The sequence below is a fragment of the Ranitomeya variabilis genome, chromosome 1 (genome assembly GCF_051348905.1).
Source record: "Ranitomeya variabilis isolate aRanVar5 chromosome 1, aRanVar5.hap1, whole genome shotgun sequence".
In the NCBI taxonomy this organism is placed as follows: domain Eukaryota; kingdom Metazoa; phylum Chordata; class Amphibia; order Anura; family Dendrobatidae; genus Ranitomeya; species Ranitomeya variabilis.
This window is the reverse complement of record NC_135232.1, coordinates 7,869,523-8,005,315: the sequence shown is the minus strand read 5'-3', so window position 1 is coordinate 8,005,315 and position 135,793 is coordinate 7,869,523. Positions and strand designations below refer to the sequence as shown.

Here is a 135,793-nt window from a genome sequence, read left to right as displayed (position 1 = left end):
GTATAGTGTTTGTTTATTATTTTAATATTTTTTACAGATGACAATGGCTTCGGGGATCAAACTGACAAGTGATGGTGAGTATGAACTCTATGTTTAATGTACTGTATGTCTGTATGTATGTACTGTATGTATGTACTGTATGCGCATGTCGTCGCATGCCGCATGTCGTCGCATGGTGCATGTAGTTGCATGGCGCATGTCGTCGCATGGTGCATGTCGTCGCATGCTGCATGTCGCATGTTGTTGCATGGCGCATGTCATCACATGCTGCATGTCGCATGTTGTCGCATGGCGCATGTCATCGCATGGCGCATGTCGTCGCATGTCATTGCATGGTACATGTCGCATGCCGTCGCATGGCGCATGTTGCCGCATGGTGAGTGTCGTTGCATGGTGCATGTCGCCGCATGGTGCATGTAGTTGCATGGCGCATGTCGTCGCATGGTGCATGTAGTTGCATGGCGCATGTCGTCGCATGTTGTCGCATGTTGTCGCATGGCGCATGTCATCGCATGGCGCATGTCGTCGCATGGTGAGTGTTGTCGCATGTCGTGTGTTGTATGTATGTATGTATATGTGTATTTTTTTATTTTTTTTTACATTCAACACATTAGCCGGATGATGGGACTACTACTGTCCCATCATTGGCTAATGTGTCACTCACTGCCACTGTAGCAGGCAGAGCCCGATGGGACTTGTTGTCATATCGGACGATGCCTGCACACAGAGACAGACACACACCACCCCCCAGCACATACCGGTCCGCACAGCGCCGGGGACCGGGACCGCACAGCACCGGCGCCCGGGACCGCACAGCGCCGGGGACCGGGACCGCACAGCGCCGGCGCCCGGGACCGCATAGCGCCGGCGCCCGTGACCGCACAGCGCCGGGGACCGGGACCGCACAGCACCGGTGCCCGAGACCGCACATCGCCGGCGCCCGGGACCGCACAGCGCCGGGGACCGGGACCGCACAGCACCGGCGCTCGGGACCGCAAAGCGCCGGCGATGTACCCGGGACCGCACAGCGCCGGGGACCGCACAGCACCGGCGCCCGCCCGCACATCACTGCCTAGCCCCGCCCGCCCCCAGCACAGCCCCGCAGGCAGCCTCAGCCCCGCCCACAGCCCAGTCACTCTTTATGAGTGACCGCTGTCTGTGGAGGCTGGGTCACGCCTGCTACTGACGTCACGTCAATTTCCAGAGGCTGGAAATTGACGTGACGTCGGTGGAAATGAGCGGCGGCTGAAGCCTGGGGGTCACGTGACCCGGACTCAGGCACCAGCATAGCGCCGCTCACAGGTGAAAACGGCTAAAGAAGGTATTTACACAAATCATCAGGGGCCCCGGGGGGATAAATAGGGGGGTTAATTGAAAGTAGTGGACAACCCCTTTAAGGATAGACTGTTGTTCGCATCCAGAGATGTACTGGAGGAGGAGAAGTTTGATGCTGGGCTAGTCCAGAAGAAGCTCTTGAGATCATTGGAAAGGGGCATAATCAGCAAATATATTGAGTTACAGCTGAAACAGTACCAAGAAGATCCTGGCATTTTGTACGAAGTCCTTACTGAAAAAATGAATGAGTCAGCTCGTTTGGAATCAGAGAGCGAATAGAAGTTAAAGAAGGGATCGGCTTCTAAAACCACCGAAATTAGTCAGCTGAAGTTGGAGACCCCCGGTTGCCAGTTCAAAAATCATGATAAAGACCCTCCGGTACCACCGCTGAGAGTGAACCTTAAACCGCCAACAAAAGGGAGGACAGCCAGAGCTGACTGGAAAGAAGTAATAGGAGAACTGCGAGCTGAGCTGATGGAGTTGAAAGAGTTGATTCGTTCCAGGCCAGAATCTGTATCTCTCAGACCCAGGAGTGGGTTTCAAAACAGAAGGTACCCGGCATGTGAGGCGTGCCGTTCATCAAATCAGAGTGCGGTATGTGTCCACTGTAAAAGATGTGGTGAGGAAGGACATTATGCCAATGTTACGGCTGTTTGGGTTAAAAGACAGAAGGTTGCCAGTGCGGGGCGACTGGTAACCGCGACACAGAGGAGGCCCCAGAAGCAAATGCAAATCCCTCCAATCTACAGAATGGCGCATGAGGTAAAACAACTGCATCAGCGCTATCCCCAAGTGTGTTCCCATCTAGAACAGCTGCAAGAGACACAGGGGCATCAGTTACTTAATGCCCAGTGCGGAGGTCTAACGTCATACTCCTGGAAGGAGAATTCCTCGGACAGTACAGATAGCCTAATCTGTGAAAGTTACCATAAACAGTGCCAGCTAGATGGACTCCTGGTAAAAGCACTGTGGGACACAGGAGCCCAAGCGAGCCTTTTAAATGGAGATGGCGCGACCTTCCACATACCTGCCTTCGGTTACTAAAGGAACTCTTAGAACCAGTGGAACTCCATGGCAAAGCCGTCAACCAGACCGAAATTCCTTTCATAGGCTGGGTGAAAGTGACTTTCCAACTCAGGGCCACGAAGAACAGCAACACAATGGAGCTTTTGTTACCTTTTCTCATGACCAGTGATCAGAACGTGGCAGAGGATCCTATCCTCTGTTATAATGTAATCAATGAGTTCATCACAAAAGACAAGTCAGGGACACTGATGGTGGATGCAATTGCCACATCGTTCACCATACCTAATGCTGTGGCAGAAAACGTGATTCATAGAGTAAAGAAAGCACAGAATACAATGGACCTGAAAGAAGTCAAGGTAGGCCTGCGCCCAACCATCATCTGTCATGCGGGTACTAGGTAGACTACAGCTGATTACCTGGGCCCCTGCGATATCCCTCAGACTAGGGAAAACCCTGTCTGTCCCTCTCCCAGAATTTACACTGATGGTGTGCTTGTCTGGCCTGACCCTGACTCCTGTTTCAGTACTATGCTGAAACCTCCACCCGCCACCCAGTGAATAGACCACACACCAACCTCCACAGAAAGCACAGACAGGGAAAACTAAAAACACACCACGCCGCAGACACACAGGAAAACACTATAATGTGCACAGGGCAAAACAAATACAAATATAGGAAGAAGAAATATGACAAAGGATAATACACCACCAGACACGATATTTCTTCTCCTAGACCACCACTCCAGACCGAGATCACCAGGCACAAAGCACAAGCTATAATCGGCGACGCCCAAAGTCCAGAATGACTATTTAAAGGCCACGGGTGTGACCCAGCCTCCAACCCGATTACCAGCTAGATTAACCCCGGACAACCTGGATAAAGTCTAGCCGGCACCACTGAGTGTATAGTGGACGAAAGTGGAATTATCGCTGTCTGTCGGACGCCCTAGTGTGAATAGCGTCCGACATGACATCATCCCTGCAAACCAAATGGTGGGAGTGAAGTGTGGAGTCTGGGTGGACCTGGGAAGAAAAGTCCAGAAGAGACTGTTCATGCCAAAGGACTCCTCTGAACTTCCAGAAGGCCTAGTTCAAGGTGAGACTGTGTTTACAATTCCTACTGGTGGTTTGCACGAGTGACAGTGCCGGTGATGAATACCACGAAATACGAAATTTTGACTGGATCCAAAGATTGTGTTAGGTCACATTGAAACCATCAAAGCGCTATATCCAGCCAGTGCGAGACCCACCAAGTGGTCTACAGTGAATTCAGGCCCCCAGCAAGGAACAGGAGTTGCCCAGGGGAGGAAATTGTACGACCCACTTTGGGATCCTGGGATCCCCCAGCACCCCCACCGACACAAAAAGAGGACTTAGAAATCCTCCAAAAAAATTGAAAAAAGTCAGAGAAAAAAGCAGAGATGTTTACCTGCTGAAGCCTCCAACCAAATGCACTGGCAGGGCGCAGCAGACCCGATTAATGACGGCAAACACACAGGTGCAAAAAATACCGATGAAACAACCACTTTCAATCCAGTGTTGGCTGTTTGGTATTAGTGCACAAAAAGATAAGAGATACTAGTCTGTATGTGGCATTGTTCACACAGGCAATGCAGAGCATCTGGTTTACAGCCTATTACTAACGCACCAAGATGGCTCTGTAAACTGTAGGCCTCTATTCACACAACATGCATTTTGTTGCACTGGGTGGCCCACCTTTATGTGCGTTAGTAATAGGCTGTAGACCAGATGCTCTGCATTGCCTGTGTGAACAATGCCACATACAGACTAGTATCTCTAATCGTTTTGTGCACTAATGCCAAACAGCCAACACTGGATTGAAAGTGGTTGTTTCATCGGTATTGCTGCACCTGTGTGTTTGCCATCATTAATCGGGTCCGCTGCACCGTGCTAGTGCATTTGGTTGGAGGCTTCAGCAGGTAATCATCTCTGCTTTTTCCTCTGTGACTTTGATCCCCCAGCACCCCTGGAACACTTGTGTGCTGAAGATCTAGCGGTAGCAAAACAGATGCTGAGAGAAGAGTGTCATGCATTCTCCAAAGATGGCTCTGATATAGGCTGTATTTCATCGTTGCAGTTGAAAATTAATTTGAAAGACACGACCCCAGTAATCAAAAGTTAAATGTTGGTGCCTGTCACGATTCACAGGGAGGATATCTTTATCATCCTCACTAGGGTTGAGCGAAACGGATCGTTCATTTTCATAAGTCGCCGACTTTTGGCAAAGTCGGAGTCTCATGAAACCGAGCCGATCCCTGTGTGGGGTCGGCCATGCGGTACACGATCTTTGCGCCAAAGTCAAGTTTCAATGACGCGAAAAGCACCATTTCTCAGCCAATGAAGGTGAACGCAGAGTGTGGGCAGCGTGATGACATAGGTCCTGGTCCCCACCATCTTAGAGAAGGGCATTGCAGTGATTGGCTTGCTTTCTGCGGCATCACAGGGGCTATAAAGGGGCGTTCCCGCTGACCGCCATCTTACTGCTGCTGATCTGAGCGTAGGGAGAGGTGCCGCTTAGTCAGAAGCAGGGATAGACAGTGTTAGGCAGGGTACATTCACCCCCAAACCGCTTGTGCTGTAGCGATTTCCACTGTCCAACACCACCTTTTGTTTGCAGGGACAGTGGAAGCTAAATTTTTTTTTCCTCAGCGCTGTAGCTCATTGGGCTGCACTAGAAGGTTCCCTGACCCTGATAGCTGCATTGCTGTGTGTGTACGCCGCTGTGCAAACCAACTGCTTTTTTCAAAGCACAAATCCTGTTGTTCCTTCCTTTCTGCACAGCTATCTTGTGTGTTTGTCCACACTTTTGTGTGCAGCAGTCCTTTTTTATAGCTGCCTGCCATTCTTTTCTGAGATTACTGCAGGGAGATAAAGATTGGCAAGTCTGCCTCTGTGCCATTGCTGTGTGTGGCATCTGTCTCTCATTGTGTGCCACAGAAAACCTAGTGTGTAATACTGGGCCTTTTTTTTTTTTTTCTTTTAATTCTCCCTGAAAAAAAAAAAAATAAATAGTGGGAGATAAAGATTGGCAACTCTGCCTCTGTGCCAGTCCTGTGTGTGGCATCTGTCTCTCATTGTGTGCCACCGAAAACCAGTGTGTAATATTGGGCCATTTTTTTTTGGGGGGGGGTAAATTCTCCCTGTAAAAAAAATAATTAATAGTGGGAGATAAAGATTGGCAAGTCTGCCTCTGTGCCAGTCCTGTGTGTGGCATCTGTCTCTCCTTGTGTGCCCCCGAAAACCAGTGTGTAATATTGGGCCATTTTTTTTTTTTTGGTAAATTCTCCCTGTAAAAAAAATAATTAATAGTGGGAGATAAAGATTGGCAAGTCTGCCTCTGTGCCAGTCCTGTGTGTGGCATCTGTCTCTCCTTGTGTGCCACCGAAAACCAGTGTGTAATATTGGGCCATTTTTTATTTTTTGGTAAATTCTCCCTGTAAAAAAAATAATTAATAGTGGGAGATAAAGATTGGCAAGTCTGCCTCTGTGCCAGTGCTGTGTGTGGCATCTGTCTCTCCTTGTGTGCCACCGAAAACCAGTGTGTACTATTGGGCCATTTTTTTTTGGGGGGGGGGTAAATTCTCCCTGTAAAAAAAATAATTAATAGTGGGAGATAAAGATTGGCAAGTCTGCCTCTGTGCCAGTCCTGTGTGTGGCATCTGTCTCTCCTTGTGTGCCCCCGAAAACCAGTGTGTAATATTGGGCCATTTTTTTTTTTTTTGGTAAATTCTCCCTGTAAAAAAAATAATTAATAGTGGGAGATAAAGATTGGCAAGTCTGCCTCTGTGCCAGTGCTGTGTGTGGCATCTGTCTCTCCTTGTGTGCCACCGAAAACCAGTGTGTAATATTGGGCCATTTTTTGGGGGGGGTAAATTCTCCCTGTAAAAAAAAAAATTAATAGTGGGAGATAAAGATTGGCAAGTCTGCCTCTGTGCCAGTGCTGTGTGTGGCATCTGTCTCTCATTGTGTGCCACCGAAAACCAGTGTGTAATATTGGGCCTGATTTTCCTTTCAGTGTCAGGCACCTATAAAGGTATATATAAATCCTACAGAAGTTTGAGTTCACCTTATAAGTTGTTTTACAGTAACAAATACCGTTACTTTGGTTATGTTTTGCAAACAATGAGGAAGTCTAGTGGAAGAGGTCGTGGCCGTGGGCGGTCATTGTCAGCTGGTAATGATGGTAGTGGTGGTGGAGCATCAGGTGGTCATGGTAAAAGCAGTACAGCACCTAAGTCTCGAGTTGTTGAGCCAGGTTCGTCGTCTGGCTACACAAGGCCTCGAACGCTCCCTTTTCTGGGAGTAGGAAAACCACTTTTGAAGCCGGAGCAGGAGGAACAAGTATTGGCTTTCATTGCTGACTCTGCCTCTAGCTCTTTCGCCTCCTCCTCGGAAAATGCCAAAATGTCAGATGTTATGATCCTTAGTGGTTGAGGATCACAAATTACTCCAGCTAAGTAACAAACATAGGACAAGCTCTAGGGAGGTGGCAAACTGGACTGACCGCAAATCTGAACCTATCCAAACACACTAGAAGTAGCCGGTGAACGTGCCTAAAAATCCTAGACGTCTCGAGCCAGCCTGAGGAACTAACTACCCCTAGAGAGAAAAAAAAAACCTCTCTTGCCTCCAGAGAAATAATCCCCATATAGAAGCCCCCAACAAATAATAACGGTGAGGTAAGAGGAAGGCACATACACAGGGGTGAAAGCAGATTCAGCAAATGAGGCCCACTAATACTAGATAGCAGAAAATAGAAAGGGGAATCTATGCGGTCAGTAAAAAACCCTTACAAAATATCCACTCTGAGATTTCAAGAACCCCCGCACCAACTAACGGTGTGGGGGGAGAAACTCAGTCCCCTAGAGCAACCAGCAAGCGAGGAAATAACATTTTAGCGAGCTGGACTAAAAACATAATAAACACTGATAATCAAAAAATGATCAAACAAAAACTTAGCTTGTCTTGGAGAGACTGGGAGCAATGTAGACACAAGGAATCTGAAGAGCACTGAATACATTGATAGCAGGCAAGGAACTGAGTATCCAGGTGAGCTAAATAGGAAACCAACCAAGGATAACGAACCAGCTGATGCTGCCAACCTGCAGAAAGACAACACTACACAGTACCGCTTGTGACCACTAGAGGGAGCCCAAAAATAGAGTTCACAACAGTCAGAGCAGTGCATCGTCAGTGGATGCTCCCGGTCAGGAACAAGTCGCTTCCTTGTGTCCTTTACCCAGAACAACAGTGAAGGATGCGTCAGTCGACACAACAGGTTACTCCATGGAGCTCTTTACACATACCGTTCCTGGGTTAGACAGTGAAACAGTTAACAGGCCATGCCCATTCGAAGTTGAATCGGACATTGAGTGCAGCCGGTTAAAGAAGCTCAGTCTGCAATGCCTGAAAAGTTATCCGATAGTAGAAAGAGTGCAGTCTGGCATTTTTTTAAACAACATCCAAATGATCAGCGCAAAGTCATCTGTCAAAAATGTTCAACTACCTTAAGCAGAGGTCAGAATCTTAAAAGTCTAAATACAAGTTGCATGCATAGACATTTATCCACCATGCATTTGCAAGCCTGGACTAACTACCAAACGTCCCTAAAGGTTGCAGCACCCTCGGCCAATGAAGCTAGTCAGCAACGCTACATCCCTTCCCTCCCTGTAAGCCGACCATTTCCCGCACCACCTGCAGTATCTGTGCAGCTTTCGTCGCCACTAGTGTTGAGCGATACCTTCCGATATCGGAAAGCATCGGTATCGGAAAGTATCGGCCGATACCGTCAAAGTATCGGATCTAATCCGATACCGATACCCGATCCCAATGCAAGTCAATGGGATGAAAATATCGGAATTAAAATAAACCCTTTATAAACTTGTAGGTTCATTCTACATGAAGGAAAACAACTAAGAATAATGTAGGATGTATTGGGGGACGTGGCGGAGACATTAAAGGCACAGAGGTTTAGCCCAATCTAATAGAATAGCAGGATTTTAATTTTTTTTTATGACGTTCGGCGTTAGAAAGATTTTGACTATGTTAATTTTTTTTTTATTTTGTCAGATATTGATGTTTCACTACTTCCACGCCCTTCACCTTCTTTTTTACTTCTCCCACACTTTCTTCTTCATTATCCTCATCATCAGCTTCTTTGACATCAACTTCTTCGCCTTATTCATCTTCTTCTTCATCTTCTACCTATTATTTTTTTTGTTACATTGTTCATATTCTTTTTATTTTACTATTATCTTCTTCATATTCTACTTCTTCATCATATTCTTATTTGTGACAGGCATTCCCGTAGTTGTTATCTATAAAAGTTTGAAGATTACACCTTCCGTTCTGCCTGTCACAAAACAGTTACATTTGTCCGCGTTCAGTTTGGCCTGCAGCATCAGGCATTATCCAGGGGCACCACGAGGAGGAACGGACTCACCCCCATACACTGCTTAGTCTTCTTCTGCTTATAATTTAGATAATATCTTTTGCTCTGATATTTAGTGTTATGCTTAATGTTCTTCTGCTTTTTGTTCTGCAGCCTCTTGTTCTTCTGCTTCTCGGTCTTCCAGGTCGTCGTCGTCTCCAGGGTCGTCGTCTCCGGGGTCGTCGTCATCGGGGTGGTCTTCAGGGTCATCGTCTCCAGGGTCGTCGTAATCACGGTGGTTGTCGTCTCTGGTGTCGTCGTCATCTTAGGGGTGGTCTTTCGGGTCATCGTGTTTAGTCTCTTGAACTTGGAAATGTAGCAGAAGGTACAAGAAGGCTGAGAAAATGCCGAGAAACAGCTGATGGAACTGGAACTCGGATGGCTACCCGAAGGTCCAAGAGCCAATGGAACTACCAAGGACCAGCTGACGTTACTGGAACCCGGTTACTAAGCAGGAGGTACCCGTGCCTGAAAGCACTACCAAGGACCACCTGACGTTGGTGGAACTCGGATACCCAGAGGGAGGCACCTAAGCCAAAGGCTCTGCCCGGAACCAGCTGACGGTACTGGAACCAGGATGGGGAGCAGAAGGTACAAGAGCAAAAGACACTGCCGAGAACCAGCTGACGGTGCTGGAACCCGGATGGGTAGCCGAAGGTCCAAGAGCCAATGGAACTACCGAGGACCAGCTGACGTTACTGGAACCCGGTTACTAAGCAGGAGGTACCCGTGCCTGAAAGCACTACCAAGGACCACCTGACGTTGGTGGAACTCGGATACCCAGAGGGAGGCACCTAAGCCAAAGGCTCTGCCCGGAACCAGCTGACGGTACTGGAACCAGGATGGGGAGCAGAAGGTACAAGAGCAAAAGACACTGCCGAGAACCAGCTGACGGTACTGGAACCCGGATGGGTAGCCGAAGGTCCAAGAGCCAATGGAACGACCGAGGACCAGCTGACGTTACTGGAACCCGGTTACTAAGCAGGAGGTACCCGTGCCTGAAAGCACTACCAAGGACCACCTGACGTTGGTGGAACTCGGATACCCAGAGGGAGGCACCTAAGCCAAAGGCTCTGCCCGGAACCAGCTGACGGTGCTGGAACCAGGATGGGGACCTATTCAAGCTTGTCTTCCTAGAGCCCCAACTGGCGGTGTTAGAGCCCAGGGTCAGCAGGAGGAGGAGATGGAGCAGAGTGTAGGCCGAAGCCTGCACTGGCGGCAGCTTTGGGTCTGTTGTGCCTGCGTGGCAGTTGCAGGACACGTTGCCGGCTGCACAGCAGGGGAACAGCTGGCGGTGCTGAACCCCACTGACACATTGGCTGGTGTTTGGCTCTGTGCAGCTAGCAGTACCGGGCCCCAACTGGCGGTGTTGGAGCCCGGGCTCTGCAGGGGGAGCAGAGTGTAGGCCGAAGCCTAATTGAACCAATTTCAAAGTTAACCTTTAACCCCCCCTCAGGTGTTACAAAGTAGAAGAGCCACAGCTTATGCAGCAGTAGTGCTGCACAAGTCAAAGGTTGCTCTTTTAATTTTTCTCCTTGCACACGCTGAATGAAACACGTATAACATTTAGCCCTTTATACAGTCAAACTGTGTTGGAGGCGCGAGTTCCCTTCGTAATGAGACGCAGCACAGATGTCAAGAATCCCACCTTGGTGCTGGGTGCAGCCTCCTGAGCGTTGTTATTTGCTGTACAGGAGTCTGCGCTGTCGTGTTATCCCCTGGCTTAGCGCTGTTAGCGCTGCCCATCTTCTGACATCATTTAATGTCGGCCGGTGCGGTTCGCGATGACCATGAATCCCAGCCCCGCAGTGTCTTAACATTGTTAAAACACTGCGGGGCTGGGATTCATGGCCTGGCGCAGCACATATGTTCGCCTCTCACACTCTGGTCCTTACACCCGCTTCAGACTGTGCGGCGTCAGCTGATCCCTTATCGCATGCCACGGCCATGAAGCCGCACAGTCTGAAGAAGGCGGAAGGAGATGAGGGACAGGCGAACTGATGCACTGCTCATGCCCATCAATCACACCCTCGCAGTCCCAATAAATAAGACACCGAGGGGCGTTGTGTGGGTCAGGGCGGCCGCAGAGGCGCAGGCAGCCAAACAATGATGCCAGAAGACGTGCAGCGCTACCAAGGGGGTTGCAGCATGTCATTACAAAGGAAAGTCACACCTCCGGGACGGTTAAATGGTCACACAGAGGACACATTTTAGACGTGTTTTCAGTTCCACATGTGCGAGGAGAATACGTTTATGAGCCACCTTGCACACATGCAGCATTACTGCTGTACAAGGTGGCTGTAAAACGTACAAACGCCTGGGGGAGGGGGGACAGGTTCCCTTCAATTTCAGTTCTTGTGTCTGCGTGGCTTTTGCAGGACACGATGCCGGCTACACAGCAGGGGAACAGCTGGCGGTGCTGAACCCACTGACACATTGGCTGGTGTTTGGCTCTGTGCAGCTAGCAGTACCGGGCACCAACTGGCGGTGTTAGAGCCCAGAGTCAGCAGGAGGAGGAGAGGGAGCAGAGTGTAGGCCGAAGCCTGCACTGGCGGCAGCTTTGGGTCTGTTGTGTCTGCGTGGCAGTTGCAGGACACGTTGCCGGCTGCACAGCAGGGGAACAGCTGGCGGTGCTGAACCCCACTGACACATTGGCTGGTGTTTTTCTCTGTGCAGCTAGCAGTACCGGGCCCCAACTGGCGGTGTTGGAGCCCGGGCTCTGCAGGAGGAGGAGAGGGAGCAGAGTGTAGGCCGAAGCCTAATTGAACCAATTTCAAAGGTAACCTTTAACCCCCCCTCAGGGGTTACAAACTCGGAGAGCCACAGCTTATGCAGCAGTAATGCTGCACAAGGTAAAGGTTGCTCTTTTAATTTTGCTCCTTGCTGAAAGGAACACGTATAACATTTTGGCCCTTACACAGTCAAACTGATTTTGAGGCGTGAGTTCCCTTCGTAAAGAGACGCAGTACAGCTGGCAAAAATGCCACCTTGGTGCTTTGCGCGGCCTCCTGAGCATCGTTATTTGTTGCACAGGAGTCTGCGCTTTTGTGTTATCCCTTGGCCTTGCGCTGTTAGCGCTGCCCATCCTCTGACATCATGTTATGTCGGCCGTTGCGGTTTGCGATTACCATGAATCCCAGCCCCCCAGTGTCTTAACATTGTTAAAACACTGCGGGGCTGGGATTCATGGCCTGGCGCAGTACATATGTTCGCCTCTCGCTTGGGTTCTTACACCCGCTTCAGACTGTGCGGCGTCAGCTGATCCCTTATCGCATGCCACGGCCATGAAGACGCACAGTCCGAAGAAGGCGGAAGGAGATGAGGGACAGGCGAAGAAATGCACCGTTCATGCCCATCAATCACACCCTCGCAGTCCAAATAAATAAGACACCGAGGGGCGTTGTGTGGGGCAAGGCGGCCGCAGAGGCGCAGGCAGCCAAACAATGATGCCAGAAGACGGGCAGCGCTACCAAGGAGCTTGTTGCGTGTCAATACAAAGGAAAATCACACCTGAGGGACGTTTTAATGGTCGCAGAGGACTCATTTTAGACGTGTTCAGTTCAACATGGGCAAGGAGAATAAGTTTCTGAGCCACCTTGCACACATGCAGCATTACTGTCGTAAAAGGTGGCTGTAAAACGTAAAAACGCCTGGGGGAGGGGGGACAGGTTTCCTTCAAGTTCAGTTCTTGTGTCTGCGTGGCTGTTGCAGGACACGTTGCCGGCTACACAGCAGGGGAACAGCTGGCGGTGCTGAACCCCACTGACACATTGGCTGGTGTTTGGCTCTGTGCAGCTAGCACATCTGGGCCCCAACTGGCGGTGTTAGAGCCCAGGGTCAGCAGGAGGAGGAGAGGGAGCAGAGTGTAGGCCGAAGCCTGCACTGGAGCAAGTTGAAAGGGAAACTTTAACCCCCCCCCCCCCCCCAGGCGTTTGTAGCTGAAAGAGCCATCGTGTACAGCACTAATGCTGGAAAAGGTAAACTTAGCTCTTTTAATTATGGTCCTTGCACATGCTGAACCTAACACTTATGAAAAATGTCCCCTCCTACCGTGATACCGTCCGGTTGGTGGAACTTTCCTTTGTGATGTGATGCAGCACAGCCGTCATTCTTACCCCCTTGGCGCCGTGCGCCACCTCCTCAGCGTTGTTTGAATCAGTCCCGGAGCCTGCGCTGTTAGGTTAGCCCTTGGCCATGCACACATTTTGCGCTGCCCGTCTTCTGACATCATTTGGTGTCAGACTGGCTGCGCCTGTGCGGCTGCGCTGGCCGAGATCCCGCCTCGCAGTGTCGTCTAATGTAATCCCACCGCGGGCCTGGGATCCGTGGCCATGCGCAGTGCATATCCTCACCTCTCACTCCCCTCCCTACGGCTTCTTCAGACTGTGCGGTGTCACGGCCGTGGCATGCTATTAGGGACCAGCTGACACCGCACAGTCTGAAGAAGCCGTAGGGAGATGAGTGAGAGGCGGAGGTTCAGATATGCACTGCGCATGTCCATGAATCTCAGGCCCCCAGTGGGATTAAATCAGAAGACAGTACGAGGCGGGATCTCGTCCAGCGTGGCCGCACAGGCGCAGCCAGCCTGACACCAAATGATGTCAGAAGACGGGCAGCGCAAAATGTGTGCATGGCCAAGGGCTAACCTAACAGCGCAGGCTCCGGGACTGATTCAAACAACGCTGAGGAGGCGGCGCACGGCGCCAAGGGGGTAAGAATGACGGCTGTGCTGCGTCACATCACAAAGGAAAGTTCCACCAACCGGACGGTATCACGGTAGGAGGGGACACTTTTCATAAGTGTTAGGATCAGCATGTGCAAGGAGCACCACGAAAAGAGGCACTTTTTCCCTTTGCATCATTACTGCTGCACAAGGTGGCTCCTTCAGTAACAAACGCCTGGGGGGGGGGGACAGGTTCCCTTAAATTTAACTTGTTGTGCCTGCGTGGCGGTCGCAGTACACGTTGCCGTATACACAGCAGGGGAACAGCTGGCGGTGCTGAACCCCACTAACACATTGGCGAGGTGTTTGGCTCTGTGCAGACAGCACTTCTGGACGGCAACTAGCGGTGTTGGAGCCCAGGGACAGGAGGGGGAGGTGGAGGTGGAGGAGATAGGAGGGATTGCCACACACACAGCTGGGGAACAGCTGACGTTACTGAACCCCAATAACAGAGGAGGGACTGTTGGGACTGTGCGGACAGCACTTCTGGACGGCAACTAGCGGTGTTGGAGCCCAGGGACAGGAGGGGGAGGTGGAGGTGGAGGAGATAGGAGGGATTGCCACACACACAGCTGGGGAACAGCTGACGTTACTGAACCCCAATAACAGAGGAGGGACTGTTGGGACTGTGCGGACAGCACTTCTGGATGGCAACTAGCGGTGTTGGAGCCCAGGGACAGGAGGGGGAGGAGGAGGTGGAGGAGATAGGAGGGATTGCCACACACACAGCTGGGGAACAGCTGACGTTACTGAACCCCAATAACAGAGGAGGGACTGTTGGGACTGTGCGGACAGCACTTCTGGACGGCAACTAGCGGTGTTGGAGCCCAGGGACAGGAGGAGGAGGAGGTGGAGGAGATAGGAGGGATTGCCACACACACAGCTGGGGAACAGCTGACGTTACTGAACCCCAATAACAGAGGAGGGACTGTTGGGACTGTGCGTACAGCACTACCAGGCAACAACTAGCGGTGTTGGAGCCCAGGGACAGGAGGAGGAGGAGGAGGTGGAGGAGAAAGGAGGGATTGCCACACACACAGCTGGGGAACAGCTGACGTTACTGAACCCCAATAACAGAGGAGGGACTGTTGGGACTGTGCGGACAGCACTTCTGGACGGCAACTAGCGGTGTTGGAGCCCAGGGACAGGAGGGGGAGGTGGAGGTGGAGGAGATAGGAGGGATTGTCACACACACAGCTGGGGAACAGCTGACATTACTGAACCCCAATAACAGAGGAGGGACTGTTGGGACTGTGCGGACAGCACTTCTGGACGGCAACTAGCGGTGTTGGAGCCCAGGGACAGGAGGGGGAGGTGGAGGTGGAGGAGATAGGAGGGATTGCCACACACACAGCTGGGGAACAGCTGACGTTACTGAACCCCAATAACAGAGGAGGGACTGTTGGGACTGTGCGTACAGCACTACCAGGCAACAACTAGCGGTGTTGGAGCCCAGGGACAGGAGGAGGAGGAGGAGGAGGTGGAGGAGATAGGAGGGATTGCCACACACACAGCTGGGGAACAGCTGACGTTACTGAACCCCAATAACAGAGGAGCGACTGTTGACTGTGCGTACAGCACTACCAGGCAACAACTAGCGGTGTTGGAGCCCAGGGACAGCAGGAGAAGCAGAGGAACACAATGTAGGCCGAAGCCAGATTGGAGAAAGTCGAAAGGGAACCTTTAACCCCCCCCAAGGCGTTTGTAGCTGAAAGAGCCAGCTTGTGCAGCAAAAAAGATGCAAAAGGAAAAGGTGGCTCTTTTCATGATGCTCCTTGCAAACACAGAACTAAACACTTATAAAATGTGTCCCCTGAAACCGTGAGACCGTCCCGGAGGTGGGACTTTCCTTCATAATATGACGCAGCACAGCTGTCATTCCTACCTCCTTGGCGCCGTTCCCCGGCTCCTCAGCGTTGTTTGATTCCGTCCCGGAGCATGCGCTGTTATGTTATCCCTTGGCCAGGCACACTTAGCGCTGCCCATCTTCTGACATCATTTGGTGTCAGGCTGGCTGCGCCTGTGCGGCCGCGCTGGCCGAGAGCCCGCCTCGCAGTGTCGTCTAATGTAATCCCACCGCGGGCCTGGGATCCGTGGCCATGCACAGTGCATATCCTCGCCTCTCACTCCCCTCCCTACGGCTTCTTAAGACTGTGCGGTGTCACGGCCGTGGCATGCTATTAGGGACCAGCTGACACCGCACAGTCTGAAGAAGCCGTAGGGAGATGAGTGAGAGGTGGAGGTTCAGATATGCACTGCGCATGTCCATGGATCTCAGGCCCGCAGTGGGATTAAATCAGAAGACACTGCGAGGCGGGCTCTCGGCCAGCGCGGCCGCACAGGCGCAGCCATCCTGACACCAAATGATGTCAGAAGACGGGCAGCGCTAAGTGTGCCTGGCCAAGGGATAACATAACAGCGCAGGCTCCGGGACGGAATCAAACAACGCTGAGGAGCCGTGGCACGGCGCCAAGGGGGTAAGAATGACGGCTGTGCTGCGTCATATTACGAAGGAAAGTCCCACCTCCGGGACGGTTTTACGGTATCAGTGGACACATTTTATAAGTGTTAAGTTCTGCGTGTGCAAGGAGCTAAACAAAAATAGCTACCTTTTCCTTGTGCAGCATTACTGCTGCACAAGGTGGCTCTTTCAGTAACAAACGCCTTGGGGGGGGGGGGACAGGTTCCCTTACATTTCAGTTGTTGTGTCAGCGTGGCGGTCGCAGGACACATTGCCGGCTACACAGCTGGGGATCAGCTGACGTTACTGAAACCCAATAACACTGGGTCGTATGTTTTGACTGTGCAGACGGCACTTCTGAGCCTCAACTGGCGGTGTTGGAGCCCAGGAATTAAAGTTCAGGTGGTAGAAAGATGAACACAACAGGAGACCTGGATACTGTAGACAGTCACCTAATTATTTAATCAGGAAGAGGAGTGGCAAATTCCTGCGAGATCCAGGCCTTGTTCATTTTCAGGAAAGTAAGCCGGTCAACGTTATCGGAGGATAGTCGCATGCGACGGTCAGTTAGTACACCACCTGCAGCACTAAAGACACGTTCCGATAATACACTGGCCGCAGGGCAAGACAGCACCTCCAATGCATACTGGCTTAGCTCTGGCCATGTGTCCAGCTTTGAGACCCAAAACTTGAAAGGTGAAGAGCCGTCTGGGAGTACAGCAAGAGGGCAAGACATGTAGTCTGTCACCATCTGACGGAACCGTTGCCTCCTGCTGACTGGAGCCGTCTGTGATGGTGTAGACTTTTGTGGCGGGCACAGAAAACTGTGCCACAGTTGGGCCATACTGGTCTTGCCTTGGGCAGAGGCACTGCTTCTGCTCCCTCTTTGTGCAGAGCCTCCACCACTGCCTGGACGCACTGAGCTGCTTTGGAATGCACTAGCAGCACTTCTCTCACTTGGAATGGAGAAGATGATGGAATTCACCAGTGTGTCTTGGTACTCCCGCATTTTTCGCTCCCGGTTCAACGGTGTGATGAGGCTTTCTACGTTGTCCCGGTAGCGAGGATCGAGGAGGGTGAACACTAGTGTTGAGCATTCCGATGCTGCAAGTATCGGCCGATACTTGCTGTATCGGAATTCCGATACCGGGATTCCGATACTCTTGTGGTATCGGATATCGGGTATCGCAACAACATTAATGTTAAAATGTGTAAAAGAGAGAATTAAAATAAAAAATATCGCTATCCTCACCTCTCCGACGCAGCCGGGACTTCAGCGAGGGAACCGGCAGCGTTGTTTGTTTAAAATTCGCGCTATTACTTGGTTACGTGAATTCCCGGCTTGTGATTGGTCAGGTCGGCCATGTTGCCGGGACGCGGACCAATCACAGCAAGCCGTGACGAAATTACGTCACGGCTTGCTGTGATTGGTCCGCGTCCCGGCAATATGGCCGCCCTGACCAATCACAAGCCGTGACGTCACGGGAGGCTGGACACGCGCCCATTTTAAAATGAGCGCGTCCAGCCTCCCGGCTTGTGATTGGTTGACCGCGGCGCAACCAATCACAAGCCGTGACGTCACGGGAGGCTGGACACGCGCCCATTTTAAAATGAGCGCGTGTCCAGCCTCCCGTGACGTCACGGCTTGTGATTGGTCAGGGCGGCCATATTGCCGGGACGCGGACCAATCACAGCAAGCCGTGACGTAATTTCGTCACGGCTTGCTGTGATTGGTCCGCGTCCCGGCAACATGGCCGACCTGACCAATCACAAGCCGGAAATTCACGTAACCAAGTAATAGCGCGAATTTTAAACAAACAACGCTGCCGGTTCCCTCGCTGAAGTCCCGGCTGCGTCGGACAGGTGAGTATAGCGATATTTTTTATTTTAATTCTTTCTTTTACACATTTATATGGTTCCCAGGGCCTGAAGGAGAGTTTCCTCTCCTTCAGACCCTGGGAACCATCAGGAATACTGTCCGATACTTGAGTCCCATTGACTTGTATTGGTATCGGGTATCGGTATCGGATTGGATCCGATACTTTGCCGGTATCGGCCGATACTTTCCGATACCGATACTTTCAAGTATCGGACGGTATCGCTCAACACTAGTGAACACCCAATAATCAGACATGTTGAGAATGTGGGCGATGCGGCGGTCGTTTCTCAGGCACTGCAGCATGTAATCCACCATGTGCTGCAGACTGCCAACTGCCCAAGAAACGCTGTCCCCTGCTGGAGGCATACCTCCCAACCGTCCCGATTTCAGCGTGACAGTCCCGCTTTGGCACCGGGGTCCCGCTGTCCCGCTTCGGGCATTTAAAATCCCGAATTTGCGGCTGCCGGTGAAGCCCCGCCCACTTCCGGGACGTAGAGAGAGCCCGATTAGGTTTGTGGCTGTTTTTTTTTTCTTATACATGCTGGGTCTCCTCCCGACCGATCCCTCCCCCGCCCCCGCCCCCGCCCCCTGTGTGTGCGGCGCTGCCACGCTGAGGAAGAGAGCCAGCAGCGATCAAGATGAGAGGTCAGCGACTCACTACCTGAGGTGTGTGCACAGAGCTCTGGCGTCTCCTGCTCTTAGCTGCTATCCCGGCAGAGAAGGAGAGACGGGGGAGGTGCCGGGACAGTGCAGAGCTGTGAGCAGCCGGAGAAACTGAAGAGCTGCACATGGACAGATCAGCCGCCCCTGCACCACAGAGGAGATTGTGTGTGTGTGTGATGTGTGTGTGTGTGTGAGATGTGTGATGCTGCATTTGTGTGTGTGTCATGTGTGTATGAGGTATCTGGTGTGTGTGATGGCTGGGTGTGTGTGATGGCTGGGTGTGTGTGTGTGATGGCTGAGTGTGTGTGTGTGATGGCTGGGTGTGTGTGTGTGTGTGTGTGATGGCTGGGTGTGTGTGTGTGTGATGGCTGGGTGTGTGTGTGTGTGTGATGGCTGCGTGTGTGTGATGGGTGTGTGTGTGTGATGGCTGGGTGTGTGTGATAGCTGGGTGTGTGTGATGGCTGCATGTGTGTGATGGCTGCGTGTGTGTGTGTGTGATGGCTGCGTGTGTGTGTGTGTGATGGCTGCGTGTGTGTGTGATGGCTGCGTGTGTGTGTGTGATGGCTGCGTGTGTGTGATGGCTGCGTGTGTGTGATGACTGCGTGTGTGTGTGATGACTGCGTGTGTGTGTGATGGCTGCGTGTGTGTGTGTGATGGCTGCGTGTGTGTGTGATGACTGCGTGTGTGTGTGATGGCTGTGTGTGTGTGTGATGGCTGCATGTGTGATGCATTTGTGTCAAAGCTGCATGTGTTTGTGAGCTGCGTTTGTGATGCTGCGTGTGTATGTGTGATACTGTGTGTGTGTGATGCTGCATGTGTGTGAGCTGCGTGCCTGTATGTCATTATACAGTATGGAGAACTGTGGCCATAATACAGTATGGAGCATCATGTGGGGTCATTATACAGTATGGAGCATCATGTGCAGTCATTATACAGTATGGAGCATCATGTGCGGTCATTATACAATATGGAGCATCATGTGCAGCCAGTATACAGTATGGAGCATCATGTGTGGTCATTATACAATATGGAGCATCATGTGCAGTCATTATACAGTAAGGAGCATCATGTGCGGTCATTATACAGTATGGAGCATCATGTGCAGTCATTATACAGTATGGAGCATCATGTGCAGTCATTATACAGTATGGAGCATCATGTGCGGTCATTATACAATATGGAGCATCATGTGCAGTCATTATACAGTAAGGAGCATCATGTGCAGCCAGTATACAGTATGGAGCATCATGTGCGGTCATTATACAATATGGAGCATCATGTGTGGTCATTATACAGTATGGAGCATCATGTGCGGTCATTATACAGTATGGAGCATCATGTGCGGCCATTATACAGTATGGAGCATCATGTGCAGTCATTATACAGTATGGAGCATCATGTGCGGTCATTATACAGTATGGAGCATCATGTGCAGCCAGTATACAGTATGGAGCATCATGTGCGGTCATTATACAATATGGAGCATCATGTGTGGCCATTATACAGTATGGAGCATCATGTGTGTTCATTATACAGTATGGAGCATCATGTGCAGCCAGTATACAGTATGGAGCATCATGTGCGGTCATTATACAATATGGAGCATCATGTGCAGTCATTATACAGTATGGAGCATCATGTGCAGCCAGTATACAGTATGGAGCATCATGTGCGGTCATTATACAGTATGGAGCATCATGTGCGGTCATTATACAGTATGGAGCATCATGTGCGGCCAGTATACAGTATGGAGCATCATGTGCGGTCATTATACAGTATGGAGCATCATGTGCGGTCATTATACAATATGGAGCATCATGTGTGGCCATTATACAGTATGGAGCATCATGTGTGTTCATTATACAGTATGGAGCATCATATGCAGCCAGTATACAGTATGGAGCATCATGTGCGGTCATTATACAATATGGAGCATCATGTGCAGCCAGTATACAGTATGGAGCATCATGTGCGGTCATTATACAATATGGGGCATCATGTGCGGTCATTATACAGTATGGAGCATCATGTGCGGTCATTATACAGTATGGAGCATCATGTGCGTTCATTATACAGTATGGAGCATCATGTGCGGCCATTATACAGTATGCATGCGGTCATTATACAGTATGGAGCATCATGTGCGGCCATTATACAGTATGGAGCATCATGTGCGGCCATTATACAGTATGGAGCATCATGTGCGGTCATTATACAGTATGGAGCATCATGTGCGGTCATTATACAGTATGGAGCATCATGTGCAGCCAGTATACAGTATGGAGCATCATGTGCGGTCATTATACAATATGGAGCATCATGTGTGGCCATTATACAGTATGGAGCATCATGTGTGTTCATTATACAGTATGGAGCATCATGTGCAGCCAGTATACAGTATGGAGCATCATGTGCGGTCATTATACAATATGGAGCATCATGTGTGGCCATTATACAGTATGGAGCATCATGTGCGGCCATTATACAGTATGGAGCATCATGTGCAGTCATTATACAGTATGGAGCATCATGTGCGGTCATTATACAGTATGGAGCATCATGTGCAGCCAGTATACAGTATGGAGCATCATGTGCGGTCATTATACAATATGGAGCATCATGTGTGGCCATTATACAGTATGGAGCATCATGTGTGTTCATTATACAGTATGGAGCATCATGTGCAGCCAGTATACAGTATGGAGCATCATGTGCGGTCATTATACAATATGGAGCATCATGTGCAGTCATTATACAGTATGGAGCATCATGTGCAGCCAGTATACAGTATGGAGCATCATGTGCGGTCATTATACAGTATGGAGCATCATGTGCGGTCATTATACAGTATGGAGCATCATGTGCGGCCAGTATACAGTATGGAGCATCATGTGCGGTCATTATACAGTATGGAGCATCATGTGCGGTCATTATACAATATGGAGCATCATGTGTGGCCATTATACAATATGGAGCATCATGTGTGGTCATTATACAGTAAGGAGCATCATGTGCAGCCAGTATACAGTATGGAGCATCATGTGCGGTCATTATACAATATGGAGCATCATGTGTGGTCATTATACAGTATGGAGCATCATGTGCGGTCATTATACAGTATGGAGCATCATGTGCGGCCATTATACAGTATGGAGCATCATGTGCAGTCATTATACAGTATGGAGCATCATGTGCGGTCATTATACAGTATGGAGCATCATGTGCAGCCAGTATACAGTATGGAGCATCATGTGCGGTCATTATACAATATGGAGCATCATGTGCAGCCAGTATACAGTATGGAGCATCATGTGCGGTCATTATACAATATGGGGCATCATGTGCGATCATTATACAGTATGGAGCATCATGTGCGGTCATTATACAGTATGGAGCATCATGTGCGTTCATTATACAGTATGGAGCATCATGTGCGGCCATTATACAGTATGCATGCGGTCATTATACAGTATGGAGCATCATGTGCGGCCATTATACAGTATGGAGCATCATGTGCGGTCATTATACAGTATGGAGCATCATGTGCGGTCATTATACAGTATGGAGCATCATGTGCGGTCATTATACAGTATGGAGCATCATGTGCGTTCATTATACAGTATGGAGCATCATGTGCGGCCATTATACAGTATGCATGCGGTCATTATACAGTATGCAGCATCATGTGCGGCCATTATACAGTATGGAGCATCATGTGCGGTCATTATACAGTATGGAGCATCATGTGCGGTCATTATACAGTATGGAGCATCATGTGCGGCCATTATACAGTATGCATGCGGTCATTATACAGTATGGAGCGTCATGTGTGTTCATTATACAGTATGGAGCGTCATGTGTGGTCATTATACAGTATGGAGCACTGTGTGGCCATATTTTTTTGTTTATAACTATTGTATATGAAACAGTGTGATCAGCAGTGCTAAATGGGTGTGCTTGGGACGTGGATATGGGTGTGACTAATTATGAATGGGTGTGGTCAGAGGCGTGGCCTAAAATTTGCCGCGGCGCGCTTCGCGCGCCGCAAACTCTGTCCCTCTTTCCCATCTTCAAAAGTTGGGAGGTATGTGGAGGCGTGATCTCTGCCCGCTCGTCATCACCCCACCCTCACTGTACACACTGACTACTGGACAATTGTGTAACTCCCTCCTCTGGACGGATGTCTTCCTCCTCCATTGACTCCTCCTCATCCTCCTCACAAACTGTCCCCTGCCTACGCGTTTGTGAGGAACCACGTGGCGCTGACTGTCCAGAAGATGATGGAAATGCTGAATCCTCATCCTCCACCTCTTCCACAACATCATCCCTTAGTGCTTGCAGTGATTTTTCAAGCAGGCAGATAAGGGGGACAGTCATGCTGACTAGTGCATCATCTGCACTCCCCATCCGCGTGGAATAATCGAAGGGACGCAAAACCTGGCAGACGTCATTCATAGTGGCCCACTCTGTGGTTGTGAAGTCTGTACGGCGCTGAGTGTGACTTCTTTGCGCCTGAAGCAGCTGGTACTCCATTACAGCTTGCTGCTGCTCACACAACTGCTCCAACATATGTAACGTGGAATTCCACCTGGTAGGTAGGTCACATATGATGCGATGTTCCGGCAGGCGGTGTCGGCGCTGCAGAGCCGCAATGCGCGCTTTTGCCGTGCTGGAACGCCGCAAGTGAGCACACTCTAGGCGGACCTTGTGCAGCAGTGCATCAAGATCCGGATAGTCCCTCAAAAAACTCTGCACGACCAAATTGAGCACATGTGCCAGACATGGGATGTGAGTGAGGTTGCCGAGGCCCAGAGCTGCCACCAGATTTCGGCCATTATCACACACTACCATGCCTGGCTGGAGATTCGCTGGCACAAACCACACATCGCTCTCCTGCTTGATGGCATTCCAGAGCTCCTGCGCTGTGTGGCTTCGATTCCCCAAAGAAATTAATTTCAAGACGGCCTGTTGACGTTTGGCCATGGCTGTGCTCATGTCGGTCGTAACAGGTAAACGTTCATCACGGGTCCATGTGGAGGTGGACTGTGACGGCTCCTGCAGCGATGATTCTGAGGAACTGGTGTAAGAGGAGGAGTCAATGCGTACAGAATGGATTCCTGCAATCCTTGGAGTGGGCAGGACACGTCCTGCGCCACTCGCACGGTCTGTACCCGGCTCAATGACATTAACCCAATGGGCAGTGAGGGAAAGGTATCGCCCCTGTCCATGTTGACTGGTCCACGCATCGGTGGTGAGGTGGACCTTGCTACTGACGGCGTTCAGTAGCGCGTGTTTTATGTGTCCCTCCACATGCTTGTGCAGGGCAGGGATGGCTTGCCTGCTGAAGTAAAAGCGGCTGGGCACATTGTACTGTGGGACTGCCAATGACATCAAGTCACGGAAGCTGTCAGTCTCCACCAGCCTGAATGACAGCATTTCCAGTGACAGAAGTTTGGCAATGCCTGCAGTCAGAGCCTGTGCTCGTGGGTGGTTTGACGAGAAAGGCCGCCTTTTCTCCCATGCCTGTACTACCGATGGCTGTAGACTGGCCTGGGAGTGTGTGGATGACTGGGAAAGTGGTGCTGCGGGTGGAATTACAGCGGGTCTCTGGACAACAGGGCCAGAGGTTCTTCCACGGCCATCCTGGGAGGAAGCCGAACCAGCTGCGTGTGAGCTGGAGGAAGAGGCAACACGAGCTGAAGAGGTGGTAGCTGCCGCTGTTGGTTGGCCTAGCTCTTCAGTGTGTTTTTCTAACTCCGCCGGGTGCCTGGTGCGCACATGTTTCCACATGTTGGAGGTATTGAGGTTGCTGACATTTTTCCCTCTTTTGACTTTGTGATGACACACCTTGCATTTGACATAGCAAATGTCATCTGCAACTGTGTCAAAAAAGGACCAGGCACTGCAAGTCTTGGGAGCGCCCTTTTTGGCTTTTGGAAGAGACATGCTCCTAACGGGTGCCAAAGCGGAGGCTGCAGGATCCGCAGTCTTCCCCCTCCCTCTCCCTCTTTGGGCCGTACGGGGAATCTCTTCCTCAGAGCTGCTCCCACCACCTTCCTGTCCCTCACGCCAAGATGGGTCAAGGACCTCATCATCTACACTACCCTCTGCCCCCAACTGCTCCTCCTGGGTAGTCTCAGCAGCAGAGCACGCACCAGTAAGTGGCACCTGAGTGTCATCATCAGCTGATGCGGTGTCATGATTCCCAATGGCAGGGAAACATCAGAACACAAAAATAACGGACGAGCTCTGGGTGATGGAATCTCGAGCTGACCGTGAGCTAAATCTACCACACAACTAATAGTAGCCAGGGAGCATACCTACGACTTCCTAGATGCCACGCGCCAGCCGGAGGACTAACTACGCCTGGTAGAGGAAGGAACAGACCTGGCTTACCTCTAGGGAAATACCCCAAAAGATGATAGCAGCCCCCCACATGTAATAACGGTGAGTTAAGAGGAAAAGACATACACAGTATGAAAGTAGATTTAGCAAAGAGAGGTCCACTTACTAGATAGCAGAAGGATACAAAAGAGGACTTCACGGTCAACTGAAAACCCTTTCAAAAAACCATCCTGAAATTACTTTAAGACTCCTGTGTCAACTCATGACACAGGAGTGGCAATTTCAGCCCGCAAGAGCTTCCAGCTACAGAGAATAACAAAAACTGCAAACTGGACAAAAGATACAAAACAAAAGGACAAAGTCCACTTAGCTGATCAGCAGACTAGTAGCAGGAACATGCAACCGAAGGCTCTGGTTACAATGATGACCGGCAAGGAAATGACTGGAGAGCAAGGCTAAATAGGAAACTCCCAAACACTGATGGGAGCAGGTGAACTGAGACAGCAAAGCACACACAAGTCACCAGTACCACCAGCAACCACCAGGGGAGCCCAAAAAGCGGATTCACAACAATGCGGCCTGCGATGTGGTGAACGGAGCCACTGGCCCACCCGCCTCTTCAGAGGAAGAGAGAAAAAGCTGTTGGGCATCACTGCACCCTGCCTCTTCTTCCATTTCTCCAATGCTGCTTGGCTGGCCCCCTGTTTCCAAGCCAAGAGATTCAGAGAACAGAAGTAGAGACGGCTCCTGTCCTGGGATCTCTGTCTGCCTGGGCAATTTGGCAGGTGGTGAAGAGACAGATGGCTGCTCTCCAGTGCTCTGTGTCTGAGAGGATGTGGCACTAATTGAAGTTGATGCATTAGCTGCCATCCATCCGACAACGGCTTCAATTTGTTCTTCACGCAGCAGCGGTGTACGGCGCTCTGCGACAAAGCTGCGCATGAATGACTGTTCCCTGGTGAAAGTGGGTGCTGATGAGTCACCGGTGCCCACAGCAGGCACAGAATCCCCACGTCCCCTCCCTGCTCCGTGCCCACGCCCACGCCCACGCCCACGTGCCTTACTCACTGCCTTCTTCATCTTGGTTGACTGATAAAGATAAGCAGAAAAGTACTAACGGATTTGTGTGCTTATTCCTGAACAACTCCTCCTAACAGGTATAAGAAACACTAATTTTCTAAAGTGTGGACTAGACTTTAATATGAGCTAATGTGGCCTACACAAATGTAAAGTGGTGTCACTGGTGTGTTTGGTGAACTTTATTATTTATTTATTTTTGGGGGGCTGAACTGACAACAGATAGAGCTGCAGTCACACGGAGACCGTGCAGACAGCCGTAAACGGCGCTGCAAGGCCCAAAAACCCTCCTCTGTTATCCTATGTAGTGTTTTTCCACAAGTTAGCTGGAGACGGGTGGAAAGACACTAATAGGAATTTTTTGAAAAAATGTGCAGCAGCCTGCACTACTTAAAACAAAATGAAAATTGATTTTGCGGTATGACGCAGTGAAGAACCCTGAGCTGGAGACAACCAGGCTATGGCTGCTCACAGACTACAGGGCGAGCTGCAGTCACACGGAGACTGTGCAGACAGCCGTAAACGGCGCTGCAAGGCCCAAAAACCCTCCTCTACGTTATCCTATGTAGTGTTTTTCCACAAATTAGCTGGAGACGGGTGGAAAGACACTAATAGGATTTTTTTGAAAAAATTAGCAGCAGACTACACTACTTGGAAAAAAAAAAAAAAAAAAAAACAGTATGAGGCAATGAACCACCCTCCCTGAACTGAATACAACCAGCTATGGATGGCCTATGTGGCTGCACTCAGACTAGAGAGTGGGCTGCACTCACACACACACACACACAGACCTTGCAGATCGCTGTGAAAACAGCGCTACAAGGCAAAAGCAAGGTGAATAGTAGGTGAACACAGCGGTTGCTAAATTAGCCTTTGGAAAGCACAAAGAAGCAAATCGCTATCTCTAAACTGGCCCTCAGTCAGCAAACAGCGTCCTGTCACTAACTGAATTCACAGCAGAGTGAGCGCAAAATGGCGCCAGCGACTTTTAAAATGCATCATGACATCATTTCAGCAGCCAATCACAGCCATGCCAGTAGTTTCATGCCCTCCATGCTGAACAGGATGTGCCCACACTTGGAATCATTCTCATTGGATGAATTTGTGCAGTTTGAATCTGTGAACTTCCGATTCCGGTATCCGATACGCGGCAAGTATCGGAATCCCGGTATCGGAATTCCGATACCGCAAGTATCGGCCGATGTTATGACCCCAGTGGACAGGGTCTCAGAGGAACGTGTAAGTCTGCAAGATACAAAAATCCAGCTCATAGGGCTGTGGTAACTGGGTTGACCAAATAGCTACTCCTAACGCCAACACTAGAAGTAGCCGGGGATCATGCCTACGGTGATCGCTAGATGACTCGCGCCAGCCGGAGAATCTAACTACCCCTAGGAGAAGAAAACAAAGACCTCTCTTGCCTCCAGAGAAAGGGACCCCAAAGCAAGATACAAGCCCCCCACAAATAATAACGGTGAGGTAAGAGGAAATGACAAACACAGAAATGAACCAGGTTCAGCAAAGAGAGGCCAGCTTACTAATAGCAGAATATAGCAAGATAACTTATCTGGTCAACAAAAACCCTATAAAAATCCACGCTGGAGATTCAAGAACCCCCGAACCGTCTAACGGTCCGGGGGGAGAACACCAGCCCCCTAGAGCTTCCAGCAAAGGTCAGGATACAGATAGGAACAAGCTGGACAAAAATACCAAACAAAAACAAAAGCAAAAAGCAAAGAAGCAGACTTAGCTTGAAAAACAGGAACCAGGATCAGAGGACAAGAGCACAACAGATTAGCTCTGATTTCAACGATGCCAGGCATTGAACTGAAGGTCCAGGGAGCTTATATAGCAACGCCCCTGAACTAACGGCCCAGGTGAGGATATAGGAAAAGACAGACGCTCCAGAGTCAAATCACTAATGACCACTAGAGGGAGCAAAAAGCAAAATCACAACAGGCCGATACCCGATACTTGCGGTATCGGAATGCTCAACACTAGTCGCCAGGCCAAAGCAGTCAGGGAATCACCAGGTTAGTAGTAGGAAACACTGCATGTAGGGCACCGGCAAGAATACCATCTCCAACCCTCTCTCAGTCACCCATGTCCACCGGCACCCTCGCTAGTTCCACCGTATGCAGCTCTCCAGTCCAGCTCACCCTTCATGAGACTCTCGTTAGGAAAAGGAAGTACTCATCCTCGCATCCGCGTACACAGGGTTTGAACGCCCACATTGCTAGACTAATCTCATTAGAGATGATGCCCTACCGGTTAGTTGAAAGTGAAGCTTTCAAAGTGCTGATGGATTACGCTGTACCACGCTACGAGCTACCCAGTCGACACTTCTTTTCTAGAAAAGCCATCACAGCCCTCCAACAGCATGTTAAAGACCGCATCGTCCATGCACTCAGGCAGTCTGTGACTACAAAGGTGCACCTGACAACAGATGCATGGACCAGTAGGCATGGCCAAGGACGTTACGTGTCCATCACGGCACACTGGGTGAATGTGGTGGATGCAGGGTCCACAGGGGACAGCAATATTGGGACAGTTCTGCCTAGCCCACGGTCAAGGAAAGAGTTGGCTGTAGGCGTTCGCCCCCCCTCCTCCTCTTCCTCGCGCTCCTGCAGAAGCGAGAGCTTGTCCACAGACCGCAGTCGCACATCCACTCCATCCGCAGCTGCCACTGTTGCACACCAGGTGTGCCATTATGGGACAGCTAGTGGCAAGCGTCAGCAGGCTGTATTGGCAATGAAGTGTTTGGGCGACAACAGACACACCGCGGAAGTTCTGTCCGAGTTCTTGCAGAAAGAAACTCAGTCATGGCTGGGCACTGTACATCTTGAGGCAGGCAAGGTAGTGAGTAGGGTTGAGCGAAACGGGTCGGCAATTTTCAAAAGTCGCCGACTTTTGGCAAAGTCGGGTTTCATGAAACCCGACCCCTGTGTGGGGTCGGCCATGAAGTCGGCGATCTTCTGAATCTGGAATCGGAATTCCGATACCGATTCCCGATATGTTTAAGATATTGGGAATTGGTATCGGAATTCAGATTTAAGTGTAAAATAAAGAATTAAAATAAAAAATATCGCTATACTTACCCTCTGACGGGCCGTGGTACTAACCGGGAACCTTCCTTCCTTAGAATCAGCCTTCCAGGACCTTGCGGTGACGTCGCGGTGACGTCGCGGCTTGTGATTGGTTGCGCGGCCTCCCATGTGACCGCTCGCGCGACCAATCACAAGCCGCAACGTCACCGTGACGTCACCGAAGGTCCTGGAAGGGCTGATTCTTAGGAAGGAAGGCTGCCGGAACGAAGCCGAGGGTGAGTATATTCCTATTAGGTATATACTCACCCCCGGACATGCCCTGCTTCTTTCCGGCAGCCTTCCTTCCTAAGAATCAGCCCTTCCAGGACCTTCGGTGACGTCACGGTGACGTCGCGGCTTCTGATTGGTCGCGCGAGCGGTCACATGGGCGGCCGCGCGACCAATCACAAGCCGCGACGTCACCGCGACGTCACCGCAAGGTCCTGGAAGGCTGATTCTAAGGAAGGAAGGTTCCAGGTTAGTACCACGGCCCGTCAGAGGGTAAGTATAGCGATATTTTTTATTTTAATTCTTTATTTTACACTTAAATATGGATCCCAGGGCCTGAAGGAGAGTTTCCGCTCCTTCAGACCCTGGGAACCATTGGAAACCCAATGCACTGCATTGGGTTTCGAGTTTCGGCCGACCCCGACCCCGACTTTTTTATAGGATCGGCCGATTTCACTCGACCCGACTTTTGAAAAAGTCGGGTTTCGTGAAACCCGACCCGATCCTAGAAAAGTAAAGGTCGCTCAACCCTAGTAGTGAGTGATAATGGAAGGAATTCATGGCTGCCATAGCCCTTTCCCAACTGAAACACATTCCTTGCCTGGCTCACACCTTGAAGCTGGTGGTGCAGTGCTTCCTGAAAAGTTATCCGGGGTTACCCGACCTGCTCCTCAAAGTGCGCAGACTTTGCTCGCATATCCGCCGTTCGCCCGTACACTCCAGCCGTATGCAGAACTATCAGCGGTCTTTGAACCTTCCCCAGCATCGCCTAATCATCGACGTTGCCACAAGGTGGAACTCCACACTGCACATGCTTCAGAGACTGTGCGAACAGAGGCGTGCTGTTATGTTTTTGTGGGAGGATACACATACATGGGCAGGCAGTTGGATGGCAGACATGGAGTTGTCAGGTGTGCAGTGGTCGAAGCTACAAGACCTGTGTCAAGTCCTTCAGTGTTTTGAGGAATGCACACGGCTGGTTAGTGCAGACAACGCCATAATAAGCATGAGCATCCCCCTAATGCGTCTGCTGATGCAAAGTTTGATGCACATAAAGGAGCAGGCGTCTGCAGCCGAGGAAGAGGAAAGCCTTGATGACAGTCAGCCATTGTCTGGTCAGGGCCATGTAGAGAACGCGGTAGCGGGCGAAGAGGAGGAGGAGGAGGATGATGATGGGGATGAGTACTTTTTTAATGAGGAAGCTTCTCCTGGGCCAACCGAAATTAGTGGCGTTGCAAGGCCGGGTTCTGTTTTTGTAAGGGAGACAAGTGACGTAGATTTGCCTGTAACTGCCCCTCAAACCAGCACAACCGCAGATTTGACAACTGGAACTTTGGCCCACATGGCGGATTATGCCTTACGTATCCTCAAAAGGGACCCACGCATTAGTAAAATGATGAGCGATGACGATTACTGGTTGGCCTGCCTCCTTGACCCTCGCTATAAAGGCAAATTGCAAAATATTATGCCACATGAGAACCTCGAACAAATATTAGCAACCAAACAAGCTACTCTTGTAGACCGTTTGGTTCAGGCATTCTCAGCACACAGCGCTGGTGATGGTTCTCACACAAGCTGCAGGGGGCTACATGGCATAGGTGTTAGAGGTGCACAAATCAGAAGTGGCGTTGGACAGAGGGGTTTTCTGACCAGGTTGTGGAGTGATTTCGCAATGACCGCAGACAGGACAGGTACTGCTGCATCTATTCAAAGTGACAGGAGACAGCATTTGTCCAGTATGGTTACTAACTATTTTTCATCCCTTATCGATGTTCTCCCTCAACCGTCATTCCCATTTGATTACTGGGCATCCAAATTAGACACCTGGCCTGAATTGGCAGAATATGCATTACAGGAGCTTGCTTGCCCAGCAGCTAGTGTGCTATCAAAAAGAGTATTCAGTGCTGCTGGTTCAATATTAACCGAAAAAAGGACTCGTCTGGCTACCCAAAATGTGGATGATCTCACCTTCATTAAAATGAACCACTCCTGGATTTCAAATTATTTTGCCCCACCTTTCCTGGCTGACACCTAGCTTTCCTATAAAAAGGTCTTCCTTGTGGACTGGTCTTACTGAGTGTTCCAATCTCTTAATTTGCAGCAGCTGTTTGTGCAGCATACAACATGTTTACACCTCCCTCAATGGGAAAAGTCCCCCCACGGGGCCGTGGTCTCGCCACTTGGCGCAAGCACCCGTTACAGTGCTGTTTGTCTGAAGAGGTGCGTGTGCCCGCTTTTGGTTGACGGCACTGCCACTGGGTCCCTCATAGTACAATAAAGTGTCTCTGGCGGTGGTGGTGCGCACCCAACGTCAGACACACCGTTGTAACATGAGGGGCCCTGGGACGGTACCGCCGGCCAGGAGAGAGTTCCCCTCCCCAGCTCAAACTGTGCTCTACCACGTGCAAAATTATCTCTCACAGCTCCACCAATGTTTAGTCTATGCGCTGATGCAGCGCCCCAGAGTCCTGGTCGTTGCAGTACTGTGGCTCCGCCACTAAGGGGAGCTATGGTACGTCTGATGGCACTGAAGGGGTTCATCTGATCAGGTATCACAGACACCAATACATTTCACAGTCGGGCCTCCAGGGGGAGCTAAGGGTTCTATTCACTAGGCCACTCCCCACCATAGTGGGTAAACTGGGGGTCAGGCAGGAAGTTAGATCAGAAAGCTGACTGGGTTGGAACCAGGCAACACCTTGTGGCAGAGGGTGTTGTGGGGGAAGATACAGTAGGGTCTCTGTCAGGGGTGGGATCCTGACAGAGGCTGGGCAACTTGAGCGAACGTAACGGGACCGTGCCTGCTCAGGATAGCGGCGGTGCCCAAGGAAGGATCAGAAGCGAGATAGATTGTGCTGAATGAGAAACGAGATCAAAGCAATAAGGAGAATACCAGTAGGAGTCGTGCTGTAAGACCGAGGCAACATCCTACTGAGGCGCACTACCGGTGGCCGGAACGCCGAGGGAGTATTATAACATCCAGCTTCAAGCAATACTCTAAACAGCGGCAGGACAGTCAGTCTAAGGCGGGCTGTCTCACTTAAATCACCTATGCAGTCTTGGGGGGCAACTTGTGGAGAGGGGCGACTCTAGGGTCCCGGAAGAGCTCCGAGCCTACCCGTCAAACGGGTGCCGTCCCAACCAGAACATCAGGGAGGGACGGAGGATTAGCAGAACATCATCTAATCGAGTTGTGAGGGAACTTAAGAAACAGACACAACCGTTGTGGGGACTTTCTGTAAGCACAGCAGGGAAGGACCACAACACATAGCGCTAGAAGGAAGGTACAGATTTCCACCTGTGAAGAGAACTCTGGAGGTGCCATTGGACCGGCCGGACTTGCGCAGCCTGGTGAACCGTATTCTGGACTGAGGACCCAGAGACCTTCAGTAAAGAGGTAAAGAGACTGCAACCTGGTGTCCTCGTTATTTACTGCACCGCACCACTATCAACATTCATCACACCACTTCTATCAGTTACCGTGTGCCCCACGGCAGGGTCACAGACCGGGGCCTAGCCACCGTGACAACCCCAGAGCAGAGACTCAGAGGCCCGGTACCTGGCACCCCTCGGCCCTGCGGCGGTGGGGGCGCTACAAATTTTGGCGTCATGAACAGGATCTACTTAAGCCTGAAGAATCAGGTCATGTGTGCCTTGGAGCTGTGATTTATTGTGCTTGGACTGTACTTTATTGCAAGGACTGTACTGCGCCATTTGCCGCCAAAATCCGCCGCCATTACAGCGCTGAGGAGAGCGCAAGAAGAGAGAAGGGGCGTGGAGTAGGCGTAGACAAGCTGAAGAGCGCGAAAAACAATGGCCGCCCAGTCTAAATATTTCTGCACCATGAGGACGTGTCCGTCAGCAGCAGAGATCCGCCTCCTAATCCTCAATGGAGGGCGGAGACCGAGAAAACGACACCGCCCACGAAGGAGAGAGCGGGAAAAAGACCAGGAAGCGACCCACGTGGAGGACGCCATGGCCAGCAGCTCTGAACCCGAAAGTGGGGTGGAAGCGGAGGTCTCCCCCAACTACCTGGATGAGCACAGCAGCCCGTTCTCCGTGGACAGCACCGGACTCCTGCAGGTCGAGATGGAGAGTTTGATCGACCAGCTCCTTGAGCTGAATGTGAACGCCCAGGCTTCGCACCAGGCGGCGCCGGACCGCAGTCTTCCAGCATCAGATCCGATACTGCTGCCGGGGTCCCCGCTGATACCGCCAGAGGAACCCGCCGCGGAGGAGGAGCCTGCATCAGCTGGTGAGTCCGCCGACCCTGGCTTGCCGGAGGAGGATTTGTTGATGGGCCCCGTTGCAGCACCCCCTCTCCCTGGGACCCATAGACTCCAACGCCTGTTACCATGGGAGGAGGCCACGGGCATGGAACACCGCATGAGAGCCCCGATCACCCCCACTCCCCTGCTGTGCGAGGTCCGCGCGGAGCGCACAGTGTGCCGCTGGGTGAACCCCGGATCCAATCTTATGGGGTTCCCTGTTGTGAATTAGACTTTTTGGCTCCCTCTTGTGGTTACTAGTGATATGACTCTGGGATTGTCTTTCCTCAGTTTGGCACCCACCTGGGTCGTTAGTCCAGGGGTGTTGCTATATAACTTCCTGGATCCTTAGTCCAGTGCCTGGCATCGTTGTAATCAGATCCTTTCTGTTTGCTCCTGTCTGCTGGTCCTGGTTCGTGCAAAATTAAGCTAAGTCCTGCTTCTTTGTTTTTTGTTTTTTTGCTTTGCTCTTATTTTTGTCCAGCTTGTACTAAATGTGATTCCTGACTTTGCTGGAAGCTCTAGGGGGCTGGTATTCTCCCCCCGGGCCGTTAGATGGTTCGGGGGTTCTTGAATATCCAGCGTGGATATTTTGATAGGGTTTTTGCTGACCATATAAGTCATCTTACTATATTCTGCTATTAGCTAGTGGGCCTCTCTTTGCTAAATACCTAGCTCATTCTTACGTTTGTCTTTTCCTCTTACCTCACCGTTATTATTTGTTGGGGGCTTGTATCCAACTTTTGGGGTCTTTTCTCTGGAGGCAAGAAAGGTCTTTCTTTCCCCTTCTAGGGTTAGTTAGTTCTCCGGCTGGCGCAAGACGTCTAGAACCAACGTAGGCACGTTCCCCGGCTGCTGCTATTTGTGGTGCTAGGATTAGATATATGGTCAGCTCAGTTACCACTGCCCTATGAGCTGGTTTTTTGTGTTTGCAGACTTAGTAATTATTTCTGAGACCCTCTGCCATTGGGGTCATAACAGTATGCCAGGCCAACATTGAATGTTTAATGCATTGCAGAAGTGGGATAATAAGAAAGGAAATTCTGAGTTTTTTTTTTTTTTTCCTCTCTTCCTCCCCTTTACCTCTGAGTGGCTTGTGCTTGCTGCAGACATGAATGTCCAGACCTTGATTACAAGTGTAGACCAGCTTGCTGCTCGTGTGCAGGGCATACAAGATTTTGTTACCAGTAGTCCAATGTCTGAACCTAAAATACCTATTCCTGAACTGTTTTCTGGAGACCGATTTAAGTTTAGAAATTTCAGGAATAATTGTAAATTGTTTCTATCTCTGAGACCCCGTTCATCTGGAGATTCAGCTCAGCAAGTTAAAATTGTTATCTCTTTCTTGCGGGGCGACCCTCAGGACTGGGCCTTCTCGCTAGCGCCAGGAGATCCAGCATTGGCAAATATTGATGCGTTTTTTCTGGCGCTCGGATTGCTTTACGAGGAACCCAATCTTGAAGTTCAGGCAGAAAAAGCCTTGCTGGCTATTTCTCAGGGCCAGGATGAAGCTGAAGTGTATTGCCAAAAATTTCAGAAATGGTCCGTGCTTACTCAGTGGAATGAGTGTGCTCTGGCCGCAAATTTCAGAAATGGCCTTTCTGAAGCCATTAAGAATGTGATGGTGGGTTTCCTCATTCCTACAAGTCTGAATGATTCCATGGCGCTGGCTATTCAAATTGACCGGCGTTTGCGGGAGCGCAAAACCGCTAATCCTCTGGTAGTGTTGTCTGAACAAACACCTGATTTAATGCAATGTGATAGAATTCAGACTAGAAATGAGCGGAAAAATCATAGACGTCAGAATGGGTTGTGTTTTTACTGTGGTGATTCTACACATATTATATCAGCATGCTCTAAACGCCTAACAAGGGTTGTTAGTCCTGTCGCCATTGGTAATTTGCAACCTAAATTTATTTTGTCTGTGACTTTAATTTGCTCATTGTCTTCTTACCCTGTTATGGCGTTTGTGGATTCAGGTGCTGCCCTGAGTCTTATGGATCTGTCATTTGCCAAGCGCTGTGGTTTTGTTCTTGAACCGTTGGTAAATCCTATTCCTCTTAGAGGTATTGATGCTACGCCATTGGCGGAAAATAAACCGCAGTTTTGGACGCAGGTGACCATGTGCATGACTCCTGAACATCGGGAGGTGATTCGTTTTCTTGTTCTGCATAAAATGCATGATTTGGTCGTTTTGGGTTTGCCATGGTTACAGACCCACAATCCAGTCTTGGATTGGAAGGCAATGTCTGTGTCAAGTTGGGGCTGTCAGGGAATTCATGCTGATTCCCCGCCGGTGTCTATTGCTTCCTCTACTCCTTCGGAAGTTCCTGAGTATTTGTCTGATTATCAGGATGTATTCAGCGAGTCCAAGTCCAGTGCTCTGCCTCCTCATAGGGACTGTGACTGCGCCATAGATTTGATTCCAGGTAGTAAATTTCCTAAGGGAAGACTATTTAATCTGTCTGTACCTGAGCATGCCGCAATGCGTTCGTATATCAAGGAATCTCTGGAGAAGGGGCATATCCGTCCATCCTCTTCCCCTCTTGGTGCGGGATTCTTTTTTGTGGCCAAGAAGGATGGATCTTTGAGACCTTGTATTGACTATCGGCTTCTGAATAAAATCACTGTTAAATTTCAGTATCCTTTGCCTCTGTTGTCGGACTTGTTTGCCCGGATTAAAGGTGCCAAGTGGTTCACCAAGATAGATCTTCGTGGTGCGTACAACCTTGTGCGCATTAAGCAAGGAGATGAATGGAAGACAGCATTTAATACGCCCGAAGGTCATTTTGAGTACTTGGTGATGCCTTTTGGGCTCTCTAATGCTCCCTCAGTGTTTCAGTCCTTTATGCATGATATTTTCCGGAAGTATCTGGATAAATTTATGATTGTTTATCTGGATGATATTCTGGTTTTCTCTGAAGATTGGGACTCACATGTGGAGCAGGTCAGGATGGTGTTTCAGGTTTTGCGTGAGAATGCTTTGTTTGTTAAGGGCTCAAAGTGTCTCTTTGGAGTACAGAAGGTTCCCTTTTTGGGGTTTATTTTTTCCCCTTCTGCTGTGGAGATGGACCCAGTCAAGGTCCGAGCTATTCATGATTGGACTCAACCCACGTCAGTTAAGAGTCTTCAGAAGTTCTTGGGTTTTGCTAACTTCTACCGTCGTTTTATCGCTAATTTTTCTAGCATTGTTAAACCTTTGACGGATATGACCAAGAAAGGTTCTGATGTTGCTAACTGGGCTCCGGCAGCCGTGGAAGCTTTCCAAGAGTTGAAGCGCCGGTTTACTTCGGCGCCTGTTTTGTGCCAGCCTGACGTCTCACTTCCTTTTCAGGTCGAAGTGGATGCTTCTGAGATTGGGGCAGGGGCCGTTTTGTCGCAGAGAGGCCCTGGTTGCTCGGTAATGAGACCATGTGCTTTCTTCTCTAGGAAGTTTTCGCCTGCTGAGTGGAATTATGATGTTGGCAATCGGGAGTTGCTGGCCATGAAGTGGGCATTTGAGGAGTGGCGTCATTGGCTCGAGGGTGCTAAGCTTCGTGTGGTGGTCTTGACTGATCACAAAAATTTGATGTATCTCGAGTCTGCTAAACGCCTGAATCCTAGACAGGCCCGCTGGTCATTGTTTTTCTCCCGTTTTGACTTTGTGGTCTCGTATTTACCAGGTTCAAAGAATGTGAAGGCTGATGCTCTTTCAAGGAGCTTTGTGCCTGACTCTCCTGGAGTCGCAGAACCAGTTGGTATTCTTAAAGAGGGAGTTATCTTGTCGACCATTTCTCCCGATTTGCGACGTGTGTTGCAGAGATTTCAGGCTGGTAGACCTGACTCTTGTCCACCTGACAGACTGTTTGTTCCTGATAAGTGGACCAGCAGAGTCATTTCCGAGGTTCATTCCTCGGTGTTGGCAGGGCATCCGGGAATTTTTGGCACCAGAGATCTGGTGGCTAGGTCCTTTTGGTGGCCTTCCTTGTCACGAGATGTGCGGTCATTTGTGCAGTCCTGTGGGACTTGTGCTCGAGCTAAGCCTTGCTGTTCTCGTGCCAGCGGGTTGCTCTTGCCCTTGCCTGTCCCGAAGAGGCCTTGGACACACATTTCCATGGATTTCATTTCAGATCTCCCGGTGTCTCAGGGCATGTCTGTCATCTGGGTGGTGTGTGATCGCTTTTCTAAAATGGTCCATTTGGTGCCTTTGCCTAAGCTGCCTTCCTCTTCCGATCTGGTTCCTGTGTTCTTTCAGAATGTGGTTCGTTTACATGGCATTCCTGAGAATATTGTGTCTGACAGAGGATCCCAGTTTGTTTCCAGGTTCTGGCGATCCTTTTGTGCTAGGATGGGCATTGATTTGTCGTTTTCGTCTGCCTTTCATCCTCAGACTAATGGACAAACGGAGCAAACTAATCAGACTCTGGAGGCTTATTTGAGGTGTTTTGTTTCGGCAGATCAGGATGATTGGGTGACCTTCTTGCCGTTGGCTGAGTTTGCCCTTAATAATCGAGCTAGTTCCGCTACTTTGGTTTCGCCATTTTTCTGCAACTCTGGTTTCCACCCTCGTTTTTCCTCGGGACATGTGGAGCCTTCTGACTGTCCTGGGGTAGATTCTGTGGTGGATAGGTTGCAGCAGATCTGGAATCATGTGGTGGACAACTTAAAGTTGTCACAGGAGAAGGCTCAGCGTTTTGCCAACCGCCGCCGCGGTGTGGGTCCCCGACTTCGTGTTGGGGATTTGGTATGGCTGTCTTCTCGATTTGTTCCGATGAAGGTCTCCTCTCCTAAATTTAAGCCTCGCTTCATCGGTCCTTACAAGATATTGGAAATCCTTAATCCTGTGTCCTTTCGCTTGGATCTTCCGGTGTCATTTGCCATTCACAACGTGTTCCATAGGTCTTTGTTGCGGCGGTACGTTGTACCTGTGGTTCCTTCTGTTGAGCCTCCTGCTCCGGTGTTGGTTGAGGGTGAGTTGGAGTACGTGGTGGAGAAGATCTTGGATTCTCGTCTCTCCAGACGGAGGCTTCAGTATCTGGTCAAGTGGAAGGGCTATGGTCAGGAGGATAATTCCTGGGTGGTTGCCTCTGATGTGCATGCGGCCGATTTAGTTCGTGCCTTTCACGCTGCTCATCCTGATCGCCCTGGTGGTCTTGGTGAGGGTTCGGTGACCCCTCCTTAAGCGGGGGGTACTGTTGTGAATTAGACTTTTTGGCTCCCTCTTGTGGTTACTAGTGATATGACTCTGGGATTGTCTTTCCTCAGTTTGGCACCCACCTGGGTCGTTAGTCCAGGGGAGTTGCTATATAAGCTTCCTGGATCCTTAGTCCAGTGCCTGGCATCGTTGTAATCAGATCCTTTCTGTTTGCTCCTGTCTGCTGGTCCGGGTTCGTGCAAAATTAAGCTAAGTCCTGCTTCTTTGTTTTTTGGTTATTTGCTTGCTCTCATTTTTGTCCAGCTTGTACTAAATGTGATTCCTGACCTTGCTGGAAGCTCTAGGGGGCTGGTGTTCTCCCCCCGGGCCGTTAGACGGTTCGGGGGTTCTTGAATATCCAGCGTGGATATTTTGATAGGGTTTTTGCTGACCATATAAGTCATCTTACTATATTCTGCTATTAGCTAGTGGGCCTCTCTTTGCTAAATACCTAGCTCATTCTTACGTTTGTCTTTTCCTCTTACCTCACCGTTATTATTTGTTGGGGGCTTGTATCCAACTTTTGGGGTCTTTTCTCTGGAGGCAAGAAAGGTCTTTCTTTTCCCTTCTAGGGTTAGTTAGTTCTCCAGCTGGCGCGAGACGTCTAGAACCAACGTAGGCACGTTCCCCGGCTGCTGCTATTTGTGGTGCTAGGATTAGATATATGGTCAGCTCAGTTACCACTGCCCTATGAGCTGGTTTTTTGTGTTTGCAGACTTAGTAATTATTTCTGAGACCCTCTGCCATTGGGGTCATAACAGAGAACGTGATGATAATGTTTGTGTGAGAAAGTTATATGTGGTCAACTAGTTAATTGTAAAGAAATGTTGATAATGTTCCCTGAAAGAAAGTGAAAGCTAGAAGAAGGATACAGTGGGCCCGTAGGGGTAGACGTGATGTCCAGCATGCATGTTAGTGAGAAAAATAATGAGAAGGTTTAATGTTTTCTAGAAAATGTTTGATAATGTTGATAGATAATGAGGATAGAAGGTAAACCCTGAGTCCTCCTAGGAGTCATGTAGAGATGGCTCGGTGCTCTTAAACTGAAAGTAATGTTATGTTCTATACTGTGTATAGTAGTTGAAAAGACAGAAGGCCCGGGCTGAAAGGGGCGGTCCTGTAAGAAAGGAGAGGCAGTAGGTCTGGTGCCGTAAGGACAGGCGGTCCTGCAGATTTTAAGAAGGAGAATGTAAAAGTTAAATTGCCTTATAATGTGATTATAAGAAGGTCTTTAGCGGATTCAGAGTGTACGTCCTTAAAGGCAATGTTAAATTATTGTTCAACAAGTTCGTACTAGTAGAATACCCGGTTGGGTAAGAAAAGTTATTTATAGCATGTTGCTATGATAGTTAACCATGTTTGTAACGTTCAAGTGTCCTTACCTCCCATAAAGGGAAGCCTGTTCAAATATGCTTACTGTTATTGCACTCACAAAAATTGTATGTCTTTTTGCTAACTTGTATTGTTGTTTTCTTCTCAGTCCCGGAGTACTGTGTTTAACCAGGGGGGAGTGCAGCACCCCAGAGTCCTGGTCGTTGCAGTACTGTGGCTCCGCCACTAAGGGGAGCTATGGTACGTCTGATGGCACTGAAGGGGTTCATCTGATCAGGTATCACAGACACCAATACATTTTACAGTCGGGCCTCCGGGGGGAGCTAAGGGTTCTATTCACTAGGCCACTCCCCACCATAGTGGGTAAACTGGGGGTCAGGCAGGAAGTTAGATCAGAAAGCTGACTGGGTTGGAACCGGGCAACACCTTGTGGCAGAGGGTGTTGTGGGGGAAGATACAGTAGAGTCTCTTCCAGGGGTGGGATCCTGACAGAGGCTTGGCAACTTGAGCGAACGTAACGGGACCGTGCCTGCTCAGGATAGCGGCGGTGCCCAAGGAAGGACGAGAAGCGAGATAGATTGTGCTGAGTGAGAAACGAGATCAAAGCAATAAGGAGAATACCAGTAGGAGTCGTGCTGTAAGACCGAGGCAACATCCTACTGAGGCGCACAACCGGTGGCCGGAACGCCGAGGGAGTATTATAACATCCAGCTTCAAGCAATACTCTAAACAGCGGCAGGACAGTCAGTCTAAGGCGGGCTATCTCACTTAAATCACCTATGCAGTCTTGGGGGGCAACTTGTGGAGAGGGGCGACTCTAGGGTCCCGGAAGAGCTCCGAGCCTACCCGTCAAACGGGTGCCGTCCCAACCAGAACATCAGGGAGGGACGGAGGATTAGCAGAACATCATCTAATCGAGTTGTGAGGGAACTTAAGAAACAGACACAACCGTTGTGGGGACTTTCTGTAAGCACAGCAGGGAAGGACCACAACACATAGCGCTAGAAGGAAGGTACAGATTTCCACCTGTGAAGAGAACTCTGGAGGTGCCATTGGACCGGCCAGACTTGCGCAGCCTGGTGAACCGTATTCTGGACTGAGGACCCAGAGAACTTCAGTAAAGAGGTAAAGAGACTGCAACCTGGTGTCCTCGTTATTTACTGCACTGCACCACTATCAACATTCATCACACCACTTCTATCAGTTACCGTGCGCCCCACGGCAGGGTCATGGACCGGGGCCTAGCCACCGTGACAACCCCAGAGCAGAGACTCAGAGGCCCGGTACCGGGTACCCCTCGGCCCTGCAGCGGTGGGGGCGCTACACTGACATCATTCAATGCCTGGCACTGACAATACCAATTTGTTGACATCTATGATGCTAGTTAAAGTAGTCTGGGTCAGTGTCCTATATTGACACCAGTAAGTACTTACTGCCAAATTACTTTGTCAGAAACTCAGCAGAGGAGCCCACCCCTGTACCTAAGTATGCCACACTTTTTTTTTTGTTTTGCGAGACATTAACATCTATTTATTTTTTGTAAGTACTAACTGTGTCAGACACTCCTTGCAATCGTCCTCCGCTGACCACAACAATGCTGCCTGTGTACCCCTGCGAGATAACTCTAAGTGCCTTGAGCCTATTTTTAGTTATTTTAGGCCTAGTAAGCCTGTCTGCGGTCCCTCCTTGCAATCCTCCTCCTCCGCTGACCACAATGCTGCCTGTGTAGCCAGGTAACCGATTTAAAACTGCCTTGAGCCTATTTTTAGTTATTTTAGGCCTAGTACGCCTGTCTGCGGTCCCTCCTTGCAATCCTCCTCCTCCGCTGACCGCAATGCTGCCTGTGTACCCCTGGAACCTATTTTAAAGTGCAAAGAGCCTATTTCTTTATTTTATGTAATATTAAAAAAGCCATGATGGACTACGCTGTCCCACGCTACGAGCTACCCAGTCGACACTTCTTTTGCAAGAAAAGCCATCCCAGCCCTCCACCAGCACCACCTCCATTGTCCATGCACTCTGGCAATCTGTGAGTACAAAGGTGCACCTGACAACAGACGCATGGACCTGTAGGCATGGCCACGGAAGGTTACGTGTCCATTACGGCGAAATGGGTTAATGTGGTGGATGCATGGTCCACAGGGGACAGCCTACTAAGTCTGTCTGCAGTCCCTAATTCAAATTTTCCTCCACTGTCTAAATCTGAGCTTCAACCTTCTGGCTCTCATTAAGTGCTTTTTTAAAAAAAATTGGTGGTTGGGGCCTAATACCTCTGTTTGCCGCTCCCTGGTGTTGTCCTTAACTGAATAAATCTGAGCTTCAACCTTCTGGCTCTCATTAAGTGCTTTTTTAAAAAAATTGATGGTTGGGGCCTAATACCTCTTTTTGCCACTCCCTGGTGTTGTCCTCAACTGAATAAATCTGAGCTTCAACCTTCTGGCTCTCATTAAGTGCTTTTTTAAAAAAAATTGGTGGTTGGGGCCTAATACCTCTGTTTGCCGCTCCCTGGTGTTGTCCTCAACTGAATAAATCTGAGCTTCAACCTTCTGGCTCTCCTTAAGTGCTTTTTTTAAAAAAATTGGTGGTTGGGGCCTAATACCTCTGTTTGCCGCTCCCTGGTGTTGTCCTCAACTGAATAAATCTGAGCTTCAACCTTCTGGCTCTCATTAAGTGCTTTTTTAACAAAAAATTGGTGGTTGGGGCCTACTAACGGTGTCTGCCGCTCCCTGGTGTTGTCCTCAACTGAATAAATCTGAGCTTCAACCTTCTGGCTCTCATTAAGTGCTTTTTTAACAAAAAATTGGTGGTTGGGGCCTAATACCTCTGTCTGCCGCTCCCTGGTGTTGTCCTCAACTGAATAAATCTGAGCTTCAACCTTCTGGCTCTCATTAAATGTTTTTTTAACAAAAAATTGGTGGTTACGGCCTACTAACGGTGTCTGCCGCTCCATGGTGTTGTCCTCCACTGTATAAAGCTGAGCTTCAGTCTTTAGGCTTTTGGCGTATAGTAGCAGATATTAAACTGCATTTGGCCTACTAGTGTGGTTGGGCCCTTAAAACAGTGTCTGCTGCTCCTGGGTTTGCTACTCCACTGAACAAAGCAGTGCCGCCTGTTTAGTCCTGTTACCAATTTTGAACTGCATGTAGCCTACTTTATTCTTTGGCCCTATATCTGTGTTTAGTACTCCTCATCCTGCCCATTGCCCAGCCACTGCTAGATGAGTCTGCTGGTACATTGACCCAGACCACTACATTCCCCTTGCACTCTACACAGCCAGAATCTGACCCTGCTGAAAGTAAGGTTCCCCTTCCCGCATGTTATACCACCTTACACAGGGACAAAGAGGAAGGTGCAGATGAAAGTGCAGGTTCCTTCATCAGGTGGGGGGGCATACTCGTTGGCGACGTCACTGGCACAGGGCCCCTCAGAGTACGCAAAAGTGTCGCTGCTGGTGGGAGGCGCCCCTGCCGTGCAAACACACCGCTGTACTTTGAGGGGCCCTGTGCCAGTGCCAATGCCAACGAGTGGGCCCCCCCCTGCTTGCTCAGGATCACAGCACTTGCAAACTTGACATACTTACCTCTCACTGCTCCACCGCCGTGACGTAGTCCACGTTTCCTGGGCCCACTAAAACCTTGAACCAGCCCTACCCCCCCACAACTTTTGCCAAATGACCCCCAATTTCCAATGCCCAACTATTATTATAACGTTAATTAAGATTGACAAGCTTCAGAAACAAGAATGGATGTTGTTGCCATTAAAATGGGCACTGTAGGTGTTTTCCTGGCCTCCACTCACTGCCGACTATGCTTCCCCATTGACTTGCATTGGGTTTCGTGTTTCGGTCGATCCCCGACTTTTAGCGATAATCGGCCGACTGCACTCAACTCGACTTTGGACAAAGTCGGGTTTCGCAAAACCCGACTCGATCTTAAAAAAATGAAAGTCGCTCAACCCTAATCCCCACCGCTCACACTAATGCATGAACTGGGGTTGTTTGGTTGCCCCAGTTCTTTCTGAAGGGGATTTATCTATAAAATAATAATAATTTTTATTTATATAGCGCCAACATATTCCGCAGCACTTTACAATTAAGCGGGGACATGTACAAACAGTAAATTCAGTACAAGTTAAGACAATTTAAACAGTGACATTAGGGGTGAGGTCCCTGCTCGCAAGCTTACAATCTACAAGGAAATGGGGGGACACAATAGGTGCAAAGTGCTTGTTATTTCAGGTCTGGCAATTATAATACATAGGGATGTTCATACAAAGCTGCATGATCCGGTCATCAGCCCGTGTGTTTAAGTGCAATAGTCAAGTATCAAGTGCAGTTATCATGTGCATGGAGGGTGTGGAGACAGATGAATAGTAGGGTGCAGATTCAGAGTAATATTTGGAGGGAGGGAACAGGGCAAAGTTAGTTTACTGAGTAGTTGATGTGGTAGGCTTGTTTGAAGAGATGGGTTTTTAGAGCGCGCTTGAATAGGTCGGGGCTAGGTATCAGTCTAATCGTCTGGGGAAGTGTTGTGTATCCGCTTTTTGGGCTCCCCTGGTGGTTGCTGGTGGTACTGGTGACTTGTTTGCACTTTGCTGCTTCTGTTCACCTGCTTCCATCAGTGTTTGGGAGTTTCCTATTTAGCCTTGCTCTCCAGTCTTTTCCTTGCCGGTCATCATTGTAACCAGAGCCTTCGGTTGCATGTTCCTGCTACTAGTCTGCTGATCAGCTAAGTGGACTTTGTCCTTTTGTTTTGTACCTTTTGTCCAGTTTGCAGTTTTTGTAATTCTCTGTAGCTGGAAGCTCTTGCGGGCTGAAATTGCCACTCCTGTGTCATGAGTTGACACAGGAGTCTTAAAGTAATTTCAGGATGGTTTTTGAAAGGGTTTTCAGTTGACCGTGAAGTCCTCTTTTGTATCCTTCTGCTATCTAGTAAGTGGACCTCTCTTTGCTAAATCTACTTTCATACTGTGTATGTCTTTTCCTCTTAATTCACCGTTATTACATGTGGGGGGCTGCTATCATCTTTTGGGGTATTTCCCTAGAGGTAAGCCAGGTCTGTTTCTTCCTCTACCAGGCGTAGTTAGTCCTCCGGCTGGCACGTGGCATATAGGAAGCCGTAGGTATGCTCCCTGGCTACTGTTAGTTGTGTGGTAGATTTAGCTCACGGTCAACTCGAGTTTCCATCACCCGAGAGCTCGTTCGTTACTTATATTTTTCTTACGTTCCCTTGCCATTGGGAACCATGACAGTATGACCGGCCAGTGTTAAACTTATTGGCAGAAGAAAGGAGAGAAAAAAGAAGTCTGTAAATTTTTTTTTTTTTCCCTTTTTCCTCTATGCTTGCTCCATAGTTGGATCAGTTGCATTTCAGCTTTAATTACAGCCTTTGCCTTTCTCTCCTTATAATCCTTGAATGGCTCTGAGCTCACCTGTTTAAAGATGGATCCTCAGAGTTTGGCTGCAGGTTTAAATAATCTTGCTACGAAGGTTCAAAATTTACAAGATTTTGTTATACATGCTCCTATTTCTGAACCTAAAATCCCTACACCAGAGGTGTTTTCCGGAGATAGATCTCGGTTTTTGAATTTCAAATATAATTGTAAATTATTCCTTTCTCTCAGACCACACTCCTCAGGAGATCCTGTCCAGCAGGTTAAGATTGTAATCTCTTTGCTGCGAGGTGACCCTCAAAATTGGGCATTTTCATTGGCACCAGGGGATCCTGCGTTGCTCAATGTGGATGCGTTTTTCCTGGCTTTAGGGTTGCTTTATGAGGAACCTAATTTGGAGATTCAAGCTGAAAAAGCTTTGATAGCCCTATCTCAAGGGCAAGATGAAGCGGAGATATACTGCCAAAAATTTCGTAGGTGGTCTGTGCTTACTCAGTGGAATGAGTGCGCCTTAGCGGCAAATTTCAGAGAGGGCCTTTCTGATGCCGTTAAAGATGTTATGGTCGGGTTCCCTGCGCCTACAGGTCTGAATGAGTCCATGACAATGGCAATTCAGATTGATCGGCGTTTGCGGGAGCGCAAACCCGTGCACCATTTGGCGGTATCTTCTGAAGAGACGCCAGAGAAAATGCAATGTGACAGAGTTATGTCCAGAAGCGAGCGGCAGAATTATAGGCGTAAAAATGGGTTATGCTTCTATTGTGGTGATTCTGCTCATGTTATATCGGCATGCTCTAAGCGTACTAGGAAGGTTGACAAGTCCATTTCAATTGGCACTTTACAGTCCAAATTTATTTTGTCTGTAACCTTGATTTGTTCATTATCAGTTATTACCGTGGATGCCTATGTGGACTCTGGCGCCGCTCTGAGTCTTATGGACTGGTCCTTTGCCAGGCGCTGTGGGTTTGATTTAGAGCCTCTGGAAGTCCCTATACCTCTGAAGGGTATTGATTCTACACCTTTGGCTTGTAATAAACCACAGTTCTGGACGCAAGTGACTATGCGTATGACTCCAGACCATCAGGAGGTGATTCGCTTCCTTGTGTTGTACAATTTACATGATGTTTTGGTGCTTGGATTACCATGGTTACAGTCTCATAACCCAGTCCTTGACTGGAAGGCTATGTCTGTGTTAAGCTGGGGATGTCGGGGGGCTCATGGGGACACTCCTATGGTGTCCATTTCGTCATCTATTCCATCTGAGATTCCGGCATTTTTGTCTGATTATCGTGATATTTTTGAAGAGCCTAAGATTGGTTCACTCCCTCCTCACAGGGATTGTGATTGCGCCATAGATCTGATTCCTGGCAGTAAATTTCCAAAGGGTCGTTTGTTTAACCTATCTGTACCTGAACATGCTGCTATGCGCGAGTATATTAAGGAGTCCCTGGAAAAGGGACATATTCGTCCTTCTTCATCACCTTTAGGAGCCGGTTTTTTCTTTGTCTCTAAAAAGGATGGCTCTCTGAGGCCTTGTATTGATTATCGTCTCCTGAATAAAATTACAGTCAAATATCAGTATCCGTTGCCTTTGCTGACTGATTTGTTTGCTCGCATAAGGGGGGCTAAGTGGTTCTCTAAGATTGATCTTCGTGGGGCGTATAATTTGGTGCGAATTAAGCAGGGGGATGAGTGGAAGACCGCATTTAATACGCCTGAGGGCCATTTTGAGTATTTGGTAATGCCTTTCGGCCTTTCTAATGCACCTTCTGTCTTTCAGTCCTTAATGCATGATATTTTCCGTGAATATTTGGATAAATTTATGATTGTGTACTTGGATGATATTTTGATTTTTTCTGATGACTGGGAGTCTCATGTTCAGCAGGTCAGGAGGGTTTTTCAGGTTTTGCGGGAGAATTCTTTGTGTGTAAAGGGTTCGAAGTGTGTTTTTGGGGTTCAAAAAATTTCATTTTTGGGGTATATTTTTTCCCCTTCTTCTATTGAGATGGACCCTGTCAAGGTTCGGGCTATTTACGACTGGACGCAGCCTACTTCTCTGAAGAGTCTCCAGAAATTCTTGGGCTTTGCTAATTTTTATCGTCGATTTATAGCTGTTTTTTCTGGCGTTGCTAAACCTCTGACGGATTTGACTAAAAAGGGTGCTGATGTTGCCAATTGGTCCCCTGCTGCCGTGGAGGCCTTTCGGGAGCTTAAGCGCCGCTTTTTGTCTGCCCCTGTGTTGCGCCAGCCTGATGTTTCTCTTCCCTTTCAGGTTGAGGTCGATGCTTCCGAGATCGGAGCGGGGGCGGTTTTGTCGCAGAAAAGTTCCGACTGCTCAGTGATGAGACCTTGTGCGTTCTTTTCGCGAAAATTTTCGGCCGGCGAGCGAAACTATGATGTTGGTAATCGGGAGCTTTTGGCCATGAAGTGGGCATTTGAGGAGTGGCGTCATTGGCTTGAGGGTGCCAGACATCAGGTGGTAGTTTTGACTGATCACAAGAATTTAATTTATTTGGAGTCTGCCAGGCGCCTGAATCCTAGACAGGCACGTTGGTCGTTGTTCTTTTCCCGGTTTAATTTTGTGGTCTCGTACTTACCGGGTTCTAGGAATGTGAAAGCAGATGCTCTTTCTAGGAGTTTTGAGCCTGACTCTCCTGGGAATTCTGAACCTGCTGGTGTCCTTAAGGATGGAGTGGTTTTGTCTGCTGTCTCTCCAGATTTGCGACGTGCTTTGCAAGAATTTCAGGCGGATAGACCTGATCGTTGTCCGTCTGGTAGACTGTTTGTTCCTGACAAGTGGACCACTAGAGTCATCTCGGAAGTTCATTCTTCTACTCTGGCAGGTCATCCGGGAATTTTTGGCACCAGAGATTTGGTGGCTAGATCCTTCTGGTGGCCTTCCCTGTCTCGAGATGTGCGTGTTTTTGTGCAGTCTTGCGATGTGTGTGCTCAGGCCAAGCCTTGTTGTTCTAGGGCTAGTGGGTTGTTGTTGCCCTTGCCTATTCCGAAGAGGCCTTGGACGCACATCTCTATGGACTTTATCTCGGATCTCCCTGTTTCTCAGAAGATGTCTGTCATCTGGGTGGTGTGTGACCATTTTTCTAAAATGGTTCATTTGGTGCCATTGCCTAAGTTGCCTTCCTCATCTGAGTTGGTCCCTCTGTTTTTTCAAAATGTGGTTCGCTTGCATGGTATTCCGGAAAACATCGTTTCTGACAGGGGTTCCCAGTTCGTGTCTAGATTTTGGCGGGCAGTCTGTGCCAGGTTGGGCATTGATTTGTCCTTTTCGTCTGCATTCCATCCTCGGACCAATGGCCAGACGGAGCGAACTAATCAAACTTTGGAGACTTATTTGAGGTGTTTTGTGTCTGCGGATCAGGATGATTGGGTTGCCTTTCTGCCGTTGGCGGAGTTTGCTCTTAATAATCGGGCTAGTTCTGCCACTTTGGTTTCTCCTTTCTTTTGCAATTCAGGGTTTCATCCGCGTTTTTCATCTGGTCAGGTTGAATCTTCGGATTGTCCTGGAGTGGATGCGGTGGTGGATCGGTTGCATCGGATTTGGGGACAAGTGGTGGATAATTTGGAATTGTCCCAGGAGAGGACTCAGCAGTTTGCTAGCCGTAGTCGTCGTGTTGGTCCCCACCTTCGCGTTGGGGACTTGGTGTGGTTGTCTTCCCGTTTTGTCCCTATGAGGGTTTCTTCTCCCAAATTTAAGCCTCGGTTCATCGGTCCTTATAGGATTTTGGAGATTCTTAACCCTGTTTCCTTTCGTTTGGACCTCCCGGCATCTTTCGCTGTCCATAATGTGTTCCATCGGTCGTTGTTGCGGAGATATGAGGTACCGGTGGTTCCTTCTACTGAACCTCCTGCTCCTGTGCTGGTGGAGGGTGAATTGGAGTACGTCGTAGAGAAGATCTTGGACTCCCGTATTTCCAGACGGAGACTTCAATATCTGGTTAAATGGAAATGCTATGGTCAGGAAGATAATTCTTGGGTAACTGCCTCTGATGTTCATGCCTCGGATTTGGTTCGTGCCTTTCATAGGGCTCATCCAGATCGCCCTGGCGGTTCTTGTGAGGGTTCGGTGCCCCCTCCTTAAGGGGAGGGTACTGTTGTGTATCCGCTTTTTGGGCTCCCCTGGTGGTTGCTGGTGGTACTGGTGACTTGTTTGCACTTTGCTGCTTCTGTTCACCTGCTTCCATCAGTGTTTGGGAGTTTCCTATTTAGCCTTGCTCTCCAGTCATTTCCTTGCCGGTCATCATTGTAACCAGAGCCTTCGGTTGCATGTTCCTGCTACTAGTCTGCTGATCAGCTAAGTGGACTTTGTCCTTTTGTTTTGTACCTTTTGTCCAGTTTGCAGTTTTTGTAATTCTCTGTAGCTGGAAGCTCTTGCGGGCTGAAATTGCCACTCCTGTGTCATGAGTTGACACAGGAGTCTTAAAGTAATTTCAGGATGGTTTTTGAAAGGGTTTTCAGTTGACCGTGAAGTCCTCTTTTGTATCCTTCTGCTATCTAGTAAGTGGACCTCTCTTTGCTAAATCTACTTTCATACTGTGTATGTCTTTTCCTCTTAATTCACCGTTATTACATGTGGGGGGCTGCTATCATCTTTTGGGGGATTTCCCTAGAGGTAAGCCAGGTCTGTTTCTTCCTCTACCAGGCGTAGTTAGTCCTCCGGCTGGCGCGTGGCATATAGGAAGCCGTAGGTATGCTCCCTGGCTACTGTTAGTTGTGTGGTAGATTTAGCTCACGGTCAACTCGAGTTTCCATCACCCGAGAGCTCGTTCGTTACTTATATGTTTCTTACGTTCCCTTGCCATTGGGAACCATGACAGGGAAGTGCATTCCAGAGAGCTGGCGCAGCACGAGAGAAGTCCTGGAGACGGAGGTGTGAGGTTCGGATTACGGGGGATGTTAGTCTTAGATCATTTGTAGAACGGAGGGCACGTGTAGGGCGATAGACAGATGAGAGAGGAGATATAAGGCGGTGCAGAACTGTGGAGGGCTTTGTGGGTGAGAGAGATGAGTTTATACTGGACCCTGTAGTGAATGGGTAGCCAGTGTAATGACTGGCACAAGATGGAGGCATCGGTGAAGCGGTTAGACAGAAATATGACCCTGGCTGCCGCATTCAAGATGGATTGGAGAGGGGAAAGTTTGGTAAGAGGGAGACCGATCAGAAGAGAGTTGCAGTAGTCCAGACGGGAATGAATAAGAGTGACAGTAAGAGTCTTAGCAGTTTCAAAGGTGAGAAAAGGTCGGATTCTGGAGATGTTTTTAAGATGCAGGTGACAAGAGCGAGTGAGTGATCGGATATAGGGAGTAAAGGAAAGTTCGGTGTCGAATATGACCCCAAGACAGCGGGCATGCTGCTTGGGAGTTATGGTTGAACCCTCCAGGGTAATTTCGATGTTGGGTAGAGTGAGGTTAGTAGAAGGGAGAAACACAAGAAGTTCCGTTTTGAAGAGATTTAGTTTCAGATAGAGGGAGGACATGATGTTAGAGACAGCAGACAGACAATCCTTGGTAGTTTGAATTGGGCTATGGGTGATGTCGGGGGAAGACGTGTATAATTGGGTGTCATCAGCACAGAGATGATACTGGAACCAAAATCTGATTGTTTGTCCCACTTCCCAGTTCCGGTTTTGAACTTGCAGCTCTCTGGCGCCCCCTTACCCTCAGGTCAGACAAGGTACTGCATCTAGGATAATTAGTCACCAGAAAGGTTGCTTTACTTTGTACTGGCTAATGGACACACTGCAGCGAGGCGATATAACTACTCCCACTCAGGTGGGAACAATAATTATCAACGACGTCCGTCACTACCAGGTCTCCCAAACACACAGGACAAATCCGCTGCCACCAGCTCCGATTCCTTAATTAATAATGAGTCAACCCAAATTAGTAGCATAATTCACTTCAGAGGACGTGACAGTACATTATAGAGCAAAGAGAAACAAAGCTAGTAATTTTATATATTTTACTCCAAAAAGGTAGGCAGTATTTACAAAATGGTAAAATGATATTATAAAAGAAGACAAGTATCGTATGTAGAGTACATATACAAATGAAAAGGGATTAACAGAAGAAAATCGACTTACGGTTCTTTCATATCATGGCTAACTATGTGCTGCGGGGGAAGGGCATATATCCCAGTGCATGACAGATCGGAATCTCAGTTCGTTCCTTGTACAAAAGACTGGTGAATACTGATGTCTCACTCACTTATCTCCATGCCCAAAACCAAGGCACTCCCCCTGAGGTGACCTCACTCAGAGGCTGGATACTCCCCTTTCTTAACATTATGAAAATCCATTTTTACACATATTTTGGTGTATTAACCTCGTAGCAGAAAGACAAAGTTATCACTATGCTCAGCAAGTCCTAAAGGTTAATTTAAGTGGAAAAACCCCAGTTAAGCAGTAATGCGTTTCTCAATTTTGGCTAAGCGCTGGGCTCCCCAACCCCACCAGTTAGGAGCCCTGTCCCTGCGGTTACTGGAATTATGAACAGCCTATTTCTGTGATTCTGTGACTATCCTGTTTTGATATATTTGGTCTTAAAGGAACACTGTAGCTACACAAAGGAATTACCATGCTTTGCTACTCTTTACTTTCAGCTTCACAGTTGCAAACAAAGACATTCCTGATGGAGGGGGGAAAAGAGTGGCTTAGAATTTCACTGTGCAAGCAGGCAGAGAAAAGGAGGAGGGTCGAATCTGCAGCTTGTGTCCTCAGCTCTTGGATGTAGCAGAGCTCAGTGTGCGTGATTATAGACAATCAAATGCCTCATGTTCCTGACAGTGCCGAAACCATTACACCATGAAGTGAAAGAGTATTTCCAAGATCTAATCAACAGAGGTTGGGTCCAAATATTGAAGTCATCTTATTCGTCTCCTATTGCCTGTGATAGGAAGGACTGTACTTTGAGACTCTGCTGTGATTACCGGGAGCTAAACTGAAAGTCAGTACCTGATCGACACTCGGTACCAAAAATCCAAGATATGCTGGATAGCCTCTCAGGAAGTACCTGGTTCTCTATCCTCGATCAGGGTAAGGCATACCACCAATGGTTGGTCGAGGAGTCTAGTAGACTTTTGGCAAAGACGGGTTTCATGAAACCCGACCCGATCCTAGTGTGGGATCGGACATGCAGTCGGCGATCTTCGCGCCAAAGTCGCGTTTCGTATGACGCGTTCAGTGCCATTTTTCAGCCAATGAAGGAGGATGCAGAGTGTGGGGAGCGTGATAACATAGGTCTCGGTCCCTACCATCTTAGAGAAGGGCATGACAGTGATTGGCTTGCTGTCTGCGGCATCACAGGGGGTATAAAGGGGCGTGCACGCCGACCGCCATCTTACTTCTGCCGATTTCAGCATAGGGAGAGGTTGCTGCAGCTTCATCAGAAGAAGGGATATAGTTAGGGAGGGAAGATTAACCCCCAAACTGCTTGTGCTGTAGCGATTTCCACTGTCCAACACCACCTTTTCTTTGCAGGGACAGTGGAGGCTAGATTTCTGTGCATCAGCTCTGTAGGTTATAAGGCTCCCCGATAGCTGCATTGCTCTTTGTACGCCGCTGTGCAAACCAACTGCTTTTTTAAAAGGAAAAATCCTGTTGCTTCTTTCTGCACAGTTCTATTGTTTCTTTGTTTGTCCACACTTTTGTGTGCAGCCGTCCTTTTTATGGCTGCCATACTTGTCCTAAGATCATTGTAGGGAGATTGTTATTGTAGTACGGTCCCTTTTTTTTTTATATATCTTCCAGCCACGTTCTGCCACTTACATTGTATAGTGTAATACACAGGGCCTGTTTTTTGCTGCAGTCTCCCCCCCCCAAAAAAGGGAGGTTTAAATTCTCAACAAGTTTATATACACCTTCTACCTTGTTTTACAGTACCATATAACGGTTGTTAGTTTGGCTACATTTTCCCAAAAATGAGGAAGTCTGGTGGAAGAGGCCGTGGGCGGTCGTTGCCAGCTGGTACTGATGGTGGTGATGGTGGTGGTGGTGGAGCATCTGGTGGTAGTGGGAAAAGCAAAATAGCACCTAAGGCTCAAGTTGTTCAGACAGCGTCATCGTCTGGCTACACAAGGCCTCGAAGGCTCCCTTATCTGGGAGTTGGAAAACCGCTTTTAATACGGAGTTCGAAATATAAAAGCAGCGAGTCGTCAGTGGATGCTCCCGGTCAGGAACAAGTCGCTTCCTTGTGACCTTCACCCAAACCAAAAGTGAAGGATGCGTCAGGCGACACTACAGGTTACTCCATGGAGCTCTTTACACATACCGTGCCTGGGTTAGAAAGGGAAATTGTTCACAGCCCATTACAAGATGAAACGGACATGGAGTGCACAGATGTATAGCCACAGCTAGAATATTATGCTGTTCCATTGACTCAGATCACTACATTGCCCTCGCAGTGTACTGTGCCAGAATGTGACCCTGATGAGACTATGGTGCCCCGTCCCGAACTCTATAGCACCTTACACGGTGACACAGAGGAAGGTGCACAGGACATTGAAGAGGAGGTGATAGATGACCCAGTTGTTGACCCAGATTGGCAGCCATTGGGGGAACAGGGTGCAGGCGGCAGTAGCTCAGAAGCGGAGGAGGATGATCCGCAGCAGCCATCTACATCGCAACAGCTTTCATCTGGCAGGCCCTTCTCAGGCCAAAAACGTTTGTCAAAACCAAAAACAGTTTTAGGACAGCGTGGCCATCCGGTGAAAGTAGCACAGCGTGCAATGCCTGAAAAGGTATTCGATAGTAGGAAGAGTGCAGTGTGGCAATTTTTTAACCAAGATCCGAATGATCAGTGCAAAGTTATCTGTAAGAAATGCTCAAAGACCTTTAGCAGAGGGAAGAATCCCCAAAATTTAAATACAACGTGCATGTGTAGACATTTCACCAACATGCACTTGCAAGCCTGAACTAACTACCAAACGTCCCGTACCGTTGGTGCACCTGCTCAGAATGAAGGTAGTCAGCAACACTACATTGCTTCCTACACTGTAAGCCCACCGGTTAGGACACCACCAGCAGCAAATGTGGAAGTATCGTCACAAGGCCAAAGCAGTCAGGGAATCACAAGGTTATTGGTAGGAAACACTGTATGTAGGCCAACATCAATAATACTATCACCAACCCTCTCTCAATCCGCCATGTGCACCACCACCACCGCTAGTTCCACCATATGCAGCTCTCCAGTCCAGCTCACCCTACAAGAGACTCTCGTTAGGAAAAGGAAGTACTCATCCTCTCATCCGCGTACACAGGATTTGAACGCCCACATTGCTCGACTAATCTCGTTAGAGATGATGCTCTACCGGTTGGTTGAAAGTGAAGCTTTCAAAGCCCTGATGGCCTACGCAGTACCACGCTATGACCTACCCAGTCAACACTTCTTTGCGAGAAAAGCCATCCCAGCCCTCCACCAGCATGTCAAAGACCGCATTGTCCATGCACTCAGGCAATCAGTCAGTAGAAAGGTGCATCTCACAACAGATGCATGGACCAGTAGGCATGGCCAGGGACGTTACGTGTCCATCACGGCACACTGGGTTAATGTGGTGGATGCAGGGTCCACTGGGGACAGCCATAGTGGGACAGTTCTGCCTAGCCCATGGTCTAGGAAACAGTTGGCAGTAGGCGTTCAACACCCCTCCTCCTCCTCCTCCAGAAGCAAAAGCTCATCCACAGAGCGCAGTCACACGACCACTCCATCCGCAGCTGCCAGTGTTGCACACGAGGTGTCCCATTATGGAACAGCTAGTGGTAAGCGTCAGCAGGCTGTGTTGGAAATGAAGTGTTTGGGCGACAACAGACACACCGCGGAAGTACTGGCCGAGTACTTGCAGCAAGAAACTCAGTCATGGCTGGGCAGTGTACATCTTGAGGCAGGCAAAGTAGTCAGTGATAACGGAAGGAATTTTATGGCTGCCATAGCCCTTTCAGAACTGAAACACATACCTTGCCTGGCTCACACCTTGAACCTGGTGGTGCAGTGCTTCCTGAAAAGTTATCCGGGGTTACCAGCCCTGCTCCTGAAGGTGCGAAGACTTTGCTAGCACATCCGCCGGTCGCCCGTACACTCCAGCCGTATGCTGAACCATCAGCGATCGCTGAATCTTCCCCAGCACCGCCTAATAATCGATGTTGCAACAAGGTGGAACTCCACACTGCACATGGTTCAGAGACTGTGCGAACAGAGGCGTGCTGTTATGTATTTGTGGGAGGATACACATACACAGGCAGGCAGTTGGATGGCAGACATGGAGTTGTCAGGTGTGCAGTGGTCGAAGCTACAAGACCTCTGTCAAGTCCTTCAGTGTTTTGAGGAATGCACACGGCTGGTTAGTGCAGACAACGCCATAATAAGCATAAGCATCCCCCTAATGTGTCTGCTGATGCAAAGTTTGACGCACATAAAGGAGCAGGCGTCTGCAGCCGAGGACGAGGGAAGCCTTGATGAGTCAGCCATTGTCTGCTCAGGGAACTCTCCTGGACGAGGTGGCGGACGAAGAGGAGGAGGAGGAGGATGATGGGGATGAATATTTATGCGAGGAGGATGCTTCTCAGGGGGCAATAGAAACTGGTGGCGTTGCAAGGTCAGGTACAGGGTTTTTGCGGGAGACAAGTGATGTTGATTTGCAAGAAAGTGCTCCTCAACCCAGCACAAGCAGTGAATTGACACCTGGAACATTGGCCCACATGGCTGAGTATGCCTTGCATATCCTAAAAAGTGACCCCCGCATTATCAAAATGATGACCGATGACGATTACTGGTTGGCCTGCCTCCTGGATCCACGATATAAAGGGAAATTACAAAATATCATGCCACATGAGAACCTTGAGCAAATATTGGCTACCAAACAAGCAACTCTTGTAGAACGTTTGGTTCAGGCATTCCCAGCACACAGCGCCAGTGATGGTTCTCACACGAGCTCCAGGGGGCAACATGGCAGAGGTGTTAGAGGGGCACAAATCAGAAGTGGCGTTGGACAGAGGGGTTTTATGACCAGGTTGTGGAGTGATTTCGCAATGACCGCTGACACGACAGGTACTGCTGCATCAATTCAAAGTGACAGGAGACAACATTTGTCCAGTATGGTTACGAACTATTTTTCCTCCCTTATCGATGTTCTCCCTCACACGTCATTCCCCATTGATTACTGGGCATCCAAACTAGACACCTGGCCTGAATTGGTAGAATATGCATTACAGGAGCTCGCATGCCCAGCAGCTAGTGTGCTATCAGAAAGAGTATTCAGTGCTGCTGGTTCAATACTGACCGAAAAAAGGACACGTTTGGCTACCCGAAATGTTGATGATCTAACCTTCATTAAAATGAACCAATCATGGATTTCAAATTATTTTGCCCCACCTTCCCCTGCTGACCCGTAGCTTGCCTGAAAAATGTCTTGCTTTTGGCCTCCTGTTACTGACTGCTCCAATTCCTCCATTTGCAGCTGCTGAATGTCCACCATAGGCCATTTTTTTACCTCCCTAAATGGGCTGACTCCCCCCACAGGGCCATGGTCACCACCTAGCGCAAGCACCCATGCGAGTGCCGTTTGCCTGGACAGGTGGGTGTGCCCACTCTTGGGTGACGGCACTGGCACAGGGTCCCTCATAGTACAATAAAGTGTCTCTGACGGTGGTGGTGCACAACCAATGTCAGACACACCGTTGTAATATGAGGGGCCCTGTGCCAGTACCGCCACCCACGAGAGAGTGTTCCCCCCAGCTCGAACAGTGCTCTACCACTTGCCAAATTACCTCTTCCTGCTCCACCACAGTGTAGTCTGTGCTGTTAAATCCTTCAATGGCACTGCCAATAAAAATTTGTTGAAATGATAGATGATAGTAAAAATATACAGTGGCCCTGGCCTCCATTTAGACCATTTAATACTTTGCGCCAACTACCACTGTCTGCTACTCAGCAGAGGAGCCCACCCCTGTACGTAGCTATGCCACCTGTTTATTTATGAAATTTTTTTGGCAGATATTTACCTCACTTTATTATTTGGGCCTACTGTTATGGACCTGGTGGTTAGGAGCACCCGAAATGACCTGATGGTTAAAATAGAAAAACCTGGGACAAGCTCTGAGGAAGTGGTAACTCTACTGACCGCAATCCCTAATCCTATCACACACACTAGAAATAGCCGTGGAGCGTACCTAACTCTCCCTAGACGCCTCTACACAGCCTAAGAGCTAACTACCCCTAAAGATAGAAATAGTAGCCTTACCTTGCCTCAGAGAAATTCCCCAAAGTAAAGGCAGCCCCCCACAAATATTGACTGTGAGCTAAGAGGAAGCAACAAACACAGGAATGAAACAGATTTTAGCAAAGGAGGCCGAATCTTCTCTAGACAGACAGAGGATAGGAAAGGGAACTATGCGGTCAGTATTAAAAACTACAAAAACCACGCAGAGTGTGCAAAAAGACCTCCACACCGACTCACGATGTGGAGGTGCAGCTCTGCACCCCCAGAGCTTCCAGCTAGCAAGGAAATATCATAATAGCAAGCTGGACAAGAAACATAGCATGTACTGAGAAATATATTCAAAAACCAATAAACAGCAAATGGACTAGCGAGGACTTAGCTTCTGCTGGAGTAGACAGGTCATCTGAGAAATCCAAGAGAGATCTGAACCAGTACTGAGACATTGACAGCTGGCATGAATTAACGACCTGGGCAGAGTTAAATAGGGAAGCCAGCAGCAGGAATAAACGAGGGCAGCTGAGAAAGCCAACCTCAAAGATCAGCAGTTCCACTTAAAGCCACCAGAGGGTGTCCAAGGACAGAACTCACCAAAGTACCATTCACGACCACAGGAGGGAGCCCGAGAACGGAATTCACAACAGCCTACTAACTGTGTCAGACACTCCTTACAGTTGTCCTCCGCTGAACAAAGCTATGTCGCCTGTGTACTCCAGTTACCAAATTGAGCCTACTTTTTTATTTTAGGCCTACTACCTGTGTCTGTCTGCACCACTCAATACAGGTGTCCTCCACTGAACAAAGCTGAGCCTCAATTTTCATCCTGTTTCGAATATTAAACTGCATTTGGCCTACTTGTTTGGTTAGGCCTACTAACGGTGTCTGCCGCTGTTTGTTGTTCTCCTCCACTGAACAAAGCTGAGCTTCAATTTTCAGCCTATATCAAATATTAAACTGCATTTGGCCTACTTGTTTGGTTAGGCCTACTAACGGTGTCTGCCGCTCCTTGCTTTTCTCCTACACTGAATGCTGAGCTTCAATTTTCATCCTATATCAAATATTAAACTGCATTTGGACTACTTGTTTGGTTGGGCCTACTAACGGTGTCTGCCACTGCTCGTTGTTCTCCTCCACTGAACAAAGCTGAGCTTCAATTTTCATCCTATATCAAATATTAAACTGCATTTGGACTACTTGTTTGGTTGGGCCTACTAACGGTGTCTGCCGCTCCTTGCTTTTCTCCTCCACTGAACAAAGCTGAGCTTCAATTTTCATCCTATATCAAATATTAAACTGCATTAGGCCTACTTGTTTGGTTGGGCCTACTTGTTTGGTTGGGCCTACTAACGGTGTCTGCCGCTGCTTGTTGTTCTCCTTCACTGAACAAAGCTGAGCTTCAATTTTCAGCCTATATCAAATATTAAACTGCATTTGGCCTACTTGTTTGGTTGGGCCTACTAACGGTGTCTGCCACTCCTTGCTTTTCTCCTCCACTGAACAAAGCTGAGCTTCAATTTTCAGCCTATATCAAATATTAAACTGCATTTGGCCTACTTATTTGGTTAGGCCTACTAACGGTGTCTGCCACTGCTTGTTGTTATCCTCCACTGTTATGATCTGGTATCCTTGGAGCCGCATGAAAGACTTTCTCAGGAGTAGGTGGTACCTGTACTGACCGCAAACCCTAAACTAACACCGCAACTAGAAGTAGCCGTGGGATGTACCTAACACGTCCTAGACACCTCGATACAGCCGGAGAACTAAATACCCCTATAGATAGAAATGGGAATTCTATCTTGCCTCAGAGCAGAACCCCAAAGGATAGGCAGCCCCCCACAAATATTGACTGTGAGTATAAGAGGAAAGACACACGCAGGCAGAAAAACAGAATTTAGCAAAAGAGGCACTTCTAGCTAAATAGAAAAGGATAGGACAGAATTCTAAGCGGTCAGTATTAAAATCCTAAAAATATCCACGGCAGATAATACAAATATTCCACATCTAACTAAAGACATAGAAAGTATATCTGCATCTCTTGAGAATCCAGCATGACTGAAAAATCCAAACAAAGTCTAAGCTGGACAAAAAACACAATAAATTGCACTGAATTGCAAAGCACACTGCATGTGTGCACAGAGACAATAAACCAGACACTTATCTTAGCTGAATTGGCAGCATGGCATGAGGAGCCAGAGAGAGATGCAATCCCTCCAAGTACAATGGACAACTGGCACTAACTCATGGAGCCTGCAAACCTAAATACCTAATAGAGCTGCAATCAGCAGAAACACCTGCCCGGATTACAACCCCAAGACAACTGCACTACCACCAACAACCACCGGAGGGAGCCCAAGAGCAGAATTCACAACACTCCACTGAACAAAGCTGAGCTTCAATTTTCATCCTATATCAAATATTAAACTGCATTTGGCCTACTTGTTTGGTTGGGCCTACTAACGGTGTCTGCCGCTGCTTGTTGTTCTCCTCCACTGAACAAAGCAGTGCCGCTTCTGTTTACTTCTGTTACCAATTTTCAACTGTATTTGGCCCCCTTTATTACTTGGGCCTTCTAACTGTGTCTGCCACTCTTTACAATTGTCCTCCACTGAACAAAGCAATGCCGCCAGTTTAGTCCTGTTACCAATTTTGAACTGCATTTAGCCTACTTTATTATTTGGGCCGCCTAACTGTGTATTCTCCTCATCCTGCCCATTGCCCAGCCACTGCTAGATGAGTCTGCTGGTACATTGACCCAGACCACTACATTCCCCTTGTACTCTACACAGCCAGAATCTGACCCTGCTGAAAGTAAGGTTCCCCTTCCCGCATACTATACCACCTTACACGGGGACAAAGAGGAAGGTGCAGATGAAAGTGCAGGTTCCTTCATCAGGTGGGGGGGGCATACTCGTTGGCAACGTCACTGGCACAGGGCCCCTCAGAGTACGCAAAAGTGTCTCTGCCGGTGGGAGGCGCCCCCGCCATCAAACACACCGCCGTACTTTGAGGGGCCCTGTGCCAGTGCCAATGCGAACGAGTGGGCCCCCCCTGCTTGCTCAGGATCACAGCACTTGCAAAGTTGAAATACTTACCTCTCCCTGCTCCACCGCCATGACATATTCCACGTTTCCTGGGCCCATGAAAATCTTGAGCCAGCTCTACCCCCCACAACTTTAGCCAAATGACCCCCAGTTTTCATTGCCTAACTATTATTATATTATTATAAAGTAAATTAAGATTGACAAGCTTAAGTAATAAGAATTGATGTTTTTGGTATTAAAATGGGCACTGTAGGTGTTTTCCTGTCCTCCACTCACTGCCGACTTTGATTCCCCATTGACTTGCATTGGGTTTCGTGTTTCGGTCGGCCCCTGACTTTTCGCAATAATCGGCCGATTTCACCCGACCCGACTTTTGAGAAAGTCGAGTTTCGCGAAACCCGACTCGATCCTAAAAAAGTAAAAGTCACTCAACTCTATTCATCACATCATGAGGATTATACAAGTGGATCCGCATACCATTTGGGCTCAGTTCAGCTCCAGCTGAATTCCAGAGGAGTATGGAGACATGTTTAGGAGGATTTAGGGATGATATCTGTGAGCCGTACTTGGATGACAGTGTGGTACACAGCAAAACCTTCCGAGAGCATGTTGAACAAGCGAGGACCGTACTTCAGCGATATCAACAACACAGAGTTAAGCTGACCCCAAAAAAGTGTGAACTGTTCAAAAGGCAAGTCCGATTTCTAGGGAAAATTGTGTCCAGAGAAGGATATACCATGGACCCAGCAGAAATCGCTCTGGTACTGGCCTTAAAAGACAAACGACATTCTACTGTTGGGGAGGTGGGGATGATCATAGGATTCCTCTCCTACTATATATCTGAAACTTCTCCAGGATTGCCGCCCCACTATATCTCCTCTTGGGGGGACAACAGAGTCAACAACACCCATGGAAAAAAAAGACTTAAAAGAAACAATTCCATTTCATCCCAGCAGCCCATTGTCTGGACATCAAACCACCAGGAGGCAGTGGAAAAACTAGTGGATTACCTAGTATAACCACCCATATTGGGATATCCTGATTTCAACTTACCATTTGCTCTGCATTGTGAAGCTTCTCAAGTTGGACTGTGAGCTGCCCTGTATCAGCATCAAGATGGGAAATTGAGAGTCATCGGTTACAGTTCCAGAACATTGACAAACGCCGAGAGAAATAACCATCTATATTCTGGAAAATTGGAGTTCCTGGCATTGAAATGGGCTATCTGTGAATGATTTAGAGATTATCCCTATTATAGCAAAGAGTTCGAGGTTTACACAGACAATAACCCCTTGACCTATGTTCTCACTACAGCCAAACTGAATGCAACAGGTCAGAGATGGGTAGCTGAACTAGCTGACTTTAATTTCAGTATTAATTACAGGGCAGGGAAATGCAATGTGGATGCTGACGGATGGTCGAGAATGTCACTAGAGCCTGAGGAGTTCATGAAAGAATGCTCAGAGGAAGTCAGTCTGGAAGCTATTGAGAGTACTACCTACGCAGTACAAGCTCATCAAGAGGAAGATACACCAGTGTGGTGTCCGTTGACGGTGGAAACCACCGTAAAAGCGAAAAAACGAGATCACCCCATGTCCATTCAACAACTACCAAAAAGAACAATATGTAGAGCACAACAGGAAGATTAGATAATTGGTAGAGTATTTCCTTATGTGGACCAAAATTGCTTTCCAAGTAAACGAGAGAGATAATGAGTCACCAGCAGTATTGGTTTTAGTTAAAAAATCAAGGGAGTTCTACCTCAGTGAAGATAGAATCCTGTATCGTAAATGAGGGGAAAAACAGCAGTTGGTGCTACCCAGAGTGTACAGTAGGTTGGTCTTCAAAGAACTCCATGAAAACATGGGACATGTGGGAGTGGAAAGAACAACAAACTTGATCCGTGAACGTTTCTTCTGGCTGTACATGCAAAGACATATTGAGAGGTATCTAACCAGAGAGTGTGGGAAAGATAAACATCCCAACACATCACCTATGGGCAACATCCAGACTACGTATCCATTTGAGATGGTCTCAATAGACTTTTTACATCTCGAGACATGCAAGGGAGGTTACTAATACATCTTGGTGGTGATGGACCATTTTACACGATTTGCTCAAGCATATGCCACCACTAATAAATCTGGTCGAACAGCGGAAGAGAAAATCTTCAATGATTTTGCTTTGAAGTTTGGGTTCCCTACGAGATTACACCACAACCAAGGAAGAGAATTTGAGAACATGCTCTTTTGCCAAATTTGCCACATAAATTCATAGCCATGAGTCTGACCAGACGTGTCTGACCATAATTCCCATCTGGTATGCTGCTCATCTACTCAGCTTTTCCTGCTATGTCTTTCTATATGAAGTGCATATAATTCCCATCTGGTATGCTGCTCATCTACTCAGCTTTTCCTGCTATGTCTTTCTATATGAAGTGCATATAATTCCCACCTGGTATGCTGCTCATCTACTCAGCTTTTCCTGCTATGTCTTTCTATATGAAGTGCATATAATTCCCACCTGGTATGCTGCTCATCTACTCAGCTTTTCCTGCAATGTCTGTCTATGTGAAGTGCATGTAATTGCCACCTGGCATTCTTTGCTTACCCATTATTTTCTATCCATATGTACTTCACTCCTCTTGCTTCTTCCTTGCATACCTGAGTGGCCAATCTACCCCACCCCCTCTTTATGACCTGGCTTAACTGTGAACATGTGCTCTGGACACACACGCCCACATCCCCTCTCAGCTGTGAGCCCTTAGGTGCACATAAATTCATAGCCATGAGTATGACCAGACGTGTCTGACCATCTTTGAAATTCCATCTTTTAAATTACAGATTTTTAATTACTATGAATTAGACTAGAATTGGACTGGAATTGACTGGAAGGTAAAAGAATAGAAAACTACTATAATGTTTCGGTTTCTTTTAACATTCACCCCCATACTACTATATTTCTTCCTATCTCCTGTAATCCCTCCACCCAGTAATGAACTAGTCATTTCTTCCTCCATCCTCCCCAGCCACCTCACCTCCTCCACAGAACTGTTCTTCCACATACAATCCTTTTTCTCCAGACACACACGGCTACATCATGTCCTATCCAGCTCACACCTTCTAACGCTCTGTCTGCTGCTCCTCATTGCTGGCGACATATCCCCAAATCCTGGCCCTCCACAACACATCCCCACACTCATTTCTAGTCCCCTGCCACGATCCTCTACACGTCTTTGCAACCACAGTAACCTCATTAACCATTCATCCAGCCCCCACTCCCCAATCCCCCTACCTGGAGCTCTATGGAACGCACGCTCTGTCTGCAATAAACTGTCATTTATCCACGACCTCTTTATCGATAACAAACTCTCCTTCCTTGGCATCACTGAAACCTGGCTCACCCCTTCTGACTCAGCCTCTCCAGCTGCGCTTTCCTATGGTGGATTCCACCTTTCTCACACACCCCGCCCCAGCAACAAACGTGGTGGAGGGGTTGGTTTGCTCCTGTCTGACACCTGCTCCTTTACCCCAATTTCATTACCACCCTCCGCTACTCTTCCCTCGTTCGAGGTGCACTCTGTCCGCATCTACTCCCCCTCCATCCTCCAGCTGGCTGTCATCTACCGCCCCCCAGAACTAGCCATCTCCACCTTTCTTGACCACTTCACCACATGGCTACTTCATTTCCTCTCAGCTGACATCCCTACTATCATCATGGGTGACTTCAATATCCCCATTGACACTTCCACCTCAGCCGCCTCTAAACTTCTATCGCTCACTGCCTCCTTCGGTCTCACTCAATGGTCATCCGCAGCCACCCATAAAGATGGTCACACATTAGACCTCATCTTCACCCGCCTCTGTTCCCTTACTAATCTCACCAACTCACCCCTCCCCCTGTCTGACCACAACCTAGTGACATTTTCTTCCTTCTCCCCTCCTAGTGCGAACCTCCACTCCACAAACTCATTCACCCTTGCAGAAATCTCAAACACCTCAATCTACACTCACTCTCTGAGTCCCTTCTCCCTCTTACAGACATAGCTTCCTTCCATGACACAGATGCTGCTGCCACTTTTTATAACACCACAATAACAGCAACACTCAATTTGGCTGCCCCGCTCATGCACAGCAAAACTCGTAGAATCAACAGGCAGCCCTGGCTAACCAGCCTGACCAAAGAACTGAGACGGGCTTCCAGGATTGCTGAACGGCGATGGAAGAGATCTCACTCTGCTGAGCACTTTACTGCATACAAGCAGTCCCTCGCCAGCTTCAAGTCAATGCTCACTGCCGCAAAACAAACTTACTTCTCTCATATCCTCCCTGACTCACAACCCTGAACAGCTCTTCAACACTTTCAATTCTCTACTCCATCCCCCAGCATCTCCTCCCTCCCCTCTCATTTCAGCTGAAGAATTTTCCTCCTTCTTTAAGCAGAAGATCGATAACATCAGACAAAGCTTTGGCCCACAGCCCCCAATGCCCCTCCTCTTGACTTCTCAGCCCTGTTCCAAAGCCAGCTTCTCCACCATGACAGACGATCAGCTCTCCTTCTTTCTGTCAAGATCACATCTCACCACTTGCACGCTTGACCCGCTCCCGTCCCACCTCATCCCTAACCTCACAAAAGTCTTCATCCCAACCCTAACACACCTCTTCAACCTCTCACTTACAAATGGTGTCTTCCCCTCCTCCTTCAAACACGCATCAATCACACCTATCCTCAAAAAACCCTCCCTCGACCCATCCTCTGTGTCCAGCTATCGCCCAATATCCCTTTTCCCTTATGCCTCAAAACTACTGGAACAGCATGTCCATCTTGAACTGTCCTCCCACCTCTCCTCCTGCTCCCTCTTTGACCGGTTACAATCTGGCTTCCGACCACATCACTCAACTGAAACTGCCCTGACTAAAGTGACCAATGACCTACTAACCGCCAAGAGCAAGCGACACTACTCTGTCCTCCTCCTCCTGGATCTGTCTTCTGCCTTCGACACTGTGGACCACTCCCTCCTGTTAAAGATTCTCTCATCTCTTGGCATCACAGACTTGGCCCTATCCTGTATCCCATCATATCTAACAGACCGGACATTCAGTGTCTCCCTCTCCCACACCACCTCCTCATCTCGCCCCCTGTCTGTCGGTGTTCCCCAAGGCTCAGTTCTAGTCTACTTTACTCCATCTACACCTTCGGCCTGGGACAGCTCATAGAATTCCACAGTTTACAATATCATCTCTACGCTGATGTCACGGAGATCTACCTATCTGGACCCGACCTCACTTCCTTACTGGCCAAAATCCCACAATGTCTGTCTGCTATTTCATCCTTCTTTTCTGCTCATTTTCTAAAACTGAACATGGACAAAACAGAATTCATCATCTTTCCCCCACCTCTCTCTACCCCTCCACCCAACCTATCCATCAATGTCAATGGCTGCTCACTTTCCCCGGTCCCACACGCTCGGTGCCTTGGTGTGATCCTTGACTCTACCCTCTCTTTCAAGCCACATATCCAAGTCCTTGCCTCCTCTTGCCGATTCCAACTCGAAAACATTTCCCGGATCCATGCATTCCTTGACCATGAAACCACAAAACACTAGTACATGCCCTTATCATCTCCCGCCTCGACTACTGCAACCTCCTACTCTCTGGCCTCACCTCTAGCACTCTGGCATCACTCCAATCCATCCTACACTCTGCTGCCCGACTAATCCACCTGTCTCCCCATTACTCCCCAGCCTCTCCTCTCTGCCAGGCCCTTCACTGGCTTCCTATTGCCCAGAGGCTACAGTTCAAAACACTAACAATGACATACAAAGCCATTGACAACCTGACTCCTCCATACATCTGTGACCTCGCCTCCCGGTACTTACCTACACGCAACCTTCGATCATCTCATGATCTCCTGCTCTACTCCTCTCTCATCTCTTCCTCCCACAACCGCATCCAAGACTTCTCCCGTGCTTCCCCCATACTCTGGAACTCTCTACCCCAACACATCAGACTCTCGCCTACCAGGGAATCCTTCAAAAGGAACCTGAAGACCCACCTCTTCCAACAAGCCTACAACCTGCAGTGATCCCCAGTCTACTGAACCGCCACATGACCAGTTCTACCCTCTCCTAGTGTATCCTCACCCATCCCCTGTAAACTGTGAGCCCTCACGGGCAGGGTCCTCTCTCCTCCTGTACTTGTGTGTGCCTTGTTTTACTCATGTTTATTGTACTTGTCTATATTTGCCCCGTTCACATGTAAAGCGCCATGGAATAAATGGTGCTATAAAAATGTATAATAATAATAAATTAGGAGAGTACTGTAGAATTCAGAGATCCCATACACCTTATCACCCAGAGGGTAATAGACAAGTGGAATGTTTTAACCGGACATTATTGTCAATGCTGCGCACTTTAACAGCTGACGAGAAGAAAGATTGTAAAAGTTCTCTGTCAAAAGTGGTACATGCTTATGTATGTACCAAGAGTTAGGCAACGGGTTACTCACATTTCTCCTGGTGTGTGAGCTGGATCCATTTTCACACTGTTCAAGTTGCCGTGAGTTGTGCAGCAGCAGGATTCCTGTGCTCCTATCCTGGACTGGAATTACGAGCTGATTTTTCACTTATTCCCTGGGAAATGCCATTTTAATATTTTACAACCTTATCTCACCATGTGGTCTGTGACACATCATCAGACACATCTGAAAACCCTGGCGGCAGAGGTCACAGTTCGTTGGACAACCAAGGAGTACAGGAGAGAGAGACAACTCCAATCCAGCAGAGGCAGTGGAACACTGGCAAAGTTCTGGGAGACTTTTTTGCCCTCACCCTGAGGCGCAATGTTTGGGAAGATGCTGAGGAAGTACCTTGCTGACCGTGCCAATGTTATCTACGTGCTCTCTTGGTATTTTTCCCCAGAACGTCTCACTATCCTGCCTCTCGGTCTGTCTGTGAGTAGTGACAAGCATCACATGTGGTTGATTTGTTCATTCCACCTCCCAAAAATCACAGTAAGGCTCAGCTCACATTTATCCTGCGCTCTGCGCTGAGCGCTTATACCAGGGTTTCCGTGTAAATCTCTAAAATATGTGATTCAGACAGAACCTCTGGCAGAAGATTCAATATATTGAAGCAGATGGAGGAACAGTGGATGCAATAGGACCTGTGATCTGGCGGTTTTGGCTAGCGGACTACAGCACCCACTGACCCCCATGTCGACACAAATGGGTTACTTAGAAAACATGACGTGGACTACAGCAAAGGGAGGTGGACACAGAAGAAGGAAACAAGGACAGGCATCGTTGCCAGGACAGATGTGTTACGTTTGCATGTGGCCTCGGGCCGGGCATACCTAGGAAGTGTTGGTAAAGCAGACACCTGGTTTTCACTGGAGCTTCTGATGGTGGAGTCAGGCTTGAACTACAGGTAGCCACCAAGAACCTCTCCTAGGTAGTTTCCGGAACCGCAGATTCTGGTTCGCTGACGCAGACTGGACTCGGATCCTGTTTGGACAGTACAATTCGAAATCAGGTTCAGGATAACATAATCAACTTTACTAGATTAAGTAGATTAAGATGGGGGACTTGGCAGCATACAGTGCAGCACAAAAGATGTAGGGATCCTACAGAGGCTGCTCAGAAACGTCCCTATTGGGGAAGCTGCGTTTTATACAAGATGCCTTCCATCTATTGGCTGGGGGCATCTTTAAGATGCAATTGCTGATCCTTTAAGAACAGGGGAGCGGGCATCGCCACAAGCTTGCAGATGGAGCTGGAGGAAGGAGACATGCCAGGAGACGGGGGGGACAGCACGTGGCCGAGGCGTTATGTCCGTGTCCCTGCATGGAGGGGGAGAGGGAACCATGCCGGAGTACCGGCATAGGTGTTACAATATGTAAGTAACAAGGGTGCTGACCATGGTTCCTGGATACAGGGTTTGGGGTGTGACACCTCTCTATCCTCATAGAGCGTCGGTGGTGTCCGGATCTAAGGGAGGGTCTTATGCCACAAACTGCACCATCTATCTAGATAAAGGAGTGAAGGGGATCCATCAGCAGGCGTTTGTCATGGAAACACTGATTTTATTGAACCAGCACACATAGCAGTCAGTGACACACCTCTGGAATCAGGGGCTCTGCCCTGACATCACACTGCTCTCAAATTACTTAACACAAACCTGCTTATGGATTCCCTTTCACGTAACCTGGCGGTCAGGGTAGTATCCAAATATTGGTTGGTGTTTCCTCATCTCTGTCCTACATGACACTGGTGTAGAAGGTTTTGGTGCCTCTATTGTGATGGGTGAAGACGGTGGGCCATGCTCCACTTCTCTGACCCCGGGTACATTGGGCAGAGATGATTCAGGTTGTGGATCTTCATATAGATCTTATGGTCAGTCACCACATAAGGCGAGGAGCAGGAAACAACATCTGAGGAACTGAGAACCAAAACTAAAGTGTCCACCAAGAGTAAGATACACAGAGGGCGAGAAGATGCATGAGAGCCAGGTGTCTGTCCACACCAGGGAGAAGACCCCTGACCCTCACCACTCAGGTAGGAGGCTTCAATACCACACATGGTCGACGTCACATCCCCTAGAGATGTCCCCCAGTAGAAGAGGATGATGATGATACAACTACCCCCAAGAGGTCTCCTGTATCACGATTTATAGTGTATTATGAGTGGGCTCATTATAGGGCATGTATACTGATAGAAGGCTGCACTGCTGGTATACAGGGTCTCCTATGTCCTTATATAATGTGTATTATGCATGGGCACATTATAGGGTGTGTATACTTATAGAAGGCTGCACTGCTGGTATAGGGGTCTGCTATATCCTTATATAATGTGTATTGTGTATGGGTTCACTATAGGGCGTGTATACTTATAGAATGCTGCACTGCTGGTATAGGGGGTCTGCTATATCCTTATATAATGTGTATTATGCATGGGCACATTATAGGGCATGTATACTGATAGAATGCTGCACTGCTGGTATAGGGGGTCTGCTATATCCTTATATAATGTGTATTATGCATGGGCACATTATAGGGTGTGTATACTTATAGAATGCTGCACTGCTGGTATACTGGGTCTGCTATATGCTTATATAATGTGTATTGTGTACGGGCTCACTATAGGGCGGGTATACTTATAGGAGGCTGCATTGCTGGTATACGGAGTCTGCTATATCCTTATGTGGAGACACAGCATTGTATCTTAATTAACCAGATGACTATTTTTAGCCAAACAGGAAGAATAGCCTGTTGTGTATATGTTGACTTGTGAATTGAAGTGTTTCTCTCTGGTTGGTCAAGAAAACAGACTTTTGCTTTTGTAAACCTGTGATATTGACTTGTAAGTTGACATTTGATATAACATATTGTGCTCTTATCCATGATGACTAGTTTCCTGACATGCTAATTATGCATTGTTCAGGCCAGATAGTTTGTTGATTTTTTTAAAACAGAGGGGGAAAATCTATGCAAATAGATTACATAATCAAACAAGGTGACTTGGTCGTCATCATTCTTTCCCTTATCTGTGATGCTGGATTGAAGGATATTCTAAGCCAAGGCTGGAACAAGTACGGGAGGAAGTGGCCTTAGTACCGAGGGATGTCTTGCTACAGAAATCTAATAACACTCCAGAAGTAGTTACGGCAAATATACAACAGCAGATCCTGGAGCTGCCATTTATAACTCAGTTTCATAGTGGACATAATACATTTACTAGTATTGTGAGTAGACACTGGTCGGTCCTACAGAAGGATAAAGTGATAGGGGAGTACCTTCCAAGTAACCCTAGGTTTATATACCATAAAGCTCAATCTCTAGGATATCTAATAGCCCCTACTACGCGAATGGTCCTCGCAAATAAAGCAGGGGAGTTGGCAGTATCTAATCACTCCAGGAAAGGTTTTTTACCATGCAAAGGGTGTTATGGTTGTATGCACACCGCTTTTAAGAAAATGAGACAATTGACATTCCTGGACTCAAATGCGAGCAAGCAATTTACGATCGAGGATTGTATATCCTGCCATACTGCTGGGGTCATTTATTTAATCCAATGCCCATGTAAGAAGTTGTACATTGGACGCACTAACCGTCAACTAAGAGTACGGATTAGGGAACATTTTAAAAATATACAGAAGGGGTTTGTGGGACATCCACTATCCCGCCATTTTAGGGAGAAACATGGAAAATCCCTAAAAGACACATCCTTCTGTGGCATTCAAATTGTACGTCCAGATAAAAGGGGTGGGGATTTTCTTAGGAAAATGTCGCGTCTTGAATCCCAATGGATCTTCACTCTAGACAGTTTACATCCCAAGAGACTAAATTGTGAGTTGGAATTGTACGCATTTTAATTAATATCATAGTACCGGCCCATTATGGAGCATGGAGTTTGTATTGATGGGGTCTCATACATATCCCAAGCCGTGCATCCATAAATGGGTCTAAGTTTTCTGTATTTAATCGTATATTTATATTTATGTTTTAGCCTTGTTTTATAAGTTTTACTCAGTTTATAATAAAAATTGATTACGTTGAATACGCATTTTAGATTTGGACATGTAATGGCATTTCTGTCCCATCGCTATTTAAGTCTACTTAATTAAGGTGTTCCCTCCAGGGGCAGACAAGCAGATTATTCGGCAGAGTTTCCAAAAACATTGGTTTATCAATGTAGTGCTTCTACGGGATGTGGCAGTAATGGGGAGCAAATGCACTAATTATAACATCTTGAGTGCGGGTGGTCAGTAGTCCAGTGCATACACAACGGTAACGTAGTATGACGGGGGCTGGGATGCACAGAGTTAACATGTAGCACGCAGCAGGGCGCCTGTTGTGTGTGCATAAATATGGAGCCAGTCATCTGGGGGCGGTAACCCTGAGGAAGGAGTGCGTTACACTCCGAAACGCGTCGGTTTGCTTTTTGCCCTAGTGAGACTCCGTAGGCCTGTGACGTCACACGCTGCCTGGCAGCGCCGGCCATTTTTTTCAGTACAACCAGGATCGCCTCCGGCCGGGACGGTTCCTGGCTCTGTACTGTTTACTGGCACCCGGTCCTCTGGCTGGACAAGTGGTAACCGGTGTGTGCCTATCTGACCGCCACCGCTTTGAGGACCACCCTTACCAACAGACCCCTTGTCCATCGTTGTGGAGTACCGCATGTATCTGGGGGTATACTTATTTCAAGCCATCAGCTAGACCATCACGTTATGTGATCTATTATTTGTTTACCCCAATTATATATAGTGTACATACTAATTGCGATGTATTCTAATTGAAGGTATGAACAGTGTCAGTTGACGTTTGTTTGGACACTAGTGCAGATTATTCACTATATTGTGCAAAGTTTCCTGTGCAAAGGCGAACCGGTAACTAACTTATAGATCAGGTCAAACTAGCTTTTAGACCCTTGTGGCGCGGTATTTATTATTTTAAATTGGTTTACTTGTTCCTTTGGCAGAATACCTGCAGCACTTGGGTTGTTTCCTTAGTAGCGCCAGTGTGTTCTAGTGTTGTGTCCCCCTAATAATGCCCAGTCTTTATACTGTGCCCCCTCATCACATGCTTCCTCCTTGTCATAATGACCGCTCCTGGCTGTGCCCTTCCCCTTACTAGTCTACTCCCATATTTGCCCCTCCCTCCTAATACTGTCTCCTCTCACACACCTCCGCTAACCATACTGTCTCCTCACATATTTCCCCCTTGCTCTCCATATTGCCTTCTCACACATCCCCCGACTCCCCATATTGTGTCTGCTCCCATTCGCTCATCCTCTCACCTCATAATGTGTCCACATACATTTCTCCCTTCTTCCTTATACTATGTCCACACACATCCCCACTCACCATTCTGTATCTGCACCCATCCCCCTCATACTATTTCCTCATAGATGCCCCCTCATCTTCTTCCATACTTCTTTCAATGTATTCAAATCTCTAATGTCTCTACTCCTTGCTCCCCATATTGTGTCTGCACCCATTCGCTCAACCTCTCTCCTCACAATGTGTCCACATACATTTCTCCCTTCTTCCTTATACTGTGTCCACACACATCTCCACACTCTCTCCATGCTGTGTCTGCACCCACCCCCACTCACCATTCTGTATCTGCACCCATCCCCCTCATACTATTTCCTCATACATGCCCCCTCATCTTCTTCCATGCTTCTATTTCTATGTCTTCAAATCTCTCCCGATACCACCTCGCTCCCCATATTGCGTCTGCACCCATCCATTCCTTGATACCCAAACTGTGTCCTCAAATCTTTGGCCCACAGATTTCATATCTCCCGCCAGTATAGTCTGTAGACAGTCTGGGCTCCTCCAAAAGACAAATATCATAACCGACGTCCATGTATCAAGAATCCTTAAGAAAATTTGTTAAATCCAGATGACAGATCCCTCAACCATATGAGGAGGGTCCAGCCCAGCTGGCAACCGGTCTCCAAATTTCCATGGACCATCCATCCATCCATCCCAGCTTGGATCCTCTCTCTTTGAAGTCACTCCAATAATGGCCTGATTCAACCGTTGTCTTTCTCCCTCCCCTTAAATATTTCCCTTTAGCTCACAGAATGAAGCATATTCCATCACCTGGGACGGCGTGTGAGACCCCTGTGGTGCCGGCCCCTCTGGGTCTACAATTCCCATCCACACAGTGGGTCTAGGGCTTGGAGTACAATGGCGTGACACCTTGAGATACAAATGAGATTGATAGAGTCTGGCGTTAGGTTTACATAACAGCCAACCTGCACACCTTCCTCTGCTTGCTGTCTCTGAATGGAAACATTGATTCCTGAGGATGAACTGACGAGCGACCAAATCACTAATGAAGCACAGCAAGCAAATATCTATTAAACCACAATAATATTCATGTAACCGGTGCTCCGAGCTGGATTAGTCTCTGTCTCTTAGGGCTGTGGACTCCGCTCTATGATCATTCGTCCTGTAGTCTTTAGTAAGTGGCCATCTCCGCACAATAACAATGTTACTCACTTGGGAGCGATCTGAGGAACTGCTTCTACTTAAAATCCTGGTGGTTTTATTTCAGTCCACATCACTGGAAAATGTAAAAACAGCACAAAGTCAAACACAAAGTAACAAGTCAATGCAATATTGCTGGTCAACCCGCCTGGCTTAGAGTTTAGGGTCTCAGTCCTTTAGCAACGGCACTCAATCCAGGAGATCTGCACAGCACCCCTCCATACACACAGCCATGTGTCGTGGTCGATTAACCCCTTTTATTCCTATATGTACTAAAGCATTACTCCAAGTGTATCTCCCAACCACTAGGTGTTGGACAGCCACCTTACAGCGTGTGCACTTAATTAATGCAGCACTGCTTGTACATGGGGTCTCCTATATACAGTGGGGGAAAAAGTATTTAATCAGCCACCAATTGTGCAAGTTCTGTAGGCCTGTAATTGACGTCAGAGGTAGACCACAACTATGAGAGTCAAAATGAGAAAACAAATCCAGAGAATCACCTTGTCTGATTCGGTAAGATTTACTTTGGAAATTATGGGGGAAAATAAGTATTTGGTCATTAACAAAAGTTCATCTCAATATTTTGTTCTATATCCTTTGTTGGCAATGACAGAGGTCAAACGTTTTCTGTAAGTCTTCACAAGGTTGGCACACACTGTTGTTGGTATGTTGGCCCATTCCTCCATGCAGATCTCCTCTAGAGCAGTGATGTTTTGGGCCTGTCGATGGGCAACATGGACTTTCAACTCCCTCCAAAGGTTTTCTATGGGGTTAAGATCAGGAGACTGGCTAGGCCACTCCAGGACCTTCATATGCTTCTTACAAAGTCTCTCCTTCATTGCCCTGGTGGTGTGTTTGGAATCATTATCATGCTGAAACAATGGATGCAAAAATTGAAAGGAACGGATGGCACTCACCGGTTAAAAAAACTTCTTTATTCCAATACTTTAAAACATCGGCATCGGGAGGGTTGGAGCAGGAGTGGAATGGATGACAGCCGTTTCGCGCTGCAGTGGCGCTTCTACTGGTCACCAGTTGCTATTTCTTTGGAGTAGCACCCCGGCTCACGGAGCACTTATTGCTGTATATATGCTTGCAGCATCAGTTCATGCAGTTTTCTGTGCACTGAGTGGGCTTCCCTGATGTGCGGATTAGCACTTTGTTGGAATTATCATGCTGAAAGACCCATCAACGTTTTATCTTCAATGCCCTTGCTGATGGAAGGAGGTTTGCACTCAAAATCTCATGACACATGGCCCTATTCATTCTTTCATGTACACTGATCAGTCGTCCTGGCCCCTTTGCAGAGAAACAGCCCCAAAGCATGATGCTGCTACCCACATGCTTCACAGAAGGTATGGTATTCTTTGGATGCAACTCAGCATTCTGTCTCCTGCAAACCCAACAAGTTTTGTTTCTACCAAACAGTTCCAGTTTGGTTTCATCAGACCACATGACATTCTCCCAATACTCTTCTGGATAATCCAAATGCTCAATAGCAAACTTCAGACGGGCCCGGACATGTACTGGCTTAAGCAGTGGGACACGTCTGGCACTGCAGGATCTGAGTCCCTGGCGGCGTAGTGTGTTACTGATGGTAGCTTTTGTTACTGTGGTCCCAGATCTATGCAGGTCATTTACTAGGTCCCCCCATGTGGTTCTGGGATTTTTGCTCACCGTTCTTGTGATCATTTTGACCCCATGGGGTGAGATCTTGCGTGGAGCCCCAGATCGAGGGAGATTATCAGTGGTCTTGTATGTTTTTCCATTTTCTTATTATTGCTTCCACAGTTGATTTCATCACACCAAGCTGGTTGGCTATTGCAGATTCAGTCTTCCCAGCCTGGTGCAGGGCTACAGTTTTGTTTCTGGTGTCCTTTGACAGCTCTTTTATCTTCACCATAGTGGAGTTTGTAGTGTGACTGTTTGAGGTTGTGGACAGGTGTCTTTTATACTGATAACAAGCTCAAACAGGTGCCATTGCTACAGGTAATGAGTGGAGGACAGAGGAGCCTCTTAAAGAAGATGTTACAGGTCTGTGAGAGCCAGAAATCTTGCATGTTTTTAGGTGACTGTGGAGAAACGGGGTCAGTGGGTGCTCTCGTCCGCTGGCCCGGCTACCTTTAGCAAGACTGAATGGACCAGGGCTCATACCACTGAACGCCCGCTCTATCTCCCGGTGGGCAATACACTACACAGACAACACAGGGTTAGAGTAAAATAGGATGGCAATACTTTATTAAACCACAATACCCAATAGCAAACAGAACGATCCCAGCAATTACCTCCAAGATGGTGCACATTACAGGGCCTCACCCTTCTGCTGACTCGCCAAGATAATGGTAGATATTATGTCTGAGCTCCCAGGGTCACTACTCAGCCTGTGATATGCACGCAGAGAGGCGGTAATGACAAGCGTAGGGAGATAACCGAGAGCAGTCCTGTGTTCTTTCAGCCGGATCTGATGTACCCTCAGCTGAGATCCTGAAGAGTCTCCTACCAGAAGAAATGTATTTTATACCTGAGGCCTGTAAGCTATTTTTAGATTTACCCAGTGTCCTTCAGTCCACACTCACAGCCTTTCCTTACCTACCTTCGAAGTCAACAAACTGTTACAGAATACAATACACATTTAGCACATCAGCACACAATAAACAAAGATAAACACACACTATGTACAAGCCACTATTACAAACTTATACAGTATGTTAAATGGTATATAATTCTTATTTTCCACCATAATTTGCAAAATAAATCTTGCCAAATCAGACAAGGTGATTTTCTGGATTTGTTTTCTTATTGTGACTCTCATAGTTGTGGTCACCTATGATGTCACTTACAGGCCTCTCTCATCTTTATAAGTGGGAGAACTTGCACAATTGGTGGCTGACTAAATACTTTTTTCCCATATATATATTCATAGTGGTGGCTGATGAATACACCCATCAGCCACTCTGCAGTCACTGATGAATACCCCCATCAGCCGCTCTGCTGTCACTGATGAATACCCCCATCAGCCACTCTGCTGTCACTGCCACTGTGACCACCCCTTTAAAAACTGTGCAGACCCAGTACCAAGTATCCCATGGCCCAAGCGGATGTTCCAAGAGCTTGATCCCTGCCTGGAGCCTGATCCCTGCCCAGAACTGGATCCCTACCCAGAACCAAATCGCTACCCAGAATCTGATCCCTGCCCAGAGCCTGATCCCTGCCCAGAACCTGATCCCTGCCCAAAACCTGATCACTGCCCAGAGCCTGATCTCTGCCCAGAGCCTGATCACTGCCCAGAGCCTGCTCACTGCCCAGAGCCTGATCCCAGCCCAGAACCTGATCCCTGCTTAGAACCTGATCCCTGCTTAGAACCGGATCCCTGCCCAGAACCTGATCCCTGCCCAGAACCTGATCCCTGCCCAGAACCTGATCCCTGCCCAGATTCTGATCTCTGCCCAGATTCTGATCCCTGCCCAGAACCTGATCCCTGCCCAGAACCTGATCCCTGCCCAGAACCTGATCCCTGCCCAGAACCTGATCCCTGCCCAGAACCTGATCCCTGCCCAGATTCTGATCTCTGCCCAGATTCTGATCCCTGCCCAGAACCTGATCCCTGCCCAGAACCTGATCCCTGCCCAGAACCTGATCCCTGCCGCTAATCTTTACAATGTGAATAACCACCTTTGAATCTCCGGTTGCTTCTTTACATGAATCAGGGCAGAATCTACAGCATTAGGCATCGGGTCAAAAGGTAAAGATTGATACAAAAGTGCAGGTGTCCTGAATTAGTTTTTTTTTCTGTGCAAAATTCCTTATGTGTAGAGGATGTATGATGGATGTGAGATGTATGATGGCCAAGATGTAACGCATGATGGCTGATATATAATGTTTAATAACTAAAAGATGCAACCTATGATGGCCATGAGATATAACGTATGATGGATGATTACTCTGAGATAAAATGCATGATGTTTGTGAGAGGAATTATGGCTATGAGATGTTTGATGACTATGATGTACAGTGGGTGTGGAAAGTATTCAGACCCCTTTACATTTTTCACTCTGTTTCATTGTAGGCAGTTCAATAAAGTTCATTATTTTCTCATTAATGTACACTCTGCACCTCATCTTGACTGAAAAAAACAGAAATGTAGAAATTTTTAATAAAAACGAAAAACTGAAATATCCCATGGTCATAAGTCTTCAGCCCCTTTGCTCAGACACTCATATTTAGGTCCCATGCTGTCCATTTCCTTGTGATCCTCCTTGAGATGTTCTGCTCCTTCATTGGAGTCCAGCTGTGTGTAATTAAACTGATAGGACTTGATTTGGAAAGGCGCACACCTGTCTATATAAGACCTCATAGCTCACAGTGCATGTCAGAGCAAATGAGAATCATGAGGTCAAAGGAACTGGCCAAGGAGCTCAGAGACAGAATTGTGGCAAGGCACAGATCTGGCCAAGGTTGCAACAGAATTTCTGCAGTACTCAAGGTTCCTAAGAGCACAGTGGCCTCCATAATCCTTAAATATAGGAAGATTAGGACCACCAGAAGTCTTCCTAGACCTGGCCGTCCAGCCAAACTGAGCAATCGTGGGAGAAAAGCCTTGGTGAGAGGTAAAGAAGAAGCCCAAGATCACTGTGGCTGAGCTCCAGAGAGGCAGTAGGGAGATGGGAGAAAGTTCCACAAAGTTAACTAAGTCAACTATCACTGCAGCGCTCCACCAGTCATGCCTTTATGACAGAGTGGCCCGACAGAAGCCTGTCCTCAGTGCAAGACATAATAATAATAATAATTTTATTTATATAGCGCCAATATATTCCGCAGCGCTTTACAATTATAGAGGGGATTTGTACAGACAATAGACATTACAGCATAACAATAAACACAGATCAAAACAGATACCAGGAGAAGTGAGGGCCCCGATCACCAGATACCAAGAGGAGTGAGGGCCCCGATCACCAGATACAGGAGGAGTGAGGGCCCCGATCACCAGATACCAGAGGAGTGAGGGCCCCGATCACCAGATACAGGAGGAGTGAGGGCCCCGATCACCAGATACAGGAGGAGTGAGGGCCCCGATCACCAGATACAGGAGGAGTGAGGGCCCCGATCACCAGATACAAGAGGAGTGAGGGCCCCGATCACCAGATACAAGAGGAGTGAGGGCCCCGATCACCAGATACAAGAGGAGTGAGGGCCCCGATCACCAGATACAGGAGGAGTGAGGGCCCCGATCACCAGATACAAGAGGAGTGAGGGCCCCGATCACCAGACACAAGAGGAGTGAGGGCCCCGATCACCAGATACAAGAGGAGTGAGGGCCCCGATCACCAGATACAAGAGGAGTGAGGGCCCCGATCACCAGATACAGGAGGAGTGAGGGCCCCGATCACCATATACAAGAGGAGTGAGGGCCCCGACCACCAGATACAGAGGAGTGAGGGCCCCGATCACCAGATACAGGAGGAGTGAGGGCCCCGATCACCAGATACAGGAGGAGTGAGGGCCCCGATCACCAGATACAGGAGGAGTGAGGGCCCCGATCACCAGATACAGGAGGAGTGAGGGCCCCGATCACCAGATACAGGAGGAGTGAGGGCCCCGATCACCAGATACAGGAGGAGTGAGGGCCCCGATCACCAGATACAGGAGGAGTGAGGGCCCCGATCACCATATACAAGAGGAGTGAGGGCCCCGACCACCAGATACAGAGGAGTGAGGGCCCCGATCACCAGATACAGGAGGAGTGAGGGCCCCGATCACCAGATACAGGAGGAGTGAGGGCCCCGATCACCAGATACAGGAGGAGTGAGGGCCCCGATCACCAGATACAGGAGGAGTGAGGGCCCCGATCACCAGATACAGGAGGAGAGAGGGCACCGATCACCAGATACAAGAGGAGTGAGGGCCCCGATCACCAGATACAGGAGGAGTGAGGGTCCCGATCACCAGATACAAGAGGAGTGAGGGCCCCGATCATCAGATACAGGAGGAGTGAGGGCCCCGATCACCAGATACAAGAGGAGTGAGGGCCCCGATCACCAGATACAGGAGGAGTGAGGGCCCCGATCACCAGATACAGGAGGAGTGAGGGCCCCGATCACCAGATACAGGAGGAGTGAGGGCCCCGACCACCAGATACAGGAGGAGTGAGGGCCCCGATCACCAGATACAGGAGGAGTGAGGGCCCCGATCACCAGATACAGGAGGAGTGAGGGCCCCGATCACCAGATACAGGAGGAGTGAGGGCCCTGATCACCAGATACAAGAGGAGTGAGGGCCCCAACCACCAGATACAAGAGGAGTGAGGTCCCCGATCACCAGATACAGGAGGAGTGAGGGCCCCGACCACCAGATACAAGAGGAGTGAGGGCCCCGACCACCAGATACAGGAGGAGTGAGGGCCCCGACCACCAGATACAGGAGGAGTGAGGGCCCCGATCACCAGATACAAGAGGAGTAGAGCCCCGACCACCAGATACAGGAGGAGCAAGGGCCCCGATCACCAGATACAAGAGGAGTGAGGGCCCGACCACCAGATGCAGGAGGAGTGAGGGCCCCAATCACCAGATACAGGAGGAGTGAGGGCCCCGATCACCAGATACAAGAGGAGTGAGGGTCCCGATCACCAGATACAAGAGGAGTGAGGGCCCCGATCACCAGATACGGGAGGAGTGAGGGCCCCGATCACCAGATACAAGAGGAGTGAGGGCCCCGACCACCAGATACAGAGGAGTGAGGGTCCCGATCACCATATACAAGAGGAGTGAGGGTCCCGATCACCAGATACAAGAGGAGTGAGGGCCCCGATCACCAGATACAGGAGGAGTGAGGGGCCCGATCACCAGATACAGGAAGAGTGAGGGCCCCGATCACCAGATACAAGAGGAGTGAGGGCCCCGACCACCAGATACAGAGGAGTGAGGGTCCCGATCACCAGATACAAGAGGAGTGAGGGCCCCGATCACCAGATACAAGAGGAGTGAGGGCCCCGATCACCAGATACAGGAGGAGTGAGGGCCCCGATCACCAGTTACAGGAGGAGTGAGGGCCCCGATCACCAGATACAGGAGGAGCGAGGGCCCCGATCACCAGATACAGGAGGAGTGAGGGCCCTGATCACCAGATACAGGAGGAGTGAGGGCCCCGACCACCAGATACAAGAGGAGTGAGGGCCCCGATCACCAGATACAAGAGGAGTGAGGGCCCCGATCACCAGATACAAGAGGAGTGAGGGCCCCGATCACCAGATACCAAGAGGAGTGAGGGCCCCGATCACCAGATACAGGAGGAGTGAGGGCCCCGATCACCAGATACCAGAGGAGTGAGGGCCCCGATCACCAGATACAGGAGGAGTGAGGGCCCCGATCACCAGATACAGGAGGAGTGAGGGCCCCGATCACCAGATACAGGAGGAGTGAGGGCCCCGATCACCAGATACAGGAGGAGTGAGGGCCCCGATCACCATATACAAGAGGAGTGAGGGCCCCGACCACCAGATACAGAGGAGTGAGGGCCCCGATCACCAGATACAGGAGGAGTGAGGGCCCCGATCACCAGATACAGGAGGAGTGAGGGCCCCGATCACCAGATACAGGAGGAGTGAGGGCCCCGATCACCAGATACAGGAGGAGTGAGGGCCCCGATCACCAGATACAGGAGGAGTGAGGGCCCCGATCACCAGATAAAGGAGGAGTGAGGGCCCCGATCACCAGATACAGGAGGAGTGAGGGCCCCGATCACCATATACAAGAGGAGTGAGGGCCCCGACCACCAGATACAGAGGAGTGAGGGCCCCGATCACCAGATACAGGAGGAGTGAGGGCCCCGATCACCAGATACAGGAGGAGTGAGGGCCCCGATCACCAGATACAGGAGGAGTGAGGGCCCCGATCACCAGATACAGGAGGAGTGAGGGCCCCGATCACCAGATACAGGAGGAGTGAGGGCACCGATCACCAGATACAAGAGGAGTGAGGGCCCCGATCACCAGATACAGGAGGAGTGAGGGTCCCGATCACCAGATACAAGAGGAGTGAGGGCCCCGATCATCAGATACAGGAGGAGTGAGGGCCCCGATCACCAGATACAAGAGGAGTGAGGGCCCCGATCACCAGATACAGGAGGAGTGAGGGCCCCGATCACCAGATACAGGAGGAGTGAGGGCCCCGATCACCAGATACAGGAGGAGTGAGGGCCCCGATCACCAGATACAGGAGGAGTGAGGGCCCCGATCACCAGATACAGGAGGAGTGAGGGCCCCGACTACCAGATACAGGAGGAGTGAGGGCCCCGATCACCAGATACAGGAGGAGTGAGGGCCCCGATCACCAGATACAGGAGGAGTGAGGGCCCCGATCACCAGATACAGGAGGAGTGAGGGCCCTGATCACCAGATACAAGAGGAGTGAGGGCCCCAACCACCAGATACAAGAGGAGTGAGGTCCCCGATCACCAGATACAGGAGGAGTGAGGGCCCCGACCACCAGATACAAGAGGAGTGAGGGCCCCGACCACCAGATACAGGAGGAGTGAGGGCCCCGACCACCAGATACAGGAGGAGTGAGGGCCCCGATCACCAGATACAAGAGGAGTAGAGCCCCGACCACCAGATACAGGAGGAGCAAGGGCCCCGATCACCAGATACAAGAGGAGTGAGGGCCCGACCACCAGATGCAGGAGGAGTGAGGGCCCCAATCACCAGATACAGGAGGAGTGAGGGCCCCGATCACCAGATACAAGAGGAGTGAGGGTCCCGATCACCAGATACAAGAGGAGTGAGGGCCCCGATCACCAGATACGGGAGGAGTGAGGGCCCCGATCACCAGATACAAGAGGAGTGAGGGCCCCGACCACCAGATACAGAGGAGTGAGGGTCCCGATCACCATATACAAGAGGAGTGAGGGTCCCGATCACCAGATACAAGAGGAGTGAGGGCCCCGATAACCAGATACAGGAGGAGTGAGGGCCCCGATCACCAGATACAGGAAGAGTGAGGGCCCCGATCACCAGATACAAGAGGAGTGAGGGCCCCGACCACCAGATACAGAGGAGTGAGGGTCCCGATCACCAGATACAAGAGGAGTGAGGGCCCCGATCACCAGATACAAGAGGAGTGAGGGCCCCGATCACCAGATACAGGAGGAGTGAGGGCCCCGATCACCAGATACAGGAGGAGTGAGGGCCCCGATCACCAGATACAGGAGGAGCGAGGGCCCCGATCACCAGATACAGGAGGAGTGAGGGCCCCGATCACCAGATACAGGAGGAGTGAGGGCCCCGATCACCAGATACAGGAGGAGTGAGGGCCCCGACCACCAGATACAAGAGGAGTGAGGGCCCCGATCACCAGATACAAGAGGAGTGAGGGCCCCGATCACCAGATACAAGAGGAGTGAGGGCCCCGATCACCAGATACAAGAGGAGTGAGGGCCCTGCTGCTCGCAAGCTTACTGACTATGAGGAAAAAGGGTGACACGAGAGGTGGATGGTAACAATTGCTTTCATTGTTCAGACCAGCCATAGTGTAAGGATCGGGTGTTTATGTAAAGCTGCATGAACCAGTTATCAGCCTAAGTATGTAACAGTACAGACACAGAGGGCTATTAACTGCATAAAGTGTATGAGAACATGATGTGAGGAACCTGATTATGGTTGAAGTTTTTTCGAATGGGCCACACAGGGATAGTTAGACATATGAAAGCCCGCATAGAGTTTGCTAACAAACACATGAAGGACTCCCAGACTATGAGAAATAAGATTCTCTCATCTGAGATGAAGATAGACCTTCTTGGTGATAATTCTAATTGGTATGTGTGGAGAAAACCAGGCACTGCTCATCACCTGCCCAATACAATCCCAACAGTGAAACATGGTGGTGGCAGCATCATGCTATGGGGGTGTTTTTCAGCTGCAGGGACAGGACGACTGGTTGTCATTGAAGGAAACATGAAAGCAGCCAAGTACAGAGATATCTTGGATGAAAACCTCTTCCAGAGTGCTCTGGACCTCAGACTTCGCTGAAGGTTCACCTTCCAACAAGACAATGACCCTAAGCACACAGCTAAAATAACACAGGAGTGGCTTCAGAACAACTCTGTGACCATTCTTGACTGGCCCAGCCAGAGCCCTGACCTAAACCCAATGGAGCATCTCTGGAGAGACCTGAAAATGGCGTCCACCAACGTTCACAATTCTGGGGGTGAGGAAAATGTCCACCAACTGGGCCATTTTCATGAGATCGTCACATTAGCAAGGGCTATCTGTGGGTGTAACTATGACGAGGAGGGAGAAGTTGACCAAGATGGTGAAGTACTACACCATGTTCCAAATTATTATGCACATGATATTTTTCTCGGATTTTCCTAAATGGTCGGTGCAAATGACAGTCAGTGTAATAAAAGTCATCACCCGTTAGATTACACATCGAATTTTATTGAAGAAACCTCCCAATGATAACAGTATAATCTCCAAAATGAATAAAACCTCACAATGCACTGTTCCAAATTATTAGGCACAGTAGAATTTCTAAACATTTGGTATAAAGAACTGAAAAGTCTCATTTGTGGAATTTGCAGCATTAGGAGGTCACATTCACTGAACAAAAAATCTATTTAACTCCAGAACCTCCTAACAGGCCAAGTTACATGTAACATAGGACCCTTCTTTGATGTCACCTCCACAATTCTTGCATCCATTGAACTTGTGAGTTTTTGGAGAGTTTCTGCTTGTATTTCTTCCCTCCCAGAGCTGCTGTTTTGATGTGAACGGCCTCCCACCCTCATAGATCTTTTGCTTGATGATCCTCCAAAGGTTCTCTATAGGGTTGAGGTCAGGGGAAGATGGTGGCCACACCATGAGTTTATCTCCTTTTATGTCCATAGCAGACAATGACTCTTTGGGATTCTTTGCAGCATGAGATGGGGCATTGTCAGCATGGAGATGATTTTGCTCCTGAAGGCACAATTCTGCTTTTTATACCATGGAGGAAAGTTGTCAGTCAGAAACTCTATATACTTTGCAGAGGTCATTTTCACACCTTCAGGAACCTTAAAGGGCCCTACCAGCTGTTTCCCCATAATTCCAGCCAGGTACAGACTGGAGCCCTGGCATCTGAAATCACACAGGCCCATGTTGTCCCCGTCCCCATGAACCAGATGGGATGTATTACTGATATTACACTGGATAGAGGAAAGTAAGATTAACTACAAGACCAATATTTCTAATTATACCAGTGGCCTGCTGGGGTAAGTGTCTGAGTCATTGACTTTCTGCTCCATCACAACTCTTAACAGTATGTGTGTCTTGAGAACACCGATTCTGTTAACAAAGTAGAAGACAAAGCAGCCCACAGTCAGAGAGGCCCTTGTGGCATTTGCCAGAATTGCCAGATGGCCAGTCCGGCCCTGATTCCGGCCCAAAACATGACTCCTCCACCTCCTTGCTGACATCACAGCTTTGTTGCGACATGGTGGCCATCCACCAACCATCCACTACTCCATCCTTCTGGACCATCCAGGGTTGCTCGACACTCCTCAGTAAACAAGACTGTTTGGAAATTAGTCTTCATGTATGTCTGGGCCCACTGCAACTGTTTCTGCTTGTGAACACTGTTTAGAGGTGGCCGAATAGTAGGTTTATGCACCACAGCAAGCCTTTGAAGGAGCCTACACCTTGAGGTTCGAGGGACTCCAGAGGCACCAGCAGCTTCAAATATCTGTTTGCTGCTTTGTAATGGCATTTTGGCAGCTGCTATCTTAATCCAATTAATTTGTCTGGCAGAAACCTTCCTCATTATGCCTTTATCTGCATGAACTTTGTCTGTGCTCTGTTTCAGTCACAAATCTCTTCACAGTATGATGATCACTCTTAAGTTTTTGTGAAATATCTAATGTTTTCATACCTTGACCAAGGCATTGCACTATTTAACGCTTTTCAGCAGCAGAGAGATACTTTTTATTTCCCATGATACTTGAAACCTGTGGCCTGCTTAATAATGTGGAACATCATTTTTAAGTAGTTTTCCTTTAAGTAGAATCACCTGGAAAACTAATTATCACATGTGTTTAAGATTGATTTCAGTGATCCATTGAGCTCTGAGACACAATACCATCCATGAGTTTAATTGAAAAACAAAACAATTAAATCTTTATGACACCTAAATCCAATTTGAATAATAATTTGGAACACAGTGTACTTAGGCGACCATACCAGTGTCCTTCCTTATTCTTCAGTGCCCTTTAAATATTGGTATTCCAAGCTCCACATTTGGCCCGACCTCTCCATGTGCACCTTGGAGGTGCTGCCATGCCCTGCCGCGAGTGTGTTGTCTGAGCAGGTTTAAGTTCAGCAGATACAATCATAATGGATAGGTGCACATAGTTGTCAATGGAAAATGCCGACAGGCTGACCCTTCTAACAATGAACAAGGGCTGGATTTCCTCTGACTTTGTAAGCCCTACGGATCACAGCAACGTAATGTAAATGCAGGCCAAACTTTTTTGGGGGAAGTTGTCTTCACGTCCATCCCCTACCATCCAAATGCATTGTGTTCATGAAATCACCTCCTCCTCCTCCTGCTTCTGCAACAATTACTTAGTGCTCTTCTGTGTAGACCCCTCGTGGGTAATGGTTTGTTTTTTGAAAACTTGGCCCAATGTGCAATGGTGAAGCTTGTACTCCCTCTCAATTCACCTGCTGACGCACTCCAACCGCGGCGTGATGAAGATTATCGCCCCTGCTAAATTGTCGCCTACAATTATCTATCCCCAGATTGTGGCAGTCGCACAACTTCTAGACAAATATTAGGAGCTAAGCAATAGGCGAGGAATATTATTTAGCAATTGGATTTTAAAATGGATGTTACTATGTGCTGCCACTGAGGAATATTACTTTGCTATAAAACTATATAGGCTGTGTAAGATAGCGCTCACCGCATGTGTTGGGGGACACTTGCTTGGCGCGGGATTCAAGCACACGGGCACGGTTTTTCACACAAAACAGTCTATTTGGTTTATTAAGGTATCATAAACCACATCATGAACAGTCCATTACACACTCTGTCAGGTCATCACATTAAGTCTGCAGCAACTAAACACGCTGGTCCTCTCCTGACCAGTTGCCGTGGGTTACCACACAGTTCATAGAACATCATAAGCACCAACGGTCTGTGGAGGTACCTTACGGGAGCTCCTGCTCCACCTGCTGACTCCTTGTCAGTCCTCTCTCTGGGGGAAACTACCTTACGTGGATCACCAACTTGCCTGGCAGGCACACCTTAGTCAGTCCAGACCCACTGAAGGAGGGTAGCTTCCCCAACACAGACCCATCAAGGTCCACAGTCTCTTAGGTGCTCCAGGGAGACTCCACCCACAGGAGCTTCCAACACAGACCATCCAGGACCACGGTCACTCTGTGCTCTTCAAGGATCCAGTCCTACTCCCAGGACCTTCCAACACAGGGGCCTTCCACAGTGCGCTATTCAGGACGTCCATCCACCTGGGAGCGCCAACACACAGGCATGTGGCCTGTCCGGGTGCTATTCAGGACGTTCGTCCAACACCCCAGGCCACCAGGTCCAAAGCTCCACCATGTGCTGTTCAGGGAGATAGCAATCCCAACACATAGGGCTCTCCAAGACCTTCAGTACATGAACCATTCAGGTCCACACTCAGAGACCATGTGACCAGACCTCAGTCACATTATATGGTTGTAACCAATCCCCTAGATGGGAGTGTGTGTGGCTAGTTTGACCCGCCCATCTCTCATAACTAGCCCTGCCAGCCTCCCTTCATAATTATACCAATAACTACACTTGTGGGACGACAGGTTCCAGAACAACAACATTGCTTTAAGCTGACAGTAACTTCCTCTGCAACACGTACCGGCCATTAACAACAATGCCAGACTTTGTCTCACCATCATATTTATGCATGCAACTGCCATGCACTGTTATGGCCTCAATATGCCTCCGTGCATATCCTGGGAAGACCATGCAGCGCCCCCTACCTGCAACAGGGGTCACTGCACCACAGCTGCTACACAGGAATATTATGTGGCTCCAAAAATGGTTTTGTAGATGCTGGTACTACCTAATATTAGTTCCCTCTACAAATAGCTGATTTTTACATTTCGCTAGAGGATGAAACCCGCCCTATTTCATCCTAATCCCACAGTCTGTTCCTAATACTAACTACTATACAGCTCTGCCAAAAATTAAGAGATCGCTGCAAAATGTCCAGTTTGTCTGATTTTTCTCTTTATATTTTTGAGTAAAATGTAAATTGCTCTTTTATTCTATAAACTACTGACAACGTCTCCGAAGTTCCAAGCAATACATTTTGTATTTTTTTCTGAAAAGGAGAAATGGTCAAAATAAAAAAAAAATGCATTACTTGCAGACCTCAAATAATGCAAAGAAAACAAGTTCATAATCATTTAGAAACAACAATACTAATGTTGTTACTCATGAAGAGTTCAGAAATCAATGTTGTGTGGAATAACCAGGATTGTTAATCCCAGCTTTCCTGCGTCTTGGCAGCTTTCCACCAGTCTTTCACACGGCTCCTGGTACAATAATGTCAGCCGTTCTTCTTTGTTTGATGGCTTGTGACGATCCATCTTCCTCCTGATTACATTCCAGAGGTTTTCAGAGGGGTTCAGGTCTGGAGATTGGGCGGCCATGGCAGGGATCTGGTGTGGTGGTCTCTTACTTTTTGCCACAGCTGTACAACACAATGGAAAATAGTAGAAATCTGCAGCATGGACTGCAGCAATGATAACACCCAGGTGCCAGCCTTTCACCCTCCCTTTTATTAAATCTCTCCCTATACTATTCACACCTAACAAACACGTAATCTGTTCACAATCTTCAGCTCTTAAAAGAGCTTTTTGGAATAAATAACGCTCACTCTAACTTCCTATCACTCTCCCTACGCTGTTTCCGGCTGCAAGATGGCGCCAGCAGCTTTTAACTAGTCTCTATGACGCTGGAAGGCCAATCACAATGTCACACCAAAGATGGCGCCGGCATTACTGTGATTGGCAAGCCGGCCCAATTTGCAAATAAAGCACCAAGCATGCTGGGCAGGTCACTCGCATAACCATATATAAATATATAATAAACCATATACCGAGGCAAGTACCTGATTACTCACCGAGTAATGAATAGCCCGAATAGAATACTATCCATGCGAGTAACGAATAGTGCCGAATGTATTCGCTCATCACTAAGCTTAATAAATTCATCCCTAAATTAACTGTAAATAGATATTTTCAAATTCAGAAAATAAAACAAATACCAAAAAAGAAGATTTCAGTATTACTGAAAATGACCCATACAAACATCAGGAAGTATAAACTGGATTACTTCTCTATCCTCGCTACCACAAAGGTCATCGTCTTGGAAACTTTTATTCATTAGTGATGGAAGAGTTTGAAGATATTAACACAAACCAGGGTCATTTCAGTAATTTGAAGGGAAGTGAGAGAGAGGCACTCAAACATCTACAAACTAACAAAAAACTGTTATAAGACAAAGGTGGGGGAGTACCACAAAACGTGGACAAATACATTCGGGAAGCAAAAAGCTGATTATCAAATACCAACTAGTAGAAAGTGATCCCCACTGATCCCTCAAAATGTTTTGAAAAAGAGTACACCTTGCTCATGAATGAGGAATACAGAGCTAAAATAATAAAAAAGAAAAATGTTTCATGACCAACACCAACCAAGCCATATTCTATCATATTCCTAAAATTCGTAAAAATACAAAAACTTCCTCAGGACGTCCCATCATCTCTGGGATTGGATCACTAGAACATTATCCCACTTAATAAATCTGCACTACCTTCTCACTTAAAGGATTCCACACAATTGACAGAGGTCTCACGTGGGATAATGGTTATCTATTTTTGACTCTTGACTAGTGATGGGTGAGCACTAAAATGCTCGGGTGCTTGTTGCTCGGGTCGAGCAAATTGGAATACTCGAGTATTCAACCCGAGCAACGAGCCCAATGTAAGTCTATGGGAAACCCAAGGATTTTTACCGCTGCTCATCTATCTAACTGTCGGTCCAGCCCGCACCTGCCAGTGCCCATCTGTTCAACACCCAGTCCAGCCTGCACCTGCCAGTGCTCCTTTGTCTAAAACCCGTTCAGCACTCAGTCTAGCCCACACCTGCCAGTTCTCTCCTGTTCCTCTGCCAGTCCAGCCCACACCTGCCAGTGGTCATCTGTCTACTTGAAGGTCCAGCCCTCACCTGCCAGTGCTTTTCTGTTCTTCAGCCAGTCCCATCTGCACCCGTGGTTCCAGTGTCCCCTACAGTGCCTGCCTGCATTCTTCATCCCTCCTTTGGGTCGTTCCAGCCTACCAGTTCTAGGGGGTCAGCTATCACCTTCTGGAGGTCAGCCCTGTAGTCGCACCTTGTGCTACCTCCTTGTCTCTCCTTGGCCCATGGTGTCGCCTCCTGCTCATCCATGGTCAGATTAGATAGGCCATCTAGTTATGCCCCTTGAGGCTTTCAAAGGGCTATGGCTCAGCAGTGGTTTCACAACCTTGCCTGTTATAGTCTCCATCGGCTGGGTTGGCTGTAGTAACCAAGAAACTATAGGAGAGATCTGCGCAAATATGGTCTTATCTGAGAAATACAGTAAGTTTTGCACTCAGATTAAACTCACCTGTTCAATCTGTAAAAAATGCATATAATGTAGAAAATTAGCATCAGCGGATCCACGGGTCAGCAAGCGACCATCAGACATCAGACTTTGAAGGGAGTTAGTGGACAAATTCTGTGCTGCTGACAGAATTGAGATGTATATCCCAATATGGTGCAGTAAGGTGGTGGTTAATTTCAACTCACTTCAAAGTCTGATGGGTTGCTGTAGTAGAAGAGGTGTAGGTCCCCCATTATAGTAGTTCTACTCTATTGCAATTGATGCCACTTTGTTGGTGACTGCCACTAATTTTTGGAAATGTGTAGACTCCTGATTGAGTCTCCTTCATGTGTGTTGCCTGTAGCAGTAGGCCTCCGAGACCATCAGACCTTCACGTCTTTTGAGTCAACTACCTGTGTTCCTATCCTTAAATTTTTCTGACAATGGTAGTTGTCACGGATCCCACCGTGCTGCCACCAATATGTCATGGATCCCACCAATCTGTCACGGTTCCCGGGGAAGATACCTTTATGATCCCCACCACTCATAGCAATTTGTCATGAACCAGGGTTGCTTGGTTGCCCCTGGTTCCTTCTGAAGGGGATTTATCTATATCCCATTTCCCAGTTCCAGTTTGGAACTTGCAGCTCTCTGGCGCCCCCCTTACCCTCAGGTCAGTCAGGGTACTGTACCTAGGGTAATTAGTCACCAGAAAGGCTGCCTGCTATGTACTGGCTATTGGGCATGCTGCAGCGAGGGCGATATAACTACTCCCACTCAGGCGGGAACAGTAATTATCAACGTTGCAGGTGTTGCATGTGGTGTCAGGGCTCCCAGCACAGGAGGCCAACACCTATCCCTCACCCAGCACAGGAGGTCTACACCGATCCCTCACCCAGCACAGGAGGTCTACACCGAACCCTCACCCAGCACAGGAGGTCTACACCGACCCCTCACCCAGCACAGGAGGTCTACACCAATCCCTCACCCAGCACAGGAGGTCTACACCGACCCCTCACCCAGCACAGGAGGTCTACACCGATCCCTCACCCAGCACAGGAGGTCTACACCGATCCCTCACCCAGCACAGGAGGTCTACACCGATCCCTCACCCAGCACAGGAGGTCTACACCGATCCCTCACCCAGCACAGGAGGTCTACACCGACCCCTCACCCAGCACAGGAGGTCTACACCGACCCCTCACCCAGCACAGGAGGTCTACACCGATCCCTCACCCAGCACAGGAGGTCTACACCGATCCCTCACCCAGCACAGGAGGTCTACACCAATCCCTCACCCAGCACAGGAGGTCTACACCAATTCCTCACCCAGCACAGGAGGTCTACACCAATCCCTCACCCAGCACAGGAGGTCTACAACGACCCCTCACCCAGCACAGGATGTCTACACCGATCCCTCACCCAGCACAGGAGGTCTACACCGATCCCTCACCCAGCACAGGAGGTCTACACCGATCCCTCACCCAGCACAGGAGGTCTACACCGATCCCTCACCCAGCATAGGAGGTCTACACCGATCCCTCACCCAGCACAGGAGGTCTACACCGACCCCTCACCCAGCACAGGAGGTCCACACCGATCCCTCACCCAGCACAGGAGGTCTACACCGATCTCTCACCCACCCCGTCTTACTGTGACGTTCATTGGAAAGCTGTAGATGCCGTCCCTGACCCCGATACCTCATGCCTGGCTGATTGCTGCAGTGCCGTACTACAATCTGTACTGTGGGTGAATTGAGGCCACTTTCCTGGTGTTTGCTCCTAATTTGATGTGTTTTGGCAGCTTTCGGGCCCGTTTGAAGGTGTTATGTATGCGTTTGTGTTTGCCTCCCATTGACTCCAATGATGTTTGGCTATGTTGGACAAATTGGCGAATATTGCAAATTGACCATCGTAATCTGAACTGAACATTGAAATGTTTGCTCCTCTCTAATCTTTAGCCCCCACAATTGTTCTTCTTTCCTCACCTTTCCCATTATCTCAACATATCATGATCTGAGCCGCATAATGTGACCAGATGGACAGTAGTCTGATTTTGTAATATTTTGTCAGGAAATGGTTGTGGTTGGGATGGATCGCATCCTGATTAGAGGGGTCCTGTCTGACACTGAGGGTGTCGGGGCCACAGAGTGATACATGCACAGTCTCCTCACAGATGTGTTAATTTATAACAAGAGGGGAACAGTAATGGAGGCGAGTCCTCCTTACACATTAATGAGGATGTTTGCATGGAGGATCTGTCTCTCTGCTATTCTGCATCCACGGTGCAGCTATGAATCATCTGACAGATGCCCTTTACATGTGAGTAATGGCAGCGGTGGACACATCGGTACTTTGTGTGGTGGGTCTAGAACTAAATACATGACACAATTCCTGGTAATCAGCCCACAATGATCTGTTTCCCCAGATAATTGGTCTAAGAAGACGGCCTTCCTGATCTGGACTTTGCTAACGACAAACCTCCTCCTACTGATAGTGGTTGTGAGACTGAAGGTGACCCACAGAGAAAGACACGATGAACACAGAGAAGGTGAGTACTGGAACTGCTGTACTGAAAGGCCGATGACTACTAGTACTACTCTGCTGGAAAGCAGGTGAGTACTGGCACTGCTCTTATAGGAGGCAGGTGAGTACTGGTACTACTCTACTGGAAATCAGGTAAGTACTGGTGCTGGTCTACTAGAAGGCAGGTGAGTACTGGTACTGCTCTACTGGAAGGCAGGTGAGTACTGATCCTGCTCTACTGGAAAGCAGGTGAGTACTGATCCTGCACTACTGGAAGGCAGGTGAGTACTGGTACTGCTCTACTGGAAATCAGGTGAGTACTGGTACTGATCTATTGGAAGGCAGGTGAGTACTGATCCTGCACGACTGGAAGGCAGGTGAGTACTGGTACTGCTCTACTGGAAATCAGGTGAGTACTGGTACTGATCTATTGGAAGGCAGGTGAGTACTGATCCTGCACTACTGGAAGGCAGGTGAGTACAGGCACTGCTCTAATAGGAGGCATGTGAGTACTGACCCTGCTCTAATGGAAGGAAGGTGAGTACTGGTTCTGTTCTACCAAGAGGCATGTGAGTACTGGTACTGTCTTACTAGGAGGCAGGTACTGCTCTAGTAGGAGGCAGGTGAGTACTTGTCCTGCTTTAATGGAAGGAAGATGAGTACTGGCACTGCTCTACTAGTGGATGGATGAGTACTGGTACTGCTCTACTGGAAGGCAGGTGAGTAATGGTACTGCTCTACTGGAAGACAGGTGAGTACTGGCACTGCTCTATTGGAAGGCAGGTGAGTACTGGTACTGCTCTACTGGAAGGCAGGTGAGTACTGGCACTGCTCTACTGGAAGGCAGGTGAGTAATGGTACTGCTGTACTGGAAAGCAGGTGAGTACTGGTACTGATCTACTGGAAGGCAGGGGAATACTGGCACTGATCTACTGGAAGGCAGATGAGTACTGGTACTGCTCTACTGGAAGGCATGTGAGTACTGGTACTGATCTACTGGAAGGCAGGTGAGTACTGGTACTGCTGTACTGGAAGGCAGGTGAGTACTGGTACTGCTCTACTGGAAGGCAGGTGAGTACTGGTACTGATCTATTGGAAGGCAGGTGAGTACTGGTACTGCTTTACTGGAAGGCAGATGAGTACTGGTACTGCTCTACTGGAAGGCAGGTGAGTACTGGTACTGATCTACTGGAAGGCAGGTGAGTACTGGTACTGCTGTACTGGAAGGCAGGTGAGTACTGGTACTGCTCTACTGGAAGGCAGGTGAGTACTGGTACTGATCTATTGGAAGGCAGGTGAGTACTGGTACTGCTCCACTGGAAGGCAGGTGAGTACTGGTACTGCTCTACTGGAAGGCAGGTGAGTACTGGTACTGCTCTACTGGAAGGCAGGTGAACACTGGTACTGCTCTTCTGGAAAGCAGGTGAGTACTGGTACTGCTCTACTAGAAGGCAGGTGAGTACTGGTACTGCTCTACTGGAAGGCAGGTGAATACTGGTACTGCTCTACTGAAAGGCAGGTGAGTACTGGTTCTGCTCTACCGGAAGGCAGGTGAGTACTGGTACTGCTCTACTGGAAGGCAGGTGAGTACTGGCACTGCTCTACTAGTGGATGGATGAGTACTGGTACTGCTCTACTGGAATGCAGGTGAGTACTGGTACTGCTCTACTGGAAGGCAGATGAGTACTGGTACTGCTCTACTGGAAGGCAGCTGAGTACTTGTACTGCTCTACTGGAAGGCAGGTGAGTACTGGTACTGCTCTACTGGAAGGCAGGTGAGTAATGGTACTGCTGTACTGGAAGGCAGGTGAGTACTGGTACTGATCTACTGGAAGGCAGCTGAGTACTGGTACTGCTCTACTGGAAGGCATGTGAGTACTGGTACTGATCTACTGGAAAGCAGGTGAGTACTGGTACTGCTCTACTGGAAGGCATGTGAGTACTGGTACTGCTGTACTGGAAGGCAGGTGAGTACTGGTACTGCTCTACTGGAAGGCAGGTGAGTACTGGTACTGCTGTACTGGAAGGCAGGTGAGTACTGGTACTGCTCTACTGGAAGGCAGGTGAGTACTGGTACTGATCTATTGGAAGGCAGGTGAGTACTGGTACTGCTCTACTGGAAGGCAGGTGAGTACTGGTACTGACCTACTGGAAGGCAGGTGAGTACTGGTACTGCTGTACTGGAAGGCAGGTGAGTACTGGTACTGCTCTACTGGAAGGCAGGTGAGTACTGGTACTGCTCTACTGGAAGGCAGGTGAGTACTGGTACTGCTCTACTGGAAGGCAGGTGAACACTGGTACTGCTCTTCTGGAAAGCAGGTGAGTACTGGTACTGCTCTACTAGAAGGCTGGTGAGTACTGGTACTGCTCTACTGGAAGGCAGGTGAATACTGGTACTGCTCTACTGGAAGGCAGGTGAGTACTGGTTCTGCTCTACCGGAAGGCAGGTGAGTACAGGTACTGCTCTACTGGAAGGCAGGTGAGTACTGGCACTGCTCTACTAGTGGATGGATGAGTACTGGTACTGCTCTACTGGAAGGCAGCTGAGTACTTGTACTGCTCTACTGGAAGGCAGGTGAGTACTGGTACTGCTCTACTGGAAGGCAGGTGAGTACTGATACTGCTCTACTGGAAGGCAGGTGAGTACTGGTACTGCTCTAACAGGAGGCAGGTGAGTACTGGTGCTGCTTTACTGGGAATCAGGTAAGTACTGGTGCTGGTCTACTAGAAGGCATGTGAGTACTGGTACTGCTGTACTGGAAGGCATGTGAGTACTGATCCTGCTATACGGGAAAGCAGGTGAGTACTGACACTGCTCTAATGGAAGGAAGATGAGTACTGGTTCTGCTCTACCAAGAGGCATGTGAGTACTGGTACTACTCTAATGGAAGGAAGGTGAGTACTGGTTCTGTTGCCCCAGGAGGCAGGTGAGTACTGGTACTGCTTTACTAGGAGGCAGGTACTGCTCTACTATAAGGCAGGTGAGTACTGGTACTGCTCTACTGGAAATCCGGTAAGTACTTGTACTGGACTACTAGAAGGCATGTGAGTACTGAAGCTGCGCTAATGGGAGGAAGGTGAGTACTGGTCCTGCTCTACTGGAAAGCAGGTAAGTACTCATACTGGTCTACTAGAAGGCATGTGAGTACTAACCCTGCTCTAATGGGAGGAAGGTGAGTACTGATCCTGCTTTATTGGAAGGAAGCTGAGTACTGGTACTTCTCTACTAGGAGGCAGGTCAGTACTTGTACTACTGTACTAAAAGGCAGTTGAGTACTGGTACTGCTCTACTGGAAGGATGTTGAGTACTTGTTCTGCTCTACTAAGAGGCAGGTAAATACTGGTCTGGATCTACTGGAAAGCAGGTGAGTGATGGTATTGCTCTACTGAAAGGCAGATGACTACAGGTACTGCTCTACTACAAAGCAGGTGAGTACAGGTCCTGTTCTACTGAAAGGAAGATGAGTACTGCTCCATCTCTACTAGGAAGCAGGTGAGTACTTGTACCACTCTACTAGTGGATGGATGAGTACTGGTACTGCTCTACTGGAAGGCAGGTGAATACTGGTACTGCTCTACTGGAAGGCAGGTGAGTACTGGTACTGCTCTACTGGAAGGCAGGTGAATTCTGGTACTTCTCTACTGGAAGGCAGGTGAGCACTGGTTCTGCTCTACTGGAAGGCAGGTGAGTACTGGTACTGCTCTACTGGAAGGCAGGTGAGTACTGGTACTGCTCTACTGGAAGGCAGGTCAGTACTGGTACTGATCTACTCGAAGGCAGGTGAATACTGGCAGTGCTCTACCGGAAGGCAGGTGAGTACTGGTACTGATCTACCGGAAGGCAGGGGAATACTGGTACTGATCTACTGGATGGCAGGTGAGTACGGGTACTGATCTACTGGAAGGCAGGTGAGTACTGGTATGGCTCTACTGGAAGGCAGGGGAATACTGGTACTGCTCTACTGGTCTACTGGAAGGCAGGTGAGTACTGGTACTGCTCTACTGGAAGGCAGGTGAATACTGTTACTGTTTTACTGGAAGGCAGGTGAGTACTGGTACTGCTCTACTGGAAGGCAGGTGAATACTGGTACTGATCTACTGGAAAGCAGGTGAGTACTGGTACTGCTCTACTGGAAGGCAGGTGAGTACTGGTACTGCTCTACTGGAAGGCAGGTGAGTACTGGTACTGCTGTATCGGAAGGCAGGTGAGTACTGGTACTGCTCTACCGGATTGCAGGTGAGTACTGGTACTGCTCTACCGGAAGGCAGGTGAATACTGGTACTGATCTACTGGAAGGCAGGTGAATACTGGTACTGATCTACTGGAAAGCAGGTGAGTACGGGTACTGCTCTACTGGAAGGCAGGTGAGTACTGGTACTGCTCTACCGGAAGGCAGGTGAGTACGGGTACTGCTCTACTGGAAGGCAGGGGAATACGGGTACTGATCTACTGGAAGGCAGGTGAGTACTGGTACTGATCTACTGGACGGCAGGTGAATACTGGTACTGCTCTACCGGAAGGCAGCGGAATACTGGAACTGCTCTACTGGAAGGCAGGTGAGTACGGGTACTGCTCTACTGGAAGGCAGGGGAATACGGGTACTGATCTACTGGAAGGCAGGGGAATACGGGTACTGATCTACTGGAAGGCAGGTGAGTACTGGCACTGCTCTACTGGAAGGCAGGGGAATAAGGGTACTGATCTACTGGAAGTCAGGTGAATACTGGTACTGCTCTACTGGAGGGCAGGTGAGTACTGGTAGTGCTCTACCGGAAGGCAGGGGAATACTGGTTCTGCTCTATTGGAAGGCAGGTGAGTACTGGTACTGCTCTACTGGAAGGCAGGTGAATACTGGTATTGATCTACTGGAAGGCAGGTGAGTACTGGTACTGCTCTACTGGAAGGCAGGTGAGTACTGGTACTGTTCTACTGGAAGGCAGGTGAATACTGGTACTGATCTACTGGAAGGCAGGTGAGTACTGGTACTGCTCTACTGGAAGGCAGTTGAGCACTGGTACTGCTCTACTGGAAGGCAGGTAAGTACTGGTACTGCTCTACTGGAAGGCAGGTGAGTACTGATACTGCTCTACTGGAAAGCAGGTGAGTACTGGTACTGCTCTACTGGAAGGCAGGTGAATACTGGTACTGATCTACCGGAAGGCAGGCGAGTACTGGTACTGATCTACTGGAAGGCAGGTGAGTACTGGTTCTGCTCTACTGGAAGGCAGGTGAGGACTGGTACTGCTCTACTGGAAGGCAGGTGAGTACTGGTACTGCTCTACCGGAAGGCAGGTGAGTACTGGTACTGATCTACTGGAAGGCAGGTGAGTACTGGTACTGCTCTACTGGAAGGCAGGTGAGTACTGATACTGCTCTACTGGAAGGCAGGTGAGTACTGATACTGCTCTACTGGAAGGCAGCTGAGTACTGGCACTGCTCTACTGGAAGGTAGGTGAGTACTGGCACTGCTCTACTGGAAGGCAGGTGAGTACTGGTACAGCTCTACTGGAAGGCAGGTGAGTACTGATACTGCTCTACTGGAAAGCAGGTGAGTACTGGTACTGCTCTACTGGAAGGCAGGTGAATACTGGTACTGATCTACTGGAAGGCAGGCGAGTACTGGTACTGATCTACTGGAAGGCAGGTGAGTACTGGTACTGCTCTACTGGAAGGCAGGTGAGGACTGGTACTGATCTACTGGAAGGCTGGTGAGTACTGGTACTGCTCTAATGGAAGGCAGGTGAGTACTGGTACTGCTCTACCGGAAGGCAGGTGAGTACTGGTACTGATCTACTGGAAGGCAGGTGAGTACTGGTACTGCTCTACTGGAAGGCAGGTGAGTACTGATACTGCTCTACTGGAAGGCAGGTGAGTACTGATACTGCTCTACTGGAAGGCAGCTGAGTACTGGCACTGCTCTACTGGAAGGTAGGTGAGTACTGGCACTGCTCTACTGGAAGGCAGGTGAGTACTGGTACTGCTCTACTGGAAGGCAGGTGAGTACTGATACTGCTCTACTGGAAAGCAGGTGAGTACTGGTACTGCTCTACTGGAAGGCAGGTGAATACTGGTACTGATCTACTGGAAGGCAGGCGAGTACTGGTACTGATCTACTGGAAGGCAGGTGAGTACTGGTACTGCTCTACTGGAAGGCAGGTGAGGACTGGTACTGATCTACTGGAAGGCTGGTGAGTACTGGTACTGCTCTACCGGAAGGCAGGTGAGTACTGGTACTGCTCTACCGGAAGGCAGGTGAGTACTGGTACTGATCTACTGGAAGGCAGGTGAGTACTGGTACTGATCTACTGGAAGGCAGGTGAGTACTGGTTCTGCTCTACTGGAAGGCAGGTGAGTACTGAAACTGCTCTACTGGAAGGCAGGTGAATACTGGTTCTGATCTACTGGAAGGCAGGTGAGTACTGATACTGCTCTACTGGAAGGCAGGTGAATACTGGTACTGATCTACTGGAAGGCATGGAAATACTGGTTCTGATCTACTGAAAGACAGGTGAATACTGGTTCTGATCTACTGGAAGGCAGGTGAATACTGGTTCTGACCTACTGGAAGGCAGGTGAGTACTGGTACTGTTCTACCAGGATGTAAATGAGTACTGGTACTGCTCTACTGGAAGGCAGGTGAGCACTGGTACTGCTCTACTGGAAGGCAGGTAAGTACTGGTACTGCTCTACTGGAAAGCAGGTGAGTACTGGTACTGATCTACTGGAAGGCAGCTGAGTACTGGCACTGATCTACTGGAAGGCAGGTGAGTACTGATACTGCTCTACTGGAAAGCAGGTGAGTACTCGTACTGCTCTACTGGAAGGCAGGTGAATACTGGTACTGATCTACCGGAAGGCAGGCGAGTACTGGTACTGATCTACTGGAAGGCAGGTGAGTACTGGTACTGCTCTACTGGAAGGCAGGTGAGGACTGGTACTGCTCTACTGGAAGGCAGGTGAGTACTGGTACTGCTCTACCGGAAGGCAGGTGAGTACTGGTACTGATCTACTGGAAGGCAGGTGAGTACTGGTACTGCTCTACTGGAAGGCAGGTGAGTACTGATACTGCTCTACTGGAAGGCAGGTGAGGACTGGTACTGCTCTACTGGAAGGCAGGTGAGTACTGGTACTGCTCTACCGGAAGGCAGGTGAGTACTGGTACTGATCTACTGGAAGGCAGGTGAGTACTGGTACTGCTCTACTGGAAGGCAGGTGAGTACTGATACTGCTCTACTGGAAGGCAGGTGAGTACTGATACTGCTCTACTGGAAGGCAGGTGAATACTGGTACTGATCTACTGGAAGGCAGGTGAGTACTGGTACTGCTCTACTGGAAGGCAGGTAAGTACTGGTACTGCTCTACTGGAAAGCAGGTGAGTACTGGTACTGATCTACTGGAAGGCAGCTGAGTACTGGCACTGCTCTACTGGAAGGCAGGTGAGTACTGGCACTGCTCTACTGGAAGGCAGGTGAGTACTGGTACTGCTCTACTGGAAGGCAGGTGAGTACTGATACTGCTCTACTGGAAAGCAGGTGAGTACTGGTACTGCTCTACTGGAAGGCAGGTGAATACTGGTACTGATCTACTGGAAGGCAGGCGAGTACTGGTACTGATCTACTGGAAGGCAGGTGAGTACTGGTACTGCTCTACTGGAAGGCAGGTGAGGACTGGTACTGATCTACTGGAAGGCAGGTGAGTACTGGTACTGCTCTACCGGATGGCAGGTGAGTACTGGTACTGATCTACTGGAAGGCAGGTGAGTACTGGTACTGCTCTACCGGAAGGCAGGTGAGTACTGGTACTGATCTACTGGAAGGCAGGTGAGTACTGGTACTGATCTACTGGAAGGCAGGTGAGTACTGGTTCTGCTCTTCTGGAAGGCAGGTGAGTACTGATACTGCTCTACTGGAAGGCAGGTGAATACTGGTTCTGATCTACTGGAAGGCAGGTGAGTACTGATACTGCTCTACTGGAAGGCAGGTGAATACTGGTACTGATCTACTGGAAGGCAGGGGAATACTGGTTCTGATCTACTGAAAGACAGGTGAATACTGGTTCTGATCTACTGGAAGGCAGGTGAATACTGGTTCTGACCTACTGGAAGGCAGGTGAGTACTGGTACTGTTCTACCAGGATGTAAATGAGTACTTGTGCTCCTTTGAGTGGATGGGTGATTGCTGGCACTAATCTTTTTAAGTAGTTGGAACATTTCTTTCCTTGGAAGTTAGTTATTATGTTTCTGCTCCATTGTTTGTTTTTCGTGTTTTCAGGTTACTAGTACGGATTGTTCGTTCTCGTCGTCTCTCTGGAATCTCATCATTGATTTGCATAGTCTGATGATTTTGCCTCTTGATTTTTTGCTTTGCAGAACATTTCACAAATCGGAGTCTTCTTGGTGAGAAGATAGGTGAGTGTTCATGTGACCGTCCGGCAGAGCAGGATCGGCTCCTCAGGGGAGGAGCCCTGTGCCATGCTCCTCCTTATTATATGAGCTCTGGGTTGAGCTTGCGTTGGGAGTATGATGGCCACATGTTGGTTTCTGGAATTAATCACTGGCACTACCTTCTTGACAGCCATGTGCAGATCTCCAGAGGTGTCCTGTGATCTCGGCACTTATTGTGTAAGTGTCAGAAGAGTCTTCAGGTTTCAGTTGTTTGGGATTTCTCTGATCTCAGTAGCTTTGCTATTAAGAGCTCTATTTCTACAATGACTTCACCAGTCCCTACGCCCCGCTGTCCTCTCTTCCTTGGGTCGTCCGGTCACTGACATCTCTCTTTCTTGCAGACCCTTATCTGCTGAATGTGACCACAGGTGAAGAGCGGCTTCGTCCCTTGCTCGGATGCTGAGACCTCAGACTTCTTACACATTGCTGGTGTATCTTCGTGATGTCTGCTCCCCGTTCTCTCCTGTGACCGGCTCGCTCCAGTGGTCTCTTCTCTCTTTACTGTCTCTGTCCACTCTTTTTTTTTCTCCTTTCTCTGTTCTCACTCCTCTATTATCCTCTTTGCTCACCATTTGCCTCTTTATTCGTCATTCCCTTCTTGTCTCTCTCTTTTTGCTTGCTCTTTTCTTCCTCCCTGCTCTCCTTTCCCTTCTACCTTTCACCTCTCAGTTCTCCTTTCTCTTCTCCTCATCTCTTTCAACTCTCTTTTCTTCCCTCTAGTCTTTTCATCTCCTTCATTTCAATTTCTCTTCATTTTTCTCATCTCTATGTTCTTTGTCTTCAGTTTTCCTCTATTTTACTCTCTGCATTATCTCTGCTTTGATCTGTCTCAAATCCTTTTTGTCTCTGTTCTTCTTTTTCTCTGTTCTCATCTTTTCTCTTTTCTTTGCTCTGTTTTCCTATTTGCTCTCTATTCTCTTCTCCTCTTTCCTTTTGGTCTTTCTTTTCCTCTCTATGCTCTTTTATCTGTATTCTCTTTTTTCTCCTTTCTTCTCTGCTCTCTTGTTTTCTTTCCTGTCTCTTGTCTTTTTTCCACTTTGCTCTCCTTTATTCCAGTTATCTTCTCTGTTCTCTTTTCTCTTTGTATTCTCATTTCCTCTCTGTTCTTTTCTCCTTTCTACTTTCTTGGTCCCTTTCACTCTCTATTCTCCTCTTTGCACGCTTTTTGTAGTATCCTCTGTGTTTCTCTTTTCTTTTTCTTCTTTCCTTTCTTCCTCTGCTCTCCTGCTGCATCCATTCTCTTTCCTTTCTGTTCCCATCTATCCATTCTTTTCATCTTTCATCTTCCTTTGCTTCTGTCTTGTCTGCCCACTATCTGCTCTGTTTTAGTCCCTCTGCTCACCTCTGTATTCTCTACTTTGCTCTCTATTCTCTCTATACCCAGATTACCTTTCTGTTTTCTTTTTTCTTTGTTGTTTCTCCATTCTGTTCACTCTGTTTTTCTGCTTGCTCTCGGTTCTCTCTCTATTTTCCTCTCTGTTTTCTTTCTATTCTCAGTTCCTTTTTGGTCTCTTGTCTTCTTTCCTTTCTATTTTCCTCTTTACTTGTTTCTTTCCTATTTTTTTTCTCAGCTCTCGCTTTTCTCTCCTCTCTATTTTCTTGTATCTGTGTTCGTGTTCTAATCTCTTTTCCTCTCTTTTCTCTTGTCTTCTTTCCTCTGTTTTTTTTCAAAGGTATTCTCCTTTTCTTTAATTTCTTCCCTCTTTGTTTTTCTCTCTCTATTTTTTCCATCTTTGTTCTTCTCTTTACATTCTCTGTTCTCTTCTTGCCTCGCTTTATTCTCTTCTCTTCTCTCTGTTTCCTCATTCGCTCATCTCTGTTCTTGCTTCTCTTCTCTGTTCACTTTCTTCTTTTCTCTCTGTTTTCCTCATCCGCTCATCTCTGTTATCTTTTTTCTCTGTTTTTCTTGTCCTCTCATCTCTGTTTGCTTTCTTCTCTTCCCTCTCTTTTCCTCGTCTGCTCATTTCTGTTCTTTCTATTCTTTGTTTTCCTTGTCCACTCATCTCTATTCTTTCTTCTCTTCTCTGTTTTCCTCGTCCGCTCATCTCTGTCCTCTTTCTTCTCTTCCCTCAGTTTTCCTCGTTCACTCATCTCTGTTCTTTTTCTTCTCTTCCCTCTGTTTTCCTCGTCCACTCATCTCTGTTCTCTTTCTTCTCTTCCCTCTGTTTTCCTTGTCTACTCATCTCAGTTCTTTCTCCTCTTCCCTTTGTTTTCCTCTCCCGCTCATCTCTGTTCTCTTTCTATTCTTCTTTGTTTTCCTCGTCCACTCATCTCTGTTCTTGCTTCTCTTCTCTCTGTTTTCCTCGTCCGCTCATCTCTGTTCTCTTTCTTCTCTTCCCTCTGTTTTCCTCGTCCACTCATCTCTCTTCCCTTTCTTCTCTCTGTTTTCCTCGTCCACTCATCTCTCTTTTCTTTCTTCTCTTCCCTCTGGTTTCCTCGTTCGGTCATCTCTGTTCTTTCTATTCTTCTTTGTTTTCCTCGTCCACTCATCTCTGTTCTCTTTCTTCTCTTCCCTCTGTTTTCCTCGTCCACTCATCTCAGTTCTTTCTTCTCTTCTCTCTGTTTTCCTCGCCCGCTCATCTCTGTACTCTTTCTATTCTTCTTTGTTTTCCTCGTCCACTCATCTCTGTTCTCTTTCTTCTCTTCCCTCTGTTTTCCTCGTCCACTCATCTCTGTTCTTTCTTCTCTTCTCTCTATTTTCCTCGTCCGCTCATCTCTGTTCTCTTTCTTCTCTTTCCCCTGGTTTTCTCGCTCACTCATCTCTGTTCTTTTTATTCTTCTTTTTTTTCCTCATCCACTCATCTCTGTTCTTTTTCTTCTCTTCCCTCTGTTTTCCTCGTCTACTCATCTCAGTTCTTTCTTCTCTTCTCTCTGTTTTCCTCGCCCGCTCATCTCTGTTCTCTTTCTATTCTTCTTTGTTTTCCTCGTCCACTCATCTCTGTTCTTTCTTCTCTTCCCTCTGTTTTCCTCGTCCACTCATCTCTGTTCTTTCTTCTCTTCTCTCTATTTTCCTCGTCCGCTCATCTCTTTTCTCTTTCTTCTCTTTCCCCTGGTTTTCTCGTTCACTCATCTCTGTTCTTTTTATTCTTTTTTTCCTCATCCACTCATCTCTGTTCTTTTTCTTCTCTTCCCTCTGTTTTCCTCGTCTACTCATCTCAGTTCTTTCTTCTCTTCTCTCTGTTTTCCTCGCCCGCTCATCTCTGTTCTCTTTCTATTCTTCTTTGTTTTCCTCGTCCATTCATCTCTCTTTTCTTTCTTCTCTTCCCTCTGTTTTCCTCGTCCACTCATCTCTGTTCTTTCTTCTCTTCTCTCTATTTTCCTCGTCCGCTAATCTCTGTTCTCTTTCTTCTCTTTCCCCTGGTTTTCTCGTTCACTCATCTCTGTTCTTTTTATTCTTCTTTTTTTTCCTCATCCACTCATCTCTGTTCTTTTTCTTCTCTTCCCTCTATTTTCCTCGTCTACTCATCTCAGTTCTTACTTCTCTTCTCTCTGTTTTCCTCGCCCGCTCATCTCTGTTCTCTTTCTATTCTTCTTTGTTTTCCTCGTCCACTCATCTCTGTTCTCTTTCTTCTCTTCCCTCTGTTTTCCTCGTCCACTCATCTCTGTTCTTTCTTCTCTTCTCTCTATTTTCCTCGTCCGCTCATCTCTGTTCTCTTTCTTCTCTTTCCCCTGGTTTTCTCGTTCACTCATCTCTGTTCTTTTTATTCTTCTTTTTTTTCTTCGTCCACTCATCTCTGTTCTCTTTCTTCTCTTCCCTCTGTTTTACTCATCCACTCATCTCTGTTCTCTTTCTTCTCTTCCCTCTGTTTTCCTCGTCCACTCATCTCTGTTCTCTTTCTTCTCTTCCCTCTGTTTTCCTCGTCCATTCATCTCTCTTTTCTTTCTTCTCTTCCCTCTGGTTTCCTCGTTCGGTCATCTCTGTTCTTTCTATTCTTCTTTGTTTTCCTCGTCCACTCATCTCTGTTCTCTTTCTTCTCTTCCCTCTGTTTTCCTCGTCCACTCATCTCTCTTTTCTTTCTTCTCTTCTCTCTGTTTTCCTCATCCGCTCATCTCTGTTCTCTTTCTTCTCTTCCCTCTGTTTTCCTCATCCACTCATCTCTCTTTTCTTTCTTCTCTTCCCTCTGGTTTCCTCGTTTGGTCATCTCTGTTCTTTCTATTCTTCTTTGTTTTCCTTGTCCACTCATCTCTGTTCTCTTTCTTCTCTTCCCTCTGTTTTCCTCGTCCACTCATCTCTCTTTTCTTTCTTCTCTTCTCTCTATTTTCCTCGTCCGCTCATCTCTGTTCTCTTTCTTCTCTTTCCCCTGGTTTTCTCGTTCACTCATCTCTGTTCTTTTTATTCTTCTTTTTTTTCCTCGTCCACTCATCTCTGTTCTCTTTCTTCTCTTCCCTCTGTTTTCCTCGTCCACTCATCTCTCTTTTCTTTTTTCTCTTCTCTCTGTTTTCCTCATCCGCTCATCTCTGTTCTCTTTCTTCTCTTCCCTCTGTTTTCCTCGTCCACTCTTCTCTCTTTTCTTTCTTCTCTTCCCTCTGGTTTCCTCGTTCGGTCATCTCTGTTCTTTCTATTCTTCTTTGTTTTCCTTGTCCACTCATCTCTGTTCTCTTTCTTCTCTTCCCTCTGTTTTCCTCGTCCACTCATCTCTCTTTTCTTTCTTCTCTTCCCTCTGTTTTCCTCGTCCACTCATCTCTGTTCTTTCTTCTCTTCTCTCTATTTTCCTCGTCCGCTCATCTCTGTTCTCTTTCTTCTCTTTCCCCTGGTTTTCTCGTTCACTCATCTCTGTTCTTTTTATTCTTCTTTTTTTTCCTCGTCCACTCATCTGTTCTCTTTCTTCTCTTCCCTCTGTTTTCCTCGTCCACTCATCTCTGTTCTCTTTCTTCTCTTCCCTCTGTTTTCCTCGTCCACTCATCTCTGTTTTCTTTCTTCTCTTCTCTTTGTTTTCCTCATCCGCTCATCTCTCTTCTTTTTCTTCTCTTCTCTCTGTTTTCCTCATCCGCTCATCTATATTCTCTTTCTTCTCTTCTCTCTGGTTTCCTCATCCACTCATCTCTCTTCTTTCTTCTCTTCTCTCTGTTTTCCTCATCCGCTCATCTCTGTTCTTTCTTCTCTTCTCTCTGGTTTCCTCGTCCACTCATCTCTTCAGTTTCGTCACCTTCTTTCTCCACGTTGTCTTTCCTTCGTAACTCCATCTTGCTGTAGACACTCTGGAGATGTGATGTCTAATGATCTGGGCGTCCATCTTTCCACACCACGATGTGTTCTCGGCAGTCATACGTGTCTTCTGTCTCTGTAGAGCGCTGCCAGCCGTGTCCACATCTATGGATTCAAATTAAGGATAAATGTTATTTCTTTGCTGAAAACAAGAAAACCAGAGATGAAAGTCAGAAAAACTGCAGCCAGATGGGCGCACACCTGGCCACCATAGACGATGGACTATTACCGGTCAGTGAAGGGTGTCTGATGTGTAAGCGGCCAAATCATCCTGAGTATCGGCTCTGATTAAAGCCATAAAACACAAAATCTAAAATAATTCCTCCCCGGGGTAGATTACAGGAATTTGGGGAGTCACCAGTAAGATCTATAACCATGTACATGTGTTCAGTGTTCTCTACACAGTGCCACCAACATATGACCCATATACAGTGCCCCATACACTGCCACCTACAGAGTGCCCCCATACACTACCACCTACAGAGCGCCCCCATACACTACCACCTACAGAGTGCCCCCATACACTACCACCTACAGAGCGCCCCCATACACTACCACCTACAGAGTGCCCCCATACACTACCACCTACAGAGCGCCCCCATACACTACCACCTACAGAGTGCCCCCATACACTGCCACCTACAGAGTGCCCCCATACACTGTCACCTACAGAGTGCCCCCATACACTGTCACCTACAGAGCGCCCCATACACTACCACCTACAGAGCGCCCCATACACTGTCACCTACAGAGTGCCCCCATACACTGCCACCTACAGAGTGCCCCCATACACTGTCACCTACAGAGTGCCCCCATACACTGCCACCTACAGAGCGCCCCCATACACTGCCACCTACAGAGCGCCCCCATACACTGTCACCTACAGAGCGCCCCCATACACTGTCACCTACAGAGTGCCCCCATACACTGCCACCTACAGAGGGCCCCCATACACTGTCACCTACAGAGCGCCCCCATACACTGTCACCTACAGAGTGCCCCCATACACTGTCACCTACAGAGCGCCCCATACACTGTCACCTACAGAGTGCCCCCATACACTGCCACCTACAGAGTGCGCCCATACACTGTCACCTACAGAGTGCCCCCATACACTGCCACCTACAGAGCACCCCCATACACTGCCACCTACAGAGCGCCCCCATACACTGTCACCTACAGAGCGCCCCCATACACTGTCACCTACAGAGCGCCCCCATACACTGCCACCTACAGAGCGCCCCCATACACTGTCACCTACAGAGCGCCCCCATACACTGTCACCTACAGAGCGCCCCATACACTGTCACCTACAGAGTGCCCCCATACACTGCCACCTACAGAGCGCCCCCATACACTGCCACCTACAGAGCGCCCCATACACTGTCACCTACAGAGTGCCCCCATACACTGCCACCTACAGAGTGCCCCCATACACTGTCACCTACAGAGTGCCCCCATACACTGCCACCTACAGAGCGCCCCCATACACTGCCACCTACAGAGCGCCCCCATACACTGTCACCTACAGAGCGCCCCCATACACTGTCACCTACAGAGCGCCCCCATACACTGCCACCTACAGAGCGCCCCCATACACTGCCACCTACAGAGTGCCCCCATACACTGTCACCTACAGAGCGCCCCATACACTGTCACCTACAGAGTGCCTCCATACACTGCCAACTACAGAGTGCCCCCATACACTGCCACCTACAGAGCGCCCCATACACTGTCACCTACAAAGAGCCCCCATACACTGTCACCTACAGAGCGCCCCCATACACTGTCACCTACAGAGCGCCCCCATACACTGTCACCTACAGAGTGCCCCCATACACTGCCACCTACAGAGTGCCCCCATACACTACCACCTACAGAGCGCCCCATACACCGTCACCTACAAAGAGCCCCCATACACTGCCACCTACAGAGCGCCCCCATACACTGTCACCTACAGAGCGCCCCCATACACTGTCACCTACAGAGCGCCCCCATACACTGCCACCTACAGAGCGCCCCCATACACTGTCACCTACAGAGCGCCCCCATACACTGTCACCTACAGAGTGCCCCCATACACTGCCACCTACAGAGTGCCCCCATACACTGTCACCTACAGAGCGCCCCCATACACTGTCACCTACAGAGTGCCCCCATATACTACCACCTTCAGAGTGCCCCCATACACTGTCACCTACAGAGCGCCCCATACACTGTCACCTACAGAGTGCCCCCATACACTGCCACCTACAGAGTGCCCCCATACACTGCCACCTACAGAGCGCCCCATACACTGTCACCTACAAAGAGCCCCCATACACTGTCACCTATAGAGCGCCTCATACACTGTCACCTACAGAGTGCCCCCATACACTGCCACCTACAGAGTGCCCCCATACACTGTCACCTACAGAGCGCCCCCATACACTGTCACCTACAGAGCGCCCCCATACACTGCCACCTACAGAGTGCCCCCATACACTGTCACCTACAGAGTGCCCCCATACACTGCCACCTACAGAGTGCCCCCATACACTGTCACCTACAAAGAGCCCCCATACACTGTCACCTATAGAACGCACCATACACTGTCACCTACAGAGTGCCCCCATACACTGCCACCTATAGAGCGCCCCCATACACTGCCACCTACAGAGCGCCCCCATACACTGTCACCTACAGAGCGCCCCCATACACTGTCACCTACAGAGCACCCCCATACACTGCCACCTACAGAGTGCCCCCATACACTGTCACCTACAGAGCGCCCCCATACACTGTCACCTACAGAGTGCCCCCATACACTGCCACCTACAGAGCGCCCCCATACACTGTCACCTACAGAGTGCCCCCATACACTGCCACCTACATAGTGCCCCATACACTGCCACCTACAGAGCGCCCCATACACTACCACCTACAGAGTGCCCCCATACACTGCCACCTACAGAGTGCCCCCATACACTGTCACCTACAGAGTGCCCCCATACACTGCCACCTACAGAGCGCCCCCATACACTGCCACCTACAGAGCGCCCCATACACTGTCACCTACAAAGAGCCCCCATACACTGCCACCTACAGTGCGCCCCCATACACTGTCACCTACAGAGCGCCCCCATACACTGCCACCTACAGAGCGCCCCCATACACTGCCACCTACAGAGTGCCCCCATACACTGCCACCTACAGAGCGCCCCATACACTACCACCTACAGAGTGCCCCCATACACTGCCACCTACAGAGTGCCCCCATACACTGCCACCTACAGAGTGCCCCCATACACTGCCACCTACAGAGCGCCCCCATACACTGCCACCTACAGAGCGCCCCATACACTGTCACCTACAAAGAGCCCCCATACACTGCCACCTACAGAGCGCCCCCATACACTGTCACTTACAGAGCGCCCCCATACACTGTCACCTACAGAGCGCCCCCATACACTGCCACCTACAGAGCGCCCCCATACACTGTCACCTACAGAGCGCCCCCATACACTGTCACCTACAGAGCGCCCCCATACACTGTCACCTACAGAGTGCCCCCATACACTGCCACCTTCAGAGTGCCCCCATACACTGTCACCTACAGAGCGCCCCATACACTGTCACCTACAGAGTGCCCCCATACACTGCCACCTACAGAGCGCCCCATACACTGCCACCTACAGAGTGCCCCCATACACTGCCACCTACAGAGCGCCCCATACACTGTCACCTACAAAGAGCCCCCATACACTGCCACCTACAGAGCGCCCCCATACACTGTCACCTACAGAGCGCCCCCATACACTGCCACCTACAGAGCGCCCCCATACACTGCCACCTACAGAGTGCCCCCATACACTGCCACCTACAGAGCGCCCCATACACTACCACCTACAGAGTGCCCCCATACACTGCCACCTACAGAGTGCCCCCATACACTGCCACCTACAGAGTGCCCCCATACACTGCCACCTACAGAGCGCCCCCATACACTGCCACCTACAGAGCGCCCCATACACTGTCACCTACAAAGAGCCCCCATACACTGCCACCTACAGAGCGCCCCCATACACTGTCACTTACAGAGCGCCCCCATACACTGTCACCTACAGAGCGCCCCCATACACTGCCACCTACAGAGCGCCCCCATACACTGTCACCTACAGAGCGCCCCCATACACTGTCACCTACAGAGCGCCCCCATACACTGTCACCTACAGAGTGCCCCCATACACTGCCACCTTCAGAGTGCCCCCATACACTGTCACCTACAGAGCGCCCCATACACTGTCACCTACAGAGTGCCCCCATACACTGCCACCTACAGAGCGCCCCATACACTGCCACCTACAGAGCGCCCCATACACTGTCATCTACAAAGAGCCCCCATACACTGTCACCTATAGAGCGCCCCATACACTGTCACCTACAGAGTGCCCCCATACACTGCCACCTACAGAGCGCCCCCATACACTGCCACCTACAGAGCGCCCCCATACACTGTCACCTACAGAGCGCCCCCATACACTGTCACCTACAGAGCGCCCCCATACACTGCCACCTACAGAGTGCCCCCATACACTGTCACCTACAGAGCGCCCCCATACACTGTCACCTACAGAGTGCCCCCATACACTGCCACCTACAGAGTGCCCCCATACACTGTCACCTACAGAGTGCCCCCATACACTGCCACCTACATAGTGCCCCCATACACTGCCACCTACAGAGTGCCCCCATACACTGTCAACTACAGAGTGCCCCCATACACTGCCACCTACAGAGCGCCCCCATACACTGTCACCTACAGAGTGCCCCCATACACTGCCACCTACAGAGCGTCCCCATACACTGTCACCTACAGAGTGCCCCCATACACTGTCACCTACAGAGCGCCCCCATACACTGCCACCTACAGAGGGCCCCCATACACTGTCACCTACAGAGCGCCCCCATACACTGTCACCTACAGAGTGCCCCCATACACTGCCACCTACAGAGTGCCCCCATACACTGTCACCTACAGAGTGCCCCCATATACTGCCACCTACAGAGTGCCCCCATACACTGTCACCTACAGAGCTCCCCATACACTGTCAGCTACAGAGTGCCCCCATACACTGCCACCTACAGAGTGCCCCCATACACTGCCACCTACAGAGCGCCCCCATACACTGCCACCTACAGAGCGCCCCATACACTGTCACCTACAAAGAGCCCCCATACACTGCCACCTACAGAGCGCCCCCATACACTGTCACCTACAGAGCGCCCCCATACACTGCCACCTACAGAGCGCCCCCATACACTGTCACCTACAGAGCGCCCCCATACACTGTCACCTACAGAGTGCCCCCATACACTGCCACCTACAGAGTGCCCCCATACACTGTCACCTACAGAGCGCCCCCATACACTGTCACCTACAGAGTGCCCCCATACACTGCCACCTTCAGAGTGCCCCCATACACTGTCACCTACAGAGCGCCCCATACACTGTCACCTACAGAGTGACCCCATACACTGCCACCTACAGAGCGCCCCCATACACTGCCACCTACAGAGCGCCCCATACACTGTCACCTACAAAGAGCCCCCATACACTGCCACCTACAGAGCGCCCCCATACACTGTCACCTACAGAGCGCCCCCATACACTGCCACCTACAGAGCGCCCCCATACACTGTCACCTACAGAGCGCCCCCATACACTGTCACCTACAGAGCGCCCCCATACACTGCCACCTACAGAGCGCCCCCATACACTGTCACCTACAGAGCGCCCCCATACACTGTCACCTACAGAGTGCCCCCATACACTGCCACCTACAGAGTGCCCCCATACACTGTCACCTACAGAGCGCCCCCATACACTGTCACCTACAGAGTGCCCCCATACACTGCCACCTTCAGAGTGCCCCCATACACTGTCACCTACAGAGCGCCCCATACACTGTCACCTACAGAGCGCCCCATACACTGCCACCTACATAGTGCCCCCATACACTGCCACCTACATAGTGCCCCCATACACTGCCACCTACAGAGTGCCCCCATACACTGCCACCTACAGAGTGCCCCCATACACTGCCACCTACAGACCGCCCCATACACTGTCACCTACAAAGAGCCCCCATACACTGTCACCTATAGAGCGCCCCATACACTGTCACCTACAGAGTGCCCCCATACACTGCCACCTACAGAGCGCCCCCATACACTGCCACCTACAGAGCGCCCCCATACACTGTCACCTACAGAGCGCCCCCATACACTGTCACCTACAGAGCACCCCCATACACTGCCACCTACAGAGTGCCCCATACACTGCCACCTACAGAGTGCCCCCATACACTGTCACCTACAGAGCGCCCCCATACACTGTCACCTACAGAGTGCCCCCATACACTGCCACCTACAGAGTGCCCCCATACACTGTCACCTACAGAGTGCCCCCATACACTGCCACCTACATAGTGCCCCCATACACTGCCACCTACAGAGTGCCCCCATACACTGCCACCTACAGAGTGCCCCCATACACTACCACCTACAGAGTGCCCCCATACACTGCCACCTACAGAGTGCCCCCATACACTTTCACCTACAGAGTGCCCCCATACACTGCCACCTACAGAGCGCCCCCAAACACTGTCACCTACAGAGTGCCCCCATACACTGCCACCTACAGAGCGCCCCCATACACTGTCACCTACAGAGCGCCCCCATACACTGTCACCTACAGAGCGCCCCCATACACTGCCACCTACAGAGCGCCCCCATACACTGCCACCTACAGAGTGCCCCCATACACTGCCACCTACAGAGCGCCCCCATACACTGTCACCTACAGAGTGCCCCCATACACTGCCACCTACAGAGTGCCCCCATACACTGTCACCTACAGAGTGCCCCCATATACTGCCACCTACAGAGTGCCCCCATACACTGTCACCTACAGAGCGCCCCATACACTGTCACCTACAGAGTGCCCCCATACACTGCCACCTACAGAGTGCCCCCATACACTGCCACCTACAGAGCGCCCCCATACACTGCCACCTACAGAGCGCCCCATACACTGTCACCTACAAAGAGCCCCCATACACTGCCACCTACAGAGCGCCCCCATACACTGTCACCTACAGAGCGCCCCCATACACTGCCACCTACAGAGCGCCCCCATACACTGCCACCTACAGACCGCCCCATACACTGTCACCTACAAAGAGCCCCCATACACTGTCACCTATAGAGCGCCCCATACACTGTCACCTACAGAGTGCCCCCATACACTGCCACCTACAGAGCGCCCCCATACACTGCCACCTACAGAGCGCCCCCATACACTGTCACCTACAGAGCGCCCCCATACACTGTCACCTACAGAGCACCCCCATACACTGCCACCTACAGAGTGCCCCCATACACTGTCACCTACAGAGCGCCCCCATACACTGTCACCTACAGAGCGCCCCCATACACTGTCACCTACAGAGTGCCCCCATACACTGCCACCTACAGAGTGCCCCCATACACTGTCACCTACAGAGTGCCCCCATACACTGCCACCTACATAGTGCCCCCATACACTGCCACCTACAGAGTGCCCCCATACACTGCCACCTACAGAGTGCCCCCATACACTACCACCTACAGAGTGCCCCCATACACTGCCACCTACAGAGTGCCCCCATACACTGTCACCTACAGAGTGCCCCCATACACTGCCACCTACATAGTGCCCCCATACACTGCCACCTACAGAGTGCCCCCATACACTGCCACCTACAGAGTGCCCCCATACACTACCACCTACATAGTGCCCCCATACACTGCCACCTACAGAGCGCCCCATACACTGTCACCTACAGAGCGCCCCCATACACTACCACCTACAGAGTGCCCCATACACTGCCACCTACAGAGCGCCCCCATACACTGTCACCTACAGAGCACCCCCATACACTGTCACCTACAGAGTGCCCCCATACACTGCCACCTACAGAGTGCCCCCATACACTGTCACCTACAGAGTGCCCCCATACACTGTCACCTACAGAGCGCCCCATACACTGCCACCTACAGAGGGCCCCATACACTGCCACCTACAGAGTGCCCCCATACACTGTCACCTACAGAGTGCCCCCATACACTGTCACCTACAGAGCGCCCCATATACTGTCACCTACAGAGTGCCCCCATACACTGCCACCTACAGAGTGCCCCCATACACTGCCACCTACAGAGCGCCCCATACACTGTCACCTACAGAGTGCCCCCATACACTGCCACCTACAGAGTGCCCCCATACACTGTCACCTACATAGTGCCCCCATACACTGTCACCTACAGAGCGCCCCATACACTGTCACCTACAGAGTGCCCCCATACACTGCCACCTACAGAGTGCCCCCATACACTGCCACCTACAGAGCGCCCCCATACACTGTCACCTACAGAGTGCCCCCATACACTGCCACCTACAGAGTGCCCCCATACTCTGTCACCTACATAGTGCCCCCATACACTGTCACCTACAGAGTGCCCCCATACACTGCCACTTACAGAGCGCCCCCATACACTGCCACTTACAGAGTGCCCCCATACACTGCCACCTACAGAGCGCCCCATACACTGTCACCTACAGAGCGCCCCCATACACTACCACCTACAGAGTGCCCCATACACTGCCACCTACAGAGCGCCCCCATACACTGTCACCTACAGAGCACCCCCATACACTGTCACCTACAGAGTGCCCCCATACACTGCCACCTACAGAGTGCCCCCATACACTGTCACCTACAGAGTGCCCCCATACACTGTCACCTACAGAGCGCCCCATACACTGCCACCTACAGAGGGCCCCATACACTGCCACCTACAGAGTGCCCCCATACACTGTCACCTACAGAGTGCCCCCATACACTGTCACCTACAGAGCGCCCCATACACTGTCACCTACAGAGTGCCCCCATACACTGCCACCTACAGAGTGCCCCCATACACTGCCACCTACAGAGCGCCCCATACACTGTCACCTACAGAGTGCCCCCATACACTGCCACCTACAGAGTGCCCCCATACACTGTCACCTACATAGTGCCCCCATACACTGTCACCTACAGAGCGCCCCATACACTGTCACCTACAGAGTGCCCCCATACACTGCCACCTACAGAGTGCCCCCATACACTGCCACCTACAGAGCGCCCCCATACACTGTCACCTACAGAGTGCCCCCATACACTGCCACCTACAGAGTGCCCCCATACTCTGTCACCTACATAGTGCCCCCATACACTGTCACCTACAGAGTGCCCCCATACACTGCCACTTACAGAGCGCCCCCATACACTGCCACTTACAGAGTGCCCCCATACACTGTCACCTAGAGTGCCCCCATACACTGTCACCTACAGAGTGCCCCATACACTGCCACCTAGAGAGCGCCCCCATACAGTCACCTAGATTGCCCCCATACACTGCCACCTAGATTGCCCCCATACACTGTCACTTACAGAGCGCCCCCATACACTGCCACCTAGAGGGCGCCCCCATACACTGTCACCTAGATTGCCCCCATACACTGTCACCTACAGAGTGCCCCCATACACTGCCACCTAGAGGGCGCCCCCATACACTGTCACCTAGATTGCCCCCATACACTGCCACCTACAGAGCGCCCCCATACACTGCCACCTACAGAGTGCCCCCATACACTGCCACCTACAGAGTGCCCCCATACACTGCCACCTACAGAGTGCCCCATACACTGCCACCTACAGAGCTCCCCCATACACTGCCACTTACAGAGTGCCCCATACACTGCCACCTACAGAGCGCCCCATACACTGCCACTTACAGTGTGCCCCATACACTGCCACCTACAGAGTGCCCCCATACACTGCCACTTACAGTGTGCCCCCATACACTGCCACCTACAGAGTGCCCCCATACACTGTCACCTACATAGTGCCCCCATACACTGTCACCTACAGAGTGCCCCCATACACTGCCACTTACAGAGCGCCCCCATACACTGCCACTTACAGAGTGCCCCCATACACTGTCACCTAGAGTGCCCCCATACACTGTCACCTACAGAGTGCCCCATACACTGCCACCTAGAGAGCGCCCCCATACAGTCACCTAGATTGCCCCCATACACTGCCACCTAGATTGCCCCCATACACTGTCACTTACAGAGCGCCCCCATACACTGCCACCTAGAGGGCGCCCCCATACACTGTCACCTAGATTGCCCCCATACACTGTCACCTACAGAGTGCCCCCATACACTGCCACCTAGAGGGCGCCCCCATACACTGTCACCTAGATTGCCCCCATACACTGCCACCTACAGAGCGCCCCCATACACTGCCACCTACAGAGTGCCCCCATACACTGCCACCTACAGAGTGCCCCCATACACTGCCACCTACAGAGTGCCCCATACACTGCCACCTACAGAGCTCCCCCATACACTGCCACTTACAGAGTGCCCCATACACTGCCACCTACAGAGCGCCCCATACACTGCCACTTACAGTGTGCCCCATACACTGCCACCTACAGAGCGCCCCCATACACTGCCACTTACAGTGTGCCCCCATACACTGCCACCTACAGAGTGCCCCTATACACTGCCACCTACAGAGCTCCCCATACACTGCCACCTACAGAGTGCCCCATACACTGCCACCTACAGAGTGCCCCATACACTGCCACCTACAGAGTGCCCCTATACACTGCCACCTACAGAGTGCCCCATACACTGCCACCTACAGAGCTCCCCCATACACTGCCACCTACAGAGTGCCCCATACACTGCCACCTACAGAGCTCCCCCATACACTGCAACCTACAGAGTGCCCCATACACTGCCACCTACAGAGTGCCCCCATACACTGCCACTTACAGTGTGCCCCCATACACTGCCACCTACAGAGCGCCCCCATACACTGCCACTTACAGTGTGCCCCCATACACTGTCACCTACAGAGTGCCCCATACACTACCACCTACAGAGTGCCCCATACACTACCACCTACAGAGTGCCCCCATACACTGCCACTTACAGAGTGCCCCCATACACTGCCACCTACAGAGTGCCCCATACACTACCACCTACAGAGTGCCCCCATACACTGTCACTTACAGAGTGCCCCCATACACTGCCACCTACAGAGTGCCCCATACACTACCACCTACAGAGTGCCCCCATACACTGCCACCTACAGAGTGCCCCATACACTACCACCTACAGAGTGCCCCCATACACTGCCACTTACAGAGTGCCCCCATACACTACCACCTACAGAGTGCCCCATACACTACCACCTACAGAGTGCCCCCATACACTGCCACTTACAGAGTGCCCCCATACACTGCCACCTACAGAGTGCCCCATACACTACCACCTACAGAGTGCCCCCATACACTGCCACCTACAGAGTGCCCCATACACTACCACCTACAGAGTGCCCCCATACACTGCCACTTACAGAGTGCCCCCATACACTGCCACCTACAGAGTGCCCCATACACTACCACCTACAGAGTGCCCCCATACACTGCCACTTACAGAGTGCCCCCATACACTGCCACCTACAGAGTGCCCCCATACACTACCACCTACAGAGTGCCCCCATACACTACCACTTACAGAGCGCCCCGATACACTGTAACCTACAATATACAGTGGGCCCATATATACTTAGTGTATCCTTCATGGTACCTCTTTTAGTATGAAACATACAGTACCACCTTTAGTGCCACCAGCATTGCATCTCCCATAGAATACCATCTATATTATTCTCGCTGTACACTGTAATCTATACTGTGCCCCCATAAAATGTCATGTACAATGCCCTCTGTACCCTTGCACCATTATGCCCTCATACAGTGCCATATATATTGTGGGCCATACACAGTGCCTATATTGTGCCCCATACAGTGCCCCATACACTGTCCCTTTATTGTGCCACCTGTGGTATGGCGGGTGGCCATGTGGTTAATGGGTGGTATGTATCACATGGCCACCCGCCATACCACACCCCATACAGTGCCATATACATTGTGCCCCATACACTGTCCCTATATTGTGCCCTCATACAGTGCCATATACATTGTGCCCCCATACACTGTCCCTATATTGTGCCCTCATACAGCGCCATATACATTGTGCCCCATACACTGTCCCTATATTGTGCCCTCATACAGTGCCATATACATTGTGCCCCCATACACTCTCCCTTTATTGTGCCACCTGTGGTATGGCGGGTGGCCATGTGGTTAATGGGTGGTATATATCACATGGCCACCCACCATACCACACCCCATACAGTGCCATATACATTGTGCCCCATACACTGTCCCTATATTGTGCCCTCATACAGTGCCATATACATTGTGCCCCATACACTGTCCCTATATTGTGCCCTCATACAGCGCCATATACATTGTGCCCCCATACACTGTCCCTATATTGTGCCCCCTGTGGTATGGCGGGTGGCCATGTGGTTAAAGGGTGGTATATATCACATGGCCACCCACCATACCACACCCCATACAGTGCCATATACATTGTGCCCCCATACACTGTCCCTATATTGTGCCCTCATACAGTGCCATATACATTGTGCCCCCATACACTGTCCCTATATTGTGCCCTCATACAGCGCCATATACATTGTGCCCCATACACTGTCCCTATATTGTGCCCTCATACAGTGCCATATACATTGTGCCCCCATACACTGTCCCTATATTGTGCCCTCATACAGCGCCATATACATTGTGCCCCATACACTGTCCATATATTGTGCCCTCATACAGTGCCCTATACATTGTGCCCCCATACACTGTCCCTATATTGTGCCCTCATACAGCGCCATATACATTGTGCCCCCATACACTGTCCCTATATTGTGCCCTCATACAGCGCCATATACATTGTGCCCCCATGCACTGTCCCTATATTGTGCCCTCATACAGCGCCATATACATTGTGCCCCCATACACTGTCCCTATATTTTACCCTCATACAGCGCCATATACATTGTGCCCCCATACACTGTCCCTATATTGTGCCCCCTGAGGTATGGCGGGTGGCCATGTGGTTAATGGGTGGTATATATCACATGGCCACCCACCATACCACTCCCCATACAGTGCCATATACATTGTGCCCCCATACACTGTCCCTATATTGTGCTCTCATACAGTGCCATATACATTGTGCCCCATACACTGTCCCTATATTGTGCCCTCATACAGTGCCATATACATTGTGCATCCATACACTGTCCCTATATTGTGCCCTCATACAGTGCCATATACATTGTGCCCCATACACTGTCCCTATATTGTGCTCTCATATAGTGCCATATACATTGTGCCCTATACACTGTCCCTATATTGTACAGTGCTATATACAGTGGTGTTCAAAAGTCCTGCATAGGCATAGGTGTTGTGAACTCCGTTTTCAGGCTCCCTCTTGTGGTCACAGATGGTATTGTGTGACTTTGGTTTTTTGGCTCCCCCTGGTGGTTTGGTTTATTATCCTGCGGATCTGGCTGGATCAGCTGCCTCGTTATTCACCAGGGAGGCTCCTATTTAGCTCTGCTTCACTTCCACTTGTTGCCGGCTGTCAATGTATTCAGTGCTATTCTGATTACTCCTGATTATCTCGTTTTCTGCCTCTTCAGGATAAGCTAAGTTCTGTTTGAATATTTTTTGCTCATCTATGATTTCTGTGTATGATGAGTCTAGTCCAGCTTGCTAATATGTGATTTCTTTTTGCTGGTAAGCTCTGGGGTACGGAGTTGCTTCCCCCGCACCGTTAGTTGGTGCGGGGGCTCGAGTAATCTCTGCGTGGATATTTTGAATAGGGTTTTTTATTGACCGCACAGTTTCCTTCCTATTTTCTGGTATCTAGTATTAGCGGGCCTCATTTGCTAAATCTGATTTCATCTCTGCGTTTGTGCTTTCCCCTTAACTCACCGTTAATATTTGTGGGGGGCTATTCTATATCTTTGGGGTCATTCCACTGAGGCAAGAGAGGACTTTCTTTTCCTCCAGGAATAGTCAGTTTCTCAGGCCGTGAAGAGACATCTAGGATTTTTAGGCAACGTTCCACGGCTACTTATAGTTGTTTGCGGACAGGATCAGGTTGCGGTCAATCTAGTTACCACTTCCCCAGAGCTAGTAGTCTTTTCTGTTACTTAGCTAGTCCAACCTGCGATCCTTGCCACTAGGATCATAACAGTACATCTTAATCTTGGTGTGGCTCTGAGTTCAGCTGCTGATATGGATATCCAGAGTTTAGCCTCCAGTGTAGATCATCTTGCTGCAAGGGTACAAAGTATTCAGGATTTTGTTGTGCACAGTCCTATGTCAGAGCCTAGAATACCTATTCCGGAGTTGTTTTCTGGAGATAGATCTAGGTTCCTGAATTTTAAGAACAATTGCAAGTTGTTTCTTTCTTTGAAACCTCGTTCCTCTGGGGATTCTGTTCAGCAAGTTAAGATTATTATTTCTTTCTTGCGTGGTGACCCTCAAGATTGGGCCTTCGCATTGGCGCCAGGGGATCCTGCATTGCTCAGTGTGGATGCGTTTTTTCTGGCCCTTGGATTGCTCTATGAGGAACCTAATCTTGAGAACCAGGCTGAAAAAGCGTTGTTGGCCCTCTCTCAGGGGCAAGATGATGCAGAGGTGTACTGCCAGAAATTTCGGAAGTGGTCGGTGCTTACTCAATGGAATGAGTGTGCCCTGGCTGCAAATTTCAGAAAAGGTCTTTCTGAAGCCATTAAGAATGTCATGGTGGGGTTCCCTACGCCTGCAGGTCTGAATGAGTCAATGACTCTGGCCATTCAGATTGATCGGCGTTTGCGGGAGCGCAAACCTGCGCACCATTTGGCGGTGTCTTCTGAACAGACACCTGAGTCTATGCAATGTGATAGAATTCTGACCAGAAGTGAACGGCAAAATTATAGACGGCAAAATGGGTTGTGCTTTTACTGTGGTGACTCAGCTCATGTTATCTCAGCATGCTCTAAGCGCACAAAAAAGATTGATAAATCTGTCACCATCGGTACTTTACAGCCTAAGTTCATTTTGTCTGTTACCCTGATTTGTTCCCTGTCATCTTACCCGGTTAATGCTTTTGTAGATTCAGGTGCTGCCCTGAGTCTGATGGATTGGTCATTTGCCAGGCGCTGTGGTTTTGTTTTGGAGCCTTTAAAATTCCCTATTCCACTAAGGGGAATTGATGCTACACCTTTGGCTACGAATAAACCTCAGTACTGGACACAAGTGACCATGTGCATGACTCCTGTTCATCAGGAGGTGATTCGCTTTCTTGTATTGCATAATTTGCATGATGTTGTCGTGTTGGGCCTGCCATGGTTGCAGACTCATAATCCAGTCCTGGATTGGAAAGCAATGTCTGTGTCAAGTTGGGGTTGTCAGGGAATTCATGGCGACGCTCCTGTGGTGTCAATTGCTTCATCCACTCCTTCTGAGGTCCCTGCCTTTTTGTCAGATTACCAGGATGTATTTGATGAGCCCAAACTCAGTTCTCTACCTCCTCATAGGGACTGTGATTGTGCTATAAATTTGATTCCTGGTAGTAAGTTTCCTAAGGGACGACTTTTCAATTTGTCTGTGCCGGAGCATGCTGCTATGCGGAGTTATATAAAGGAGTCTTTGGAGAAAGGACTTATTCGCCCCTCCTCCTCCCCTCTTGGTGCGGGGTTCTTTTTTGTGGCTAAGAAGGATGGTTCTCTGAGACCTTGTATTGATTATCGCCTTCTAAACAAAATCACGGTCAAATTTCAGTATCCTTTGCCATTGTTATCTGATCTGTTTGCTTGCATTAGGGGGTCTAGTTGGTTCACCAAGATAGATCTTCGTGGTGCGTATAACCTTGTACGTATTAAGCAGGGTGATGAATGGAAAACTGCATTTAATACGCCCGAAGGCCATTTTGAGTACTTGGTGATGCCTTTTGGACTTTCTAACGCTCCTTCTGTCTTTCAGTCCTTTATGCACGACATCTTCCGCGAATATCTGGATAAATTTATGATTGTGTATCTGGATGATATTCTGGTTTTTTTGGATGATTGGGAGTCCCTTGTTAAGCAGGTCAGGATGGTGTTTCAGGTCCTGCGTGCCAATGCTTTATTTGTGAAGGGCTCAAAATGTCTTTTTGGAGTCCAGAAGGTCTCTTTTTTGGGTTTCATTTTTTCTCCTTCTGCTACTGAGATGGACCCAGTCAAGGTTCAGGCTATTCATGACTGGACGCAGCCTACATCTGTTAAGAGTCTTCAGAAGTTCTTGGGTTTTGCTAATTTTTACCGTCGCTTCATCGCTAATTTTTCTGGTGTTGTTAAGCCATTGACGGATTTGACCAAGAAGGGTTCTGATGTTACTAATTGGTCTCCTGCGGCTGTGGAGGCCTTTCGGGAGCTGAAGCGCCGGTTTTCTTCGGCTCCGGTCTTATGTCAGCCAGACGTCTCCCTTCCTTTCCAGGTCGAGGTTGATGCTTCTGAGATTGGAGCGGGGGCTGTTTTGTCGCAGAGAAGCTCTGATGGCTCTGTGATGAAGCCATGTGCTTTCTTTTCAAGAAAGTTTTCGCCTGCCGAGCGGAATTATGATGTTGGTAATCGGGAGTTGTTGGCTATGAAGTGGGCATTTGAAGAGTGGCGACATTGGCTCGAGGGAGCTAAGCATCGTGTGGTGGTCTTCAGTGATCACAAGAATTTGATTTATCTCGAGTCGGCCAAGCGGCTGAATTCTAGACAGGCTCGTTGGTCGTTGTTTTTCTCTCGTTTTGATTTCGTGGTCTCATACCTGCCTGGTTCGAAGAATGTGAAGGCTGATGCTCTTTCTAGGAGTTTTGTGCCTGACTCTCCTGGTGATTCAGAGCCAGCTGGTATCCTCAGAGAAGGGGTGATTTTGTCTGCTATCTCCCCAGATTTGCGACGAGTGCTGCAGGAGTTTCAGGCGGATAGACCTGACCGTTGTCCACCGGAGAGACTGTTTGTCCCAGATAGATGGACCAGCAGAGTTATTTCCGAGGTTCATTCTTCGGTGTTGGCAGGCCATCCTGGGATTTTTATTACCAGAGATTTGGTGGCTAGGTCCTTCTGGTGGCCTTCCTTGTCGCGGGATGTGTGTTCCTTTGTGCAGTCTTGTGGAATTTGTGCTCGGGCTAAGCCTTGCTGTTCTCGTGCCAGTGGCTTGTTGTTACCTTTGCCTGTCCCGAAGAGGCCTTGGACGCACATTTCCATGGATTTTATTTCAGATCTCCCTGTCTCTCAGAGAATGTCGGTCATTTGGGTGGTGTGTGATCGTTTTTCTAAAATGGTCCATTTAGTGCCCTTGCCTAAGTTGCCTTCCTCCTCCGAGTTGGTTCCTCTGTTTTTTCAAAATGTGGTTCGTTTGCATGGGATCCCTGAAAATATTGTTTCCGACAGAGGATCCCAGTTTGTGTCTAGATTTTGGCAGACCTTTTGTGCTAAGATGGGCATTAATTTGTCTTTTTCGTCGGCCTTCCATCCTCAGACAAATGGCCAAACCGAGCGAACTAATCAGACCTTGGAAACCTATTTAAGATGTTTTGTTTCTGCTGATCAGGACGACTGGGTGACTTTTTTGCCATTGGCCGAGTTTGCCCTTAATTATCGGGCTAGTTCTGCTACCTTGGTTTCGCCTTTTTTTGTAATTCAGGGTTTCATCCTCGTTTTTCCTCGGGTCAGGTGGAGCCTTCTGACTGTCCTGGAGTGGATGTTGTGGTGGATAGGTTGCATCAGATTTGGAATCATGTGGTGGACAATTTGAAGCTGTCACAAGAGAAAGCTCAGCGCTTTGCCAATCGCCGTCGCTGTGTGGGTCTCCGACTTCGCGTTGGGGATTTGGTGTGGTTGTCTTCTCGCTTTGTTCCTATGAAGGTCTCCTCTCCTAAGTTTAAGCCTCGGTTTATCGGTCCTTATAAGATTTTGGATGTCCTTAACCCTGTGTCATTTCGTTTGGACCTCCCGGCATCGTTTGCTATTCATAATGTGTTCCATCGGTCGTTGTTGCGGAGGTATGTGGTGCCTGTGGTTCCTTCGGTTGAGCCTCCTGCCCCTGTGCTGGTTGAGGGAGAATTGGAATACGTGGTGGAGAAGATCTTGGATTCTCGTATTTCTAGACGGAGGCTTCAGTATTTGGTTAAGTGGAAAGGCTATGGTCAGGAGGATAATTCCTGGGTTGTCGCCTCTGATGTTCATGCGGCTGATTTGGTTCGTGCCTTCCATGTGGCTCACCCTGATCGCCCTGGGGGTTTTGATGAGGGTTTGGTGACCCCTCCTCAAGGGGGGGGTACTGTTGTGAACTCCGTTTTCAGGCTCCCTCTTGTGGTCACAGATGGTATTGTGTGACTTTGGTTTTTTGGCTCCCCCTGGTGGTTTGGTTTATTATCCTGCGGGTCTGGCTGGATCAGGTGCCTTGTTATTCACCAGGGAGGCTCCTATTTAGCTCTGCTTCACTTCCACTTGTTGCCGGCTGTCAATGTATTCAGTGCTATTCTGATTACTTCTGATTATCTCGTTTTCTGCCTCTTCAGGATAAGCTAAGTTCTGTTTGTATATTTTTTGCTCATCTGCCTGCAATATGATTTCTGTGTATGATGAGTCTAGTCCAGCTTGCTAACATGTGATTTCTTTTTGCTGGTAAGCTCTGGGGTACGGAGTTGCTTCCCCCGCACCGTTAGTTGGTGCGGGGGCTCGAGCAATCTCTGCGTGGATATTTTGAATAGGGTTTTTTATTGACCGCACAGTTCCCTTCCTATTTTCTGCTTTCTAGTGTTAGCGGGCCTCATTTGCTAAATCTGATTTCATCTCTGCGTTTGTGCTTTCCCCTTAACTCACCGTTAATATTTGTGGGGGGCTATTCTATATCTTTGGGGTGATTCCACTGAGGCAAGAGAGGACTTTCTTTCCCTCCAGGAATAGTCAGTTTCTAAGGCCGTGAAGAGACGTCTAGGATTTTTAGGCAACGTTCCACGGCTGCCTATAGCTGTTTGCGGATAGGATCAGGTTGCGGTCAATCTAGTTACCACTTCCCCAGAGCTAGTAGTCTTTTCTGTTACTTAGCTAGTCCGACCTGCGATCCTTGCCACTAGGATCATAACACATAGGATTAATTGATTTTTCAAGTTTTAAACGTTTTCTGTCGAATATCTTCGATGCTAATATGACATATTATATATGGTTTTGTTCAGAATAAAATTTTACATTCTCTCCCTGTAATATTTTTAGCTTTTGAAGCAGTTTTTCCTGAAATTATTGCAACAATATAGGAACTGAAAGCACAACTAAATATTGTACAGCTTCAGATCGAAAATTAGCCAATCACAGATGAGGTTCTTGTGACCAATCATAACCTGGATATGGCAGCCAATCACATTGCATTACATTGCATCACATCTGCTGCTTTGTTTGTTTGTTTTATCTGTTGATCTATCTAGTGAATCATACTGTAGAGTTTTATGATGGGAGCCTTCAGATTTTTTTCAGCGGAGGATCGTGTGCGAGTTGTGGTGCTACATGAAGAGGGTTATACTGGCCCCCAGATCGCAAGGAAGGTCGGCTGTAATCAGAGTACAGTCGTAAGAATTTTGCAGAAACATAAGCAGCTTGGAATTACCCAGGACAGGCCCAGATCTGGTCGGCCCAGAAAGTCAACTAAAAGGGAGGATGGGGCTGTATGGCAGCCAATGATGTTGGAAGGCTTCATATTGTGGAGGGTATGGTTAATGCAAAAAAATACATTGACATCCTTAATAAGAAAATGCTGCCTTCTGCTCAACACCGGTTTTCAGGGGATTACATCTTCCAGGATGATAATGCTCCTTGTCACAGAGCTAAGACAGTAACGGAATGGTAAAAAAAGAACAAGGTGGCTACTATTGACTGGCCAGCTCAGTCCCCGGACCTCAATCCAATTGAAAATTTGTGGCACAAGGTATCATTAGAGATATCTAGAAAACAGTCAAGGACCAAGAGTGAGTTGATTGAGGCTCTGATACAGGCCTGGAACCACATCATCACTCGTGAACATCTGCAGAAGCTTGTTCACTCAATGCCACAGAGATGCAAGCTGGTGCTCAAGAGCAAAGGCTGGCCAATAAAGTATGAGAAGCTAAAGATGCACTCTAAAGGCCCTTGTCAGGACTCTGAATTAAATAAAAAATAATAAATCTTAAAAAGTTAAATTTAAGTCTGTGTGAACTTGCATTGGAAGTCAATGAACTTAGAAACCTGTTCACCATTCTACACACTGTACTGGTGTAGGTATGGTTATGCTGTAAAAAAAATTATCAAAAATGCGCTTACCATAACAATTTATACACTTGGGACATTCAAAAATGAGTATGGCAAACAATGAGGGATTACAAAAACACATATGTTCCACCAGTTTCACTGTAGAGATGCAGAAGTATGAAACATATAGTTTTCTTCACGCCTATGCAGGACTTTTGAACACCATTGTATATATATTGTGCCCCCATACACTGTCTCTTTATTGTGCCCTCATACAGTGCCATATACATTGTGCCCCCATACACTGTCCCTTTATTGTGCCCCCTGTGGTATGGCGGGTGGTCATGTGGTTAATGGGCGGTATATATCACATGGCCACCCCCCATACCACACCCCATACAGTGCCATATACATTGTGCCCCCATACACTGTCCCTATATTGTGCCCCATCTACATTTTACCTCTATTACTAATCATTATCCACAATGGCGGACAACCTGCACCGCCCGGTGATGGCGCCTCCTCCGCTGTCTTGTATCATCCTGTATGCTGCGTCACATCCACTCTGATGGATGATGCTAGCGGGTAGCAGTATTATTACACCTGCTGTGATGATGGGGATCCTTATACATTATTATTTATGTTCCGGTCTTTGGTCCCTCGGATTCGGCTCCTCAGTTGTTCCACTTTGAGTCCTTGTGACGATCATTGTGTTTCTGATTCTGATTTATTTCAGAGACTGGTGTCCTTCATGGCTCCGGAGTTCTGGGTTGGGTTAGCTGGGTCCGGATCCCATTACCAGGGAGAATCGTGGACTGGTGTGTGGTCCGACAACAGCACAGTGTAGGTACCGCCACGCTCTACTGCGCCCTTTATGGCAGACTCAATCTTTTATGTTCTTCCATTTCATAATGTGCACATTATTGAGAAGCAAGCTGCTCACTGTAGCCACCTACTAGACGTGGCCATTCAGTAGGCCAATGGGTGACCCTTTAACCAGCCTTGCAAATGAGATTTATCCAAACCAGAGTATTTCCTAGAATAAGAAGACCTCAATCTACAGACAGGGATTTTGTTTCTAAATGTCCCGAGAGTCATGAAACATTCACACAAGGGTGTGGCCCCAACCAAGTGTCCTCAAGTCTCCAGATTAGAAGGCCACAAGAAGGATCAAGGATAGGTGGCTTCTAGGGTTGAGCGAGCACTAAACTGCTTGGATGCTCATTACTCGAACCGAGCAATTCCGAAAACTCGGACGCTCATTATGAGTAATGAGTATAATGGGAGTCAATGGAAAATCTGAGGATTTTTCCAGCAGACACTACAAAAAAGTCTGGGGGGCTTAGAAAATGTTGAAAAGGATGAAAAAAGTGATGAAAGGAAGTAAAACAGCATGGGGAAGACCGCAGGAAGTATCTCTGACTCCCAGATCGCTGTTGAGAAAAATGGTGTCACACTTTTGCTCTACTTTAACAGGCCTGTCAACTAATCATGCAAACATGCAAAATCGAAGAGGAATTGGAGTATACAGGAAAAAAAACTTTTAAAAAACATTGTTTCCTGTAGAGTGATTTGTATATAAGGCAAAATTGAAAATGAATTTTAAAAAAATAATAATTTAAGTAAACCAAAATAAAAAATTGGAAATGTCAATGTAATTTATGAAGGAAGCAAAAAGTGCAAAAATGTGATGGAAGAGGGACTCAGACACACCCTGTATTAGACATAAAGGAGGACCTCATACACATTCTATTGAAATTGTCATGTATTGGTACTCCAACACTCATAAAGGATATGCATTATGTGCAAAGCATGCCAAAAATTATAAACAGGGTCATCCATATAATCCTTGAAGGAATCAACTGTAGTGGTTCATTCAAATATTGTGAACAAAATGTAGCTGTGGTACTTCTACACTCATTAAGGCTTTGCAAAGAGTGCAAAGGCAGAAACAAATTATTAGGAGGGTCATCCATACACCCTTGAAGGCAACAACTGGCAGGCCTAGTTTAAATATTGAACATTAAAAACACTTTATGTGTGTCACAACTCATTTTTGGAGTCATGACAGCTCTGGTTGTGCTTTGATTTAAATGTGGTTTTTACTTTTGGCCAGCAAGGGATAATGTCAGTTTCCTTTCCTTCCTGGTGATAGTTTCCTATGTAGACTAGCCTTGCAGTTGCAGCTCTCTGGTGTCAGTGCTGAATCTGCTACTTCTGTTAATTTTGGGGTCCTGTTTCATTATCCTCTGTGGTGTGGAGCTTGGCAGCGGAGCCTGGAGCTAAGTTCAGGGCCGTATTTGCCACTAGGCACTTGAGGGCACGTGCCTAGGGCGGGGCCATGCGGGGGGGGCGGCACCTGAGCATGTGTGTGTGCACCCTTTTTTATGCAAAGTCCGGTCCGGCCGGGGTCACCTAAAGGCTTAAGCCCCTCCCCCCTCGCCGCCCCCACCCCCCCCTCGCCGCCCCCCCCGCCGCTGCCTCCTTGCCCATACACACTATTTGATGCATACTCACCTCACCTGCTCCAGCGACGCCTGGTCCGCTCTCAGTGACTGCACCCTCGTCGTCCTGTGTGAGCGGTCACATGGTACCGCTGATTAAGGTCATGACCTTAAATCAGCGGTACCACCTGACCGCTCACACAGGACGACGAGGGTGCTGCGCCGGGACACAGCACAGAGGTGGAGGATCCCGTTCTTCTGCGCGCCGTGCGCGGTGTGAGGTGACACAGCCAGGTGAGTATGATGACAGCCAGGGACGGGGGGAGCTGGGGAGGATGAAGGAGGAGGCTCGGGGAGCCCGGCAGGCGGCAGCCACAAGATAGATGGGGAGCGGCGGGGCAGGCTGCCGATGAGCCACGCATGGGGGATGGGAGATGACGAGCCAGAGCCACCAATGCCACCATGCATGCATACAGGGGGGGATGGGAGATAAGCCAGAGCCACCATGCATACAGGGAGGGAGGGGGAGATGAGCCATGCATACAGGGGGGGGGTGAATATGAGCCATGCATACAGGGGGGGTGTATATGAGCCATGCATACAGGAGGGGGTGTATATGAGCCATGCATACAGGGGAGGGGGTCATTATACAGTATCATGGAGAACTGTGTGGCCATTATACAGTATGGAGCATCATGTGTGGCCGTTATACAGTATGGAGCATCATGTGGAGCCATTATACAGTATGGAGCATCATGTGCGGCCATTATACAGTATGGAGCATCATGTGGAGCCATTATACAGTATGGAGCATCATGTGCGGTCATTATACAGTATGGAGCATCATGTGTGGCCGTTATACAGTATGGAACACTGTGGCCATATTGTTTCGTTTATAATTATTGTATATAAAACAGTGTGATCAGCAGTGCTAAATGGCTGTGGTTGGGACGTGGATATGGGTGTGACTAGTTGTGAAATGGGTGTGGTCAGAGGCATGGCCTAAAATTTGCCGCACACTTTGTCTCCTTCCCTTCTTCAAAAGTTGGGAGGTATGGTACTGCATTTGCCAGATCATAAGTGCCGCAAATCCCATAGGGAATGAATGAGGCCGAACGCAGTGTTGCCGTAAGTGATCCGTTACGCGGCAGATACGGAAAAACTGCCGGATTTGCTGCAAAAGGCGACTTTCACATCAGCGATTCTTGCTAAAGTCACTGCCGATAGTGTCATACTCACCAAAGGGGGGGACGGGGGCAGCACTAAAAGTGTCTAGGGCAGCAGAAACCCTAAATACGGCCCTGGCTAAGTTGCTTCTTTATTTAACTTGTCTGTCTCACTATTGTCACTATCCCCTGTGTTTGTACCATCTGCAGTGGTGAGGCTACTGTCCTTGCCGGCCAGTGCACTAGCCAGGGTGTAGTGAGGTGACAGCTAGGGACCAGGTACATGATGGCGGCGGGGGGGGGGAAGACCCGCATAGTGCATTAGGGGAGCTTAAGGATAGGCACAGGCTGTGTTAGGAGGTACTCCATTCCCTACTATTAGGGCCTTCCTCTCTCTTTTCCTATCCCGTTGTGGTGTTTGTAGTGCCGTCTGCTGGACCAATCCTTGTGGGTCATTTTATTATCACCAGCCTTGCCATTCTTCCGGTGAGCTTTTGCTTGCCTGATCCAGACCCTCACGGATGAGATAACGGAGCTGCGGTCTCAGGAGGGCAGCAGCTTCAGCAGGTGTCTGGGTTTATGGTCTAAGCTCATGTCTTGGCTCAACCGAAACCCAAAATACCTCTCTCCCTGACAGGTTCTCTTGAGGGAGAGATAACTTTTTGGTCTTTAAGGAAGCCAGTAAGTTATATTTCAGGCTTCGCCCTCGTTCCTCAAGTGTGAGGGGATTATAGTCTCCCTTCTCAAGGGTGATCCCCAATCCTGGGCCTTCTCCCTGCCGACCGATTCACCATCTGTTTGGTCGGTGGACGAGTTTTTTGCGGCATTGGCGCTGGTCTATGGGAATCCTGATATAATCTCCCTGGCTCGACTCTGTAAGATCAAGCAGGGGGGCTGGCCGGCTGAGGAATACTACTGAGTTTACGAGATGGGCCACTGACACCTGTCAGTGGAATGACCCTGCACTTAGGAGCTTTTATTGTCAGGGTCTGTCAGCTAGTCTTCAGGATACTCTGGTGCAGTATAGTATTCCTGGGTCGTTGGAGGCCACCATGGCCCTTGAAATAATAATAATCTTTATTTTTATATAGCGCTAACATATTCCGCAGCGCTTTACAGCTTGCACACATTATCATCGCTGTCCCCAATGGGGCTCACAATCTAAATTCCCTATCAGTATGTCTTTGGAATGTGGGAGGAAACCGGAGAACCCGGAGGAAACCCACGCAAACACGGGAAGAACATACAAACTCCTTGCAGATGTTGATATCCAGATTGATAGACACTTCAGGGAGAGACATACACCGAATCTACCCCCTGTTGTACTTTCTAGGGAGGAAGACACTGGTGCAGATGAACAAACCTATGCAGGTGGGGGGAGCCTCCTCTCAAACTAGGTTGCCTGCTGTTCGCCGTGGGACGGGGACATGTTTCTGCTGTGGTCTTATGGATCATTACATTATTGTCTGCCCATCTCATGCCGAAGTTGGTACTTCATCACCCAAGCCGCGTTCCCCTGGTCATATGGAGGGAGGCGACCAGGGTGTTTACATTTCTTCACCTTCACGTCTCAGTTTTCCATCTCTGCTAAAGTGGTGGGTGATGGGGAGACTGAGACGGTACTGGTTCTTGTGGACAGTGGAGCTGGGGTTGGAGTTGGAGTCAATCTGGTGGATTCTCGCTTTGTACAGACACATGGTCTGATTGGTAGGATGCTGGCGAGACCCATTTCCATTCATGCAACTCACTCTGTCCCTCTCAGCTAGATGAGTCTGACCCAAGAGTCTGACCCAAGTCATAGACAGTATTAACCTGCATATAGGAACTCTTCATGAAGAGTCCCTGTCATGCTACGTCTTGGAGGGGATGCCAACTCCCATCATCTTAGGCTTTCCCTGGTTGAAGAGACACAATCCGGTCTTAGATTGGCGGTCCAGGGAAGTAGTTAGTTGGGACCAGTTTTGTAAAAACCGTTGCCTGGGAGCTATGGTCTCTGCCGTCCTTCTCGAATTTACCCCTTTCTCTCGGGGGAGGCAGCTAAGGTGCTACCGGGGTATAGGGGCAAGATTCAACCCTTACCACAAGTAAACCCTGAGTCTCAGTGTCTTCTCAGGAGGAGGAGGGATCAGGGGACAGTGGTGGTTCCCCCTGAATGTAGTGAGGGTATGAGTTTGGTGACATGGGGTGACACCTCTGTGGGTTGAGGTGTCATTTCTGGTGTAGTCTGGGGTTTAGGGTCCAGAGGCCCCTCATTGAAAGGAGGGTACTGTCACAATTCATTTTTGGACTCGTGACAGCTCTGGTTTTGCTTAAATTTAAACATGTTTTTTACTTTTGGCCAGCAAGGGTTAATGTCAGTTTCCTTGCTGGCAGCTGAGTTTGTAGGCCGAAAATGCTAGAGGGCCAGGAGCACGTGACAGACTCTGTGTGCTCGTAGGCTCATAATACTAGTGGGACAGGAGCACATGTCAGTCTCTGTGTGTGTATAGGCCCAAAATGCTAGACGGACAGGAGCATGTGTCAGCCTCTGTGTGCTTGTAGGCCCAAAATGCTAGAGGGCCAGGAGCACGTGTCAGCCTGTGTGACGTTTGTAGGCCCAAAATGCTAGAGGGCCAGGAGCACGTGTCAGCCTCTGTGTGACGTTTGTAGGCCCAAAATGCTAGAAGGACAGGAGCATGTGTCAGCCTGTGTGCTTGTAGGCCCAAAATGCTAGAGGGCCAGGAGCACATGTCAGCCTCCGTGTGCTTGTAGGCCCAAAATGCTAGAGGGCCAGGAGCACGTGTCAGCCTGTGTGCTTGTAGGCCCAAAAGGCTAGAGGGCCAGGAGCATGTTGTAGCCTCTGTGTGACATTTGTAGGCCCAAAATGCTAGAGGGACAGGAGCATGTGTCTGCCTCTGTGTGTTTGTAAGCCCAAAATGCTAGAGGGACAGGAGCACGTGTCAGCCTCTGTGTGACGTTTGTAGGCCCAAAATGCTATAGGAACAGGAGCATGTGTCAGCCTCTGTTTGTTTGTAGGCCCAAAATTCTAGAGAGACAGGAGCACATGCCAGCCTCTGTTTATTTGTAGGCCCAAAATGCTATAGGGATAGGAGCACGTGTCAACCTCTGTGTGCTTGTAGGCTTTGTTCGTTTTCATAGATCTTTTATTGATTATTATTTTTGTCAGATTCAAGTTATTTCTGTGATCATTGTGGGTGTTTCTGCCATTAAATGATGGATACCAACAAATTTGATCACGTGTGTACCTTCCTGCTCCTCAAAACATGTGCCCCCTGATGAAGCAAGGGTGAAACACGCATTGGGATCCCAGGGCCACATTACAACCAGGTTCCACGTCCATTACATCATGTGAGTGATTTTAATAGGTGTGCTTTGTGTTACATCAACTACTGGGATTTATATTGTAGGCACCAATATACACCCGTTATAAGACACCATCTGTGTGTGAATCTGTTCTATCTATCTATCTATCTATATTAGTTTTCTGTTCTATGCTGTGTTATGTCATCCAATGTGACGTGTTACTACAGGCACTAATACAGTTCACAGATACGGGAGTTGCCTAGATTCATTTATGTGCCCCTCCATTGAGTCACTTGGCCTTTTTTAATTTCTTTTATCATTTGTATATTACCTAAAAGCTAATGAAGTTTTCTTCTATATGAGGATCCTGTAACAGCTTTTTGTTTAGGAAACAAACCATGTAGGTCTTCTCCTGCACAAAGGGGGAGCAAGAGTTTGCAGAGGGGTGAGGAACATAATGGCCACCACCTAGGTTTTGAAAAGGGACATCCCATAAAAGATCCAATGAACAAACAATATAAAAGGGAACACAATGCAATATAAAACATGCATGTCATTAAGACGGCTCAAACATCCAGGAACAATTATAAAAGTTTCCCATATTGGCCTATATAGAAGGTCTGTGCAGATGGATGGCCTATATAGAAGGTCTGTGCAGATGGATGGCCTATATAGAAGGTCTGTGCAGATGGATGGCCTATATAGAAGGTCTGTGCAGATGGATGGCCTATATAGGTCGGTGCAGATAGATGGCCTATACAGGTCTGTGCAGATGGATGGCCTATATAGAAGGTCTGTGCAGATGGATGTAACTGCACTCAGCTGTGTGAAAGTCCAGTAGTGCAAAGTGCCATTGCTGTGTGGATCTACCACACCTGGAGTCTCCTCCGCCTTTGGACCTCCAGCTTTCATACAACCCAACCCATGTCTTCACTCTAGAACGTCTGGATCAATATACAAGTGGCCATGTGAGCCGACTTGTGGACAGAAGCTTCCACTCCCTGTGCATCAATGTGACCCCAGAGACATCTGATTCTATCTTATTTCCATCCTCAGGGCTATTGAAAACGGAGCTGGGACCTGCGCTAAGTTAGGCCTTCGCCTGATGTTGGAGAACTGTTACAAGGAGCTGTGCTGGATCTGTGAGAAGGACGCTTAGGAGAAGAGAATGGCCTGGAGCTTCCACCTGGAACATTCCGTATATTTCTATATAACGCTATAAAAAAGAAGCTTTACTGAATGCAAGGCGCTAATGTTATTGTATGGCAGCAAGCACGTAAGGCCTCCACATCAATCCCATCATGCATCAGAAGAATTGTATATGGCCCATGGTGGGCCCCTGCCGGGAACTCTCCATCCAGAACCACTATATTACCGGACAGACACTTTCCTTATGGGGGCAGCAATGTTCCATTTTAATCCAGACCCTACATGGTGGACATACTACTGAGAGACTTCACCTGTCTGGAAAGTGATGTTGATGATTGTGTTACTGACATTGATGACAGTGGTGATGATAGTGGTGAGGCTGATAATGGTGATCTTGGTGGGGAGGGCAGTAATGAATATGAGGATGGCTGTAGTGGACAATGTAATATTGAGATATAAGGCTGGCATTCTGATGGTTAATCTTGTATAAAGGATCGTAAAACGCTGAACTTCTATGGTGATGCCATAGGGTTAGCAGGAACCAGAGCTGAGGGGATTATCCCTTGGAGAAAAATGAGATGGTCATTTTTGCAAGTTTCAAAAGATGGACATGTGATTCAACCTGGACATTACCAAACTCATGTAGTAGGCGAATATAGGAAAATTAATTATTGCTCAGTGTGAGGTCACATGGTGGTGGTCAACCAGGTCTTAGTGTCATCATGTGGCGTGGGTCAGTCAGGTCTGAGTGTGATCTCATGGTGAGGGTCAACCACGTCTGAGTGTGATCTCATGGTAGGCATCGGTCAGGTCTGAGTGTGATCTCATGGTGAGGGTCAGTCAGGTCTGAGTGTGATCTCATGGTGAGGGTCAACCACGTCTGAGTGTGATCTCA

General features: G+C 49.0%; 1 protein-coding gene across 1 annotated transcript; it reads left to right on the top strand.

Annotated features, from left to right (window-relative positions):
- Nucleotides 1-69,159: 69,159 nt before the first annotated feature.
- Nucleotides 69,160-135,517, top strand: LOC143802070 (C-type lectin domain family 2 member B-like). Its single transcript, XM_077281300.1, has 7 exons — nucleotides 69,160-69,256; nucleotides 92,780-92,902; nucleotides 101,247-101,285; nucleotides 101,663-101,689; nucleotides 106,610-106,758; nucleotides 127,573-127,679; nucleotides 134,806-135,517. The coding sequence occupies exons 1-7, from the start codon at nucleotides 69,196-69,198 to the stop codon at nucleotides 134,906-134,908; spliced, it is 609 nt and encodes a 202-aa protein (XP_077137415.1). The 5' UTR covers nucleotides 69,160-69,195; the 3' UTR covers nucleotides 134,909-135,517.
- The last annotated feature ends 276 nt before the right edge of the window (nucleotides 135,518-135,793 follow it).

What these genes read in the sequence shown, in the direction of transcription:
- LOC143802070 (XM_077281300.1), top strand. Translation starts at nt 69,196, where the DNA reads ATGCATGAGAGCCAGGTGTCTGTCCACACCAGGGAGAAGACCCCTGAC. An exon ending in ACACGATGAACACAGAGAAG is followed by an intron (nt 92,903 to 101,246) that starts GTGAGTACTGGA and finishes TTTGCTTTGCAG; the next exon opens with AACATTTCACAAATCGGAGT. An exon ending in TAGACGATGGACTATTACCG is followed by an intron (nt 106,759 to 127,572) that starts GTCAGTGAAGGG and finishes GATTTATTTCAG; the next exon opens with AGACTGGTGTCCTTCATGGC.